Below are 134,193 nucleotides of genomic sequence, written 5' to 3'. Positions count from 1 at the left end.
ACAATTATAATTTAGTATTAACACTGGAGTGATAGATGTGCAAATAGAGATACTGTGGTGCAAATGAGCAAATAAATAACAATGTAAATAACAATATGGGGATGAGGTAGTTGGGTGGGCTAATTACAGATGGGCTGTGTACAGGTTCAGTGATCGGTAAGCTGCTCTGACAACTGATGCTTAAAGATAGTGAGGGAGATAAGTGTCTCCAGCTTCAGAGATTTTTGCAGTTCGTTCCATCATCACCAAATTCACTGAGAATGCATTACATAGGATGAAGAAAAAAATACTCAGAGCCGCAGAGTCATATTACTTGTCCGTGGCTTTTTACAATTTCTTTGAAATCCTCATGTCTTACTCATTGTTAGAAAAAAAAGATTTGCTCCAAATCGGATGTTAGGTACTATATTTTCAAATGGCCAATTTGGATGCAATCAATTCAAATTAAATAAAATGTTATTTGTCACATACACGTGTTTAGCAGATGTTATAGCGGGTGTAGCGAAATGCTTGTGCTTCTAGCTCCGACAGTGCAATAATATCTAACAATTTCCTAGTAAGGAATGGAATTTAAGAAAATACAATGGGGAAAAAAAAGTATTTAGTCAGCCACCAATTGTGCAAGTTCTCCCACTTAAAAAGATGAGAGGCCTGTAATTTATCATAGGTACACGTCAACTATGACAGACAAATTGAGGGAAAAAAATCCAGAAAATCACATTGTAGGATTTTAAATGAATTTATTTGCAAATTATGGTGGAAAATAAGTATTTGGTCACCTACAAACAAGCAAGATTTCTGGCTCTCACAGACCTGTAACTTATTCTTTAAGAGGCTCCTCTGTCCTCCACTCGTTACCTGTATTAATGGCACCTGTTTGAACTTGTTATCAGTATAAAAGACACCTGTCCACAACCTCAAACAGTCACACTCCAAACTCCACTATGGCCAAGACCAAAGAGCTGTCAAAGGACACCAGAAACAAAATTGTAGACCTGCACCAGGCTGGGAAGACTGAATCTGCAATAGGTAAGCAGCTTGGTTTGAAGAAATCAACTGTGGGAGCAATTATTAGGAAATGGAAGACATACAAGACCACTGATAATCTCCCTCGATCTGGGGCTCCACGCAAGATCTCACCCCGTGGGGTCAAAATGATCACAAGAACGGTGAGCAAAAATCCCAGAACCACACAGGGGGACCTAGTGAATTACCTGCAGAGAGCTGGGACCAAAGAAACAAAGCCTACCATCAGTAACACACTACGCCGCCAGGGACTCAAATCCTGCAGTGCCAGACGTGTCCCCCTGCTTAAGCCAGTACATGTCCAGGCCCGTCTGAAGTTTGCTAGAGTGCATTTGGATGATCCAGAAGAGGATTGGGAGAATGTCATATGGTCAGATGAAACCAAAATATAACTTTTTGGTAAAAACTCAACTCGTCGTGTTTGGAGGACAAAGAATGCTGAGTTGCATCCAAAGAACACCATATCTACTGTGAAGCATGGGGGTGGAAACATCATGCTTTGGGCTGTTTTTCTGCAAAGGGACCAGGACGACTGATCTGTGTAAAGGAAAGAATGAATGGGGCCATGTATCGTGAGATTTTGAGTGAAAACCTCCTTCCATCAGCAAGGGCATTGAAGATGAAACGTGTCTGGGTCTTTCAGCATGACAATGATCCCAAACACACCGCCCGGGCAACGAAGGAGTGGCTTCGTAAGAAGCATTTCAAGGTCCTGGAGTGGCCTAGCCAGTCTCCAGATCTCAACCCCATAGAAAATCTTTGGAGGGAGTTGAAAGTCCATGTTGCCCAGCGACAGCCCCAAAACATCACTGCTCTAGAGGAGATCTGCATGGAGGAATGGGCCAAAATACCAGCAACAGTGTGTGAAAACCTTGTGAAGACTTACAGAAAACGTTTGACCTGTGTCATTGCCAACAAAGGGTATATAACAAAGTATTGAGAAACTTTTGTTATTGACCAAATACTTATTTTCCACCATAATTTGCAAATAAATTCATTAAAAATCCTACAATGTGATTTTCTGGAAAAAAAATTCTCATTTTGTCTGTCATAGTTGATGTGTACCTATGATGAAAATTACAGGCCTCTCATCTTTTTAAGTGGGAGAACTTGCACAATTGGTGGCTGACTAAATACTTTTTCCCCCCCACTGTATACATATATGGACAAGCAATGACAGAGCGGCATGGACTAAGATACAGTAGAATATTATAGAATAGAATGCAGTATATACATATGAGATGAGTAATGCAAGATATGTAAACATTATTAAAGTGACTAGTGTTCCATTTCTTAAAGTGGCCAGTGATTTCAATAGGCAGCAGCAGCCTCTAATGTGCTAGTGATGGCCTTGAGATAGAAGCTGTTTTTCATTTTCTCGGTCCCAGCTTTGATGCACCTGTACTGACCTCGCCTTCTGGATGATAGCGGGGTGAACAGGCAGTGGCTTGGGTGGTTGATGTCCTTGATGATCTTTTTGGCCTTCCTGTGTCATCGGGTGCTGTATGTGTCTTGGAGGGCGGGTAGTTTGCCCCCGATAATGCGTTTGGCAGACCGCACCACCCTCTGGAGAGCCTTGCGGTTGCGGGCGGTGCCGTTGCCGTACCAGGTGGTGGTACAGCCCGACAGGATGCTCTCAATTGTGCATCTGTAAAAGTTTGTGAGGGTTTTAGGTGCCAAGCCGAATTTCTTCAGCATCCTGAGGTTGAAGAGACTCTGTTGCGCCTTCTTCACCACACTGTCTGCGTGGGTGGACCATTTCAGTTTGTCGGTGATGTGTATGCCAAGGAACTTGAAGCTTTCCACCTTCTCCACTGTGGTCCCGTCGATGTGGATAGGGGGGTGCACCCTCTGCTGTTTCCTGAAGTCCACGATCATCTTCTTTGTTTTGTTGACGTTGAGAGGTTATTTTCCTGGCACCACACTCCCAGAGCCTTCATCTCCTCCCTGTAGGCGGTCTCGTCATTGTTGGTAATCAAGCCTACTACGGTTGTGTTGTCTGCAAACTTGATGATTGAGTTGGAGGCGTGCTTGGCCACGTAGTCATGGGTGAACAGGGAGTACAGGAGGGGGCTGAGCACGCACCCTTGTGGGGCCCCAGTGTTGAGGATCAGCGAAGTGGAGATGTTGTTTCCTACCTTCACCACGTGGGGGCGGCCCATCAGGTGGGATCAAATTATATTAAAAATTATATTTCAATAATTTAATGTTGCGGGAATGCTAATCTTATCTGTTTCTAACAACATAAACTATTTTAGAACAATCTGAAATGGTGGTTGTGGAAATCCTCTCTCTTGTGCTTTTTGAGGTGGAACGACCCCCCCCCCCCCTAATCTCTCAGCCCAACTCCTGATGACTTCAACACCTTCTGAGAGGAACAAAGAGCCGTAGCGGAGGCCCATCTCTCCTCTCCAGCTCTCTCTAAGCCAGTGTGACACTGCAGTAGCCAGAACAGCTGACGCTGTCCTTGAGATGACAACATGATACCACCACCTGTCCTCTAAACCACTGCATTCCACTGTTCCATTCCACTGTTCCATTCCAGTGATGGTTGGGATGCGGAAACTGTCCTGCCCAGAGACAATTGGCCTTCAGCTGTATCAGTCTGACATTGTTGTTTCAGGGTTGAGGGGGATTCCATCTATCACAATGTTCAGTCAATAAAGGAAGGACATGAGGTGTCTGAAAAGTATTTCATGAACTGAAAATTACCCATATTAGTTTCAATAACGATGTTGAAACTGATGACATGGCTATATGGAGAAGTGTTCAACATCATCTAAAGGCCTTTGCAGACTGTACATCGGATTCAGTCTTTTACGATTATCACGTCACATTGAGCGATGTTACCAAATTAAAATATTGATGTCAACCTGGCCAGATTCTACGATTTGCTTCAGTTCTGTCATCACATTCTACGATTGGCTTGAGAGGCTACGTCAGCTGACCTAGGCTACGTCAGCTGACCTAGGCTACGTCAGCTGACCTAGGCTACGTCAACTGCAGCGGTGTATTTGATCTGTGCATGTGCCAGCACCAGCAGCGCAAGCCTCTCTCTATGCGCGAGTGAAGTGAGTTCGGAAAGTATGCATCTTAAAATAGTTCACATACAAACTTTTTATATACACTACCAGTCAAAAGTTTGGACACACCTACTCATTCAAGGGTTTTTCTTTATTTTTACATTTTTTTTACATTGTAGAATGATACTGAATACATCAAAACTATGAAACAACACATATGGAATCATGTAGTAACCAAAAAAGTGTTAAACAAATCAAAATATATGTTATATTTGAGATTCTTCAAATAGCCACTCTTTGCCTTGATGACAGCTTTGCACACTCTTGGCATTCTCTCAACCAGTTTCATGATGTAGTCACCTGGAATGCATTTCAATTAACAGGTGTGCCTCCTTAAAAGTTAATTTGTGGAATTTCTTTCCTTCTTAATGCGTTTGAGCCAATCAGTTGTGTTGTGACAAGGTAGAGGGGTATACAGAAGATAGCCCTATTTGGTAAAAGACAAAGTCCATATTAATGGCAAGAACAGCTCAAATAAGCAAAGAGAAATGACAGTTCATCATTACTTTAAGACATGAAGGTCAGTCAATATGGAACATTTCAAGAACTTTGAAAGTTTCTTCAAGTGCAGTCGCAAAAACCATCAAGCGCTATGATGAAACTGGCTCTCATGAGGACCGCCAAAGGAATGGAAGACCCAGAGTTACCTCTGCTGCAAGGATAAGTTCATTAGAGTTACCAGCCTCAGAATTTGCAACCCAAATAAATGCTTCACAGAGTTCAAGTAGCAGACACATCTCAACATCAACTGTTCAGAGGAGACTGTGTGAATCAGGCCTTCATGGTCGAATTGCTGCAAAGAAAACACTACTAAAGGACACAAATAAGAAGAAGAGACACGAGCAATGGACATTAGACCGGTGGAAATTTGTCCTTTGGTCGGGAGTCCAAATTGGAGATTTTTGGTTCCAACCGCCGTGTCTTTGTGAGACGCGGTGTGGGTGAACGGATAATCTCCGCATGTGTATTTCCCACGTAAAGCATGGAGGAGGAGGTGTTATGGTGTGGGGGTGCTTTGCTGGTGACATTGTCTGTGATTTATGTAAAATTCAAGGTACACTTAACCAGCATGGCTACCACAGCATTCTGCAGCGAATCGCCATCCCATCTGATTTGGGCTTAGTGGGACTATCATTTGTTTTTCAACAGGACAATGACCCAACACACCTCCAGGCTGTGTAAGGGCTATTTTACCAAGAATGAGAGTGATGGAGTGCTGCATCAGATGACCTGGCCTCCACAATCCCCCGACCTCAACCCAATTGAGATGGTTTGGGATGAGTCGGACCGCAGAGTGAAGGAAAAGCAGCCAACAAGTGCTCAACATATGTGGGAACTCCTTCAAGACTGGTGGAAAAGCTGGTTGAGAGAATGCCAAGAGTGTGCAAAGCCGTCATCAAGGCAAAGGGTGGCTATTTGAAGAATCTCAAATATAAAATATAATTTGATTTGTTTAACAATGTTTTGGTTACTACATGATTCCATATGTGTTATTTCATAGTTTTGATGTCTTCACTATTATTCTACAATGTAGAAAATAGTAAAAATAAAGAAAAACCCTGGAATGAGTAGGTGTATCCAGACCTTTGACTGGTACTGTATGTCCAAAACCAGAATCAAATAGGCTTCCCTAAAATAACATGTCGCTGCGGTAGAACGTTTATTTTGATTGGCGATTTTGTGCATTTATCAAAATCCCATCAGGTAGCCTGATTTCAGATGAATGTAGCCTAAACAAGGTTATTAGGGAAATCGTTCTTCTTGCACAGCATGTATGCGTTTAAATCGAACACATTATATTAATCTGGCTTAATAATAATAATAATAATAATAATAATAATAATAATAATTCTAATAATATTAACAAAATTATTAATATTAATAATCTTAATACTACTAATAATCCTGTGTTTCTATTGGTCAGTCACCGGGATTGTCTCATAACACAAGCCACACTACACAATAAAATCCACTGCCAGAACTTTGTCGGAGCCTACGACCGCACATAGTGGTACTTAAAATCGGCAGACCTAGAGCCTGTCACACTGAACGAGCCAAGACATCTGACAATCATTTACATTTAATCGTTTTCCTACGACGTGCCTCAGAGCTGGACAGCAGCCTCTAGTCTACACTACTCCTCATTGTTTAGCGATGAGCACCACCGACAAGCACCCCTCAGGCTAATATTAGATAAATAGCTCCCCATAATGACTCCATTGATATCATTGCCACAAGCAGAGAGCCATGAGACTGGAGGAAGATGTGGCCTGATACTGCAATGAGGAGCAGAGAGAGAGAGAAGAGAGAGAGAGAGAGAGAGAGAGGAGAGAGAGAGAGAGAGAGAGAGAGAGAGAGAGAGAGAGAGAGAGAGAGAGAGAGAGAGAGAGAGAGAGAGAGAGAGAGAGAGAGAGAGAGACACAGGGAGTGAGAGAGACACAGGGAGAGACAGGGAGAGAGAGAGAGAGACAGGGAGAGAGAGAGAGAGAGAGACAGGGAGAGAGAGAGAGAGACAGGGAGAGAGAGAGAGAGAGAGAGAGAGAGAGAGAGAGAGAGAGAGACAGGGAGAGAGAGAGAGAGAGAGACACAGGGAGAGAGAGAGAGAGAGAGAGAGAGAGAGAGAGAGAGAGAGAGAGAGACACAGGGAGAGAGAGAGAGAGAGACAGGGAGAGAGAGAGAGAGAGAGACAGGGAGAGAGAGAGAGCGAGAGAGAGAGAGAGACACAGGGAGAGAGAGAGAGAGAGAGAGACACAGGGAGAGAGAGAGAGAGAGAGAGAGAGACAGAGAGAGAGAGAGAGAGAGACACAGGGAGAGAGAGAGAGAGAGAAAGGGAAGGGTGATGATTCAGCTGTAGAGAGAACCACATGGCTACTGCTGTTCTCACTGTCATAACCCCATGTCTGTTTACATGTTGTTTCTCTGGAACTACAATGACTATGTAGACAAGAGAACAGCAGTGGGCCAAGCTACTCTGTTTTCATTCTGGTGGACTCTACCCTGCAGCCCTGGTTTATGCTAGTCAGGAAAACTACCACACTATAGTCAGAGTGATATTCCAGGCTAAGGTTTCTCCTGCTGAGAGATATTCAGAGGGGATTCCAGGCTAAGGTTTCTCCTGCTGAGAGATATTCAGAGGGGATTCCAGGCTAAGGTTTCTCCTGCTGAGAGATATTCAGAGGGGATTCCAGGCTAAGGTTTCTCCTGCTGAGAGATTTCAGAGGGGATTCCAGGCTAAGGTTTCTCCTGCTGAGAGATATTCAGAGGGGATTCCAGGCTAAGGTTTCTCCTGCTGAGAGATATTCAGAGGGGATTCCAGGCTAAGGTTTCTCCTGCTGACAGAGATTCCAGGCTAAGGTTTCTCCTGTTGAGAGATTGGGTTGGGGTTGGACTGGAGCCTGGTCAGGGTTGGGGTTGGACTGGAGCCTGGTCAGGGTCAGGGTTGGGGTTGGACTGGAGCCTGGTCAGGGTTGGGGTTGGACTGGAGCCTGGTCAGGGTCGGGGTTGGACTGGAGCCTGGTCAGGGTCAGGGTTGGGGTTGGACTGGAGCCTGGTCAGGGTTGGGGTTGGACTGGAGCCTGGTCAGGGTTGGGGTTGGACTGGAGCCTGGCCAGGGTTGGGATTGGACTGGAGCCTGGCCAGGGTTGGGGTTGGACTGGAGCCTGGTCAGGGTCAGGGTTGGGGTTGGACTGGAGCCTGGTCAGGGTTGGGGTTGGACTGCTGCTAGCGACACATGACTCCTCCTGTGGGACTGTGGACACTTTGAAGTAGCACAAGTAGGGGGTGCGCATACATAAATACACACACACATATGCTTCAGTTTAGACACTATTAAAATGGCTGCTGCGCTTTGATCCTCCCGACAACCCCCCCCTGCCAAGGTACCTCATTAGGGTTAGCAGCAGACACACTTAGTAACACACACACCACCGTTAGCAGTTAAAGAGGTGAATAAACTGACTGGAGACAACATCACTGTTCACACATGACATTATGGTTCTACTTCAATTCAGCAAAACTATTCTCAAAACTTTATGACAACATTTGTTAAAGGAATAGCAATACTGGAGAGAGAGAGCATAGTGGCAGTGGCAGAGCAGAGGACATCCGGTGACGTTGCCAAAAACATCTTAAACCCCCGACCCCCCCCACCCCCGGGACCTGTTGTACCTAAAGGGGATGTGGGTGGGATTGCTTCTCTCACAGAGCTGGACAGTATAATACGGGAGTGTGTGTGTGTGTGTATATATGAGTGTAAGCATGTGCATGTGTTCGAGTGTGGGTGTGTGTGTGGCAGTGTGTGTGTGCATGTCCGAGTGTGTGTGTTTGTGTCTGTGCATGCATTTGGTGTGTGTGTGTGTGTGTGTGTGTGTGTGTGTGTGTGTGTGTGTGTGTCTGGGCAGAGAGAAGCCGTGCTGAGTAGCTAAGCTAACATCCTGTACGGGACGTTAGATAGAGTAGAGTGATGTGACAATGCTGACCCACACAGAGGAGACTTTAAATAAAACCTATACAACATTACCAGACAATGCTGACCCACACAGAGGAGACTTTAAATAAAACCTATACAACATTACCAGACAATGCTGACCCACACAGAGGAGACTTTAAATAAAACCTATACAACATTACCAGACAATGCTGACCCACACAGAGGAGACTTTAAATAAAACCTATACAACATTACCAGACAATGCTGACCCACACAGAGGAGACTTTAAATAAAACCTATACAACATTACCAGACAATACTGACCCACACAGAGGAGACTTTAAATAAAACCTATACAACATTACCAGACAATGCTGACCCACACAGAGGAGACTTTAAATAAAACCTATACAACATTACCAGACAATGCTGACCCACACAGAGGAGACTTTAAATAAAACCTATACAACATTACCAGACAATACTGACCCACACAGAGGAGACTTTAAATAAAACCTATACAACATTACCAGACAATACTGACCCACACAGAGGAGACTTTAAATAAAACCTATACAACATTACCAGACAATGCTGACCCACACAGAGGAGACTTTAAATAAAACCTATACAACATTACCAGACAATACTGACCCACACAGAGGAGACTTTAAATAAAACCTATACAACATTACCAGACAATGCTGACCCACACAGAGGAGACTTTAAATAAAACCTATACAACATTACCAGACAATACTGACCCACACAGAGGAGACTTTAAATAAAACCTATACAACATTACCAGACAATGCTGACCCACACAGAGGAGACTTTAAATAAAACCTATACAACATTACCAGACAATACTGACCCACACAGAGGAGACTTTAAATAAAACCTATACAACATTACCAGACAATACTGACCCACACAGAGGAGACTTTAAATAAAACCTATTCAACACTACCAGACAATACTGACCCACACAGAGGAGACTTTAAATAAAACCTATACAACATTACAAGACATTCCTAGAAGAAGGGAAGAGGATGCACACTTCCCACTCAACTTCCACACTGAGGTAATTAGTCTAAGGCAGAGGTCATCAGCCTTTTCTGAGTCAAGATCACTTTGAGGCAAAATGCAAGCCGAGATCTACCACTCAGATATTTTTAAAAATAACATGACTTAAAAAACGTAAGCCTATGCAACATTAACCAATTAAAAACAGTTCTGTAGCAATGAGGTTTGTGCAGTAAGCTATAGGCCCAATGCATCATCATTGCATATTGGCTATGCTTGAATTGCCCTGCCAATGTTGTCCTTCTCAGACCATTTAGAAATGATATTTCAACATTTGAGGTACTGTATATGATCACACTGGTAACATATCATTGGTTGTATAACTTGTGAGGCATAATCATTTACTTCCTTATTTTACTGGACTGATGTGATGCATCTGATGGTCAGTCTGAGGGGAGGGAGGGAGCAGCGGTGAGGTTGCCTCTCACCTGACTGACCGTCTCTCCTCTCTCCCTCCCTCCTCTGAGAAAACGCAGTCTTCCAGCTGATGACGAAACTTAAAAGATGCACTATGCAGAAATCGCTCCGCCATTTCCTGGTTTCTAAAATTCTAAATAGTTATTTCAGTTTATGTGACAAAACAAGCAATTATAGTGTAGAGAATCATTGTTCCATCTAAACCGCTGTGAAATATATTTTCCATAACCAAAAATACTGTATTTTTTCAGCCGGTGTACAAAACCGAAAGTAAGACGCAAAAACTAAACTTAAGAATGGGAAGCACAGAAAGAGCACATAGAACAGATCTACCGCTTCTTAGACTTGCTTTCAATGACAATGACAGATCTATAAAAACACATTTCTATGTGAATTTGGTCGGGTCACCTAAAACGTTATATATTGCAGCTTTAAGTCTAATTATTTCTGCCTCATGCACCAGTTCCTGTTGTTACTCCAATGACCAGAGAAAGTGAAATATCCCTCGATATTAAAAGATACACAAGCCGCTAATAATAACACAAGCTTATTGAAACACTTTGCTATACTCATTCATTGCAGCTTCAGTGCTGGTTGTAGTGTGTGTGGAAGTAGGGAGAACGCTCATTTTATGGCTTATAAAAGTGTTGAACAAAATGTTGACACAGTGTTGAATAACAACTTAAACATGAATTTACTCATAAAAACAGCAGCTCTTTGCTGTATTCGTTGAGTCTCTCTCTAGTCATGGTTTTAAACGTTTTGAAATCTCACATTATCAACTTTGCTGTGCGTTCGAGGCTTCTTTTTACAGGTCTATGGCTCGAGGAAACTGTGCAGACACGGTAATCTGAGCTATCTGATTGACCAGCGGTAGGCCTGTAAGTGCACTTGATTTGCTCTCTGGGCCTGCCGGGTAGGCGGAGTTCTACCTTCATTTACATTTACATTTTAGTCATTTAGCAGACGCACTTATCCAGAGCGACTTACAGGAGCAATTAGGGTTAAGTGCCTTGCTCAAGGGCACATCGACAGATTTTTCACATAGTTGGCTCTGGGATTAGAACCAGCTCCCTTTCGGTTACTGGCACAACGTCAGACACATGAAATGGTTCAAAATGGGAACACTTTGCCTTCCCGGGCTGCTGAATCAAGTGCACCTAACGCCAACAGAGCAAAAACAAAAGGCTTTATCGTCGTTGTTTTTTACAGAAACGTTTGGTGATCGACTAGGAATGCCTTGGAGATCAACCAGTCCATCGTGATTGACCGGTTGGTGACCACTGGTCTAACGATTGAAAACAGGGATAGTTTGGGATTTCTTCCCCAGAGTCAGATGAACTCGTGGACACCATTTTTAAGTCTCTGCGTCGAGCGTGAAGGAAGTTAGAGGTAGTTTCGCGAGCATGATAGCTGTTCCCATTGACTTCTAGTCATTGCGCTTCACAGTCCCCAGGTCCAGAACAAATTCTAGGAAACGTACAGTATTATACAGAGCCATGATTACATGGAACTCCCTTCCGTCTCATATAGAGCAAGTGAACAGCAAACCTGGTTTCAAAAAACTAATAAAGCAACACCTCATGGCACAACGCCTCTCCCCCATGTGACCAAATATGTGTATGTACTGACATGTATGTATAACTGGTAGATGAGCGCTCACACACACACAATTATTCTTTAGTTGTATTGTTTATTTTTTCTATGTGTGTACATTTGTCTTTAGTTGTAGTGAATGTTTTATATAGAAGTCTATAATGTCTATGTTGATGTTTTAAATGTATGTAAATTGTAAAGTATTTCTGTCTGTAAGGTCTTTTTCGTTATGTGTCAGACCCCAGGAAGACTAGCTGTCACCATTGGCGTCGGCTAATGGGGATCCTAATAAAATCATAAGACAGTTCTGCCTACATCAACAAACTATCCTTTTAAAAGACAGTTCTGCCTACATCAACAAACTATCCTTTTAAAAGACAGTTCTGCCTACATCAACAAACTATCCTTTTAAAGACAGTTCTGCCTACATCAACAACATTTCTGGCAAAGTGCAGCCACTAATGTTCCTCAGAAAGACAGTAAACAAAGTCACAAGTCAAATTCACACTTCAATGATTCCCTTTTCCTCCATTACATAGCTGTCAAACAGAACACCAACACTGAGGAGAAATCTGAGGAGAAATCTCAACTGAATATCTGCCAAATAGAAAGAGCAGGAGCTGAGCTAGGCCTATGGAAAAATATCACATGTTGTATGAATGTATCAAATGGATTACCACAATATATAAAACAACTATTACATATACTCACGGAAGTTGTGCCCAAAATGGTGACAGCAAATTAAGATTCTCTTAGGTAGCTCTCGAAATCAATCTTCCAAAAAACAGGCAAAGAAATGGTAAACACACAGTTACAGGGGTAGGTGGTAACTTCCTTAATTAGTTTCCCTTCCTAGCACACTTTACACATTAGAGAAGTCACAGTTCCACATTTAGTCCGACCCCCATGCTACCGTATTTCACTTCCTCATCTTGCTGTGTCATGACCGAACAGGGAAGAGAGAGGGGCAGCAGTGAGACAGCTACAGAACCTCTCATCTCTCTCTCACAGTCACACAGTCGTCTGAGCTGAGTATTAGTTTTACAATTCTTACAGGGCGACTCCCCTCCCTCTCTCTCTCTCTCTCTCACTCCCTCTGTAGTTTGTCCTCTCCTGTTAAAGTCAAAACCTTACCTCTCATCTAAGGCTCTCACAGTCACACCGTCATGTGAGCATCACAGGGCTAATTCTTCTCCTCTCTCCCTCTGAAGTCTGTCTTCTGATGCAAATAGAGGAGAGGAGAGTCTTCAGAGAGCTGCTGCTGGCTGCTGTCGAGAGAGAGAGAGAGAGCTCTCCTCTCCTGCTAGAATAGCTTTACTCAGAGTCAGAACCACTTCCTGTGTTCAGCATTCAGTCATACTTCCTCTCTTTCAACTCTGTCATACACCCCCCCCCCCCTTTGCATTGTGTAGCCTACTGCTTTGACTCAGATGCCACAGTCCAAACAACTCATAGACACACAGATACCGTACTCTATTCAGCTCCAGATACTGTACTCTATTCAGATCCAGATACCGTACTCTATTCAGCTCCAGATACTGTACTCTATTCAGCTCCAGATACCGTACTCTATTCAGCTCCAGATACTGTACTCTATTCAGCTCCAGATACTGTACTCTATTCAGCTCCAGATACCGTACTCTATTCAGCTCCAGATACCGTACTCTATTCAGCTACTTCTCCATCCAGCAATGAGCAGCATTGTGTCCTATACCAGTATTCTACACTGAGTATACCAACCATTAGGAACATCTTCCTAATACTGCACCCCACCTTTGCCCTCAGAACAGCCTCAATTCATCAGGGCATGGACTACAAGGTGTCGAAAGCGTTCCACGGGGATGCTGGCCCATGTTGACTCCAATGCTTCCCACAGTTGTGTCAAGTTGGCTGGATGTCCTTTGGGTGGTGGACCATTCTTGATACACACGAGAAACTGTTGAGCGTGGAAAAACCCAGCAGCGTTGCAGTTCTTGACACAAACCGGTGCGCCTGGCACATATTACCATACCCTGTTCAAAGGCACTTACATATTTTGTCTTGCCCATTCACCTACTGAATGGCACACATACACAACCCATGTCTCTATTGTCTCAAGGCTTAAAAATCCTTGTTTAACCTGTCTCCTCCCCTTCATCTACACTGATTGAAGTGGATTTAACAAGTGACATCAATAAGGGATCATAGCTTTCAGCTGGATTCACTTGGTCAATCTGTCATGTTGTTAATGTTTTCTATACTCAGTATGCCTTGTGAGTATGAATGTCACTGCCTCCTTGTTCAGACTATGAGGAAGCTGAAGTGAATATGAATATTGCCCACAAACACCCTTACCGCCATGTGCTTGAGCTAAGTTGGTCACATGGGTTGATTACACAGGAAGTGAAGGAAGCTGCCTCTCTTCTCTGCAGACCTGTCTACTGCAGGACGAGAGGCTCACTCTCATAGCCAGAGATTACATGAAGCCATTTTAAAACTCTGTGTTATAGCTCTGGAGACAAAGATCTTGCCATTTACAGTAGATCTCTGAAACATGCAGTCACCCTCCAGCTTTCCATCCACAATGTTCATCCCAGTTTGGCTGCTTACCTCCTGGTGTGAGGAATGAGAGTACTGTAACAGACCATGGAAGACTAAACTCTAAACAAGGTTCAGTACTGTAACAGAACAGGGAAGACTAAACTCTAAACAAGGTTCAGTACTGTAACAGAACCATGGAAGACTAAACTCTAAACAAGGTTCAGTACTGTAACAGACCAGGGAAGACTAAACTCTAAACAAGGTTCAGTACTGTAACAGAACAGGGAAGACTAAACTCTAAACAAGGTTCAGTACTGTAACAGAACAGGGAAGACTAAACTCTAAACAAGGTTCAGTACTGTAACAGAACAGGGAAGACTAAACTCTAAACAAGGTTCAGTACTGTAACAGAACAGGGACAGCCTCTAGAGAACACATAACTCTAAACAAGGTTCCTCAGGCAACGAGAGAACACAAGGTCTGGTCAATGTTTGCCAGTTTACCACTGTGGAATGTTAATACTAAAAACACAGTTCAACAAAATTTTGTTTAGGATTCCAGGTTTGAATGAGTGTGTGTGTGTGTGTTTACTGTACGTGCATTATCATTGACAGATAACGGAGTACCTTTGCTAGTTCTACAGTAGCCAGGAGAATGTGCAGTATGGGCTGCGTTCCAAACAGCACCCTATTCCATACATAGCGCACTACTTTTGACCAGACCATATGGACCATATGGATATATAGGGAATAGTGTGCCATTTGGGACGTACTATGTATGTCTGCGTGTCATTGAATTAATGCCTCAGATGACATTTCAGAGCTGTGGGAAAGTCTACATTCCTTGGCTACAGTGATGAGTGACTCCACAAAAGTCCAAAAGCTGTCTGCGATGTGAATCGTAAAGCACTAAACCATGCAGGACCAAACACTGCAGTGTATGTTTGGTACGGAATAAACAGATATTGGTTTACTGCACTCTACGTAGAGTGTGTGTGTATGTGTATGTGTGTGAGTGTGTGTGTGTGTACATGAGCTATCCTGACTGACTGTGTGAGCTTCCCAAAATCCATGACCACATAATGAAAGCTACTGTATAGCAATAACTCAATTATTTTTAAACTCAATTGAGGCTTTTTTTCATCATGCATGCATCCATGCAATGCAGACTACATAACCACCAACCGGAGAATAATGCATGATGTCATCTGATACAACTCAAAACAAATGAAAATAATACATAAAAAGAGAGATATCATAACATAACGCTATCATGTTGCCATTTGACCTAAAAAAATAAAAATATGAGCAAGGGTGTCGCAACAGATGTGAACACTCAAGGTGTTGCTGCTACCATCCCATCCATTGCAAACATGTTTTGAAATGCAGTTATTTGCGTAATTATATTTTAATGCCTAAAACTAAAAAATAAATCTATCTAGTACTCAAATTCAACATAACATACACATCGACTTACTTCTGGAGACAGTATGAGCCACTCCTTCGCCGTAAACACAACTTTAGCTCAGGATTTCCGCTTCATCGGGATTTCCACATTGTACCCGGAACTTTTAAATTATTTGCATACAATCAAGAATTTAATTTGATGTTTTATCAATCTGCCATACATCAATAACTTATGTTTCTGTCCAAATCTTCGAGCGTTGTATTTGTCATGTCGCTCGAGAGACTGTTTTCGTAAAACCAACGGGGAGAATGTTATGCTTCTCTCTCTCCAATCCGGGGCCTTTGCAGTGATGCAATATTTCCAGATGTTCAACTTGTCCAAGTTTATGGACAGCTGGTGCTGTGTATAAAGAAGTTTACTGATGAGAGTAAAACAGAACAGAAACGTGTTGACTATTGGAAAATCTAAAATAATAAGGTAATTGAATCATTTATTCAACAGAAAGAGGACCTAGCACACAGTTGATCTTTTTAATGGAGAAAATGACATGAACAATTATTTTACTAACCAAAGTTTATGCAGTCCCTGTCAATGTAGAAAAAATACAAAAAGACAAGCATATCTGGAAGTAGATTTTATTTTTATTCACTATATATTTTCCACATCTAACCAAATCTAAAAATACAACCATGATGACATTTGGCAGAAGGAGGAGAGAAATCACTGAGATCGGACAGGATAAAACATCATGTTGTTTCTCTGCGCTGTGATCTTTATTGAATAAGCCACAGCCCATACACAAGACTGGACCACTTCTAAATCAACATTGAGAAACTCATTCAAACTGATCTTCTGATAGTCAATAATGATTATGCAACAACGGCGAGATGCATTACCAGCCCCTTATGCCCTCCCTCATCCAGAGTTCCATAATGTGCCCTCCCTCATCCAGAGTTCCATAATGTGACCTCCCTCATCCAGAGTTCCATAATGTGCCCTCCCTCATCCAGAGTTCCATAATGTGACCTCCCTCATCCAGAGTTCCATAATGTGCCCTCCCTCATCCAGAGTTCCATAATGTGCCCTCCCTCATCCAGAGTTCCATAATGTGACCTCCCTCATCCAGAGTTCCATAACGTGACCTCCCTCATCCAGAGTTCCATAATGTGACCTCCCTCATCCAGAGTTCCATAATGTGACCTCCCTCATCCAGAGTTCCATAATGTGACCTCCCTCATCCAGAGTTCCATAATGTGACCTCCCTCATCCAGAGTTCCATAATGTGCCCTCCCTCATCCACAGTTCCATAATGTGACCTCCCTCATCCAGAGTTCCATAATGTGACCTCCCTCATCCACAGTGCCATAATGTGACCTCCCTCATCCAGAGTTCCATAATGTGCCCTCCCTCATCCACAGTGCCATAATGTGACCTCCCTCATCCAGAGTTCCATAATGTGACCTCCCTCATCCAGAGTTCCATAATGTGACCTCCCTCATCCAGACTGCCATAAGAGTGCAGAGTGCCATAAGAGTGCCAGAGGGCTCGCAATCAGAGTCGTTATGCAGAGTTTGTTAATCCACAATATACTCTGCATCCTTTCTTCCACATGAGGAACGATGGTTAGAAATAAAGAAATCACCTCGTTAGGTAGGTTAACCATCGTTCCTTAAACAGAATCCATCAAGTCACAGACAGCTGACAGCCTTTAACGTCAATTTCCAACTGTAAACTCCATGCAGAAAAGAAGCTTAATAGTCTGACTGACAATAACAACACCTCACAGAGCCAATTACATTCAATCAACAATCCAACCAACCAATCAGTCAATCAATTGATTGTAATTTCCAGATGACTTGGAGTAGAGGCACAGCAGACAGGTGTCAGAGCGAGCAGGAGAACCAGGGTGTGGCCAGGCCAGGATGACTCCAGGTAGGCCTCTCCTTTAGCCCTGCATGCTCAGCTCGATGAGACGCCCAGCGAACACTCCCATGGTGCCGATGATACACACAGCCATGAACACACACAGCAAGATGTGATCCAGGACCATGGCTACAAACTTCCACTCCTCAGCAGCCTGAGAGAGTACGGGAGAGAGAAAGGAGGGAAGAGAGAGGAGGGGAGAGAGAGAGGAGGGGAGAGAGAGAGGAGGGGAGAGAGAGAGGAGGGGAGAGAGAGGAGGGAATAGGGAGAGAGAGAGAGAGAGAGAGAGAGAGAGAGAGAGAGAGAGAGAGAGAGAGAGAGAGAGAGAGAGAGAGAGAGAGAGAGAGAGGAGAGAGAAAGAGGAGAGAGTAGAGTCAAAATTGAGCCCTTAACATTTTCAAGAGAATTTGTTTTTGTATTACCCCCACAACATTAAAACATGAAGAGCTCGAAAGACAGACACAAAGACAGACAGACTCAGCACAAAGACAGACTCAGCACAAAGACAGACAGACTCAGCACAAAGACAGACTCAGCACAAGGACAGACAGACTCAGCACAAAGACAGACAGACTCAGCACAAAGACAGACAGACTCAGCACAAAGACAGACAGACTCAGCACAAAGACAGACAGACTCAGCACAAAGACAGACAGACTCAGCACAAAGACAGACAGACTCAGCACAAAGACAGACAGACTCAGCTCAAAGACAGACAGACTCAGACATGAGTTCTATAAATGCTTCCTGAACTCTTATTCTTACATTGTTGGACTCTTCATCAGACTTCATGGTCTCTGCGATGTACTTGACCCCCTCAATGGCGCTGCGGACGTCCGAGTTCTTGGTGATGGGGGACTGGAAGGTGACCGAGGCAGGGGCAGGCTTGCCCGAAATGTCGGAAATGTCAAAGTCAGCCAGGAGGATCCTCTTCTCCTGCCTGTCCCTGGACGGACGGTTCATAGTCGAGAAGAACATGAAATTGGGGATGGTGTCGATGAAAATCTGGAATTTAGGAAAATACATTGTAATGAGTAACACAATGTCATGTAGAGTACATCAATTAATGTAAATACATTGTCATGTCCCTTGTAGCTCAATTGGTAGAGCATGGCGTTTGCAACACCAGGGTTGTGGGTTCGTTTCCCACGGGGGACCAGTATGAAAAAAAAATGATGCACTCACTAACTGTAAGTCACTCTGGATAAGAGCGTCTGCTAAATGATGTAAATGTCATGTGTAACACAAAGTACTGTACATCAATTACTGTAAATACATTGTAAAGAATAACAAAAAGTACTGTACAGTACATCAATTACTGTAAATACATTGTCATGAGTAACACAAAGTACTGTAAAGCACATAATATTGTGTTGAGGGACTAACATATTTTGCATGATAATCAAGATCACCGACATCAACCATAAAAACACGAGTACTCAATGGATAAACTGACAAACCTACATTTTTACATTTACATTTTAGTCATTTAGCAGACGCTCTTATCCAGAGCGACTTACAGTTAGTGAATACATATTTTTTTTATACTGGCCCCCCGTGGGAAACGAACCCACAACCCTGGCGTTGCAAACGCCATGTTCTATCAACTGAGCTACATCCCTGCCGGCCATTCCCTCCCCTACCCTGGACGACGCTGGGCCAATTGCGCGCCGCCCATTAGTCTCCCGGTTGCGGCCGGCTGCGACAGAGCCTGGATTCGAACCAGGATCTCTAGTGGCACAGTTAGCACTGCGATGCAGTGCCTTAGACCCCTGTGCCACTCAGGAGTTGTTAGGCCCGCGTCTCGGGCCTAACAACACCCGTGTCAATATATCCTCCAAACACCGGCTTCGAGGACATTATCACAACCTGACATGGATGGCATTACTGAAATGATTCAGCTAAAGTCAGTAATAGGACAGGCAGACAGACAGATTGCTCTTAACTACTTCCTGTCTCTCAAAGCAGAACCACACTAGAGAGGCTGCTGAGAGCTGAGGGGTTCTAAATCAGTGGTTCCCAACCAGGGGTACTAGGACCCGTGGGGGCACTTGGCCTTTCCACATGGGGTACCTGAGGAGATTCATGAGACCATAGGCTTACTGGTCAAATGTACATGAGGGGGTACTTCAGGAGTACTTCAGGCAGAGCAGAATTCAGTTGGTGGTACAGTAACCGAAAAAGGTTAGGAACCACTGCTCTAAATGGCCTAAAGCAGAATGTCACAAACGCCTGACAAAATACATGACATACTGAATTAGTACCACCAGGTGGCAGTGCAGGCAAGAGAAAACCCCCAAAGCCCAAAGCCCAAAGGAATACACAGGGAATTTGGGGGGAGCCTGACCAGGACTCAGACCTGTTTCCCTGCAACTGACAGTCCAACGTCACAGCCATTACACTAAGGGGTCTGAAACCTAGGACACCACTAGATGTTGTACTGACATCGCTAAATTATAAATGAGATGTGCTGACATTCATTTTGTCCATTGTACCTAGTCTACTTACTTGATTGATTGATTGATTGATTGATTGATTGATTGATTGACTGACTGATTGATTTATTGATCGATCGGTCGGTTGACATACCTTGCGGACCCACTGGGGCATGGTGTGTGTACTGGGAGAGCGGTGGTGTGTGTTGATGACGATGACGGTGATGACGATGGAGGCTATGACGAAGACCATGGTGAAGAGCATGTACTTCCCAATGAGAGGCACCGCACTGGAGGTGGAGGGGATGAGCTCCACGATGACCAGCAGAAACACAGTGAGGGACAGCAGGACGGAGATAGACAGGGTCATCTTCTCACCTGTATGGAACAGAGACACTGGAGTCAACAACAACAACAACAACAATAACAAGACCACAGTCAGAGACAGCAGGACAGATAGACAGGGTCATCTTCTCACCTGTATGGAACAGAGACACTGGAGTCAACAACAACAACAACAACAATAACAAGACCACAGTCAGAGACAGCAGGACAGATAGACAGGGTCATCTTCTTACCTACAGAGACATGGTTAGAGAAGTCAAACACAACAATACACTTAAGTGATAATGCGTCTCGGGCCTAACAACACCCGTGTCAATATATCCTCCAAACACCGGCTTCGAGGACATTATCACTTTTATACAACGGGTTACCAACATATTCCAATAATAATTGACATATTTTCATTAAAAACGTTATTTTGATTAATTTATTCATACTATTTCATCCTTCCACAAGATATAGTCCCGACACAAATCTAGGGTTGCTAGAGATGCGAGTCCGACCCAGTCGTTCAGTCTTTTTGTCCTATATCTATGGACGTGACCCAGTCTTCAGTCTTTTTGTTCTATATCTATGGACGCGACCCAGTCGTTCAGTCTTTTTGTTCTATATCTATGGACGTGACCCAGTCTTCAGACTTTTTGTTCTATATCTATGGACGTGACCCAGTCTTCAGTCTTTTTGTTCTATATCTATGGACGCGACCCAGTCGTTCAGTCTTTTTGTTCTATATCTATGGACGTGACCCAGTCTTCAGTCTTTTTGTTCTATATCTATGGACGTGACCCAGTCTTCAGTCTTTATGTTCTATATCTATGGACGCGACCCAGTCGTTCAGTCTTTTTGTTCTATATCTATGGACCCAGTCGTTCGTTCTAAATGTTCCATTGCCATACTGGCTGGTAATGTTGTTATCCCTTGCTTGCCAGCTGGGCAACTACCGCTAACTTAGAGTCACGTTAAAAAAGTGCAGCCAGAATAACAGCAAAGTAGCTGCATTTGCATTTGTTTAAGCTGTTGACATTTATTTGGATACATCCATAACAATGAGCCAATGAGGCGCGATTTCTCCTGGCATAGAAAATGTGCTCACTCATCAGGACACTGTTGTTCATAACTATGAGACAGCAGGAGATCGAATTTGAATATTGAAACAATGTTGCACATTTTGGAGAGACAGACAGCAAGGTTTATATATATCTCCGCTGTTGAAAACGAAATGTTAGTCTAAAAGAAATGTGAGATAATGTCTAGATGCTTTTTATAGTGGATATCAAGTGTATAAATTGCCTGGCTGGGCTGATGAGACAGTGGATTGGAAAGTCAGATGGAACAGAGTAAATAGGCATTTTAATGTAATAGATTCTGCACAGGCTACACAAACGCCCCACACCGCGTGGCTGCTGCCTCTCTAACCTGGTGGTCCCTACACGCACCCCACACCTGGAGTTCCAGGTCTCAGGCAGCCTCTGGAACTGCCGTTCTGCTGCCAACAAAGCTGACTTCATCCCAGCCTATGCTAATCTCCAGTCCCTCGACTTCCTGGCGCTGACGGAAACATGGATTACCACTGAAAACACTGCTACTCCTACTGCCCTCTCCTCGTCTGACCATGTGTTCTCGCATACCCCGAGAGCATCTGGTCAGAGGGGTGGTGGCACAGGAATCCTCATCTCTCCCAAGTGGACATTCTCAATTTTTCCCCTAACCCATCTGTCTATCTCCTCATTTGAATTCCATGCTGTCACAGTCACTAGCCCATTTAAGCTTAATATCCTTGTCATCTATCGCCCTCCAGGTTCCCTTGGAGAGTTCATCAATGAGCTTGACGCCTTGATAAGTTCCTTTCCTGAGGATGGCTCACCCCTCACAGTTTTGGGGGATTTCAACCTCCCTATGTCCACATTTGACTCATTTCTCTCTGCCTCCTTCTTTCCACTCCTCTCCTCTTTTGACCTCACCCTCTCACCGTCCCCCCCTACTCACAAGGCAGGCAATACCCTTGACCTCATCTTTACTAGATGCTGCTCTTCTACTAATCTCACTGCAACTCCCCTCCATGTCTCCGACCACTACTTTGTTTCCTTTTCTCTCTCGCTCTCCTCCCACACTACTCACTCTGCCCCTACACAGATGGTAATGCGCCGCCGCAACCTTCGCTCTCTCTCTCCCACTACTCTCTCCTCTTCCATCCTATCATCTCTTCCCTCTGCTCAATCCTTCTTCCTCCAATCTCCTGATTCTGCCTCCTCAACCCTCCTCTCCTCCCTTTCTGCATCCTTTGACTCTCTGTGTCCCCTATCCTCCCGGCCGGCTCGGTCCTCCCCTCCAGCTCCGTGGCTTGATGACTCATTGCGAGCTCACAGAACAGAGCTCCGGGCAGCGGAGCGGAAATGGAAGAAAACTAAACTCCCTGCCGACCTGGCATCTTTTCACTCCCTCCTCTCTACATTTTCTTCATCTGTTTCTGCTGCTAAGGCCACTTTCTACCACTCTAAATTCCAAGCATCTGCCTCTAACCCTAGGAAGCTCTTTGCCACATTTTCCTCACTGCTGAATCCCCCCCCTCCTCTCTCTCTGTGGATGACTTCGTCAACCACTTTGAAAAGAAGGTCGACGACATCCGATCCTCGTTTGTTAAGTCTAATGACACTGCTGGTCCTACTCACACTGCCCTACCCTATGCTTTGACTTCTTTCTCCCCTCTCTCTCCAGATAAAATCCTGCGACTTGTGACTGCAGGCCGCCCAACAACCTGCCCGCTTGACCCCATCCCCTCCTCTCTTCTCCAGACCATCTCCGGTGACCTTCTCCCCTACCTCACCTCGCTGATCAACTCATCCTTGACCGCTGGCCATGTCCCTTCCGTCTTCAAGAGAGCGAGAGTTGCTCCCCTTCTCAAAAAACCAACACTCGATCCCACTGATGTCAACAACTACAGACCAGTATCCCTTCTTTCTTTTCTTTCCAAAACTATTGAGCGTGCCGTCTTTAGCCAACTCTCTTGCTATCTCTCTCAGAATGACCTTCTTGATCCAAACCAGTCAGGTTTCAGGACTGGTCATTCAACTGAGACTGCTCTTCTCTGTGTCACGGAGGCTCTCCGCACTGCTAAAGCTAACTCTCTCTCCTCTGCTCTTGTCCTTCTAGACCTGTCTGCTGCCTTTGATACTGTGAACCATCAGATCCTCCTCTCCACCCTCTCCGAGCTGGGCATCTCCGGCGCGGCTCACTCCTGGATTGCGTCCTACCTGACCGGTCGCTCCTACCAAGTGGCGTGGCGAGAAGCTGTCTCCGCACCACGTGCTCTCACCACTGGTGTCCCCCAGGGCTCAGTTCTAGGCCCTCTCCTTTTCTCCCTATACACCAAGTCACTTGGCTCTGTCATATCCTCACATGGCCTCTCCTATCATTGCTACGCTGACGATACACAACTAATCTTCTCCTTTCCCCCTTCTGATAACCAGGTGGCGAATCGCATCTCTGCATGTCTGGCAGACATATCAGTATGGATGACGGATCACCACCTAAAGCTGAACCCTGGCAAGACGGAGCTGCTCTTCCTCCCGGGGAAGGACTGCCCGTTCCATGATCTCGCCATCACGGTTGACAACTCCGTTGTGTCCTCCTCCCAGAGTGCGAAGAGCCTTGGCGTGACCCTGGACAACACCCTGTCGTTCTCCGCTAACATCAAGGCGGTGACCCGCTCCTGCAGGTTCATGCTCTACAACATTCGGAGAGTACGACCCTGCCTTACACAGGAAGCGGCACAGGTCCTAATCCAGGCACTTGTCATCTCCCGTCTGGACTACTGCAACTCGCTGTTGGCTGGCCTCCCTGCCTGTGCCATTAAACCCCTACAACTCATCCAGAATGCCGCAGCCCGTCTGGTGTTCAACCTTCCCAAGTTTTCTCACGTCACCCCCCTCCTCCACACACTCCACTGGCTTCCAGTTGAAGCTTGCATCCGCTACAAGACCATGGTGCTTGCCTATGGAGCAGTGAGGGGAACGGCACCTCTGTACCTTCGGGCTTTGATTAGTCCCTACACCCAAACGAGGGCATTGCGTTCATCCACCTCTGGCCTGCTGGCTCCCCTTCCTCTGCGGAAGCATAGTTCCCGCTCAGCCCAGTCAAAACTGTTCGCTGCTCTGGCACCCCAATGGTGGAACAAGCTCCCTCACGACGCCAGGACAGCGGAGTCACTCACCACCTTCCGGAGACATTTGAAACCCCACCTCTTTAAGGAATACCTGGGATAGGATAAAGTAATCCTTCTACCCCCCCCCCAAAATTGTAAAGTGGTTATCCCACTGCCTATAGGGTGAATGCACCAATTTGTGAGTCGCTCTGTTTAAGAGCGTCTGCTAAATGACGTAAATGTGCCCTTGAGCAAGGCACTTAACCCTAATTGCTCCTGTAAGTCGCTCTGGATAAGAGCGTCTGCTAAATGACTAAAATGTAAATGTAAAATAAGCAAGTTGCAGTAATCCAGACGGGAGATGACAAGTGCCTGGATTAGGACCTGTGCCGCTTCCTGTGTAAGGCAGGGTCGTACTCTGCGAATGTTGTAGAGCATGAACCTACAGGTTCGGGTCACCGCCTTGATGTTAACGGAGAACGACAGGGTGTTGTCCAGGGTCACGCCAAGGCTCTTTGCACTCTGGGAGGAGGACACAACAGAGTTGTCAACCATGATGGTGAGATCATGGTAGAAGACCAGTCCAGTCAGGAAGGAGAACAGCATCCCTACCAGTCAGGAGGTAGAAGACCAGTCCAGTCAGGAAGGAGAACAGAATCTCTACCAGAGTCAGTCAGGAGGTAGAAGACCAGTCCAGTCAGGAAGGAGAACAAAATCTCTACCAGAGTCAGTCAGGAGGTAGAAGACCAGTCCAGTCAGGAAGGAGAACAGCATGCCTACCAGTCAGTAGGTAGAAGACCAGTCCAGTCAGGAAGGAGAACAGCATGCCTACCAGAGTCAGTGGGGAGGTAGAAGACCAGTCCAGTCAGGAAGGAGAACAGCATGCCTACCAGTCAGTAGGTAGAAGACCAGTCCAGTCAGGAAGGAGAACAGCATGCCTACCAGAGTCAGTGGGGAGGTAGAAGACCAGTCCAGTCAGGAAGGAGAACAGCATCCCTACCAGTCAGTAGGTAGAAGACCAGTCCAGTCAGGAAGGAGAACAGCATACCTACCAGAGTCAGTGGGGAGGTAGAAGACCAGTCCAGTCAGGAAGGAGAACAGCATACCTACCGGAGTCAGTGGGGAGGTAGAAGACCAGTCCAGTCAGGAAGGAGAACAGCATACCTACCAGTCAGGAGGTAGAAGACCAGTCCTGTCAGGAAGGAGAACAGCATACCTACCGGAGTCAGTGGGGAGGTAGAAGACCAGTCCAGTCAGGAAGGAGAACAGCATACAGGGGATGATGACATTGACGATGAAGTAGAGAGGCAGCCTCAGCATCAGGAAGTGGTAGGTGATATCCAGGTAGGGCGTGTCAGGGCAGCAGGCGTAGTACACCCAGTGTTTCCAGCTCCTATAGTCCTTCATGACCCACTCACCACTCTCCATGAAGTTACTCAGGTCAGGCCGGTCGTTGTCCTAGAAGGGGGACAGGGGACGGGTACAGGGGACGGGTACAGGGCTAGGGTCACTACTTTACTGGTTCAATTAAGATAAACTTTATTAGTCCATATGGGATGACAGTTATTTTTTCCCCAACCCCTCCGACATACACACACTCATATACACAAACACACGTTATGTTGGAGAGGCTGGTTAAAAGGGTGCGGCTATTTCTATTCCTGTTCATGGGATTGTTTCTATTTTGACTATTTTTCATGGGATTGTTTCTATTTTGACTATTTTTCATGGGATTGTTTCTATTTCAACTCCTTTTCCTGGGATTGTTTCTATTTTGACGGGATTGTTTCTATTTCAACTGTGGTCCTCTGTAGCTCAATTGGTAGAGCATGGCGCTTGTAACGCCAGGGTAATGGGTTCGATCCCCGGGACCACCCATACGTAAAAATGTATGCACACATGACTGTAAGTCACTTTGGATAAAAGCGTCTGCTAAATGGCATATTATTATTATTATTATTATTATTTCGACTCCCTGTCATGGGATTGTTTCTATTTTGACTCCTTTTCATGGGATTGTTTCTATTTCAACTCCTTTTAATGGGATTGTTTCTATTTTGACTCCTTTTCATGGGATTGTTTCTATTTCAGCTCCTTTTCATGGGATTGTTTCTATTTCAGCTCCTTTTCATGGGATTGTTTCTATTTCAGCTCCTTTTCATGGGATTGCTTCTATTTCAGCTCCTTTTCATGGGATTGCTTCTATTTTGACTCCTTTTCATGGGATTGTTTCCATTTCAGCTCCTTTTCATGGGATTGTTTCTATTTCAGCTCCTTTTCATGGGATTGTTTCTATTTCAGCTCCTTTTCATGGGATTGTTTCTATTTCAACTCCTTTTCATGGGATTGTTTTGCACCCCGGACCTGGAACATTTTCAGATGTGCTTTTTGGATGTGCATATACTGCTTTTCAAACTTCTTACCGGGTTGACCACTACCAGGTTGCCGTCGTAGGTCCATGTCCCCAACTTCATACTGCAGTTCTGCAGGTCGAAGGGGAAGTGAAGCACGATGATCTCACAGTAGCTCTTAAAGATGGCCGGAGGGGTCCAGGTGATCATACCTGTGTGCTCCAGCAGCACCTTGGTCTCATGGACGATGGCAAAGTCTCCATCTGCACTGCAGGAAGTGGAGAGGATTGACACGTTAGCATCGGAGTCAATGGATTCCTATGGGGTCTTGCATTAGCCTGCTAAGCTAACCAAAGTCTCCATCTGCACTGCAGGGATAAATTGACACGTTAGCATCAGAATCAATAGATTCCTATGGGGAATTGTATTAGCCTGATTAGATAACCAGGGGTGAGAATGCCAAAAATGCTATTCCAGGGTTGATAAACAATAGCTGAGGTAGCTTAAAGGCAACCAGTTAAATGTAACTAATTGTAATCAAAAAATTTAATCTAGGTAATCCCCAAATGTAATTATTTCATGAGAGGGCCAGAAACAATAAGTATTAATGCTGCATATTCAAAGAAAGGCTCAAATCTCACCCTTCTGGTAAAAATAGTTATAAATTGCTGAGGTGTAGTCACTTTTGAGGACACAAGCTCCAGTACACAGTACAAATATGATAAAAATATAAAACATTTTATATGATGTATTTCCTATTCAACAAAACTGTATGAATAAGGCTTGAAATGACTTATATGCTTTCTAAATATAGCATAATCAAATTACAAAATGACTAATTATAATATTTCACCTTCCTTATAACTGTAAAATACATATTTGTTTGTTTAGTGTTAGAGAAAATGTGCCTATTTTCTTGGTCAAAACGTCTGCCCCCATCGCTGTGAACTTCTCACAGAGCTCTAGTTTAGCTTACTGAACTCGTTAGGAACTCGCCTTTTATCTCATGTTAATATTGTCCATCTATGACAAACAGAAAGTGTTTTTTGTTTAAAATCTATGAATTATTTTAGATTAATGGCTATAAATCGATCTCTGAATGTGCTACCATGATGAAACCACCCTCTTTTGCGCTACGATATAAAGATTGCAGGCATGTGCTTTGACCGTGGCTGTGATGTAGGGTTCAGCCGGGAGTTGATGGACAGTCGGAAAAGTGAATGAAATGGTAAAAGGGAAATCCTAGCTTCTATGGAGGACTAAAAGTGCCACAATTAAATAAATAAATACACCATTAAATAATTACTTAAATGTGTCATTAATTAATTAAATGTGTCATTAATTAATTCAAATTAGAATTAAATACATAAATGTGTAATTAAATGTATCATTAATTAATTCAAATACCGATTCATTTTATGTAAAATACATATATAATTATTTCACTATTTACATTTACATTTCATGATCCTGCATTGCAGTGATTCATGAATTACTTAAAACTGTCAAACTGACCCATCAAAGTCAGTGGGCGGGGCTAACGCGAATCTAGTCTGATCCATTGCTTTGGTCTGAAGTAGAGTAGGCCAACCTGGATAGAGACAATGGAGGATCTCCGTGAACTTTCCAGGGAGTTGGTTAGAGACATTTTAAACTTAGCAGAGGATGTAGAAGCAGGACCTGCTGACATTATCCGGAATTGATTTGTCTTGGCTTGATGCAGAGGGTAACCAATCAGGCGTTAGGTTCCGCCTACCAACTTTTGATGGGTCAGTTTGACAGTTTTAAGTAATTCATGAATCACTGCAATGCAGGATCATGAAATGTAAATGTAAATAGTGAAATAATTATATATGTATTTTACATAAAATGAATCGGTATTTGAATTAATTAATGATACATTTAATTACACATTTATGTATTTAATTCTAATTTGAATTAATTAATGACACATTTAATTAATTAATGACACATTTAAGTAATTATTTAATGGTGTATTTATTTATTTAATTGTGGCACTTTTAGTCCTCCATAAGCTTCAGGTGGTTTCAGATTTCACGTCCTACATCATACAGGATTTTTTTTTTTAAATACTACTGTGTCCGTGGGAACCAGGGCTATCACTCAATGCGAGCCACTTCGATCTACGGTATCCACAGATAGATTTATAAGCGGAAATGTCGGTCGGGAAACCGGTACCTGAACCACGCAGGTCCCCTTTTTAGGATATTAAAGGCCAAATACAGCAGTTTTTATCTCAATATCAAATAATTCATTGGTATCAATTAAGTACCTTATTGTGATTGTTTTCAATTAAAATGGTCAAAAAGAAACAAAAATAGCTTCTTAGCAAGAGCAATTTCTCAAGCAACAGTTTAGCTTGGACTGTTTGAGAATGTTCTGAAAGGGAGGGGAAAATTGAACTAGCTGTTATTGGCAGAGATGTGATGTCAACAGGCAGGCCAAAACTCCATCCCACCAGAACACGCAGAAATTTCAGGTGGTCTTTTCAAATAACTTTTACACTAAATGTGCATTATCATAATGTTCACAATTTCACACTATGAGGTTGCAATTATACTGTGAAATTGTGAACATTATGATAATGCACTTTTAGTGTAAAAGTTGTTTGAAAAGACCGCCTGAAATTTCTGCTTGTAGGCCCATTGCAGTCAAAACATGATTTTCCATATATATAAAAGAAAAATCATGTTTTGACTGCACTGGGCCTTTAAATGTAATCCCCTATGATCTCTATCACTATCTGCACTTCAGGAATAGACTAACTTCTGAAAAGGTCATATCTAATAGGCCTTATCAAGCCAATGAATACTGTATATCGGTCAAGGTGAAAGCATGGACGTGTCCTTACTTGTTATAGAGAACGAGGTCAGGACGCCAGATGTCTGTGGAAGGGATTCGGATCTTCTTAATTCCATTATAATCATCAGGGTTCCACTTCAGATTCACATCCTCCCATATCTGAATACAACAGAACCTCCCATATCTGAATACAACAGAACCTCCCATATCTGAATACAACAGAACCTCCCATATCTGAATACAACAGAACCTCCCATATCTAAATACAACAGAACCTCCCATATCTGAATACAACAGAACCTCCCATATCTGAATACAACAGAACCTCCCATATCTGAATACAACAGAACCTCCCATATCTGAATACAACAGAACCTCCCATATCTGAATACAACAGAACCTCCCATATCTGAATACAACAGAACCTCCCATATCTGAATACAACAGAACCTCCCATATCTGAATACAACAGAACCTCCCATATCTGAATACAACAGAACCTCCCATATCTAAATACAACAGAACCTTCAGATTCACGTCCTCACATATCTGAATACAACACAACCTCCCATATCTGAATACAACACAACCACAAAAAAAGTGTGGTTTAAATTGAAGAACAAAAACTCAACTACATTGAGAAGAACAACACATGTAGGTCAGTGAGAAACCATACCTGTTTCAGCCGCACATTGCTGGTCACAATTTGATTGACTTCATCCTGGCAAAGACAAGGGAAGATACTTTGCATAAGAAGAAGAAGAAGAAGAAGAAGAAGAAGAAGAAGAAGAAGAAGAAGAAGAAGAAGAAGAAGAAGAAGAAGAAGAAGAATATCCAGTCCTAACTAGTCATGTATTCCTCACCACACTAATGAGCTGGATGAGCTGCAAGCCTACAGTCACCACCACTGGATCTTTGAAGTGATTGACAGGGCGGACCACCTTGTTATAGCCGGTGAACAGGGTTTTAACCAGACGAGTCTCATCTTCTGAACACCTGGCTGAACCTGCATGGAACACACACACACACACACACCACACGCACACACTCAAATATATATTTGCTATCTGAGAAAAGCACATGGGGAACTCATGAGAGTCCACTATCCTTCAGTTTCAACCATGTTGTATCCAACCATGTATAAACACATGTACATTCATTATCTCTTAATATAACTTCATTATCTTAAGTGAATGACCATACTTTATAAGTTCTCTAAAGTAAGTAGGCATACTTTAAGCCTACTTGTTGTAGTGTCGGCTTAGCGCTGATGGGGCTAAAGCAACTATGCAAACAACAGTTGAGTCAAAGTGGACTATCAGGAATTCATGACACGTCCACCAAGCATTTATCAGGCTGGGAAAGATGATCCACCAGGGCATGACACGTCCACCAAGCATTTATCAGGCTGGGAAAGATGATCCACCAGGGCCATTCCTATTTTTAGAGACCATGCTGTTAGTTAAGAGGTGTTCTGAATTATCACAAGGTTTATAGACTAGGAAGTTGATATTATCACACATTATATACCTTATTATCACACATTATATATACCTCATTATCACACATTATATACCTCATTACCACACATTATATACCTCATTATCTCACATTATATACCTTATTATCACACATTAAATACCTCATTATCACACATTATATACCTCATTATCACACATTATATACCTCATTATCACACATTATATACCTTATTATCACACATTATATACCTTATTATCACACATTATATACCTTATTATCACACATTATATACCTCATTATCACACATTATATACCTCATTATCACACATTATATACCTCATTATCACACATTATATACCTTATTATCACACATTATATACCTCATTATCACACATTATATACCTCATTATCACACATTATATACCTCATTATCACACATTATATACCTCATTATCACACATTATATACCTCATTATCACACATTATATACCTTATTATCACACATTATATACCTCATTATAATAATAATAATAATATAATATGCCATTTAGCAGACGCTTTTATCCAAAGCGACTTACAGTCATGCGTGCATACATTTTTTTTTTTTGTGTATGGGTGGTCCCGGGGATCGAACCCACTACCTTGGCGTTTCAAGCGCAGTGCTCTACCAGCTGAGCTACAGAGGACCACATACCTCATTACCACACATTATATACCTCATTATCTCACATTATATACCTTATTATCACACATTAAATACCTCATTATCACACATTATATACCTCATTATCACACATTATATACCTCATTATCACACATTATATACCTTATTATCACACATTATATACCTTATTATCACACATTATATACCTTATTATCACACATTATATACCTCATTATCACACATTATATACCTCATTATCACACATTATATACCTCATTATCACACATTATATACCTCATTATCACACATTATATACCTCATTATCACACATTATATACCTCATTATCACACATTATATACCTTATTATCACACATTATATACCTTATTATCACACATTATATACCTCATTACCACACATTATATACCTCATTATCTCACATTATATACCTCATTATCACACATTATATACCTCATTATCACACATTATATACCTTATTATCACACATTATATACCTCATTATCACACATTATATACCTCATTATCACACATTATATACCTCATTATCACACATTATATACCTCATTATCACACATTATATACCTCATTATCACACATTATATACCTTATTATCACACATTATATACCTCATTATCACACATTATATACCTCATTATCACACATTATATACCTCAGTATTCAGACTCTTGTACAGTTAAACTCTTCAATAAGTCCAACACCAAACCCACACTATGACACTGGGACACATACTGCCTTTAACCTTCTACTGGCTGACTTCTAGATGTGTGTACTGGAGAATATTTCAGGAAATGAAGAGTGCTCGTATCCACTTGAGATTTTATTTCTGGGAAGTAGGCCTATCTTCAAGAAGCAGGCATCTCATTTCCGTTTTGCAAAAGCACACGAACAGAAGTTACAGCCACTAACTGACTACACCCTCTTCTACCATTGAAAGTTTTACGTATGGAGATCAATGCCATATCATATATATCTACAAAGTGTTATACATTTAAGTAACTTTGTAACTCAATTCATAACATGCTCTGCATTCTGGTTGCAAAAAACAGACATGCTCAGATTTACACACAGCTATAGATGGAAGGAGGGACTCTGCACTTGCACCTGTCAATCATGCCCTCTCTGGTTTAACTTAAGACTGACTCAAAACTGACTCTGCAATGTTGATATGTTTATTCAGTTTGGGTTGAATAACAAGTGATTCATTTAAAAAGTGTTTCTGATCAATAAAAATTACAAGTAACACACATCAGAAAACCTGGGAAATTACAAAAGGAATAGATAAAGCATGACAAAAAGGTTTTACTTACCTGTTAAAACAACCAGAATCCCAACAAGAAGAGTGTGTCCCTTCAAATAAATCATCTCTTAAATAATATGATTGTTTATAATCTCTAAGACTGTTTATATCTTTATAACCTGGATTGTGTTTTCAACCAAACGGCAGTTGGCTAAACTTTCAGAGTCCTCTCCCTGCTCTGCTCTCTCCTCTGTTCTTCTCTACTCTACTCTACTCTACTCTTTTCTACTCAGTTTTACTCTACTCTGCTCTGCTCTGCTCTACACTGGGCCTCAGTATAATCTTGTAACAGAGTAGATCCTATCCCAACATCGTCTCTATCTGCTTATCTGTGCTCTACTCTGCTCGGCTGTGGTCTCTGGTGCAGTAGGACTGAGCTATTGTTGAACCCCCAGTAGCAGCCAGACAGCATGTGGTACTGGGGAACAGCTGGGAGTGCTCACTGGGAGTATGAGAGGTATTTTCACATGTGCTGCTTGTCCTGTATAGTCAGGATGCCATGGTCTACTCTGTCTGTCGGGAACTCACCAGAACCACAAATGTCCAACTGGGCACTGACGTCAGTTCAACGTCTAGTTTTGATTTACATTTGGTTGAGTTGTCAACTAACGTGAATTCAACGTGAAATCAACAAAAAATGTCACCCTGTCATCAGATATAAATTAGGTTAAAACTTGGGTGAACAAAAGAGAAAATTCCCTTAGATTGATGACTTTTTGCAAATCCAATTTTTCACGTTGATTCAATGTCATCACATTGAATTTTTGTTGTTGAAATGACATGGCAACAACGTTGATTCAACCAGTTTTTACCCAGTGGGGTGGGAGTGAACAGAAATTACTTTACAAACAGCATGGGTATGATGACTAATTCAATTTAATTATCTTTTCCAAATTAGTTTTAACCTTTTACTGCAGTGGGCTAAATCAGGGTCACACAGAGTGATTCTTGTTAGTCTTAAACAAATCTACTTTGAAACAAAAGTATACACCTCACACACATGGTTATGGGCTTAAAAAAAGAAGACACTTGTACAATGTCAGATATAGAGTTTAAATGTATTACATTCTGAGTTTGCATCCCAATATTACACTTCATAGACATCACACAAGACTGAAATATAACAAAATCATTTGACATAGAAAATTTTCTGCATCTTAAAAAAAAGTTTATTAAATTATGAAAAATATTAAGAACATTCCACCCATGAGGCCACTAGAGGTCGATCTGGTCATTTGACTGCAGGAAAGGCTACCGCCGGTGATTCTTTTAAAATTGTAGTTCAAAGGAAGAAAACTATGCAAAGTTGTACATTCATTTGTATGGTTCATTTGTATAAATCTCCTAGTGGTGCTTTGTAATGTGTGTCAGCTGCTGCCATGACACACTGTTCACACCCCTCTTGTTGTCGGAGAGAAACTTTTGCAGGTTTAAAGCTCATTTTCTTGCAATTCTATACATTTGCCATGTCTAATGTGTATTGATGTGATATTTGAGTGACTGAAACATTTTTTAAAAAATGTATGAGCTAGAAACCCTAGCTAAAAACGTTAGCTGACATGGGCTAGTTGATCTGGACATTTCTGACAAGTTATAAATAGCTCTCTAAGGTCTGCAATGACTGGCATGACAAGAGGAAAACTGATGATGCACTACCCAATTCCGAAACTGCACCTTGTGCATTATACTTTTACAACAAACAAAAAAAATTTGGGGGGGGGACCCCCCCGCGCCCCCACTGCCGACCCCTTGCGCCCCACAGTTTGGGAACCACCGATCTAATTAACAAACACACCTATCTTTACATATTGGCAAAAATCTCTTTATCGGACACAATAAATATTCACGTATCTCCAGTATGAAAACAGTATGAGGTAGATGAAATGCGATCAGTTGTCTGTTACCAAACAAATGTAAATGTAAATGTAAAAGTACTCTGAAGGGAGCAGTAACAAAGGGTTCCAGGTCGTCTTAAATGCAGGCACACTATCTCACAACGCCTAGTTAAGTGTTGAACGACATTAATACGAAAACGATTTTCTGAGATGTGCATTGCAGCACAACAGCAATAAAGACAGCCTGAAACTGACGCCAGACTCTGCCTCTAAACACCATAAACACACACACATCCATGTGACCGCGCCGCTCCAGGTAAATTCCCCACGATCTCCCAGGTGTCCTGTTTGGGGTCGTACCTCTCCACGCTCTGCAGGTAGGTGCCCTTGGAGTAGGAGTAGCCTCCGGTGACGTACAGGGACCCGTTCATGGCCACGGCGCCACACTCCATCCTCCTCTCCTTGGTCCTGGCCAGCTGGCTCCACTTATCTCTGTCCGGTTCGTAACAGTCTGTGATGGTGGTCTGACCCCCCACCAGGTACAGCTTGTGGTGCATTGACACCAGGCACAGGCCGTACTCTATAGAAGGGATGGCGAAGACAGATTCACTCATGGATTTAGTACTGATGTACAGAGGTCACATAAATGATCTTTGCTCAAATACAGGAAGGACGACAACTACTTATGTGCATCACTTTATAAGGTGTGTGCATCCTATGATTTCACTTTTTGCTTCAAGAGAGTAGACATCTCTGCATTCACATTTTTGTAAAGTCTGAATGCTGCGCTACAACATACCTAATTGTTTTTCATAATCCCTTCAAGCCTGGGGTAAGTGAGTTATTATCAGAGTTCCTCATGTGGGTGAGCTGCCCCAGAACCTCTGGCTTTTAATGCACTGTCCCATTTTCTCTATGTACCTCTATATAGCCAGGGCTGATATAACAGAGTTGTGTCTCTATAGCTCTATATAGCCAGGGCTGATATAACAGAGTTGTGTCTCTGTACCTCTATATAGCCAGGGCTGATATAACAGAGTTGTGTTGTCCTACCTGGATGAGGACAGGTCGTTGCTATGCTCCATTCATTGACGTCTGCCCTGTAGGTCTGAATCTTATCATAGGTGCAGCTTCCTTTGTAACCATAGTGACCACCGGCCACATATACGGTGTCTCTCAGAACACAGGCCGTAGCGTTCCCCACACCTGTGACAAGGGAAGGAAGGAAGGAGGGAAGGAAGGAGGGAAGGAAGGAGGAAGGGAGGATGGAAGGAAGAAAGAATTGTCACTAAAAGGCTTCCAACATTAAAACTACCATGAAACTCCAGCAGTAAACAAAAACATTTACTGTATGACAAAACTAACAACAAAGGATCAACTGGTCAAGTTACGTAACTGTGTCATATTCCAAACCTTCACAGGCCAACCTACCTTGTACCATATTAGCTACGGGAATCCACTTCCTTTTCAGGGGGTCATAGAATTCCGTTTCCCCCATGGGCGCCCCTCCTCTGTACCCACCCATGACGTAGACACACCCATGCAGAGCCACAGAACAGTGGTAGTACCTCGATGCCAGCATGGGCTGTCCCTGTGTCCACGTATCACTATCACTGCTGTAAACCCACACTGTATCCAGAGCCTCTGTAGTGTCTGTCCTGTAGCCGCCGCTAATGTAGATGTTTGAGCCCAGGAGGGTGACTCCATAGCTCTCCCTGGTGTGGTCTGGCATATCCTCCCCCTGCTGCCACTGGTCCGTGACCGGGTCCCAGGTCTGGACCTCAGACAGAGGGTGCCAGTAGTACCCTCCTATCACAAACATCCTGGAGGTCAGTCTCCTGCTCCTTCTGCAGTGTCCCGAAGGGCTTTTATTCATATTAAAAGCAGGCTTCAGAGCTTGAACAAATAGAGAGTGGATGTCTTCAGTGTTCATCTCCAGACACTCTTTATGAAGCTCCAAGGCAGTCCTGAGATACTCTTCATTCAGGTGTAAGTGGACGGCGTGAAGAAGCTCCTGGAAGTGTCCCGTGCGGGCAAGAGTATCGTGGGCCAGCCACCTCACCACCCCCTCCACCAGCACCTCCTCTTTCAACACCCCGGCCAGGTTCTCCTCCTGCAGGAGGCTCTTCACCTTGTCCACCCCCATCTCCTGGAACTCCTCCTCTCTCACCACCTACGAAAACGACCAAATCACTAAAGACATTTAATACACCTATCTATTGATTTAGTGGAATGACTATCTGCTGAGTTTTTTTTATATATTAAATGGCATCATATTTGATGTGTTTCTGAATATGTACCACGATGTAGGAATAAGTCAAAACCTAAACCTGAACCTATACCTCCTGGAAGCGGCAGAGCAGCACCCTGCGTGCCTCCTTCTCCAGGGACAGACACACATGGAGCTGGGCGAAACTGAGCATGCCCAGACAGTTGTCGACGTCGAGGAGACGAACCAGGAAGTTCTCACAGGCCGTTTTCACGGCTCCGAACTGCAGCAAGTCTGCAGCCTCCAGCAGAGACTCCACATTCCACTGGGTAATGGAGACCTGGGAGGGGGAGAGTTTAGAGTTGCGTCCCAAATAGCACCCTATTGTGCACTACTTTTGACCAGTGCCCATAGGGCCCATATTGCACTGTATGGGAATAGGATGCCATTTGGGACGCAGGAAATAACATACACTATATATACAAAAGTATGAAATTAGTGGATTCGGGTATTTCAGCCACAGCCGTTGCTGACAAGTGTACAAAATTGAGCACACATCCATGCAATCTCCATAGACAAACATTGGCAGTAGAATGGCCTTACTGAAGAGCTCAGTAACTTTCAATGTGGCACCGTCATAGGAAGCCACCTTTCCAAACAGGCAGTTTGTCAAATTTCTGCCCTGCTAGAGTTGCCCTGGTCAACAGTAAGTGCTGTTATTGTGAAGTGGAAACGTCTAGGAGCAACAACGGCTCAGCCGTGAAGTGGTAGGCCACACAAGCTCACAGAATGGGACCGGCGAGTGTTGAAGCGCGTAGCGCATAAACATTGTCTGTCCTCGGTTGCAACACTCACTACCGTGTTCCAAATTGCCTCTGGAAGCAACTTCAGCACAAGAACTATTCATCAGGAGCTTCATGAAATGGGTTTCCATGGCCGAGCAGCCGCACACAAGCCTAAGACCACCAATGCGCAAGTGTCGGCTGGAGTGGTGTAAAGCTCGCCGCCATTGGACTCTGGAGCAATGGAAACGCGTTCTCTGGAGTGATGAATCACGCTTCACCATCTGGCAGTCCAATGGACGAATCTGAGTTTGGCGGATGCCAAGAGAACGCTACCTGCTCCAATGCACAGTGCCAACTGTAAAGTTTAGTAGAGCAGGAATCATGGTCTGGGGCTGTTTTTCATGATTTGGGCTAGGCCCCTTAGTTCCAGTGAAGGGAAATCTTAACGCTACAGCATACAATAACATTCTAGATGATTCTGTGCTTCCAACTTTGTGGCAACAGTTTGGGGAAGGTCCTTTCCTGTTTCAGCATGACAATGCCCCCGTGCTCAAAGCAAGGTCCATACAGAAATGGTTTGTCGAGATCGGTGTGGAAGAACTTGACTGGCCTGCACAGAGCCCTGACCTCAACCCCATTGAACACCTTTGGGATGAATTGGAATGCCTACTGCGAGCCAGGCCTAATCGCCCAACATCAGTGCCCGACCTCACTAATTATCTTGTGGCAGAATGGAAGCAAGTCCCCGCAGCAATGTTCCAACATCTAGTGGAAAGCCTTCCCAGAAGAGTGGAGGCTGTTATAGCAGCAAAGGGGGGACCAACTCCATATTAATGCCCATGATTTTGGAATGAGCTGTCCACATACTTTTGGTCATGTAGGGTATTATGTAGCGCTTTCCTGCAGTCAATGACCAACAGCGCCCTCTTTGGCCTCATGGGTTGTATGTTATAAATATTTTTAATTATTTCATCATTAATAAAAATTATCTAAAAAAGAACAGACAAAAATCTGGTGTTTCTATGTCAAACAGTTTTGTTATATTTCAGTATTCTGTGGTGTATATAAAGTGTAATATTGGGATGCAAACTCAAAATGGAATACATTTCAACTCTATATCTGACATGGTACAAGTGTCTTCTTTTTTTAAGCCCATAACCATGTGTGTGAGGTGTATACTTTTGTTTCAAAGTAGATTTGTTTAAGACTACCAAGAATCCCTCTGTGACCCTGATTTAGCCCACTGCAGTAAAAGGTGAAATGTGAACATCTCAATATTAAAACATTTGACAAAACATGCTACAAAGTAAAAACAACATTGAAGATAACTCAATGAGTTGACACACCATAAGCAATCATAGACGATTCAAGTATAATATTAGGCTATTACATTCATATAACGGACACATAGTCACTCATAAAAAAAACATGTATGGACTCGGAGGTGTAGCCTACCTTGGAGGTGTAAATGTAGTCCACCAAAGACGTCAGCACCTCCACATCTACCCCAGGTAGTCTGATGACACTGTGGGACCTCTCTCTCATATCTGCTGTGAACATGGCTCTGAAGTAGGAGCTCCGGGAGCATAGAGCCACTTTATGGCAGTGGAAGGCCTGCCCTGTAGCGCACTGCAGAGCTATGTCAGTGAACAGGCCTTCTGTGTAGTATTCTCTGAGGGCTTCTAGAACCTCAATGGGATGGGTTAGGTCACAGAAATCATAGGTGTAGAAGGATTCTGCCGACTCCTGTCCCTTAGATGGCATTGTGTTCCTGAAACATGAGACATTAAATATCTTAATGTACCCTTTAAAAATGTATGCCATTGACTTGACACGTCCATGCATTATACATTAGTAATACAGAACGTATGGAGCTGGACTTCCTTGTCCCTTTACAGATCTGGTTACACTGATGTTAAAAGACAGGCTATGGTCTGTAGAATGTAAAGCACAATGGGAATTTGTTTCAACATGACATTTAAAAGAATGAAGCTTGATAGATTGGGTTTATTGCTAAAACATAAAACATTGCATCATGAACCATTTGCAATACTGTAAGCAGCAACACCTTGCAAAAACGATTTACTGAGCACAGATAGTAAACATTCATGGATTTGCAATGGATACAGAGAGTATTTGATTATGTAATCTATTAGTAGGCCTATTTAAAACACAATTTAATCCTTGCATTCACATAGGCCTACATACACTTGCCAGAATACTATTAAATCTAAATAGTCCTGAGTGAAGATCATAAACATAGCTCACTGAACAATAGCCACACATATACCTGGACCTGGTCGACATGGTCTACTATCCTGTTGTTAAAGGATTTTCTGTGTTGGGAGCGGGTCAAAAGGCATCACACGCCCTCAGGTGCAGATCCTTATTTATCCGCAATTCCCTTGGAAACCAACCAACCTGTTAAACGCCGGACAGTCCTTTTAGAAAAAACTGAAATTCCGCTATTTAGTTTCGTTCTCTATCGAGGCTGACGCGGAAGGCGCTCAACTGAGGTTACAGCGCATCCCCGCCGCAGATAGCAGCGCCTCCGATAATCTTACCAGCCGCAAATAGCAGCGTTCGACCAATCACATTCACCGCGCCCCGTCCTACTGACAGCGTATTGACATGAACAAGGGACAGACAGAGGGGTATGTTGGGAGGCAGGGAGATGGGTTCACGGTCCACAAAGCCGCACTGCTGAAGCAGAAACCGTTAGGATCAATTTATATAATAACACTCACAATACAGCCTAGTAGAGACAACAAATAATTGCACTGTTAATACACTGGACTGTTAATACACTGGACTGGTAATACATTTTTCACATAGATAGTACCCTAGTAAAAAGTGATGCCAGTGTATTTCATTGACTGTACATCCTAGCCTATATATTTGACCATAAACGGTTATAACATGTAGTTTACAGGTGTGCTTAGTTTTTTCATTTTCTGTCTACTGGGTTCTGTATCTTTCTACATGAGCTAAAGACAAAAAGAAGCACAGATTGACATTCATTTGCATCTGAACCTGAGACAGTGACGTGATACACAGTTCCACAGGGTCACACAGATTTAATATATGATCTTAAAATACTTTTCAAAACAGGACAAAGACACAATCACAATCCTTCCCTCTCAAGCATTTGGTACACTTCTTTTAGTATGAGAAAGAGCACTATTAGGGTGACTGACTGTAACCTATCCCTGTGGTTGAACACATGCTTTCAGTTCAATCAGGATCTCTTTTCCGCTTGTCCATCCTACGACTCTTGGGTTCGATGAACCCTCTCCTTGTTGTGCACTCTGTCTAGAGAGCAGCCTCTCCAAGGTGTAACCCTTTCTAGGGAACACCACATCTCCTTCCCTTAGACTGTTGGAAGGGCAAAGGTCGTTCCCTCCGTCCCCTACATAGAAAGTTCTCTGATACTCTACCCCTCCCTTCAACTGCCCTGCTAGGAAATCAGCCAGCACTTTCCTCTTACAAAGATTGACAGGGCACTGGCTACACTGGTGAGAATGGTAGCATTCTATCTCCATGTATCCACGCTTGTCAAACGTAGCTGGGTTGGTGAAGACTTGGTTGACAGCGGCTTGAACCCCAGCCACTTGCAGTATCCAGTTGATGAACACTGTGTTTGAATCTGAGATGATGATGCAGTCGATGTCGTTCTTGTTACTCACAATGAATGTCAACAGTTCAATCATTCCATCTGTAAACGGTATGGTCTCCATGACACTTCGGACTGTATCAGGGCTGATGTCCTGGTCTCCTATATAGGACATGACTCTGCCCATGTACTCTGTCCAGTGTCCCTTCTGGTAGGAGTTCTTGACCAGGTCTGGCAGGCATTGGTCTGGGATACACTTAATGACCCAGGTGTCACTGTTGTCATCCACCAAGGTGTGGTCGAAGTCAAACACCACCAGAGTCTTCATGATGATTCTCCTCTGCTGCAAAACAGTGGTAGAAAAGGTTTGTTAGAAGGGACATGGACAGGCAGCCAGAGACACAAAGAGAGAGGGGGGGGGGGGGGATTTGTGACCTGTTGCCACAAGAAAAGGGCAACCAGTGAAGAACAAACACCATTGTAAATACAACCTTTATTTATGTTTATTTATTTTCCCTTTTGTACTTTAACTATTTGCACATCATTACAACACTGTATATAGACATAATATGACATTTGAAATGTCTTTATTATTTTGGAACTTTTGTGAGTGTAATGTTTACTGTTTATTTTTTATTGTTTATTTCACTTTTGTTTATTATCTATTTGACTTGATTTGGCAATGCAAACATATGTTTCCCATGCCAATAAATACCTTAAATTGAATTGAGAGAGAGATAATTTAATTGAGAGAGCTAGGAGAGAGAGGGAGGGGGCAGACAGACAGACACAGAACAGAAATTGAAAGAGGCTAGTGACCAAACAGTATGTATCTAGCTAGCTACAGTATGACTAAGAGTGTTCTTTGGACTGACTGCTGACTGGCTAGCAACTGGCTAGCTAAAAATCCATCTATCACACACCAAGTAGCTAGCTCCTTTTAAAGCGTTCTAAACAGTAGACTGCTTGTCAAATAATCTATTTATCAATGTGTGTATTCACTTAGGATCTTACCCCACACTTTTGTCACACCGTTTACACAAATTTAAGTTCAGATGCGTGACATCGTCGGTTTGATCTTTAACACACACTGGAGATATGCCGCGTTCGACACAACTGTAAACTGGGAACCATTGAGCTACAGATAGAATAATGAGACGCATATTCCACCGGATGTATAAATGTGAAGCATCCGCTTGGCGTTTCCACTCACTACCAAATATGGTAGTGAGAGGAAGCCCAGTGGCCGGCCGTGGGAGCAGATGGAACGAGATGGATTTTGGCCGATATTCTGCACATTTTCTCATCGATGAAACATTTGATCTCAATACAGTTTTCTGTTCCCAAACTAAAATCTGTTACGAACAGAGTTGACTAAGTTTTGTAGACTTTACCCTTTGCAAAAGTTTTACAAAATTCGTTGTTTGAGTGCAAAGGCGAATTGAGTTATTGCAGACGTTCTCATCACAGACTAGGCGTTCCCAAATGGAAATATGCACATATATGCTAGAACGCGCCAATAGGATCTCTGGCTCGTGCTTGGCTCTGCCCACCTCTTTGCTTGTTTACATTTACGTCATTTAGCAGACGCTCTTATCCAGAGCGACTTACATTCAGTTTCATACTTTTTTAATGTTTTCATACTAGCCCCCCATGGGAATCGAACCGACAACCCTGGCGTTGCAAGCGCCATGCTCTACCAACTGAGCTACACGGGACTTGTTCTGCCTACTATGAGTAATTTGTTCCCATTTGAAACGACAGGCTGTGGTCTATCTTGGTTTAGTTACCAAAATCTTTGACTGATCTGCTTGGAACTCGGAAATCTCCGATTTCAGTGCGTCCAATCAGAGATAGTTTTGAAGAGAAGGGAAACTCCTTTGGAATCGTATTAACGTCCAGTGTGTACGTTGCCCATGCGTCGTCAATGGGCTGCGCGGTGCATTCTGGGTGATTATGGGACATGGAGAGCTTTCCTTCAAGAAGTGAATGGGAGTCAATTGGGCGCTAGCTCAAAAACCCAACATTAGTATGAATTTCGTCAACAAGAAGTACAACACACAACTATTGTGAGATAATTAACTTGTTCTCTGTAATGTTGTATAGCTTTTGAATCGTGACGTTTCGAGGAAAATAAGCAGGTTTCTCGACTCATACCCTGACTTTGAGACGGAATTGCGTGACGTAGCATGACAACGTGAACGCGATTGGTCAACTGGGTGGGGCGTTATACGCATTAATTGACCAATGGGACCAAAATACAGTGGAACAGCTTGGAGAGTTCTCTGGCAAAGCGGTCCAATTTTTTTCTTAAATAACACACTGTTGTTCGAATCCCACATTTGAGCTAATAGCATCCATCGTTTTGTAATAATATCTCTACCATTTCCCAGATGTATCAGCAGGCGGCAGTAATGCGGTCGTTTTGTGTTTATTGTGCCCAGAAAAAAACACAGAAGAAGAATAGAACTGCTTCCTGGTGACGTGAACACAGAACCATGAAGGTGCATTTCTAATCACTTAGTTTACAATCGATTTTCTGTCATAGTTACGCCCGAAAGACATCGGCGAAAATGTTCAAAGGGTGGGGAACGTGGCTGGGTATAGAGAACTCTACGAAGACAGAGGATAGCGAAGTGGCTGATGTTGCTGTGGAGGAGCAAGAGGAGAAAATTGTGCAAGACCAAAATGAAGTAAACAAACAACACGAACCTCCAGCAACAGAAGAACTGGAGCAGGAGGACGGAGACACAGTCCAACTCATCTCCCAGCAAGCTACAGGATTCGGTGGTAAGGAAGATTATAGATGGTTTTAATTTATATTCATGTGAAAAGTGATTAACAGACTAATAATGATTATGTAGGCCTAAGAGACAATACATTGTTTGCCTGCCACAACTTGAATGACAATGCCATCTGAAGCTGAAAAAGTGATCCAAGTTTTATATCCCTGTTCCCTATACAGGCTTAATATTCAACTTTGCCAGCAATGCCACCAAGAAGATCTCCAGCTCTGTGGCAGAGACTGCACACACAATCAAGAAGAGTGTGGAAGACGGGAACATAGACGGAATTATTGACAAGGTGCATGGCGTGCTCCACTTTGCTGAATCCTGTTTTACAAGGAGAATGGTTTAAAGTTAGCATAGGTTGCTACAGTTGAAGTCAGAAGTTTACATACACCTTAGCCATATACATTTAAACTCAGTTTTTCACAATTCCTGACATTTAATCCTAGTAAAAAGTCCCTGTCTTAGGTCAGTTAGGATCACCACTTTATTTTAAGAATGTGAAATGTCCGAATAATAGTAGAGGGATTTATTTCAGCTTTTATTTCTTTCATCACATTCGCAGTGGGTCAGAAGTTTACATACACTCAATTCGTATTTGGTAGCATTGCCTTTAAATTGTTTAACTTGGGTCAAACATATCGGGTAGCCTTCCACAAGCTTCCCATAATAAGTTGGGTGAATTTTGGCCCATTCCTATTGACAGAGCTAGTGTAACTGAGTCAGGTTTGTAGGCCTCCTTGCTCGCACACGCTTTTTCAGTTCTGCCCACACATTTTCTATAGGATTGAGGTCAGGGCTTTGTGATGGCCACTCCAATACCTTGACTTTGTTGTCCTTAAGCCATTTTGCCACAACTTCGGAAGTATGCTTGGGGTCATTGTCCATTTGGAAGACCCATTTGCGACCAAGCTTTAACTTCCTGACTGATGTCTTGAGATGTTGCTTCAATATATCCACCTAATTTTCCTTCCTCATGATGCCATCTATTTTGTGAAGTGCACCAGGCCCTCCTGCAGCAAAGCACCTCCACAGCATGATGCTGCCACCCCCGTGCTTCATGGTTGGGATGGTGTTAATTGGCTTGCAAGCACCACCTTTTTCCTCCAAACATAACGATGGTATCTATATTGTTAGATATTACTGCACTGTCGGAGCTAGAAGCACAAGCATTTCGCTACACACGCTATAACATCTGCTAAAAACGTGTATGTGACAAATACAATTTGATTTGATTTGGTAATTATGGCCAAACAGTTCTAATTTTGTTTCATCAGACTAGAGGACATTTCTCCTAAAAGTACTATCTTTGTCCCCATGTGCAGTTGCAAACCGTAGTCTGGCTTTTTTGTGACGGTTTTGGATCAGTGGCTTCTTCCTTGCTGAGCGGCCTTTCAGGTTATGTCGAAATAGGACTTGTTTTACTGTGGATATAGATACTTTTGTACCATGATGTCAAGCAAAGAGGCACTGAGTTTGAAGGTAGGCCTTGAAATACATCCACAGGTACACCTTAAATTGACTCAAATTATGTCAATTAGCCTATCAGAAACTTCTAAAGCATGACATAATTTTCTGGAATTTTCCAAGCTGTTTAAAGGCACAGTCAACTTAGTGTATGTAAACTTCTGACCCTCTGGAATTGTGATACAGTCAGTGAATTATAAGTGAAATAATCTGTCTGTAAACAATTGTTGGAAAAATTACTTGTGTCATGCACAAAGTAGATGTCCTAACTGACTTGCCAAAACTATAGTTTGTTAACAAGAAATGTGTGGAGTGGTTGAAAAACGAGTTTTAATGACTCCAACCTAAGTGTATGTAAACTTCCGACTTCAACTGTATATAACACCCTCTCTGGTGTTCGCTCAAAACCGCCCATTCTTGAAGCTTTGAGGTTTCTGTCTTGTAGCATCACATGCCTGTGTTTCTGTTTTCCAGACTATTTGGGGGGATTTCAAAAAAGAACAGGACAAATTTGTCCAAGAAAAGAAAGCAAAGAAATCAGGTCAGTGTGGAAACATCATACCCCCTTGAGATTAGCCTGGGTACCAGTCTGTTTAGCATACGTTCCACTCCTTGTACTCTGTGTACTCAAATCAACGTTTATCAAATCAATGTTTATTTGTCACCCGCACAGCAAGGTTATTATAGTTTCCTGTTTTTATATTAGTTTGTATTTCTATTAGTTGTAAGATATTGAGTTAATGATTTATGAAAATATTGCTATTTCGTAGACATTTTAAATTTAGTTTTAGCGTTATGGACAGACGGTAGCCTATGCATGGGAGGCTAGGAGACTTTTATGCATTGTATAGTTGTTGTGTTTTTGGGGATGTCACTTCCTGCCACTGGGGGGCAGTAATACGTTTAAAGGAAGACTCAGCTAGATGATGTAGATCGGTTATTCCCAAAACTGGGGTACGCGTAATGCTGTCGGGGGTACGCCAAATAAAAATGTATTTCACATTTTCAAACAGTCCATTTAGATTTTCCAACGGGGCTAAACATTTGGGTGATGTTTCTTTCTCGCCTGAGTAGCCTTGTTTCACTGGCAAAAATACAATTAAACCATTTAGTGTAGAGTGAAATAACAACACAATGTGAAATACAGGTAGCCTGGTCAAATAATTAACATCCAATCACATTAACCGTTACTCTCTCGTGGGAATTGCACTAACGGTCTGTATGTAGCCAAACGTAGCTGCTGCTCATTCCGTTTGCTCGGATATGGATAAATGGTTAATAAAGTAAGGCTGTATAGAGACACATACCAGCTCTACTGGTACTACTACTACCAGCAGTACTACACTACCGGTCAAACGTTTTAGAACACCTACTCATTCAAGGTCTTTCTTTCTTTTTTACTATTTTCTACATTGTAGAATAATAGTGAAGACATCAAATCTATGGAATAACACATATGGAATCATGTAGTAGCCAAAAAAGTGTTAAACAAATCAAAATATATTTTATATTTGAGGTTCTTCAAATAGACACCCTCTGCCTTGATGACAGCTTTGCACACTCTTGGCATTCTCTCAACCAGCTTCACCTGGAATGCTTTTCCAACAGTCTTGAAGGAGTTCCCACATATGCTGAGCACTTGTTGGCTGCTTTTCCTTCACTCTTCATCCCAAACCATCTCAATTGGATTGAGGTCGGGGGATTGTGGAAGCCAGGTCATCTGATGCAGCACTCCATCACTCTCCTTCTTGATAAAATAACCCTAACACAGCCTGGAGGTGTGTTTTGGGTCATTGTCTTGTTGAAAAACAAATGATAGTCCCACTAAGCCCAAACCAGATGGGATGGTGTATTGCTGCAGAATGCTGTGGTAGCCATGCTGGTTAAGTGTGTCTTGAATTCTAAATAAATCATAAACAGTGTCACCAGCAAAGCACCCCCACACCATAACTCCTCCTCCTCCATGCTTTACGGTGGGAAATACACATGCAGAGATAATCCGTTCAAATCTCCAATTTGGAATCCAGACCAAAGGACAAATTTCCACCAGTCTAATGTCCATTGCTCGTGTTTCTTGGCCCAAGCAAGTCTCTTCTTCTTACTGGTGTACTTTAGTAGTGGATTCTTTGCAGCAATTCGACCATGAAGTCCTGATTCACACAGTCTCCTCTGAACAGTTGATGTTGAGATGTATATGTTACTTGAACTGTGAAACATTTATTTGGGCTGCAATTTCTGAGGCTGGTAACTCTAATGAACTTATCCTCTGCAGCAGAGGTAACTCTGGGTCTTCCTTTCCTGTGGCGGTCCTCATGAGAGCCATGTTTCATCATAGCGCTTGATGGTTTTTGCGACTGCACTTGAAGAAATGTTCAAAGTTCTTGAAATGTTCCGTATTGACTGACCTTCATGTCTTAAAGTAATGATGGACTGTCGTTTCTCTTTGCTTATTTGAGCTGTTCTTGCCATAATATGGACATGGTCTTTTACCAAATAGGGCTATCTTCTGTATACCCTCCTACCTTGTCACAACACAACTGATTGACTCAAACGCATTAAGTTAAATTCCACAAATTAACTTTTAAGAAGATATACCTGTTCATTGAAATGCGTTCCAGGTGACTACCTCATGAAGCTGGTTGAGAGAATGCCAAGAGTGTGCAAAGCTGTCATCAAGGCAAATGGTGGCTATTTGCCCGAGTGGCGCAGTGGTCTAAGGCGCTGCATCGCAGTGCTAGCTGTGCCACTAGAGATCCTGGTTCGAATCCAGGCTCTGTCGTAGCCGGCCGCGACCGGGAGACCCCATGGGGCGGCGCACAATTGGCCCAGCGTCATCCAGGGTAGGGGAGGGAATGGCCGGCAGGGATGTAGCTCAGTTGGTAGAGCATGGCATTTGCAACGCCAGGGTTGTGGGTTCGATTCCAGTATAAAAAAAATAAAAATAAATGTATGCACTCACTAACTGTAAGTCGCTCTGGATAAGAGCGTCTGCTAAATGACAAAAAAAAAATTGGAAGAATCTCAAATATAAAATATATTTTGATTTGTTTAACACTTTTTTGGTTACTACAAGATTCCATATGTGTTATTTCATAGTTTTGATGTCTTCACTATTATTCTACAGCGTAGAAAATAGTAAAATGAAGAAAAACCGTTGAATGAGTAGGTGTTCTAAAACTTTTGACCGGTAGTGTACACCTGCACCTGTCGACGACACAAGTTGTTCTGCTTCCACGAGCACATCCAGCACTTTTTAAAGCAAGAATTAAGACTACTTTCGAGTAGTAAGACATGTATAAAACCAACAGATACCATTAATAAGAAGGGGCTAGAAGCGTCTTATATGGTGAGCTACCGAGTGGCTAGGACAGGCAAGCCCCATACTATATCCTGCTGCCGCGGATATGGCTTGGACAATGCTGGGGGAAAAGGCCTGAGAGTAATTGAACATAATTTATGATGGTTTAATTTTAGTTTAGTTAGTTTTGGAGTCAAAGATAATAGTTTCAGTGTAGTTTTAGTTTTTCAAACAGGTTTGGTAATTATTTTATTTCAGTTTACAAAGTTATTTTCATGATTCGTTTTAGTTATCTATAATAACCTTGGTGCACAGGACACAGCGGGTGTAAACAGCAAAGTGAAATGCTTACTTGCAAGCCCTTCCTCAACAATGCGGTATTCAATATCAAGGTAAAAAAAATAAAAAAGTTTCAAATCCAGAATAGATTCTTTAAAAAAGAGAACGGAACCAATGCTAATTCAGGTCAAGAAATAAAACCCACAGGAGAATGTACTCTACAGGCCAGTATCATATCAATGTGCAGGGATACTGGTGATGCATGACACTGAGTAGAATGTTAGCTAAACAGACTTGAGATGAGATACCGGTAAACATGCTCCTAGTTATCTACACATACATTGTGGAATGAAAATGGTTCCTCCTTGCTCCTTTCCAGATACAGCTGTACCACCATGGGTTGGCTACAGTGAAGAGGAGACCATGCAGCAACAGATCCTGGCTCTGTCCGCTGTTAGTAGCATTTCTAACGTTGTCTATACACGTAGTGCATTTAGTTTGGGATTTGATTTCATGAATTGGATCTTATCCCTATCAGAGTGTATCGTGTAGATTGCACCTTTTCAATTCAATTTGATTAAATTCAACACATCTTTATTGATCTGTTATTCCAGGACAGGAGGAACTTTCTGAGAGACCCACCAGCTGGAGTTCAGTTCCAGTTCGACTCTGAGCAGATGTATCCTATCGCCATGGTGATGCTGCAGGAAGACGAGCTACTGAACAGGATGCGCTTCGACCTGGTTCCCAAACAGTCAGCAGACAGCCATTACAAATCGAATGCATTATTACACTTCCAACATGCCTCGATTCAACCCTGAGTTATTTACAGATACAGATTGCAGGCATAAAGTTGTCATGTTGTCTAATGTTGGTTGATGCCAGCCCTGTCCATTGATCAGCCTAGCCTCTTAGAACCAGACAGATTGCTGCGTTCAAGTGAAAAATAATGTTGAGCTATCTCGCAATCAGGCTGGTTCACAAAGCTTTGACCAGCCATTGAAATTGGAGGAAATGTACACATATCTGTGTTTCCATTTATATTAAATTATAGATGAACCCTGAAGAAGAAAGTGAAATTACGTTATGTATATGTTAATGACATATTCAATGCTCTGTATGTTTAGAGTGAAGGAGGATGTGTTCTGGAGGAACTACTTCTACCGTGTGTCCCTGATAAAGCAGTCAGCCCAGCTCACTGCCCTGGCAGCACAGCAGCAGGCTGCAGACTACAGAGAGGAACAGGAGACCATCAGCCCGGAAGGTGTCAGCCTCACAGGTACTCTATTCTGTTCTGTGGTTGGTCGGAATTCCGTTTCTGTGATCCTGACTTTAAAAACACTGCATTGGTGTTATGTGCAAAGCAGAACAATTGGTGAACTACTTTCAAGCAACAGTTTATAGCCGAACTTCTGTTTTATGTTGTTGTCATGCAGAAAATACCATCAGACCAAAAACACCTCCAGTATCCATTAGTGACATTCCCAAGGGTGGAGCGGTGAGTCAATGTTTTATTTTTCGGAAGAAAAGTGAGTTCCTTTTAATAATTCTGTGCATGTCTGTATATAGACCACTGAAATACTGTGTAACTATCAAGTCAAATGTATGAAATGGTCTGGATTATATTTCATGTTGTTGTTAAACAGCAGGAGGAAGAGGAGAATGAGATCTCCACCAGCCCTGGGGTCTCAGAGTTTGTGAGCGATGCCTTTGACTCCTGTAGCATCGACCATGAAGACCTGAGGAAGGAGATGGAACAGCTGGTGCTGGACAAGAAGGAGGACGCTGCAACTCCAGAGGGTCAGTTCTAGAACTATTAGATCATATTTAGTGTAACAAACAACTAGCAAGAACTCCGGAGTTCTATTGGTTGATTTCACTGGAACCTAGAAGGGGCTTGGATTTAATATAATGGCTCAGTTGGTAGAGCTAGATGTTGAATTAGAGGGAGTGAATGACGTGTTTAGCTCTTTTCTCCTCAGTCTGTAGCATTGATCTCATAATGCTGTTATTTGTTATTATTTTTTTCAGAGGAAACAGCAGACTGGGAGAAGGAACTCCAGGCAGAGTTACAGGAGTATGAGGTGGTGACGGAGGCAGACAACAAAGATGACAACTGGGATAAAGAGATAGAGAAGATGCTTCAGTCGGACGATTAGAAAGATGACCGACCCCTCTTGCTTCAGTCTAGTATCTCTGATATGAGTGAGAGAGAGCACCATGAAGGATCAGAAACCATGACAGTGTCTAGTCTAGACCATAGAAATCGAATGGTATAGAAATTAAGGGAACTGCTGCATACAAACCATATAAAGCTCTGTTGTTTGTTTCAGCACATTCTAGAATGGGAACGTCTATGGGGGTATTCTGATCTGGTGGTGGTCAGGTGTTGAAATACTGTATAATATACATTTTCTCTGTCTGTACAGTGTAGTGGCAGGCTGACATTTTAGCTGTGAACGTTTATGGGCTAGGAGCAACTGATATATTGTTATTTTTTCTCTACTCTGCTCTTTTCTTTCTCTGGAATTATTTTGCAGTTGGGATGTGTACATCTATGCAAATAATACTTGGTTCTGTTCTACTCAAATCCTGTCTTCAGTTTTCCCCTAATAAATATACTTTTTTTTCCCCGTTGTCTAAATGACTTTCCTTAATGAAAAATACAGACAGATTATGTTACATCTAGAGGGCTGTATAAGGAAGGGTTTTGTTTTGGTCTTCAGTTTATGCAACGTGACCATCGGGTCAACCCCCCCAGTCATTATATATTGCGTCACATCATAGCGACACACTCCGGTGCCAGGGACAGAGTCGATTTAAACAGTAAAAACATTCAGGTACAGTGTGGTACTTTTACGCCCTTTTCGGTGTTTCTTGTTTCACAAAACCTACACAAATTATGTCTGTATTTCTAAATGACATGTTACAGTCAAACAAAAGAGAGCGCCAAGTGTTATAAAAAAGTGTTATTTACTAAGGAAGTCCATAGGTTGCCAGTGGCAGGTTGTTAGCTTAGCATAAGTTAGCACAATGTGGACTCACGCACCTGCAAACCCAAACAGTTTGCTAGTTATTGCTTGGTGGTATTTGTGTTCTACACCACGGTCAATAATCCCTACATCAATCAATACTTGATAGTAACCTGTTGACACTTTCGTCAAATTTTTCTTGCTGAGTTGAATGTCACTGTTGGATTTGTTACTCAGCTAATAAGCTAACCCACAGCTAGCTCGTGTCAAAGCGAACTACGCTAGCTAGCCTAGCATACTAAAGGTTACTGTGACTAACGTGATAGCTATGCTAAATAAATTTAGCAATGTGGCTAGGTAGCTACATCCATTAGCTTTAGCGTAGTCGATAAATGGCGCAATGTTTTACTTTCAGAATAGGTAACCAGGTAGGTAAAGTCTCATTAAATTGTGTGGAGGTTATTAGCTAACACTAATTGTCTAGCTAGTGCCTGCTAATAATTTAATATCAAAACTAGCCAACGTTATGTACTTGTTTTATTGCCACCACTGTGTGGCAAATTTACTTATTTGGGTGTCTAATATTGATTGAACTATAACGTACGAGTGTTACTGCAATAGCGGTGTTTAGGCTACATCGTTTTAACGTGGTCCTTCACTTGTGTTCAGTCGGATAATTATGTTCACTTCGGTGTCCGGGTTATCTAAATCAAGGGAATTGAGGGGTTCCTGTGCTGACTCATGTGGCGGGTCCTTCTGTTGGTACTGTTAGGTCGAGCACGGTGATAATCTTCAACTATCTTCTTAAAGGATTCTATCCCTTCTTGATTGTTGGGGGAACTGTGGTCCGGTGTTAAATTAATCTATTAATAACTCTAACTACCTCTACTGCCAATGCTACCCTAGTTATTAGAATGATGTGACCTTTGGTCAGATCGGAGTAAAAGGTAAAGGTGAGGACCTACCTTGCCCTGCTAGAGTTGGTGCCTTGCTAAACAGACAGTGTGTGGTTGCTAACTTACTGTCTCATTACCTCAACGTTTACAAATTGTCTTAAAGCTGTTAATATAAGTGACACACCACTGACAAGATCAGTGAATGATCAAGTATGAACAGGTTCTGTTGATGAATTGAATCAATGCTTACTCACATGGTCAGGTGTACTCAAATAGTCCGGTGGATACACCCCCAGATATTTCACTGAATTGACTTTTCCTCTTTTGCAGTTTGGGACCAATATCATGGAGGCCACAGGGTTCTGTGGGATGGAGGTGGCGACTCGGGGGCTAGTGGGGGGATCTGGCAGCAGCTCCCCTCCAGAGCTGGACAGCCCAGGTTGCCAGGAGCATGTGGGGGTGTTTGAGCTGGTCAGTGGCTCCTGCAGTGAGGAGGTGAGAGGGGAGACTCCAGGGAGAGAGGACTGCCCCCTGGACCCCAACAATGCTGAGCTAGACCCAGGCAGGGGTGGCAAGATCAAGGACCAAAAGGGATTCGGTAGGTTGACACGAGACTCTGTCGTTGCCTTTCTAAAGTGTGTGGTAATATAAGGAATCACTACACTGCATGCTATTATGATTATTTTTGCCAAGTTATTGAGAATGCCCCTTCCTCTTCAACCATGGCAAGTGGCTGATCTCATCACTTGTGGTGTTTTGTAACAGGAAAAGAGGTTCTCCTACTGATGCAAGCCCTGACCACTCTAGCCTCCCCAGAGGAGAAGCTGGCCGCTTTGTGCAAGAAGTATGCTGATTCGGTAAGCGCTGGAAGCCGCCACACGTCTATGCTGCTTTAAGTGATTATTTGCATGTAAGAGTAGTTAATAAATTGCTGTGGGCCACTGCTAGTTGATAAGCTAACATGTTCATCCCTGTTTGCTTTTTGAGTTTGTATTCATTAGGGCACGCCGTAGCAAAACTATTTAGCAATTTCTAATTACACCAGTCCAGGTAGTTTTCATCCATTTCGTGCCTAATGAACACTGAACAGGTCTCATTTGAGTCCCTGTTCAAATGGTGTTTAGGGTATTACTACTCCGACGTGTCCTGTGACAGCTTGATTGACTGACTGACTGATTGTTCGATTGATTTTCAGCTGGAGGAGAGCCGCAGTATACAGAAGCAGGTGAAGGTCCTGCAGAAGAAGCAGTCCCAGATGGTCAAGGAGAAGATTCACCTGCAGAGTGAACACAGCAAGGCCATCCTGGCACGCAGCAAGCTGGAGAGCCTCTGTAGGGAACTACAGAGACACAACAAGACCCTCAAGGTAGGTTGTGAGGAGAGTCCGTCACACAGCAAGTCAGTTAGTGGCTACTGTATGCCTATGTACTCATTGAATTAGATATTAGATGCCTGCTGTTAAAGAACACCCCAAACTCCTATGATATAGTAATGTTCTGAGATGTGTAGCCACCTGCCATAAAGGTGGTCCTCTGTAGCTCAACTGGTAGAGCACGGCGCTTGTAACGCCAAGGTAGTGGGTTCGATCCCCGGGACCACCCATACACAAAAATGTATGCACGCATGACTGTAAGTCGCTTTGGATAAAAGCGTCTGCTAAATGGCATATTATTATTATTATATTATATAGAATCATATGTGTGTGTCACATTTTATTCATCACATGCTCCGAACACAACTGGTGTAGACTTTACAGTGAAATACTTGCTTATGAACCTTTCCCAACAATGCAGAGTTAAAAATAGAATCCACAAGTATGGAGCTATATTCCAGGAGCACCAGTCACATTCAGGGTTGGGTTCCATTCAGGTTTCAATTCAGTCAATTCCGGAAGTGAAAACGCCTCCTAGAAAACATTTTTATGAATGAATTAAATTTCAGTAGAATTCATGAATTGAAAACAGAATTGACCTCATCCCTGTTACCATTTTTTTTTGGAAAATGTAACGCTTGCCGTCTCCCCTGTCAGGATGACAACACGCAGCGGTCCAGGGAGTATGAGGAGCGTCGTAAGGAGGCCACCCTTCACTTCCAGATGACGCTGAACCAGATCGAGGTACAGATGGAGCAACACAACATTCACAACTCCAAGCTGCGCCAGGAGAACATGGAGCTGGCCCAGAAACTCAAGAAGCTCATCAAACAGTACGAGCTCAGGGAGGAGGTAGGCGGTCGAGGCTGTACCTCTTTCTACCCTCTATCTTTGTCTTTCTTTTCGCACGCGCACTCTCTCTCTGTTTCCTCCTCCCTCTCTCTCTATACCCCTTCTGTCTCTTTAGTCAGGTTCCTATGGCAGATGCAGGCCTACAACATGTAGGAGAAATCTGATTGGTACTTTGATTAGAGGATTACTGCATGTTTCAACACTTAGTGGGATTTATTCAGGATTTAGTTTGGAATTGCCCAGGTGGATGTTTTTTACTAGGTGTATTTTTCAGCATGTTAAATGCATTTAAGAGCCTCTGGAAATCTGACTGCACATTGACAAGGTGTTCTGCTCTGTCCTGTCTGTCGGTCTGTTCCCAGCACATTGACATGGTGTTCTGCTCTGTCCTGTCTGTCGGTCTGTTCCCAGCACATTGACATGGTGTTCTGCTCTGACCTGTCTGTCGGTCTGTTCCCAGCACATTGACAAGGTGTTTTGCTCTGGCCTGTCTGTCGGTCTGTTTCCAGCACATTGACATGGTGTTCTGCTCTGTCCTGTCTGTCGGTCTGTTCCCAGCACATTGACATGGTGTTCTGCTCTGTCCTGTCTGTCTGTTCCCAGCACATTGACATGGTGTTCTGCTCTGTCCTGTCTGTCGGTCTGTTTCCAGCACATTGACAAGGTGTTCTGCTCTGTCCTGTCTGTCTGTTCCCAGCACATTGACATGGTGTTCTGCTCTGTCCTGTCTGTCTGTTCCCAGCACATTGACATGGGTGTTCTGCTCTGTCCTGTCTGTCTGTTCCCAGCACATTGACAAGGTGTTCTGCTCTGTCCTGTCTGTCTGTTCCCAGCACATTGACAAGGTGTTCTGCTCTGTCCTGTCTGTTCCCAGCACATTGACAAGGTGTTCTGCTCTGTCCTGTTTGTCTGTTCCAAGCACATTGACATGGTGTTCTGCTCTGACCTGTCTGTCGGTCTGTTTCCAGCACATTGACAAGGTGTTCTGCTCTGTCCTGTCTGTCTGTTCCAAGCACATTGACAAGGTGTTCTGCTCTGTCCTGTCTGTCGGCCTGTTCCCAGCACATTGACATGGTGTTCTGCTCTGGCCTGTCTGTCGGTCTGTTCCCAGCACATTGACATGGTGTTCTGCTCTGGCCTGTCTGTCGGTCTGTTCCCAGCACATTGACATGGTGTTCTGCTCTGGCCTGTCTGTCGGTCTGTTCCCAGCACATTGACATGGTGTTCTGCTCTGGCCTGTCTGTCGGTCTGTTTCCAGCACATTGACAAGGTGTTCTGCTCTGTCCTGTCTGTCGGTCTGTTTCCAGCACATTGACAAGGTGTTCTGCTCTGTCCTGTCTGTCTGTTCCCAGCACATTGACATGGTGTTCTGCTCTGTCCTGTCTGTCTGTTCCCAGCACATTGACATGGTGTTCTGCTCTGTCCTGTCTGTCTGTTCCCAGCACATTGACAAGGTGTTCTGCTCTGTCCTGTCTGTCTGTTCCCAGCACATTGACAAGGTGTTCTGCTCTGTCCTGTCTGTCTGTTCCCAGCACATTGACAAGGTGTTCTGCTCTGTCCTGTCTGTCTGTTCCCAGCACATTGACAAGGTGTTCTGCTCTGACCTGTCTGTCGGTCTGTTTCCAGCACATTGACAAGGTGTTCTGCTCTGTCCTGTCTGTCTGTTCCAAGCACATTGACAAGGTGTTCTGCTCTGTCCTGTCTGTCGGCCTGTTCCCAGCACATTGACATGGTGTTCTGCTCTGGCCTGTCTGTCGGCCTGTTCCCAGCACATTGACATGGTGTTCTGCTCTGGCCTGTCTGTCGGTCTGTTCCCAGCACATTGACATGGTGTTCTGCTCTGTCCTGTCTGTCGGTCTGTTCCCAGCACATTGACATGGTGTTCTGCTCTGCTCTGGCCTGTCTGTCGGTCTGTTCCCAGCACATTGACATGGTGTTCTGCTCTGTCTGTTTCCAGCACATTGACAAGGTGTTCTGCTCTGTCCTGTCTGTCGGCCTGTTCCCAGCACATTGACAAGGTGTTCTGCTCTGTCCTGTCTGTCGGTCTGTTCCCAGCACATTGACAAGGTGTTCTGCTCTGTCCTGTCTGTCGGTCTGTTCCCAGCACATTGACAAGGTGTTCTGCTCTGTCCTGTCGGTCTGTTCCCAGCACATTGACATGGTGTTCTGCTCTGTCCTGTCTGTCTGTTCCCAGCACATTGACATGGTGTTCTGTCCTGTCTGTCTGTTCCCAGCACATTGACATGGTGTTCTGCTCTGTCCTGTCTGTCGGTCTGTTCCCAGCACATTGACATGGTGTTCTGCTCTGTCCTGTCGGTCTGTTCCCAGCACATTGACATGGTGTTCTGCTCTGTCCTGTCTGTCTGTTCCCAGCACATTGACATGGTGTTCTGCTCTGTCCTGTCTGTCGGTCTGTTTCCAGCACATTGACAAGGTGTTCTGCTCTGTCCTGTCTGTCGGTCTGTTTCCAGCACATTGACAAGGTGTTCTGCTCTGTCCTGTCTGTCTGTTCCCAGCACATTGACATGGTGTTCTGCTCTGTCCTGTCTGTCTGTTCCCAGCACATTGACATGGTGTTCTGCTCTGTCCTGTCTGTCTGTTCCCAGCACATTGACAAGGTGTTCTGCTCTGACCTGTCTGTCGGTCTGTTTCCAGCACATTGACAAGGTGTTCTGCTCTGTCCTGTCTGTCTGTTCCAAGCACATTGACAAGGTGTTCTGCTCTGTCCTGTCTGTCGGCCTGTTCCCAGCACATTGACATGGTGTTCTGCTCTGGCCTGTCTGTCGGTCTGTTCCCAGCACATTGACATGGTGTTCTGCTCTGGCCTGTCTGTCGGTCTGTTCCCAGCACATTGACATGGTGTTCTGCTCTGGCCTGTCTGTCGGTCTGTTCCCAGCACATTGACATGGTGTTCTGCTCTGTCCTGTCTGTCGGTCTGTTCCCAGCACATTGACACGGTGTTCTGCTCTGTCCTGTCGGTCTGTTCCCAGCACATTGACATGGTGTTCTGTCCTGTCTGTCTGTTCCCAGCACATTGACATGGTGTTCTGTCCTGTCTGTCTGTTCCCAGCACATTGACATGGTGTTCTGCTCTGTCCTGTCTGTCGGTCTGTTCCCAGCACATTGACATGGTGTTCTGCTCTGTCCTGTCTGTCTGTTCCCAGCACATTGACATGGTGTTCTGCTCTGTCCTGTCTGTCGGTCTGTTTCCAGCACATTGACAAGGTGTTCTGCTCTGTCCTGTCTGTCTGTTCCCAGCACATTGACATGGTGTTCTGCTCTGTCCTGTCTGTCTGTTCCCAGCACATTGACATGGTGTTCTGCTCTGTCCTGTCTGTCTGTTCCCAGCACATTGACAAGGTGTTCTGCTCTGACCTGTCTGTCGGTCTGTTTCCAGCACATTGACAAGGTGTTCTGCTCTGTCCTGTCTGTCTGTTCCAAGCACATTGACAAGGTGTTCTGCTCTGTCCTGTCTGTCGGCCTGTTCCCAGCACATTGACATGGTGTTCTGCTCTGGCCTGTCTGTCGGTCTGTTCCCAGCACATTGACATGGTGTTCTGCTCTGGCCTGTCTGTCGGTCTGTTCCCAGCACATTGACATGGTGTTCTGCTCTGTCCTGTCTGTCGGTCTGTTCCCAGCACATTGACATGGTGTTCTGCTCTGCTCTGGCCTGTCTGTCGGTCTGTTCCCAGCACATTGACATGGTGTTCTGCTCTGTCTGTTTCCAGCACATTGACAAGGTGTTCTGCTCTGTCCTGTCTGTCGGCCTGTTCCCAGCACATTGACAAGGTGTTCTGCTCTGTCCTGTCTGTCGGTCTGTTCCCAGCACATTGACAAGGTGTTCTGCTCTGTCCTGTCTGTCTGTTCCCAGCACATTGACATGGTGTTCTGCTCTGTCCTGTCTGTCGGTCTGTTTCCAGCACATTGACAAGGTGTTCTGCTCTGTCCTGTCTGTCGGTCTGTTTCCAGCACATTGACAAGGTGTTCTGCTCTGTCCTGTCTGTCTGTTCCCAGCACATTGACATGGTGTTCTGCTCTGTCCTGTCTGTCTGTTCCCAGCACATTGACATGGTGTTCTGCTCTGTCCTGTCTGTCTGTTCCCAGCACATTGACAAGGTGTTCTGCTCTGACCTGTCTGTCGGTCTGTTTCCAGCACATTGACAAGGTGTTCTGCTCTGTCCTGTCTGTCTGTTCCAAGCACATTGACAAGGTGTTCTGCTCTGTCCTGTCTGTCGGCCTGTTCCCAGCACATTGACATGGTGTTCTGCTCTGGCCTGTCTGTCGGTCTGTTCCCAGCACATTGACATGGTGTTCTGCTCTGGCCTGTCTGTCGGTCTGTTCCCAGCACATTGACATGGTGTTCTGCTCTGTCCTGTCTGTCGGTCTGTTCCCAGCACATTGACATGGTGTTCTGCTCTGCTCTGGCCTGTCTGTCGGTCTGTTCCCAGCACATTGACATGGTGTTCTGCTCTGTCTGTTTCCAGCACATTGACAAGGTGTTCTGCTCTGTCCTGTCTGTCGGCCTGTTCCCAGCACATTGACAAGGTGTTCTGCTCTGTCCTGTCTGTCGGTCTGTTCCCAGCACATTGACAAGGTGTTCTGCTCTGTCCTGTCTGTCGGTCTGTTCCCAGCACATTGACAAGGTGTTCTGCTCTGTCCTGTCGGTCTGTTCCCAGCACATTGACATGGTGTTCTGCTCTGTCCTGTCTGTCTGCTCCCAGCACATTGACATGGTGTTCTGTCCTGTCTGTCTGTTCCCAGCACATTGACATGGTGTTCTGCTCTGTCCTGTCTGTCGGTCTGTTCCCAGCACATTGACATGGTGTTCTGCTCTGTCCTGTCGGTCTGTTCCCAGCACATTGACATGGTGTTCTGCTCTGTCCTGTCTGTCTGTTCCCAGCACATTGACATGGTGTCCTGTCTGTCTGTTCCCAGCACATTGACATGGTGTTCTGCTCTGTCCTGTCTGTCGGTCTGTTCCCAGCACATTGACAAGGTGTTCTGCTCTGTCCTGTCTCTGTTCCCAGCACATTGACATGGTGTTCTGCTCTGTCCTGTCGGTCTGTTCCCAGCACATTGACATGGTGTTCTGCTCTGTCCTGTCTGTCTGTTCCCAGCACATTGACATGGTGTTCTGTCCTGTCTGTCTGTTCCCAGCACATTGACATGGTGTTCTGCTCTGTCCTGTCTGTCGGTCTGTTCCCAGCACATTGACATGGTGTTCTGCTCTGTCCTGTCGGTCTGTTCCCAGCACATTGACATGGTGTTCTGCTCTGTCCTGTCTGTCGGTCTGTTCCCAGCACATTGACATGGTGTTCTGCTCTGTCCTGTCTGTCTGTTCCCAGCACATTGACATGGTGTTCTGCTCTGTCCTGTCTGTCTGTTCCCAGCACATTGACATGGTGTTCTGCTCTGTCCTGTCTGTCTGTTCCCAGCACATTGACATGGTGTTCTGCTCTGTCCTGTCTGTCTGTTCCCAGCACATTGACAAGGTGTTCAAGCACAAGGAGAAGCAGCAGCAGTTGGTGGATGCCAAGCTCCAGAGGACAGCTGAGCTGATGAGAGAGGTGGAGGGGAAGCAGCAGAGAGAGAGAGACTTTGTGAGTCCCACTGCCATGGGTCATTATTCTGAAGATGTTCTAGATGGCGACAAATAATTGGAGGCCTGTGTTCCATAGGGCACACAACTGAAAACATTTTATAATATGCCATTTAGCAGACGCTTTTATCCAAAGCGTAAATTTTTACGTATGGGTGGTCCCGGGGATCGAACCCACTACCCTGGCGTTACAAGCGCCATGCTCTACCAGTTGAGCTACAGAGGACCAATTGGAACTTAAAATGAGGTCCAGGTGCCTAATGAACACAACCCAGGACAGAGTATTTGTTTATCTCTGTAATAACTGGAAGTGAGTGACAGTTAGTAGTCTGTTTGCATTGATTGTATTGGTTGACTGTTTGTCAGAAGTTGTGACCATTTCCGTCTCCTTTTCAGCTCCTGAAAGACGCCACAGAGTCCAGACATGAGTGTGAGCTGATGAAGGAACAGGAGACTCAGCTCAAACAGCAGGTAGCTAGCTGCCTTTTCTTTCCATGTTCTGTGTCAGTCAGTTTATATTGATGGGGACTATGTTAATATGTTTATATTGATGGGGACTATGTTAATATGTTTATATTGATGGGGACTATGTTAATATGTTTATATTGATGGGGACTATGTTTATATGGATCGTGACTGTATGTTATGACTGAAATGTTATGTCCGGAGACACTTGAAACCCCACCTCTTTAAGGAATACCTGGGATAGGGTAAAGTAATCCTTCTACCCCCCCTTACCCCACCCCAAAGAAAGAAAAAAAAAAAAATATTGTAAAGTGGTGATCCCACTGGCTATAAGGTGAATGCACCAATTTGTAAGTCGCTCTGGATAAGAGCGTCTGCTAAATGACGTAAATGTATTTGTGGTTTTTAGCTCTCTCTGTACATGGACAAGTTTGAGGAGTTTCAGACCACTCTGGCGAAAAGCAACGAGGTGTTCACTACCTTCAGACAGGAGATGGAGAAGGTTTGGAACAAAATATTTAACATAAAACACCCTTGTGTTTCTTTGGTATATAGCTGGAAGGGGTTTAGATCTGTAGACCTCTCTATAGCTGGAAGGGGTTTAGATCTGTAGACCTCTCTATAGCTGGAAGGATTTAGATCTGTAGACCTCTCTATAGCTGGAAGGATTTAGATCTGTAGACCTCTCTATAGCTGGAAGGATTTAGATCTGTAGACCTCTCTATAGCTGGAAGGATTTAGATCTGTAGACCTCTCTATAGCTGGAAGGGGTTTAGATCTGTAGACCTCTCTATACCTGGAAGGATTTAGATCTGTAGACCACTCTATAGCTGGAAGGGGTTTAGATCTGTAGACCTCTCTATAGCTGGAAGGGGTTTAGATCTGTAGACCTCTCTGTAGCTGGAAGGATTTAGATCTGTAGACCTCTCTGTAGCTGGAAGGATTTAGATCTGTAGACCTCTCTGTAGCTGGAAGGATTTAGATCTGTAGACCTCTCTATAGACCTCTCTATCTTTCTTCTGTTCTCCAGATGACCAAGAAGATCAAGAAGCTGGAGAAGGAGACGACTGTGTGGAGGACCAAGTGGGAGACCAACAACCAGGCTCTGCTACAGATGGCTGAGGAGGTGATGAGAAACCCTTCCATCTTACTTCATCATTTACAAATAATAGCAGAGATTTTTTTATTGTACGGTCAAATTTCACAATGAAGTATCTCAACGAATGATGTCACTTAATGATAGAATATCTGATGTTGAATGTGGTTTACTGTTTGTCCTCTCCAGAAAACATTGCGGGACAAACATTACAAGGGCCTGCATGGGAAGCTGGAGCGCCTGGAGAAACTGTGCCAGGCCTTGCAGATGGAGAGGGACGACCTCACCACCAAACTGGGAGAACTACAGTCAACAACCACGGAGGAGGAGGAGGGGCCTCCAGACCCCCAGCCCAACCAGGAGTCTACCCAGGATGAGCTCTCTCCGCCTGGGAGGGGGGAAGAGACACAGCCCCCTACTACCCCTGAACTGGAGCCAGAGACCTCCACAACAGAGCAACTTGACAACTGAGCCACTAACCACCTCTGGCTTTTTGGGGGTATATTTGAATACAGTAGATCTTTTTTTGTGTGATAGAAAGTTATAATTAAGATTAAAATGACTGCATTATTAACGATGAATATAGTACTTTTTGCCCTGACTACATTGTAACAGTGGGCTTTGTGGTGAGCACTTAGCTCCCCCCCTTTTTCTACCACATTTGTATTTTCTTAGACGATTGTCTTCAGTCACAGGGTTGTTCAGCAGCTTTCCCGTGGTCAGTCACAGGGTTGTTCAGCAGCTTTCCCGTGGTCAGTCACAGGGTTGTTCAGCAGCTTTCCCGTGGTCAGTCACAGGGTTGTTCAGCAGCTTTCCCGTGGTCAGTCACAGGGTTGTTCAGCAGCTTTCCCGTGGTCAGTCACAGGGTTGTTCAGCAGCTTTCCCGTGGTCAGTCACAGGGCCGTCTCTCCATTTCCTCTACAGTCTGACGCCGTCTCTTGGCAGCTTTCTTCCATTTAAAAATCTATCTTTTGGAGCTGTGGCATTGTAGTCAGATTAAATCCATTTTTTGGAACTGATATTGTAGTCTGATTTAAATCCTGTCATATACATATTGTTGAAGATATTGCTATATTGACGGAGCCTTGTTGCATCGTCGTGACTAACTGAATCTTGTCTCTGTCTAGGAACAGAAATAGCAGGGCATTGCACAGTAGAATAGTCACAAACGTACAACGTTTATCTCAGAGCAGGGTCCATAGAAATATAATTACTAGAACGGGAGTGCCCATTTTCAAGTCAACGTTCGGTTGACTTGTATTTCTATGGATGGGCCATATCAGTCCTTGGGTTGTCATGATTGGGTCTATTGGTTTTCTAATTCCTCAGAACTGGTGTACAGTTTCAGTCCAGTCTCCTTGTCTTAATGAGGTTTACTGTACAGTTGAAACCCTGTAAACACACTTTGAAGCACTGGGGAACATCCTTGTCCTTTTAACATAGGAGACTGAGACTGAAGGGTTAAATATGTTCTGCTCTGACCAGGCTGCTATCCAGTCAACACACAGCACAGTCAGTCATTGTTGGTCTGTGAGACAGTTTCACTGGTTGTCAGTTTCTGCAGGAGGACCCCTTGTTCAGATGCTGCTGCAGCTACAGGCTTTCCTGGTTTGTAATTCCAGTAGCCTGGCCCCAGATCTGTTTCTGCTGTCTGGTCCAACTTGACCATAGGAGTTGGAAAACAGCACAACAGACCTGGGACCAGGCTATCATTCCAATAGGGCCAAACTGTTCTCCAGCTCTCCTTAAAACCACTAATTCCATCGGGGGGGGGGGGGGTGTTCGGTTCAATTTACCCAATGGTTAAGGGCTCACTATGTAATTTTACTTCTGTGTGTAATCATTTGGTTGAAGAAGTCAGTGGGGCACTTTACTGCAGACATTGTGGTAATTTAGGGTTATATGCCAGACCAGTGAACATACATTTATATGCAGACCAGTGAACATGCATTTATCTGGGACGTAATCTGTTTCTTGGTCTCCAAATCGGCTTCTTTCTATTCCTTATGCCGGTGCTTTGTTGAGACACAAAATATTGGCAAAAATGTGTTTTATTTCTGGAAGCAAAACATTTTTTAGTTGGATTTATAAGGTGCCTTGTCATCTTAGATGTTATACTGGAAAAACAGGCAATTGTATTTTAATTTTTTTACCAACACTCTGTACTGAATACCTATGAATGGAACGTATGTAATTCAAGCATTACAACTCGATGCTAACCTTCAATAAGAGCTATTAGGGATACTTGCCGACAATGTGAAATGTGTGGAGTACTATGAATGTAGTTAATGTACCTGAATGTCACCCATGTTGCCAGTCTCTTGTAATGAGAATGATGACGGTTTTGGGCCCCAGGTCAGAGTTGTGTTCATTAGGCATCAAGAAATGAATTGAAACTGGATTTAATAACTAATACCTGTTCCAATAAGAAACACTGTTTCCAGCTGTGAAATATTGAAAACGTTATCTGATGCGTGTCTTAATGAACACTACCCAGGTTCCCCTAATGGCCTGATCACCCTGTCATCTACCTAGAAACCTCAAACACTGATATCACCAGCTCAGACTTTTAGATTGTCTGTCTTGTTTTCTCGTCAACTTGGTATTTGTCGTAAGGATTTCATTCAGAGCACAGCCCCTGAAGTTCTTCTAAACGTTCACGGCTTTGCAGGAAAGTGTTAAAAGATGGGTCCAAGCCACAGTTTGGGGGGTGGGGGATACAATCTCAATGTTACAGTATCTTAAACCCCCTCTAAAGTCTTTAATCAAGTTCAATACTTTACTGGGTAATCTATTGGTTTGATGGGTTCATGTAAAGATGCCACTAGAGACCAGGCCAGTTGGTACTACTTGCATTTTGGATGTAGCCTAAAGCCATCTGCTTGGGCTATTATGCCAACTCATTGTCATGTTAATGTATGGCTTGACAATGACAGCAATGAAGTAGACTGGCACTCAGGCTATAGTGGATGCCCTTTACCATCGGTTGTGATGTCTGCCACAGTTAAACTCAGGTTATGCAAGACGTCTACCTCTGCAGGTGAGAAGAACTGTGAAAGCGGAGTGAGTTGAATGTTCAGAAAGATTTATATGAGCCCACATTCCCCTTTACGAGATTGTAAAATGTTCTAGTCCAGTCTCTTGCTTTTCAATAAAAAACCATTTTGTAGAATTTTCCACACTTGTGGTTGTAGTTTTAATTTTCCTAGTTTGCAATATGTTTAAATTGTTCTGTTATGAAGGATATGTGTTAACTTCACTTCTAGGCAGTATAGACACCTTGCCTGGCTTCCCAAACTCCTTGCTCTGGCCCAACACTATGCCACGGCTACGTTTTTCTCCAATGAGTCTGGCTTGGAGTACCTCCAATGATTCCTAGAACGCAAACACATTCTAACCATTCTGATTGGTCCCAGAAACCGATGGGTTGGACCAGTGCCAGAACAAGGATAACGCGATGTTTAGAAAATGTGTCATTGGCTTTGATACTCATGATCCAGTTGCTGACTTTGACATCACCACAAACGACTTCAACGATGGCAGCCTCAGACTGAAGTATGTAGCGAGCAGCGGAATAATTCCGTTGGAGTCAGGCAAATATACACTAAACGTGTTCCTGGGGATTATAGAAAATAACAAACACAATTAATTTAAAAGTTACAAAAATTATTTTTTTATTGCAATTTATGCCAGGTTATGCACAAAACAAAAATCCATCAAGGTTCAAAATGATTTAGTCACCTGCCGCAGTCAAAGCAGAAACAATACCAAAGGATATCCTTATTTAGACAGGTGGAAAAGAAGCCCTGCTTTACCAAGTGCATTTGTTGACGACTGTCCACCTGCATGGTTGTGGCATTTCACTCAGATGAGATTCTCCTTTTATAACTGTTCAATACACTTTGGGCCAGTTTCCTGGACACAGAGTGCCTACTAGTCTTGGACTCAGAAGCACGTCCAATTGTGAATATCCATTGAACATGCTTTTTAGTTAAGGACTACGCTTAATCTGTGTTCGGGAAACCAGCCCTTTGTACCTGTAAGGGCTGCTTGATCAATATATCAAACCAAATCCAGAAGAATGCTTTATATGGGAAACAATGTCTGTCAGGTAGAGATGGAGGCTACAATGTGAAATACTGTACAAGAGGAGAGATGCACCAGGAGGTGGATCGTGGGTTGGGGTGGAGTATGTGGTTACGACCCTTGACCCTCCAGCTCTGAAGCAGGGGTGTCTGGCTCCTCATCATTATAGATGTTCTCAGCCTAGAGAGAGATGGAAAGTGTTACATCAGTTAAAAAGGAGTTAATTACTTTAACTGATTAATTGGAACAACACATTTAGACTGCTTTTGAATTTGCTTTAGGGGTCAAAAAATGATTTCCTGAAAGTGTGGAAGCAAACGTGGTACTTTATTTATCGCCGACAGTGTCCTCACCATTTGCCAAACCTGCATGATGTTATCCTCTGAGACGGAGCAGATGACCCAGGGCTCGTTGGGGTTCCACGTGAAGTCAGAAATCTTCGCTGTGTGTCCTCCATGGATGAACTGACGAGATAAAACCAGTCCACAGGATGAGTAATATGCCTAAATAAAACCTCCCTACAGACCACCTCCGTCCCAGTCGCTTCTCCTTGTATTGCTGTTTATTTAAAAGCTTAGGGGTAGGGTTTCAAAACTCAACTTTCCCAAAAATGTCCTGGTTTCCCAGAAATCCCAGTTGGAAGATTCCTGGAATTCTGAAAGAATAATCCAATTGGGATTTCTGGAAATCCAGGGAAGTTTGGCGAAAGTTGACAAGTGTTTTGCAACCCTACTAAGGAGATAACGGTCATAATTGTTGATGACGTGTCCATCACTCACCAGCAGTTCTGGAGGTCCGTCCTCTGCATCCTCAGCAGACTGTTCCTCTCCGATTTTACTGGGGACAGACAAGACCAAACCATTTCAACTACTACACCAATATTATCATCATCCTATCAGCCTACAGTGTTGAGGACACACCGACTTGACATTTGTTTCTACCTCTTGAAATGTCAAAGGGTATACAAAAGGTTAGTTCAGTTAACATGCTCTGTTGTCTTCGGTCTTTACCTGAGATCCCATACGTTGAGCCTTCTATCTGTGCCGCTGGAAGCCAGAATGGTTTCGTTGTGAGGGGACCATTGCACCTGCCAAAGAAGTCAGTAAAGCACTGTCAGTGCAATAAACTCCAGCTCAGCACAACGTCTACGAGGGACACCAACACAAGAGAGATGTAGGGCTCACTTGAAAAAGAGATGTAAATCTCAATGTGACTACCCTGGTTAAATAAAACAGTTGAACGAGACACCAACAAAGCCTGGTAACTTATCCAGACTCCCAATTCAATTGATTCAGAGGGATTGAGAGTATTGTTTACTATTTATGGAGTATTACCTGGAAGATTTCATCCTTGTGCGATTCGAAAGAGTGGAGCTTCAGTTTGAGGTTACGCAGATCCCAGAGAGCAACAGTCTGAAATGCAAAAGGAGAGAGAAAAAAAATAAACAGTTGGCAATGGAAAATAAATTACCTGAATAAATTAACATATTTTGGACTACTGTCCAGTATGAAATACACTTCTTGGTCGACAGTGATTTGTGACCCGACCACTTCATTTTCACCATTGTGCAGAACACTCCAGCCCTTGAGGTGAGACAGTGGACTGACTGATTATGTTTATCAAAAGATACAGACCTTGTCTGCAGAGCCGGTGGCCAGGATGAACTCGCTGTAGGGGTTGAAGGACAGACAGTTGACCTCTGCAGTGTGGGCATCCACCGCATGGCTAGGCTTGGACGTGTTGTTGGACCGCGTGTCCCAGCTGAGACAGAGAGGTCAAAGGTTAATTAAGGCAGGGGTTCCCAAACTCCCCCCCACTCTGGGCCCCCCTGAATTAAGGGGCAGCCAGTTAAGAAAATCAGATCCTTCCATCCAGTTATCAATTCAAATAAATGTATTGTTCCTCTGAGGGAACTTGTGTGGAAAGGTCAAGGCTTCATACCATACATAGACACTGGATGTAATTATTAGTTACAGCTTGAAAAGTATCTTTGAGATTTCTTTATGAGAATACATTGAGAGAAAAATAAAGAAAAGAGAGAGAGGGATAGAGAAAGAGCTCACACACATCATCAGTTTCTGGTCGTCGGCCACAGAGCCGAACAATGACTCGTGGAGCAGGTGCCAGGACACATCCTCCACCACTGCAGTGTGACCGGTGAAGATGGTTTTAGCATCCACTATCTTCCCCTCCTTAGGACCCGCACCGATGTCCCACAGGCAGATTGTCTGGAGATTAAACATTTCAGTCACTTCTTAATAATATATAGTAGTTCATATAGCATTTGTCTAGAACAAAAAAATATGCTTATTGTGTATACAGTGACGAGGCGAGTTTCATGTGAGGAACTGAGATTTGGAGCCAGATGAGAATTGGACAGTCGAGATTTAAACAATAGAATGCCTACGTAAGGAGTTGCCTTAATAACAACGCAACACTTTGTTGAAAAGGCTGTCTTTCATTGTCAGTGAAAGACAATCTAGCTTGAAATTATTCAAATGCACAGGGGGAAATGATGTGCTGATGGAGTGCAGACAGAGAAAAGACAGACACTTACATGGTCATCAGAAGCACTGAGCAGGTTGCCACTGAGGTTGGGGTTCCAGGACAGGCCGTACCCCTCCTTCTGGTGTCCCCGCAGACGCAGGTCTGGGCTGCACTCACCACTGGGGTCTATGGGAGGGAGAGACATGATGGTAGAACATGTTAAGATACCAGAATTGGGTCAAATACATGTCAAGTTACTACTTTCAGGAACCAGATAAAACATTTTCCTGGTCGAATGCAACCGTTCCAAAAGTGCAGACTTTTTTTGTTTAGTTTTTTTAGAGCAGTGATCTATTTACCAGATTTGTATTGTATTGTCTTACCTGGTTTGGAAGGGTGCTTGGTGTAGTCAAAGACCAGTACGTCTGAGGTGGGGGTCTTAGTAGCGATGATGCAGGGGTTCTGAGGCATGTACCTGGCCCGGTTCACTTCCCCCTCGTGGTTTATTTTGATCTCAATCTCTATCTTTCCACTCACTGATCCAAAACCTCCAAATTCTGAGGAAGAAATACTGCATGTTCAGCATATTTTCTCAGAGATCTCTTGACTTATAATATTTACATTTACATTTACGTCATTTAGCAGACGCTCTTATCCAGAGCGACTTACAGTTAGTGAATACATATATATTTTTTATACTGGCCCCCCGTGGGAATCGAACCCACAACCCTGGTGTTGCAAACGCCATGCTCTATCAACTGAGCTACATCCCTGCCGGCCATTCCCTCCCCTACCCTGTAAGTGTCTGTCATGTGCGCCGCCCATGAGTCTCCCGGTCGCGGCCGGCTGCGACAGAGCCTGGATTCGAACCAGGATCTCTAGTGGCACAGTTATCACTGCGATGCAGTGCCTTAGACCACTGCACCACTCAGGAGAACCGTATATATAGGGTCAGTTTCCCAGCCAAAAAAACCACTCAATGGAGATTGTCTATTAAAGCTCTTTTTAATCCAGGACTAGGCTTAATCTGTGTCCGGGAAACCAGCCTCAAATGTATCTCATTTTCTGTGGAGAAAGAAGAGAACGTACTACGATGAACATACCTGCTCCTTTTTCGCTGTCGTAGTGGGAAGCATCAAACTGGGCGTCGTCGTTGGGGACCTGTACGCTGGCAATCACCAGGTGATTCTGCTCATCTGACGTGTGAGTTCCCAGTACCAGTCGGTGAACCGCATAGTCCTTTCCCTCCGGCCTGCACAGGGAGACAGAAACATTAAATACTATCACTGTGTGTGTGTGTGTGTCTGAAATAGCACCCTATTCCCTATAGTACACTACTTTTGACCAGAGACTTATGGTCAAAAGAAGTGCACTGCATAGTGAATAGGGTGCTATTTCAGATGCACCCACTACATGGCAGAATAACGTGCTTTTCTAGACTGAACTAGAACACCTGACAAGGAAGGACAGGTTGGTAGAGAGCACAACACATGTTCAGTATATAGCTAGGTTAGCACACATAGCTTATGTTGAGAAACGGCAAGAGGCTAATAAAAGCAGGAGCACACCCAGAGAACATTATTTAGTGTAGATGTGCTGACTAATGGTGAATAAACTGTAAGCTATAAAAACAAATAAAGAGAGTCGCACTCTCTATGTATGAACTCCCAGTCATTTATTGGGTAAGAAACCTTTCGGCATCACTGTACCTTCTTCAGGGTACAGGAACGGGGATGTGGCATTGGCTACTGTACCTGTTGACGTCTGGTAGCCACTGCACAGTGAGACTGGGCCACTCCAGCGCGTGTGTCATCACCAGGTCATAGAGAAAAGGAGTGTTCTTCTTCCAGATCTTATATTCTTCATTGATCACCCTCTCCTCAACTGCATCGTCGTACACTAGAACAGTCGAAGAAGAAACTTACATTAGACTACAATGGACTTACACTGGCTTGGTAGTAACTGCGGTAACGTTAGGATTTACTGCATTCCTGTACCCTCGGGCCAGTTGTCCCTCATTTGCATGTTACACAAGCAAGCGGCCTGTCCATGTTGAGCTAGATAGATAGCAATTTATTTAGTTACATAAACTATTAGTTAGTTATCTAAATTCTCAATTTATGGAGCACAGACAGTAAACCCAGGCCGAAATTATGCAACTTGTGCTGGTTAGCATAGCTAGCTAGCTAACAGACCGCACTTTTCATTTGGCTATGTACCCAGATGCGCACACAAAGCATGCATGAAATGAACGGAGCCCATCAAATCCTTACCTTCTTTATCCGCCATGTTTGGGTTTCGGGGCTCCTGCAATTGTAGGTCACCCGTGGGTTTACCCGAAAGCAAGGTAACTAGGTAGCTATTTTATATTATATTATTCGCAAAAGGCCAAAACACAGCTGAATTTGTTGACCACTAAAATTCCCACTTTCTTTTATGCGCGCATCCGAGGATGAGAGCACGGCGCATGCGTTATCACAACACTGTAGTAACGGAGCGTGCGCAGATATGACCAGGAAGTTCTTCATAATCGAACGTCTCAAAATTCATGCGTTATCGAAACATTTTCGAAGACAAATGTAAAGGTTATGGTGATAGTAAAAATGAACGGTTCATATGGTGCAAGTCATATTCTTTTTAAACGATTATAACAACGATTTCAAACGACGAGGGAAATGTTCAACTTTGACCCCTGTCGAATTGAATGAGTTTTCTGTAAAATGGCAGCATCCATGCCTTCTGCGGTGTCTGCACCCTCATTGGGGTATGTTAAGATAATTGTCGTTAATCTGATGTTTTATGTCATGTAAACTTGAAATTGATTGATATTCATGGAGGTGACAAAGAATCACAACGCAGTGCTGCAAGCTTGCTAGTTATGTTCGTCAAGTAGCTAACTAGCAAGCTCGCAGGGACTGTGTTGACAAACACTTAATAGCTAGTAATTTAGACAACCCATGCCTTGTTATATTTCCCCACAGTCAAAAACGCAGGGCATCTTTGAAGAAGAAACAAAGAAGAAAACGAAAACGCCAAGCCCTGGCCAAAGCCCAAGTCAGAGAATCTGGTGGTATGTCACAGTGGTTATATATTATTATTTAACCTTTATTTAACTAGGCAAGTCAGTTGTGAACACATTCTTATTTACATTGACGGCCTACCAAAAGGCCTCATGCGGATATTATCTATACTACTAGCCAGTTGTTGATCAGCATAATTACCGACGGCGACTATGTATTCTGAATGTCTAACCATCCATTGACGAGCTCTAATTCGTCTCCCTAAACGCATAGAAAATGGAGAAGATGATTCTCCATCAGAGCAAGAAGATGATGAAGAGGAAAGGAAGGCTGAGGAAGAAAGGTAGCAAATATCTCTACAGTTATAAATTGATAAGCAATGGACATTTTTCAGAGTCTGTAATATTGTTCCATGTGTCCTGTATTCAGACAGCGACTAGAACAGGAGTGGCTGGAGAGGGAGAGGCTGGCCCAGCAGGAATTCAGACTCCGGTGGGAGAGGGAAGAAACTGCAAGGAAGAGACAGGCGGAAGAGGAGGTACAGAACTGTTACAATGTAAAATGGCACCCTATTGCCTAAGTTTAACCAGAGCTCAGGCCAAAAGAAGTGCAGAGGCTGCCCCCCCCCCATGCTTCAATGAAAGAATCTCTGTAACCTCTTTCCATGTCTGCAGGTGAGGATAAAGGAGGAATGGGAGGCCCAGCAGAGGAGAGAGGAAGAGGAGAAGGAACAGAAGCAACAGGAGAAGAGAGACAGAGAGGTGAAACGTGCACCAGGAGGATAAACACACAATGAAAAGCTACATATCCTCTTCCTTTTGTATTTGTATTCACACAATGGTATTGGTAACTTTTTAAGAAATATTACACAGTAATGTGTCTTTTGGTATGTGTGAAAGTGTTTTGCCTCAGACATCCACTTGTGTTTTTCCTTAACTGTGATACACGCAAAAACCTTAACTAAGATACACACAAAGAGTGACACAACTACAGGTCCGTGCTGCCATGGGACAAGGATGTATCTTTTATCTCTGGATTCGTTTCCTCATGTCATCTGGTTATTCTCATACTGCTCAGGGAAAAAAATACACACACAACTTTGCAGTTCTTATGTATAGTGTACAAAGACATATATTTTGTGGCTCGCTTTCAACCACTGGTAAGAGATTCTTGACTTGCAGTAACAGATATCCAGATATGCCACTGCAGGTTTTCACCAGCCCATCCTATGTTTGCACCATTTATAGGAAGCTGTACAGAAAATGTTGGACCAGGCTGAGAGTCAGGTATGAAGAAACAAACCAAATGCATATTGCATACCAGGTTTATGTTTGGAAAGCTCTCTTGACCGTCTTTGATGGACAATTTTCTGTAAACCGGTTAGATTTTACACAAGGATGAGTTTGCAATTATTAAAGAAACAAACCTATTCTACTTCCTGTTTTGAGTGTAGCTGGAGAATGGGGGTCCCTGGAGAAACCCTGAGGCTCCAGATTTTGGCACGGAGCAAGACCGGGCTAACTGCCCCTTCTTCCTCAAAACTGGAGCCTGCCGCTTCGGCGACAGGTTGGTAATGGTTCTAAATCGGAAAGACATTTCATTAAAAAATAAAATAATTGTACTATTATTATAATATGCCATTTAGCAGACGCTTTTATCCAAAGCGACTTACAGTCATGTGTGCATACATTTTTACGTATGGGTGGTCCCGGGGATCGAACCCACTACCCTGGCGTTACAAGCGCCATGCTCTACCAATTGGGCTACAGAGGACCACATTCTTATTTACAATAATAATAATAATAATTATTATTTATTTTTTAGCTAGGATAGTCCACCACCATTTTCCAGGGAGTCCTGGGAAGCTATTTCATATTAGTTCTCCTCAAATGAGGCTCATCTTTCAGAATACTGCACAGTACACAGTCATTTGTATACCATATTCTCTTTACATTAGCGTTCAACTAATGAACTCTTCTCTTGCTTACCTGATTGGTCAGGTGCTCTCGTAAGCATGTCCACCCCCCGTCCAGCCCTACTCTGATGATCCGGGGGATGTTTGCGACTTTCGGGATGGACCAGAGGTCACGGGACGACTATGATACAGACGCCTGTCTGGAGCACAGCGAGGAGGAGGTGCAACAGCAGTTTGTGGATTTCTACGAGGACGTACTTCCTGAGTTCAGGACCGCTGGCAAGGTGGTGCAGTTTAAGGTGAACATGATGATGCTGGACTGGAAGGAGTGCGTCAATGGAAATGAGACCTATCCACTCTGAGGGGCAATGAATCAAACTCCTCTCTCGTTTTCTCTCTCTCTCTCTCTTCAGGTCAGCTGCAACTTCGAGCCACATTTGAGAGGAAATGTTTATGTCCAGTTTGATACGTAAGTAAACTAAGCAACTTATGAAAAATGGTCTGATAAGTTTTGTAGGTGAAGAACCAACGGTGTTCCTCAATTCTGAGTAATAAAGTAGTGTATCTTTACAGTCTTCATTTTGTCTTTGCTGTCTGTTTCTTTAGCGAGGAGCAGTGCAGAGAGGCCTTCATGATGTTCAATGGAAGATGGTACGCTGGTAAACAGCTCCAGTGTGAGTTCTCTCCCGTCACCAGATGGAAGACTGCTATATGTGGTGAGTGAATGGAACAAAAAAGGAAATCTGAGAACTACAATACACCTACCTACACTGATTTTTACAGACTTATGCTAGTCATAAGTTGTGTATATTATCAATAAAGCCCCTAGTATTTGTTTGATCACGGTGTTCCTCCGCAGGTTTGTTTGACCGACAGAAGTGTCCGAAAGGAAAGCACTGCAACTTCCTGCACGTGTATCGTAACCCTGGAAACGAGTTCTGGGAGGCGGACAGGGACCTGCACATGTCCCCCGACCGGGGAGGAGGGGGTACCGGGTCTTTCGCTGGGGGCCGGTTCTCTGAGAGGAGTAACCGCTCCTCCTGGACTGAGAGGTCACAGAGCCGACGGGGGGAGAGGAGCAGGGAGAGTAGAATAGCTCAAAGGAGAGCCAGTGTTCAGAGTGACAGGTCCTGGATCAGTCGTACCAGTGCCAGACCCAGGTCGAGGAGTAGGGACAGAGACAGGAGTAGGGACAGAGACAGGAGTAGGGACAGAGACAGGAGTAGGGACAGGAGTAGGGACAGGGACAGGAGTAGGGACAGAGACAGGAGTAGGGACAGAGACATGCGGTATGGGAGCAAGAGAGCGGGGCGGAGGGGTTCACCCACAGAGTCTAGTAGGGGGACGTCCCACAGGAGATCCAGATCAGCCAGCCCCAGAGAGTCCTCCAAGAGGAAGAGACATGGGAGCCCCAAGAAAACATCCCAAGAAGACAAGCAGCCGGCCGACGACAGCAGCGCCACAACTCCATCACGCCACAAACACTCCAAAAAAAGCAAAAAGAAGAAGAGCAAGAGGAAACGCAGGAGAGACAAAAATAATCAGTCGCTTGGGGGTCAGAGTTCATCTGCAGAGTCAGGGAATGAGAAACCCTCTCCAAACCTTGATGATGTAGACAGCAGTACCCAGACTCCTCATGATGTAGACAACGCTACCCAGGAGACTGCTGATGTAGACAACGCTACCCAGGAGACTGCTAGGGCAAATGCGATACTTAGTCTGTTGCCTAAGTGTGAGTCTGAGACTCTTGATAATGCAGTCACTTCAGACATCCAGACCCAGGTCAAGGAAGAGGCTCCCTGTTCACCTGTTGTCCCTTCTCCTAGCCCTGGGAATGTGGACAACATCACTCAGACTCCTGGGGACACGGACAACAGTACTCCTGAGGCAAACGCACTCTCTCCAGACCTCCATAGTATCTTGCTCAAGCAGGAGTCTCCCTCTCCACCCAGTGTGCCTGAAGAGGAATGTGAACCAGAGCGACCTGAGACGCTGCCTGATTCCCCTGACGATGATGAACCATAGTGGAATTAAATGAGTGTTCTCTATGGACTTCACTGTGACTGCTATGGCTATTTTGAAGGGGACACTTCTGTTTATGCATTGACTGATTTCATTTCAATGTTCACTGCTCAACCTAGCTTTCACGAATGTTAGTTTGTTCCAAATGTAAGATGTGACCATTTTGTAAATGTTTTTATACATAATGTATATTTTTTTTTGCAAAAAGTAACTCGAGAGCATTTGCTCTTTGACCTCGAATTGAACCTTGTTTCTTGCACACACACTTGAGACATTTTCTGTGGAAAAAAAGAAAAAAAGGCCAAACAACCATTCTGATAAGCCAGAGACATTTATTGTTAATGATTTGCGGTGTTTGAGAGAATTAAAGTAGTGACAATGTTGGCTGTGTTAAAAATAAAAAATAAAAATGCAATACTATGAGATGATTCATAAGGTACACAGGAGCAAGACATGGCACCCTATTCCCTATATAGTGCACTTCTTCTTCACACTTCTTCACTTCTTCATAGGCTCTGGCCAAAAGTAGGTGCACTATGTAGGGAATAGGGTGCCATTTTGGATGTAACCACAGTTAAAGAGCAAATACAGTACAAGCTGACAGATACAGAGAACATTAAATGTCCTAACAGGACACCATTCTAGTCATTGGTAAAGGATTGCCTGAGCAGTCTGATGTACGGTAGAGAGGAAATTGCAATAGGTTTAGGCTTCCTTAACCCACGGTTTTTGTAAACAGTTCAATAACAACTGGTCATGTCTGTGTGCACTAAGCACAGGCAGTGATGTAGTGGGAGTACCTCATGATTTGTGCTTCAATTGTCACAACCTTCCTCATAACAAGTAGCCTGGCTGAATCCAAACTGAATAGGTCAGTTTGAAGATCGCTTCACTTAATGAACAGAACAATTCAGTTCAGAACCAGGCTACGAAACAAGTTCCCTAAATGCATTTTCATTGACAGTTAAAGCATTGTGTGATGAATAGAAGTTTGATTAGTAACAGAATCCCTTCTTGTTCATTTCCACTGGTGTTAGTCTTCCCTTGCCTTTGTAAAGCATGCAGAGTGGGCTGAGTCCCAGTTGTGTTTGTGCAGTCTTTCCAACTGAACATATGGAACGACATAGGACGTAGCAAGACAGCACAAAGATCTGGGACTCGGGCTACACAGAACAAGGCTGGGGTCAATTCCATTTCAATTCAGGAATACACTGATATTCCAATGCAAATGTCCTTCCATGCTTTTCAGTGAGTAAAAATTGAAATGGTCAATTTTACTTTCTGAATTGAAATGGAATGGAATTGACCCCAACCCTGAGAGAGAGCGCATATTTTTCCCTAAACACCATTTATCTTCAAAACTATAGAATGATTATAACACAGTGTTCTTTGGTCAAACAATGAAAGAATGAACATGAATACTTTTAACTGTAACACTTCTTAAAAATACTGACATTGTGAATACTTTTAACTGTAACACTTCTTACAAATACTGACATCGCTTTGCTTACTTTACTTGTGAAAATCCCATTCAAGTAACATGGGGTTTATCATACTCTTTATGATATACTTTGAATTGTTTTCCATTGTCTAGACTGAAGTTAAAGTGGCCATCATGGACATGTACAACAAAACACTGACTTAAGGAAGGTGGGTGAGATATGTTATTATTGGTGTAGTTTGTGGCTACTGGCTACATATACCATAGGGGTTTCAAAAAGGTGACAGCGGGTGTAGACGAGGCATGGTACAAAAACGGAACAGACAGTTGGCACAAGTAATATTAGCAACATCATAGAGTTTTAGTACAAGACAACACCACTACACATTAAAGGAGAGAGAGAAAGAAAGATGTGTGGGCCCTGTGAAGAGAGAGAGTAAAGAGAGGGAGATGGTTGGGGCAGTGATGGAGGGCGGGAGTTTATGTCAGGCCGATCTCCTCCAGGACACTCCGTGGGGCTTCAGCTTCCTAAGGTAACAGAAAAGAGGATAGTTGAGATGGATAAGGCACTGCAGTCAGTCTCTGAAGATGGACCAGAGTTTAATTGGTGTATGGAGTGGAGTGCATACAAGAAAAAGGTATTTGTGGAGACTAAGCAAGAGCATGTAGCCTAAATGCAATGACTTGAGTAACTGCTCCAACGCTACTATTAAACAATGCATATCAGGTAAATGCAAGGGCGCAACTTTGGTTTTAGAAGTGAGGGGGACATAAGTATTATTAATTTGTATTTTTTTTGTCGGATAAACACTCCAAACAGCCTACCCGACCTCTCGGAGGTCCTAAAGCACACCGTTGCCTTGATTTGTATCACATTCCAATGATAAAACTGGGGGGGGGGGGACAAAAATGCAATTTCTGAATGTGTGTGGGGGGAGGGGGGGGATGTCCCCCCTGTCCCCAGTGAAAGTTGCACCCCTTGGTAAATGTAACAGTAACACTTACTTTGGCATCCTAGCAGGAGGTGAAGCACAGAAAGGAGAGAAAAGCACTTTTTCAATACAACTGACGCTAGAGCAGTTGGTGTAAATCAGTGGAGGTGAGGACGGCTCATTATATTGGCTGCAAATGGAAGGGCATCAGACCATGTGTTTGATACCATTCCGCTCCAGCCACTACCACGAGCCCGTCCTCCCCAATTTAGGTGCCACTAACCTCCTGTGTTCTAAATTAGCAATAAAGGAAAGGCACCAAATGTCCAATCCAGACTGATTAGTTGTGGCTTCAAATTGGTCTATTAATAAAGGTCTTTCATCAATAATAGCTCAGACACACGGTAGGATTGTCAACCGTTTGCCTGCCGACAGTACTTAGCACCTCTGAACAGGGTTGTCGCACAGCAAAGACCTTGAAGTCGTCAGCCACTCAGCCTCGTTAAAATACTCCAAACCAGAAGGTGGCAGTATCATTGTTTGGCAATGGATGTCCGTGTGTGTTGCTTTATGGTCAAGTTTAGTCAACGTTAGCTAGCTGCACTAACGTTGCTATTGTTGTAGAAAGCCCTTGTTGATACTAGCCAGATGGCCACAGCTAGATAACTAGCAATATTATTATTTATTTTTTTACTCGCTATAAATCGTATATAGACTTTTAGCTAGCTGGCTAACGTCAGCTAAATGGTTAGCATGATTCGCTAGCTACCTAGCTGTTGTGCTAGCTAGGTAAAGTGACTCTCAGCAGCCAGCTACAGGCAGCTGCTTCATGGAATCGAATCCATTGTGATTTAATTATGTTACTAGCGACAGTGGCCAGATAGATAGCTTGGTAAAGCATTTAGTGTTGTGTGCATTGTGTTGCACTTACCACCTCATTCGTTTCATATGATGTGTGTGTGACCGCCGGGCTCAGCAAGCTAACGCTAACTACGAGATGGGTTTGTTGTTTAGCAGAGACGTGGTTGGCTTACATTGTTCTTTGTCTGAATTCGCAGGTTTTATGCACCAGCCAAGCTTCTGTTAGAGCATGATGGTTTTCTTTTGATTAGATTGTTGACAACATGTTAACTATATTTTTTCTCCAATGTTTATTGAAAACATAAATACATTTGCAAAATGAGCACTTGTTGTCACTCAAATACATAGGATGTCCACCCACTCTGCCCAAAGTGGGTGAAAACGCGCTTTGGTGATTGCATTTCACTTCCTTATGCTATAAAATAAATTTTACCAAGACAAATATGACTCTTCATGTTCTGAATCGTTCAGTGGGGTCTTTCTCGAACATATCGTTAACATTATATATAAAAAAGTCGGATTTTGTAACCTAATACATCCGATAATAAGCACCGAGCTCTGTTGATAGAACAATATTAAAGTAGTCGAAATGAGCCACCTACTCTTTTCCACATGGCTAGCAACAATGACCAGAAGCTGCAATCTGACCATCCAGAATCACAACAACACAGACTTCTGCCCCATTGAAGCCTTTTCGTGACGTTGTCAGCCAAGCCTTGTATAAACTAGTGCACATGATCAAACCTAACAAAAATAATCCTTCTTCAAGCAAACACTCCTTGGCTAGACGTAAAATATATAAAGACTTGCTCTAGAAGAAAGAAAAAAGGATTATGCAGCTTTATTGTTTTAGTTCGAACAATTCTGATGGAAAGGGTGGTTTAGACCGTGCCACCTTTCTTTTGTCACTCCGGTCTGCTTCCCCACGTGGAGGTTCGTGCTCTCTGATTGGTTCAAAGTCCAGTTGTTCCGACACTGCTGAGCACTGCGATTCTACAAGTAGAAACAGCAGGTTCATCGCTACTAGGTCGGCACATCTTTTGTTCTAGCAAGAGAAGGAACGGCCGTCTACTGTGATACGTACCTATTGGCAGTCTGATTCTCCAGTGTTTCATGCTTAAGGTAGTCATGAATGAGAACTGAATAGTGAGTGAAGCCCTCTTTATGAATAGAGGCAGTGAGAGCTCAGACAGCCAACCCTGGGGAGGTTCCCATAGTTCAGTCATATGGCTGTGGCCTCAGGCAGTGGGAGTGCCTGGAATACCAATGCAACCGACAGGCTGCCAGACGAATAACATTAGACTGAATACAGTAGTACTATAGACAATAACACTTTTAACGCAAATCATCTCAACAATTCAAGAATTACATCTAGGAGTCAGAGAGATGGATAAAAAGGACATGACACCAACTCATCCAGGGCATAGCCCAGAGATGTCGTGACCCCAACTCATCCAGGGCATAGCCCAGAGATGTCGTGACCCCAACTCATCCAGGGCATAGCCCAGAGATGTCGTGACCCCAACTCATCCAGGGCATAGCCCAGAGATGTCGTGACACCAACTCATCCAGGGCATAGCCCAGAGACGTCGTGACACCAACTCATCCAGGGCATAGCCCAGAGACGTCATAACACCAACTCATCCAGGGCATAGCCCAGAGACGTCATAACACCAACTCATCCAGGGCATAGCCCAGAGACGTCATAACACCAACTCATCCAGGGCATAGCCCAGAGATGTCAGGAACAGAGCAGATCCCCCTGATGGGAGTCTTACCTCCTGCAGCAGGTCCGCCTGCTCTATAGCCTTCAGGACGTTCTTCTTGGAGGTCAGGGTTAGTGTTGGGGTCAGAGGTTAAGGGTCAGTGGGGAGGCTTACCTCCTGCAGCAGGTCGGCCTGCTCTATAGCCTTCAGGACGTTCTTCTTGGAGGTCAGGGTTAGTGTTGGGGTCAGAGGTTAAGGGTCAGTGGGGAGTCTTACCTCCTGCAGCAGGTCGGCCTGCTCTATAGCCTTCAGGACGTTCTTCTTGGAGGTCAGGGTTAGTGTTGGGGTCAGAGGTTAAGGGTCAGTGGGGAGTCTTACCTCCTGCAGCAGGTCCGCCTGCTCTATAGCCTTCAGGACGTTCTTCTTGGAGGTCAGGGTTAGTGTTGGGGTCAGAGGTTAAGGGTCAGTGGGGAGGCTTACCTCCTGCAGCAGGTCGGCCTGCTCTATAGCCTTCAGTACGTTCTTCTTGGAGGTCTCCTGAGCCTCTCCTCCCAGCAAGAACTCATCCAGGATGAAGTAGGCCTTCTCAAAGTTAAAGATGATGTCCAGCTCACACACCTGAGAGGGAGACAGACACATTAGACACCAAGAGGGAACTCATTGTAAGTACTTGTCCTTGGCTATGTTTTCTTACTGTTTTTAATGTGAGAGCTCATTTACAATGTATTTATTCCAAATGGTAAATCCATTTGAACAGCTCCATTAGACACAGGGAACACCCAGACCCTGTCTTACGGATCTGATCATTTGGATAGGCGGTAAGCAATGGTGCTTTAACATAATATGGCCACTGTCATGAACACAAACAGGACCACAGAGAGAACAATATGGCCACTGTCATGAACACAAACAGGACCACAGAGAGAACAATATGGCCACTGTCATGAACACCAACAGGACCACAGAGAGAACAATATGGCCACTGTCATGAACACCAACAGGACCACAGAGAGAACAATATGGCCACTGTCATGAACACCAACAGGACCACAGAGAGAACAATATGGCCACTGTCATGAACACCAACAGGACCACAGAGAGAACAATATGGCCACTGTCATGAACACCAACAGGACCACAGAGAGAACAATATGGCCACTGTCATGAACACCAACAGGACCACAGAGAGAACAATATGGCCACTGTCATGAACACCAACAGGACCACAGAGAACAGCAGCAGTGGGAAATATGAAAACTCACACTGCCAAAGTACTTATCCAGCAGCTCTACGTATCTGTGGATGATCTCCAGTGTGATGAGCTCATTGTCTTGGTCCTCCACTGCACAGCAGAAATACAGGCTGGCGTATCTGGAAGACAGGATAATACAGGGATAAACAGCAGAAATACAGGCTGGCGTATCTGGAAGACAGGATCATACAGGGATAAACAGCAGAAATACAGGCTGGCGTATCTGGAAGACAGGATAATACAGGGATAAACAGCAGAAATACAGGCTGGCGTATCTGGAAGACAGGATAATACAGGGATAAACAGCAGAAATACAGGCTGGCGTATCTGGAAGACAGGATCATACAGGGATAAACAGCAGAAATACAGGCTGGCGTATCTGGAAGACAGGATAATACAGGGATAAACAGCAGAAATACAGGCTGGCGTATCTGGAAGACAGGATAATACAGGGATAAACAACAGAAATACAGGCTGGCGTATCTGGAAGACAGGATCATACAGGGATAAACAGCAGAAATACAGGCTGGCGTGTCTGGAAGACAGGATAATACAGGGATAAACAGTAGAAATACAGGCTGGCGTATCTGGAAGACAGGATAATACAGGAATAAACAGCAGAAATACAGGCTGGCGTGTCTGGAAGACAGGATAATACAGGGATAAACAACAAAGGCACTAGCCTTGGGCCACATTCTGACAAACATATCATTTTGTAGCATCAGACGGCCTTCACCATTCTGAGAAGTTTGAGTGCAGTAACAAAATGGCACCCTGACTGAAAACAAAACCGTTACAGTAAGGGTACCTTCCTAGCAGGAAAGTGTTATTGAAAAACAAACTTCTGAAGCTTGGCATAATTGTAGTATAGTGGTTTGAGACATTAGCGAGTAGAGTTTGAGATCAATTTAGTTTTCAAATACGGCAATTTCAGGAAGTGAAACCTTTAACAAAGATTGTGAAATTCCCTTCCTTAATTGACCTCAACCCTTTCAGATGGAGTCCACATTTCCCCCCATTAACCCTGTCTGTCTCTGACCTCTTGTAGACGATCTTGAGGTCCCTCCATTCCAGGAAGGAGCACATCTTGGGCTTGCGGGCTAGAATGGTCTGGACCAGGTCCCTGGAGATCTTCTTCCTCTCCTTGTCTGACAGGGGAACATACCACTTCTGCAGCCGCAGCTTCCCCTGCCGACTGAACAGCAGCATGAACTGCATCTGGTGGGAGGGAGGAGAAGAGATGAGGACAGAGGAAAGGGAGAATGAGAGGAGAAAGACGGAGATGAGAAGGACAGAGGAGAGGACAGGAGAGGAGGAGAGAGACGGAGAATGAGAGAAGGACAGAGGAGAGGACAGGAGAGAAACGGAGAATGAGAGGAGGACAGGAGAGGAGAAGAGAGACGGAGAATGAAAGAAGGACAGAGGAGAGGACAGGAGAGTGGGATGGGGAGAGGAGATATGAGAGGAGACAAGGATCAATACAAGTGTAGTACGGGTGGTTTGGTGGGCTTTAGCTCATTGGGATGATTCTGTTTTAAGGCCCACAGGAGACTTGAACCCAGTCTGTTTAGTAAAGTCATCAATACAGAGGCAGGGTGAGGGTGTATGTTGGAGCAAGGAGGTAAAGTAGCAAAACATAATGGTAGTTGGCTTCCATAGCTAGTTAAAGGTCTTCTCCATAGTCAAGACCTCATATGGTCTTCTCTGTCTAACTATCTAGCCAACTGAGGATTTGCCTATCAAAACAAATACAATTTCCTAGTCATATAACTAGCTAGCCTAGTTGTTGTTTTTGCTCTCAGTACATTAGTTAGCTAGCTTATGGCCCTCAGTATATCCAGCACATTGGAGTGTAAAGCTAGCTCAGAGATGGACAGGGGAAGAATCTTTGGCTAGCTAACACTAGCAGCTAACAGAAGGATGTCCAGCTAGCTACTTTTTCAATGGCTTTTTGTGGACAATATCAGAAGCGCAGTGCGCTTTTGCTTTCAACATGTGCAATTGCAACGACTAGCCAAACAAATAAGGAGGTAAAACTTACCTTTAGCTTGATTGTTGACTCAAATACACTATGAATTGTTGATTCAATTATATTCTTTAGAAATGTGCAGTCCCACCCTGTGAAGTGGGCAAGCCGTTCAGGCGGGGGATGCAGTTAGATCTATTTTGATTGGTTGACACATCTACTGTCCGGATTTTTGATTGGCTTAAAAATTCCGTTATCCCAGTCCCTTGTTTACTATGCACGCAGAATGTAAATGGTCAAGGTGGGGTCGCACTGGCATCAATCAAAGTATTCTGAAAATATGAAAATATTAGATTGAACAGAATTAGGCCAAGGTGATACAAAGACCACAGAAAGTAAATGAGTAAAAGAGAAAGCACAGCCCCCACAAAATCTGCCATTCTTTGTTGGTTTAAATCTAGATATATGTTATGTTCAATTAAAAATCACAGATTCTATCAATAATTAATATATAATCATAAATCTAGGGATGTAATAACCAACTCATCTTCTCTATGTTGGCTGCTCTAGCGCCCCCTTTATGGCAACTGTATACCGGACATTCTGTCCACATCAGGAAGAGGAGAGGCAAATTTTATTTTTATTATTTTTTTTTATTTCACCTTTATTTAACCAGGTAAACCAGTTGAGAACAGGTTCTCATTTACAACTGTGACCTGGCCAAGACAAAGCAAAGTAGTGCAACAAAAAAAAACAACACAGAGTTACATATGGGGTAAAAAAAAACATAAAGTCAGAGATACAACAGAAAATATATATACAGTGTGTGCAAATGTAGCAAGTTATGGAGGTAAGGCAATAAATAGGCTATAGTGCAGAATAATTACAATAGTATTAACACTGGAATGCTAGATGTGCAAGAGATTATGTGCAAATAGAGATAATGGGGTGCAAAAGAGCAAATTAAATAACAATATAGGGATTGAGAGACCGAGAGGAGCAGTAATGGCAGTAGTCTAACGTTACATGTGAAGGAATGGTGGATGTTGAGCTGAAAACACCTCCGCGACGTGAAGTATTCGGTAATATTCTGACACTCCCTCTACTGCGCTGGAGCAACTAGGATTTTTGTGAAATGCGGTGAATGAACGTGGAATTGTTAGCTGCTAACGTTACTGCAAAACTGCCAACAGCGATATTTATGCATTGCACAATAACTGATGGATTCAAGGTAGGTGACTTTCTATGCAGAAAGTAATGTAATTTGATTACAGCATATACTGCAGTACTTTTACTATTGCAGATGCTTCACGGGCAGTCAGGAGTCACGACTACTGTACCATACTAGAAATAATCCTGCTCTAACTAGTCATAATTTGATATTGACAGATAGAGACGCCAGCATGCGGAGCCGCAGTAACTCAGGTGTGAAGCTCGATGGATTCGCCAGGCTCATTCATGAGACTATTCTATGTCACCAGGTATGTTTCATTATGTAACGTACCACTGCCAGACATAATGTCACGTTATGTCATGCGAATAACATTCATACAGTTGCCGTTTGCAATGAAAGAAGTCGTGCACAATAGGTCTAATGATATTGATACCGCAGTAAAATCCCCACAGTAGGCTATACGTCCGTTACTTATCCTTAGAAAGCCAAGAGTCAATAGCTATAATTTTTTTTAATGCACAAACTGTCCTGGCATGACCTCCCTAAAATAAATAAAAGCTTGGACAAAGGTCAACTTAAAATAGCAGAGAACATAGAAAGTATTTGTCTTATCTACTCTACTTGAGTTCAGTACACACTCTTTCCTCTCTCTCTCTCGCTCATATATATATATACAGTGGGGGAAAAAAGTATTTAGTCAGCCACCAATTGTGCAAGTTCTCCCACTTAAAAAGATGAGAGAGGCCTGTAATTTTAATCATAGGTACACGTCAACTATGACAGACAAATTGAGATTTTTTTCTCTCCAGAAAATCACATTGTAGGATTTTTAATGAATTTATTTGCAAATTATGGTGGAAAATAAGTATTTGGTCACCTACAAACAAGCAAGATTTCTGGCTCTCACAGACCTGTAACTTCTTCTTTAAGAGGCTCCTCTGTCCTCCACTCGTTACCTGTATTAATGGCACCTGTTTGAACTTGTTACCAGTATAAAAGACACCTGTCCACAACCTCAAACAGTCACACTCCAAACTCCACTATGGCCAAGACCAAAGAGCTGTCAAAGGACACCAGAAACACAATTGTAGACCTGCACCAGGCTGGGAAGACTGAATCTGCAATAGGTAAGCAGCTTGGTTTGAAGAAATCAACTGTGGGAGCAATTATTAGGAAATGGAAGACATACAAGACCACTGATAATCTCCCTCGATCTGGGGCTCCACGCAAGATCTCACCCCGTGGGGTCAAAATGATCACAAGAACGGTGAGCAAAAATCCCAGAACCACACGGGGGGACCTAGTGAATGACCTGCAGAGAGCTGGGACCAAAGTAACAAAGCCTACCATCAGTAACACACTACGCCACCAGGGACTCAAATCCTGCAGTGCCAGACGTGTCCCCCTGTTTAAGCCAGTACATGTCCAGGCCCGTCTGAAGTTTGCTAGAGTGCATTTGGATGATCCAGAAGAGGATTGGGAGAATGTCATATGGTCAGATGAAACCAAAATAGAACTTTTTGGTAAAAACTCAACTCGTCGTGTTTGGAGGACAAAGAATGCTGAGTTGCATCCAAAGAACACCATACCTACTGTGAAGCATGGGGGTGGAAACATCATGCTTTGGGGCTGTTTTTCTGCAAAGGGACCAGGACGACTGATCCGTGTAAAGGAAAGAATGAATGGGGCCATGTATCGTGCGATTTTGAGTGAAAACCTCCTTCTATCAGCAAGGGCATTGAAGATGAAACGTGGCTGAGTCTTTCAGCATGACAATGATCCCAAACACACCGCCCGGGCAACAAAGGAGTGGCATTTACGAAGCATTTCAAGGTCCTGGAGTGGCCTAGCCAGTCTCCAGATCTCAACCCCATAGAAAATCTTTGGAGGGAGTTGAAAGTCCGTGTTGCCCAGCGACAGCCCCAAATCATCACCGCTCTAGAGGAGATCTGCATGGAGGAATGGGCCAAAATACCAGCAACAGTGTGTGAAAACCTTGTGAAGACTTACAGAAAACGTTTGACCTGTGTCATTGCCAACAAAGGGTATATAACAAAGTATTGAGAAACTTTTGTTATTGACCAAATACTTATTTTCCACCATAATTTGCAAATAAATTCATAAAAAATCCTACAATGTGATTTTCTGGATTTTTTTTCTCATTTTGTCTGTCATAGTTGACGTGTACCTATGATGAAAATTACAGGCCTCTCTCATCTTTTTAAGTGGGAGAACTTGCACAATTGGTGGCTGACTAAATACTTTTTCCCCCACTGTATATATATATATATACTACCAGTCAAAAGTTTGGACACACCTACTCCTTCAAGGGTTTTTCTTTATTTTTACTATTTTTTATGTTGTAGAATAATAGTGAAGACATCAAAACTATGAAATAACACATATGGAATCATGTAGTAACCAAAAAAGTGTTAAACAAATCAAAATATATTTTATATTTGAGATTCTTCAAATAGCCACTCTTTGCCTTGATGACATCTTTGCACACTCTTGGCATTCTCTCAACCAGCTTCATGAGGTAGTCACCTGGAATGCATTTCAATTAACAGGTGTGCCTTCTTAAAAGTTAATTTGTGGAATTTCTTTCCTTCTTAATGCGTTTGAGCCAATCAGTTGGGTTGTGACAAGGTAGGGGGGTATACAGAAGATAGCCATATTTGGTAAAAGACCAAGTCCATATTATGGCAAGAACAGCTCAAATAAGCAAAGAGAAACGACAGTCCATCATTACTTTAAGACATGAAGGTCAGTCAATATGGAACATTTCAAGAACTTTGAACGTTTCTTCAAGTGCAGTCGCAAAAACCATCAAGCGCTATGATGAAACTGGCTCTCATGAGGACCGCCACAGGAATGGAAGACCCAGAATTACCTCTGCTGCAGAGGATAAGTTCATTACAGTTACCAGCCTCAGAAATTGCAGGTCAAATAAATGCTTCACAGAGTTCAAGTAACAGACATATCTCAACATCAACTGTTCAGAGGAAACTGCGTGAATCAGGCCTTCATGGTCGAATTGCTGCAAAGAAACCACTACTAAAGGACACCAATAAGAAGAAGAGACTTGCTTGGGCCAAGAAACACGAGCAATGGACATTAGACCGGTGGTAATTTGTCCTTTGGTCTGGAGTCCAAATTGGAGATGTTTGGTTCCAACTGCCGTGTCTTTGTGAGATGCGGTGTGGATGAACAGATGATCATGCATGTGTATTTCCCACTGTAAAGCATGGCGGAGGAGGTGTTATGGTGTGGGGGTGCTTTGTTTAACACTTTTTTGGTTACTAAATTATTCTATATGTGTTATTTCATAGTTCTGATGTCTTCACTATTATTCTATAATGTAGAAAATAGTAAAAATAAAGAAAAACCCTGGAATGAGTAGGTGTGTCCAAACCTTTGACTGGTGCTGTATATATATATCTGTGTTTGTGTGTCTCTGTCTGCCTGTCTAACCTGTGTGTGTGTATCTCCAGAACCCAGTGACAGGCCTGTTGCCCTGCAGTGTCCAGCTGCCAGATGCCTGGGTGCGTGACAATGTCTACAGCATCCTGGCGGTGTGGGGTCTGGGGATGGCCTACAGGAAGAACGCTGACCGGGATGAGGACAAGGCCAAGGCCTACGAACTGGAGCAGGTGACTAGCTGGCTCCCACCTCACAGCATGCTGTACTGGATGATCTGTGCTGGAAAGGGTGTCTAAATATTCCTTGACTGCATGGCCCCGACCTCATGGCACGCTTTGTCAAAACAAGACATTCCTTTACAGAAATATGTTAGTGTTTTCCATGCATGTTGTCCTATGATCTATGTTGTAGGCCACAGGCAGAGATCGGCAAATTTCATTCCCTGGAGTCCTGAATAGATAGACTTGGGAAAGCAGGAGTTACTGATCCATGTAAGGTGTGGTAAATATCTATATTGTTATTATTCTACAGAGTGTTGTCAAGCTGATGCAAGGGCTGCTCCAGTGTATGATGCGACAGGTAGGTTACCGTGGTTACTGCCAACTTCCTTCTACCTTCACCTCTCTATGGATTCATTTATTGGTGTAATTACATGTAACAACACAATCACTAGTGCATGTCATAAGGGCAGCAATGCACTATACTGGGGGAGCATCTCTGCATGTGTTTCTGCCTTGGTCTGGCTGTGTAATAGCCTCTCTGAACATGTCAGTGTGTGTCTGACTACAGGTGACCAAGGTGGAGAAATTTAAACACACCCAGAGCCCCAAGGACTGCCTGCACGCCAAGTACCACACCCCCACCTGCGCTACCGTGGTGGGGGACGATCAGTGGGGACACCTGCAGGTTGATGCCACCTCTCTGTACCTACTGATCTTGGCTCAGATGACTGCCTCAGGTACCGTACTGTGAGGGTGTGTGTGGTGGGGGGGTAGTATGAAAAAATGTATGCACTCACTAACTGTAAGTCGCTCTGGATAAGAGCGTCTGCTAAATGACTAAAATGTCAAATGTAGGGTGTGTGTGTGGTGGGGGGGGTAGGGTGTGTGTGTGTGTGGAGGGGGGTGGTGTGCGGCTGGCAGATCATCTCATTGTGAAATCATTTGACTGTATAACCGGCGTCGTTCTTTATCCCTGTCTGGTCGTCTCCAGGTCTTCGTCTCGTATCAAACCTGGATGAAGTGGCTTTTATCCAGAACCTGGTCTTCTACATTGAGGCTGCTTATAAAGTTGCGGTAGGTAGTGTTCAAGGTCTGTTTGAGCAAGGCTCTATTCTTCTAACCTCACTAGCATACGACTTAGCATCAAGTAGTATAAGCTAAGTCTGAACATAATGGAGTGAGAAGCAATACTATACTGAAGATCAAAAATGAATATCTGTAGAGGTAGTGGAGACTACAGAAGGGTCGTGCTTCAATGAATACCTTACCAAACAGACGTTTTACATGGATTATACTGTATATTGTAAACTCCCACACCATTAACTTTCTGATTGGTCGGTACAAGAACTACCAATACATTTCATTGGTCAACATGGGAACATCAGCACTTAACCCTAAAAGCATCAACATATTTTTAGCTTAAAAGCGCCAACAGGTCAAAGGTCTGTGTAGTCAGCTACAACAGATAATTATAAACTAACAGGTGAAAACTACTTAGCCAAATATGGCATTAACATGATGTCAACAGAGAGCTGACATGGTACTTAAAAATAAATGGTTCAACTGGTCAACAACTGAAGTTTCCCATCCAGGAGAATGTGTCTTGGTTAGTGACTTCACTAACCAGAATAAGCAGATAGTCCAGAGGAATCTCCCTCTCAGCGTTTCTGAGAATAGCACCGTTTCTGAACAGATGTGAGGAGTTAAAACACACTGCATACGTACTACTGATTACTATTTGTGTAAATATAATGTATAGAATATACAATATTAATCGGATTAGGTCAAATAAAATTATATTTAGGTTCAAAATTTAAGGTCTTCAATAGTACGATTTTCAACCTGGTTGTCATGGTAACTCTGTGTGTCTCTCTCTGTGCAGGATTATGGGATGTGGGAACGAGGGGACAAGACCAACCAGGGGATCCCAGAACTGAACGCCAGCTCTGTGGGAATGGCCAAGGTAATGAAGCTTTAGATGTAATACTTGTCCTATATGTAGCAATGATAATAACATGGTTCCCTTTCATGCCTCCAATCCTATCTTAACTACCATATCTAGACTCATTACGTTCCTCTTATCGCAACACAGCTGCAATATCTAAACTCATAAAACAACAACATATTGTGGTTGTGTTTTATGTTCAGGCCGCGTTGGAGGCCATTGATGAGCTGGACCTCTTTGGGGCTCACGGAGGACCGAAATCTGTCATTCACGTTTTGCCGGACGAGGTGGAGCACTGCCAGGTACTGGGATAAACATGTCCTGTCTTATCTAGCCTGGTGAGGGCAGTGTCCAGTCTGGTTTAATCTTCTCAAGCCTGGTGAGGGCAGTGTCCAGTCTGGTTTAATCTTCTCAAGCCTGGTGAGGGCAGTGTCCAGTCTGGTTTAATATTCTCAAGCCTGGTGAGGGCAGTGTCCAGTCTGGTTTAATATTCTCAAGCCTGGTGAGGGCAGTGTCCAGACTGGTTTAATCTTCTCAAGCCTGGTGAGGGCAGTGTCCAGTCTGGTTTAATATTCTCAAGCCTGGTGAGGGCAGTGTCCAGTCTGGTTTAATATTCTCAAGCCTGGTGAGGGCAGTGTCCAGTCTGGTTTAATCTTCTCAAGCCTGGTGAGGGCAGTGTCCAGACTGGTTTAATATTCTCAAGCCTGGTGAGGGCAGTGTCCAGTCTGGTTTAATCTTCTCAAGCCTGGTGAGGGCAGTGTCCAGTCTGGTTTAATCTTCTCAAGCCTGGTGAGGGCAGTGTCCAGACTGGTTTAAGCAGGTTATCATATCAACCTTAAAATTATATGTATGAAACTGACCATTGTCTTACGTCAGATAGCACGACTGATGGTTCCTGGCAACGCGGTGGTGTCAGAAACTGTCAGAAACTGTCAGAAACTGACCACTTTCTATTTGACCTCCCCAGGCTATCCTGTGCTCCATGCTGCCCCGAGCCTCCACCTCTAAAGAGATCGATGCTGGTCTCCTGTCTATCATCTCCTTCCCTGCCTTCGCTGTGGAGGACACAGACCTGGTCACCATCACTAAGACTGAGATCATCTCCAAGCTACAGGTAGATAGGAGCCTGTCTAGGTTTGACCACAGACACAGTGAGATCATCTCTAAGATACAGGTAGATAGGAGCCTGTCACGGCTGGACCACAGACACAGTGAGATCATCTCCAAGATACAGGTAGATAGGAGCCTGTCTAGGTTTGACCACAGACACAGTGAGATCATCTCAAAGATACAGGTAGATAGGAGCCTGTCTAGGTTTGACCACAGACACAGTGAGATCATCTCCAAGCTACAGGTAGATAGGAGCCTGTCTAGGTTTGACCACAGACACAGTGAGATCATCTCCAAGCTACAGGTAGATAGGAGCCTGTCTAGGTTTGACCACAGACACAGTGAGATCATCTCCAAGCTACAGGTAGATAGGAGCCTGTCTAGGTTTGACCACAGACACAGTGAGATCATCTCCAAGCTACAGGTAGATAGGAGCCTGTCTAGGTTTGACCACAGACACAGTGAGATCATCTCTAAGATACAGGTAGATAGGAGCCTGTCTAGGTTTGACCACAGACACACTTTAGGGGCTAGTTGATTCCCAGACTCAGATGAAGCCTAGTCCTGGACTATAAAGGATGTACATGGGAAACCTCCATTTAAAAGTGCTTTTTGTCCAGGGCTAGGCTTAATGGTGCTCTAGAATGATGTTTCTAAATGACTACATTCTCTCCCCCAGGGACGCTATGGCTGCTGCCGTTTCATCAGAGATGGATACAGATGCCCAAGAGAGGTACTGTAAAGGTTTTTATGTTTTTCTCCTTATTGTGTGAAATAAGCTAGATTTTCATCCAATGGTCTTGTATCTGCGCTCTAGCCAACAGCTGGCAGATAGAGTGTGGGTAGGCTAGTCTACATGATGAGATTATTATGGATAAGAGTGAAAATATTGTTATTTGTCAAATGGCAGCCAAGCACCGATCATCATGTCACCAGAATAAGACCCTCGATATTTATTGGAAAGGAGCATCTTTCACCACCCTGTGAAGTTCATCATAACTTATTTCATCTGTAGCCGAATAAACTGCATGCTTTCCCGAGTCGTAGTGGGAGGACCACACATCATATCATCGCGTGACTCCAAGTTTACTTCGATATGATGGTTATTATATCAATATTTGCGCATAAAAGCGTTTCCACTGCCATTTCCTGCATAATTAATTTTACTGACACAAAAAGATCCCACCATGTCAAACAAACAAATGATCTCTCTGCATTAATAAAATTACACCGAAACGTCCTGTTTCCATCACCGCTGTCGTGATGGAAACGTGGTTACAGATAAAACAGTATAACTTAAAGGAAAAATCCACTTAAAATCTTTTGGTATTTTTTTCATTTGTCCACAAAGTATCACTTTCCACATCATCATGATGATGCGTTTAGCCTTGTTCTTTTAGATAATAAATATTTCCATGTCTGTCTGTCTGTCTGTCTGTCTGTCTCAGGACCCGTCCCGTCTCCACTATGACCCAGCTGAGCTCAAGCTGTTTGAGAATATAGAATGTGAATGGCCAGTGTTCTGGACCTACCTCATTCTGGACGGCATCTTCAGTGGAGACCTAGTACAGGTGTGTGTAGCAGTGTTGGTTCCGTCTCTCTCCTTGCCCCAACCTAGGCTCCAACCTGGGACCCTCTGAACACATCCACATGTGTCACCCATGAAGCATCGTTACCTGTCACTCCACAAAAGCTGTGGCCGATTCAGAGCAAAGGAAACAACTACTTCTAGGTCTCAGAGCGGGTGACGTCACCAAGCTATCTGTCAGACCGCTAGACCACCCCAGGCCACGTGTCTGTATGTATAACATGTTCCTTCCTGGTTCCTGTCTCCAGGTGCAGGAGTACAGAGATGCTCTGGAAGAAGTCCTGATCAGAGGGAAGCCCGGGATCCGCCTGATGCCTGAGCTCTACGCCGTCCCACCTGAAAAGGTATCTCCATGGTCCTTTGAAAACTTTATGTGTAAATTGTAAATCCGTCTTTCTTCGGGGCACGTCAACTTGACTCTTTACTCCTGCCAATATGGGCTGCGAAGAAGTAACAGTTTACACTTGCTACCTTTTCAATCTTGATAAGGAACAACATCCATACAACTAAGTGAGGAATACAGTAAATGTGTGGTGTTTCCCTCAGATGGAGGAAGAGTACGGGAACCCTCACTCTGTGGACAGAGTGGCTGTGGGCCAGTGCCCTCACATGTGGGGACAGTCCCTCTACATTGTTAGCTCTCTGCTGGCTGAGGTAAAAATATTCTGCTGTCGTCTTATAATAGATTGATCCTATCTCTATCTACCACAGTGAGGTGTTGGTTGGTGCCTTAGTCTTCCCGACCTCACTGTTCTTTCTGTCTGTTCCTCCAAGGGATTCCTCGCCCCTGGAGAGATCGACCCTCTCAACAGGCGATTCTCCACCCAGTTCAAGCCGGACGTAGTTGTACAAGGTTTGCAGCATGTCTAATTTCCTCTCTTGCAGGCGGGAAGACATTTGACATCCTTTAACTGTAGAAATATTATAAAGTTATAGACTCCTTATTTCATTAACTTGCTTTGTTAGGATCATTTGCTCTGTGGTCAGGGTTGCGTATATGATATTTTCCATTCTCTTTTGAGTGTGTGTGTATGTGCGTGTGTGTGTATGTGCGTGTGTGTGTGCGTGTGTGTGTGTGTGTGTGTGTGTGTGTGTGTGTGTGTGTGTGTGTATTATCAGTGTGTGTGTTAGCGGAGTCGAAGGAGATCCAGGAGTTGCTGAGGGATGATGGAATAGAGGTCCAGACCATCTCTGAGGTCCATCCCATCAGGGTCATGCCTGCTCGCATCCTCAGCCACGTCTACGTCAAACTGGGTACAGTTACAACTACTTAGAAAGGCTTCATAGAGCATTCATAAAGCCTTCATAAGCACTACATAGCTAATGACTTGTTTCACAGGAAGCTGCAAGAAGTTGAATCTGAGCGGGAGACCATATAGGCACATTGGAGTTCTGGGAACCTCGAAATTCTACCAGATCCGGAACCGCACCTACACGTTCACCCCTCAGGTGACATACCTTGTTCTCACCTTATGACAGTAGAGGTCCTATCTCCCGAAATGCTCTTGTTATATCCTAATCTAGCACACCTAGGACTGGATCCACAAAGCAGGAATCCTGTTAAAACCTGTTTTAAGACTAGAAATCTCCCAGCTCAGAGTAGGTTTTAGGATGATGTTAAGACAATGCCCAGACAAACTCTGAGCCAGGAGTAAAATCAACTCATGAAAGTTTATCTCAGCTGGTAATCACGACAGTTTGAGGTACCGCAAAGGAAAGGAAGTGATGACGCTCATTTACATTGTTGCAAATGATTGGGAATAACCAATCGCGATGAGGCATCGCCAGCTGTTGGGCTGGAGCAGTAGTGTTGGCCATCTCTCTCTGTCTCTCCTCTCCTTTAGTTCCTGGACCAGCATCACTTCTACCTGGCTCTGGACAACCATCTCTCTGTCTCTCCTCTCATTTAGTTCCTGGACCAGCATCACTTCTACCTGGCTCTGGACAACCATCTCTCTGTCTCTCCTCTCATTTAGTTCCTGGACCAGCATCACTTCTACCTGGCTCTGGACAACCATCTCTCTGTCTCTCCTCTCATTTAGTTCCTGGACCAGCATCACTTCTACCTGGCTCTGGACAACCATCTCTCTGTCTCTCCTCTCATTTAGTTCCTGGACCAGCATCACTTCTACCTGGCTCTGGACAACCATCTCTCTGTCTCTCCTCTCATTTAGTTCCTGGACCAGCATCACTTCTACCTGGCTCTGGACAACCATCTCTCTGTCTCTCCTCTCCTTTAGTTCCTGGACCAGCATCACTTCTACCTGGCTCTGGACAACCAGATGATAGTGGAGATGCTGAGGACGGAGCTTTCCTATCTCTCCTCCTCCTGGAGGATGACCGGACGCCCTACCCTCACCTTCCCCATCACACACAGCATGCTGGGTAAATACCTTCACCTTCCCATCACACACAGCATGCTGGGTAAATACCCTCACCTTCCCATCACACACAGCATGCTGGGTAAATACCCTCCCCTTCCCCATCATACACAGCATGCAACACTCTGTGTTGTTTGTGTGACTTTTGATTAAGTCTATCCCTGGACTAAACATTTATTTAAATGGAGATTCAAGGCTTAATCTGTGTCTGGGAAACTGGCCCTTGCTGGGCAACTCAATTCTGTATGGGACAAACAAAGTTGATTGATTGATTGGTTGGTTGATTAATTGATTGAATCATGTTCCCTTGTTGTCCCCAGTGGATGATGGCGAGATCATCGACCCGTGTATCCTGTCCACTCTGAGGAAGCTGCAGGATGGATACTTTGGAGGGGCAAGGTCAGACTGACTCTCTTCCATTTTTAAATGCACTCATCTTAAGAGAGCTCTCTGGATGTTTAGAGAAGGAAATGCCAGGCTCCTCTTTTTATGTCACTACATCCCTGGTTGTAAAAGCTCCAGTGATGTCCTATTTGGTTCCATTCCATCTTGTGTGTTCTGCAGGGTTCAGATGGCCAACATCTCCAGCTTCCAGACTACCTCGTTCCACACAGAGCTCAGCTTCCTCGACGGAGACACTGATGACGACCTGCTGGAGGAGGAAGAAGATGGGGAAGATGAAGAGGAAGGTTATGTCCCCTCAGGTACGTCAGCCATGGTGTGTGTGTGTGTGTGTGTGTGTGTGTGTGTGTGTGTGTGTGTGTGTGTGTGTGTGTGTGTCTGTATAGGTCATTGGTGTGTGTGTGTGCGTTTGTATTTGTGCTTGCATGTTTGTGCTTGCGGCATGTATGTAATATCATATTGCTGAGTCTACCTTAATCCCCCCCCCCCCCCCCCTTTCAGGCAGCTCTAAGGGCATGTTTGACCACTACCTCAGCCAGCTAATGCAGAGCACAGCCACCAAATGTCATCTGCCTCCCATCCAGAGGGGGCAGCACCACGTGTTTAGTGCTGAACACACCACCAGAGACATCCTCTCCTTCATGGCCCAGGTCCAAGGCCTCAACATGCCTAGTAAGTTCTCACCATCCACATGTACTGTTTATTTTGTTCATGAAGTGTTAGGTTTAGGCTTAGGGTTAGGGTTAGGTTTAGGGTTAGGTTTAGGGTTAGGTTTAGGGTTAGGTTTAGGGTTAGGGTTAGGTTTAGGCTTAGGTTTAGGGTTATGCTTAGGTTTAGGCTTAGGGTTAGGTTTAGGGTTATGGTTAGGTTTAGGCTTAGGTTTAGGCTTAGGGTTAGGTTTAGGGTTAGGTTTAGGCTTAAGGAAGCCCTTTGCTCCTATAAGAGTTTAAAGGAAGGAGGAAGGAATAAGTCAAGTCCAGTATATAAAATCCAGAGGATGGTTGGTACTCTGTTGGTTTCTACTGTATGGTACTCTGTTGGTTTCCACTGTATGGTACTCTGTTGGTTTCTACTGTATGGTACTCTGTTGGTTTCCACTGTATGGTACTCTGTTGGTTTCTACTGTATGGTACTCTGTTGGTTTCTACTGTATGGTACTCTGTTGGTTTCTACTGTATGATACTCTGTTGGTTTCTACTGTATGGTACTCTGTTGGTTTCCACTGTATGGTACTCTGTTGGTTTCTACTGTATGGTACTCTGTTGGTTTCCACTGTATGGTACTCTGTTGGTTTCTACTGTCTGGTACTCTGTTGGTTTCTACTGTCTGGTACTCTGTTGGTTTCTACTGTATGGTACTCTGTTGGTTTCTACTGTAAGGTACTCTGTTGGTTTCTACTGTATGGTACTCTGTTGGTTTCTACTGTATTGTACTCTGTTGGTTTCTACTGTATGGTACTCTGTTGGTTTCTACTGTATGGTACTCTGTTGGTTTCTACTGTATTGTACTCTGTTGGTTTCTACTGTATGGTACTCTGTTGGTTTCTACTGTATGGTGAGTGTTGTGTTGTTTCTTACAGAGGCCTCCATGTATCTTCCTATGACTCCCATCATGAACAAGCACCGTAAATCCCTCAACCTACTGCACATGCCTCAGCACACACCACTCCAACCACACCACCACACACCACATCAACAACAGCCCAAGGTCAGTTGGTCTACGCCAACAACAAACGCCAACACTGTCTTTCTGCTGCATCTGTGTGTTTGGATCATCTAATGAGTGTGTGTGCATGCATACATGTGTGTATTTGTGTGTGTCTGTGTGTCTCTGTATCCTTGCTCTCAGGCCCCCAGTATTGCAGACCTCCACCTGCCGCGGGACTCCCAGGGTAACACAGACTTTGGGTCTCTGGTGAGACAGTTGAAGGAGTGTCCCACACTGCAGGACCAGGCAGACATCCTCTACATCCTCTGTGTCATGAAAGGTTCTGATTTAGATCAGGGTTGGACAAACCTTTTGGCTCCAGGGCCCATTCGGGCAGCACATCTTTTTGGGGGACCGATTTGTTTGTCAAAATCAATTTGCGGGCCAGAAAAAGGGCAGTTATTTGAAAACGTATAGGTCGATTATAATTTCTACATACTCTCTATCTAGTTGTAGGCGTTCACGTGTGGCCTGTAGTGTTTAAACACAAATAATTAATAATAATAATTTACCCCATTTTTTGTTTTACCCAAACCTCCCGCGGGCCGGATCGAATGGGCCATATTTTTTCCACCTCTGGATTAGGTGATGGACGTGTTGGGTTGAATTGAATTGAATCTTTGAATTGAATCAAATTTAATTTAATTCTCTACATGCTTAGGTTTGAATTACACTGAATTGACTCCTCAAGTTGAATTGAATTGACTCCTCAGGTTGAATTAAACTGAATGAAAATGTAATCCTCTCCATCCTGAAAGGTGCTGACTGGATGGTGGACGTGGGGGGTCAGGGCGGGGTCAGTGTGAGGTGCCTCCTGGAGGAGCTGTATGTCCAGGCTGGGGCCAACAAGGAGTGGGGTCTGATCAGATACATTTCTGGTATCCTGAGAAAGAGAGTGGAGGTGCTGGCTGAGGCCTGTACAGATCTCATCTCCCACCACAAGCAGCTGACAGTGGGGCTACCACCTGAACCCAGGGAGAAGGTCATCTCGGCTCCTCTTCCTCCAGAAGAGCTCAACTCTCTGATCTATGAGGCCAGTGGGCAGGACATCAGCATCGCTGTGCTCACTCAGGTACAACTAATTATAACTGTGATTATATAAGATGCCCATTTCCGTCAAAATTCTCTGCCTGAAGCAAGTCTAGCTTGAGATGTAAAAGCAAACTTTCCTCAGTTTTGTAATAAGTCTCTGATGAAGGGAAAGTAGTGACTGCTGTATTGTGATGCTGCAGGAGATCATGGTGTACCTTGCCATGTACGTGCGCTCCCAGCCGGCTCTGTTTGGGGACATGCTGCGTCTCCGAATCGGACTCATCATGCAGGTGATGGCTACAGAGTTGGCCCGCAGTCTGCACTGCTCAGGTAGGGATCAGTCTGCACTGCTCAGGTAGGGTTCAGTCTGCACTGCTCAGGTAGGGTTCAGTACTCAACACAACTCTTCTTAGAATGGTTAGAATATATCAGCTGTGTTCTGAAGGCCTCAGTAGACTCACCATCTGAATAGGGCTCTGGCAGTTCTTTCAGGTAGACCTGGTTGGTAGACCTGGTTGGTAGACCTGGTAGGTAGACCTGGTTAGTAGACCTGGTTAGTAGACCTGGTTGGTAGATCTGGTTAGTAGACCTGGTTGGTAGATCTGGTTGGTAGACCTGGTTGGTAGACCTGGTTGGTAGACCTGGTTGGTAGACCTGGTTAGTAGACCTGGTTGGTAGACCTGGTTGGTAGTAACACTACACTGTATTTGGGTGTTGAGCTGTATGGTCTTTAGTGTGGAAGTGCCTGGGGAGTTTTACAGGCCTTCCAGAGTCTTTACTCAGTGTTGCAGGCGTCTCTCTTTCTGTCCTCTGCAGGGGAGGAGGCCTCTGAGAGCCTGATGAACTTGAGTCCGTCAGACATGAAGAACCTGCTACACCACATCCTCAGTGGGAAGGAGTTCGGGGTGGAGAGGAGCAGTGAGTCTTTCCCAATCCCAAATCAACCCCTAGCCCCTACCCCTACATAGCCAACATTTGTAGTTTCTACAGTATTAATACATTTTATGATTCCTCTTTGCAGGTGTTACTGGTATTGTACTGTTTTATTGAATCAAATGGATTGTTGTGCTGTCTCGGTCTTCCTCTCTCCTTTGTCAGTGCGTCCCATGCAGTCTTCAGCCACCAGCCCGGCTGTCTCCATCCATGAGCTGGGTCACACTGGAGCCACTAAGACAGAGCGCACCGGCATCCGCAAGCTGAAGACTGAGATCAAACGGGTATGGGTTACGTCAGCTGACTATTGCATGTCATGGAGAATATCTACATCAGGGGTCTCCAACAGGTCGATCACAAGCTACCAGTAGCTGCCAGCCCAACAATGAGTAGCTTGTATTTTTCACCTGTTCTGTCATAAGCAAAACTCACAAGTATTAGACAACTCAAGCTTCCGGCTACTATCCAATCAAATCCACATTGACATTCTACCACCCCTGGTTAGCCACAACTGTCTTAAAGCCAAACGGAACACAAGATCTGGCAATTCATTTCCAGCTAAATTGCCCCTGTATGTCTGTGTGGCGTGCGGGTTTGTCATTCACTTCGTGTAGCCAGTTACGGATCGTGTTAATTGTCTTCTGGGTAGACACAGAAAGACATTCCCCCAAGAAAATCAAGAAAACAGAATTTGGGAAAAAAAACAAAAAGAGTGCCTATTTGAAAGCTAGGAAAATATGTATGAGTAGCTCGCAACATGTTTCATAATTTAAAAGTAGCTCTCATGCTAGAAAAGGTTGGAGACCCCTGATTTCCTTTGACCTATAATTTAATCTAAATGTTAGTAAAGACCTAATGCTCTATAATTTAATTTAAAGGTTAGTAAAGACCTAATGCTCTATAGTTTAATCTAAAGGTTAGTAAAGACCTAATGCTCTATAATTTAATATAAAGGTTAGTAAAGACCTAATGCTCTATAATTTAATATAAAGGTTAGTAAAGACATAATGCTCTATAATTTAATCTAAAGGTTAGTAAAGACATAATGCTCTATAATTTAATCTAAATGTTAGTAAAGACCTAATGCTCTATCATTTCATCTAAAGGTTAGTAAAGACCTAATGCTCTATAATTTAATCTAAATGTTAGTAAAGACCTAATGCTCTATAATTTCATCTAAAAGTTAGTAAAGACCTAATGCTCTATCATTTAATCTAAAGGTTAGTAAAGACCTAATGCTCTAGAATTTAATCTAAAGGTTAGTAAAGACCTAATGCTCTAATTTAATCTAAAGGTTAGTAAAGACCTAATGCTCTATAATTTAATCTAAATGTTAGTAGACCTAATGCTCTATAATTTAATCTAAAGGTTAGTAAAGACCTAATGCTCTATAATTTAATCTAAAGGTTAGGAAAGACCTAATGCTCTATAATTTAATCTAAATGTTAGTAAAGACCTAATGCTCTAATTTAATCTAAAGGTTAGTAATGACCTAATGCTCTATAATTTAATCTAAAGGTCAGTAAAGACCTAATGCTGTATAATTTAATCTAAAGGTTAGTAATGACCTAATGCTCTATAATTTAATCTAAAGGTTAGTAAAGACCTAATGCGCTATAATTTAATCTAATGGTTAGTAAAGACCTAATGCTCTATAATTTAATCTAAAGGTTAGTAAAGACCTAATGCTCTATAATTTCATCTAAATGTTAGTAAAGACCTAATGCTCTATAATTTAATGTAAAGGTTAGTAATGACCTAATGCTCTATAATTTAATCTAAAGGTTAGTAAAGACCTACAGTGAGGGAAAAAAGTATTTGATCCCCTGCTGATTTTGTACGTTTGCCCACTGACAAAGAAATGATCAGTCTATAATTTTAATGGTAGGTTTATTTGAACAGTGAGAGACAGAATAACAACAAAAACATCCAGAAAAACGCATGTCAAAAATTGTATAACTTGATTAGCATTTTAATGAGGGAAATTAGTATTTCAATCAGAAAGATTTCTGGCTACCAGGTGTATTTTATACAGGTAACGAGCTGAGATTAGGAGTACACTCTTAAAGGGAGTGCTCCTAATCTCAGCTTGTTACCTGTATAAAAGACACCGTCCACAGAAGCAATCAATCAGATTCCAAACTCTCCACCATGGCCAAGACCAAAGAGCTCTCCAAGGATGTCAGGGACAAGATTGTAGACCTACACAAGGCTGGAATGGGCTACAAGACCATCGCCAAGCAGCTTGGTGAGAAGGTGACAACAGTTGGTGTGATTATTCGCAAATGGAAGAAACACAAAAGAACTGTCAATCTCCCTCGGCCTGGGGCTCCATGCAAGATCTCACCTCGTGGAGTTGCAATGATCATGAGAACGGTGAGGAATCAGACCAGAACTACACGGGAGGATCTTGTCAATGATCTCAAGGCAGCTGGGACCATAGTCACCAAGAAAACAATTGGTAACACGCTACGCCGTGAAGGACTGAAATCATGCAGCACCCGCAAGGTCCCCCTGCTCAAGAAAGCACATACAGTGGGGAAAAAAAGTATTTAGTCAGCCACCAATTGTGCAAGTTCTCCCACTTAAAAAGATGAGAGAGGCCTGTAATTTTCATCATAGGTACACGTCAACTATGACAGACAAAATGAGGAAAAAAATTCCAGAAAATCACATTGTAGGATTTTTAATGAATTTATTGGCATATGATGGTGGAAAATAAGTATTTGATCAATAACAAAAGTTTCTCAATACTTTGTTATATACCCTTTGTTGGCAATGACACAGGTCAAACGTTTTCTGTAAGTCTTCACAAGGTTTTCACACACTGTTGCTGGTATTTTGGCCCATTCCTCCATGCAGATCTCCTCTAGAGCAGTGATGTTTTGGGGCTGTCGCTGGGCAACACAGACTTTCAACTCCCTCCAAAGATTTTCTATGGGGTTGAGATCTGGAGACTGGCTAGGCCACTCCAGGACCTTGAAATGCTTCTTACGAAGCCACTCCTTCGTTGCCCGGGCGGTGTGTTTGGGATCATTGTCATGCTGAAAGACCCAGCCACGTTTCATCTTCAATGCCCTTGCTGATGGAAGGAGGGTTTCACTCAAAATCTCACGATACATGGCCCCATTCATCTTTCCTTTACACGGATCAGTCGTCCTGGTCCCTTTGCAGAAAAACAGCCCCAAAGCATGATGTTTCCAACCCCATGCTTCACAGTAGGTATGGTGTTCTTTGGATGCAACTCAGCATTCTTTGTCCTCCAAACATGACGAGTTGAGTTTTTACCAAAAAGTTATATTTTGGTTTCATCTGACCATATGACATTCTCCCAATCCTCTTCTGGATCATCCAAATGCACTTCAGACGGGCCTGGACATGTACTGGCTTAAGCAGGGGGACACGTCTCGCACTGCAGGATTTGAGTCCCTGGCGGCGTAGTGTGTTACTGATGGTTGGCTTTGTTACTTTGGTCCCAGCTCTCTGCAGGTCATTCACTAGGTCCCCCCGTGTGGTTCTGGGATTTTTGCTCACCGTTCTTGTGATCATTTTGACCCCACGGGGTGAGATCTTGCGTGGAGCCCCAGATCGAGGGAGATTATCAGTGGTCTTGTATGTCTTCCATTTCCTAATAATTGCTCCCACAGTTGATTTCTTCAAACCAAGCTGCTTACCTATTGCAGATTCAGTCTTCCCAGCCTGGTGCAGGTCTACAATTTTGTTTTTGGTGTCCTTTGACAGCTCTTTGGTCTTGGCCATTGTGAAGTTTGGAGTGTGACTGTTTGAGTTTGTGGACAGGTGTATTTTATACTGATAACAAGTTCAAACAGGTGCCATTAATACAGGTAACGAGTGGAGGACAGAGGAGCCTCTGAAAGAAGAAGTTACAGGTCTGTGAGAGCCAGAAATCTTGCTTGTTTGTAGGTGACCAAATACTTATTTTCCACCATAATTTGCAAATAAATTCATTAAAAATCCTACAATGGGATTTTCTGGATTTTTTTTCCTCAATTTGTCTGTCATAGTTGACGTGTACCTATGATGAAAATTACAGGCCTCTCTCATCTTTTTAAGTGGGAGAACTTGCACAATTGGTGGCTGACTAAATACTTTTTTTCCCCACTGTATACAGGCCCGTCTGAAGTTTGCCAATGAACATCTGAATGATTCAGAGGAGAACTGGGTGAAAGTGTTGTGGTCAGATGAGACCAAAATCGAGCTCTTTGCCATCAACTCAACTCGCCGTGTTTGGAGGAGGAGGAATGCTGCCTATGACCCCAAGAACACCATCCCCACCGTCAAACATGGAGGTGGAAACATTATGCTTTGAGGGTGTTTTTCTGCTAAGGGGACAGGACAACTTCACCGCATCAAAGGGACAATGGACGGGGCCATGTACCGTCAAATCTTGGGTGAGAACCTCCTTCCCTCAGCCAGGGCATTGAAAATGGGTCGTGGATGGGGTATTCCAGCATGACAATGACCCAAAACACATGGCCAAGGGAACAAAGCAGTGGCTCAAGAAGAAGCACATTAAGGTCCTGGAGTGGCCTAGCCAGTCTCCAGACCTTAATCCCATAGAAAATCTGCGGAGGGAGCTGAAGGTTCGAGTTGCCAAACGTCAGGCTCGAAACCTTAATGACTTGGAGAAGATCTGCAAAGAGGAGTGGAACAAAATCCCTCCTGAGATGTGTGCAAACCTGGTGGCCAACTACAAGAAACGTCTGACCTCTGTGATTGCCAACAAGGGTTTTGCCACCAAGTACTAAGTCATGTTTTGCAGAGGGGTCAAATACTTATTTCCCTCATTAAAATGCAAATCAATTTATAACATTTTTGACATGCGTTTTTCTGGATTTCTTTGTTGTTATTCTGTCTCTCACTGTTCAAATTAACCTACCATTAAAATTATAGACTGATCATGTCTTTGTCAGTGGGCAAACGTACAAAATAAGCAGGGGATCAAATACATTTTTCCCTCACTGTAATGCTCTATAATTTAATCTAAAGGTTAGTAAAGACCTAATGCTCTATAATTTAATCTAAAGGTTAGTAAAGACCTAATGCTCTATAATTTAATCTAAAGGTTAGTAAAGACCTAATGCTCTATAATTTAATCTAAAGGTTAGTAAAGACCTAATGCGCTATAATTTAATCTAAAGGTTAGTAAAGACCTAATGCTCTATAATTTAATCTAAAGGTTAGTAAAGACCTAATGCTCTATAATTTAATCTAAAGGTTAGTAAAGAACTAATGCTGTATAATTTAATCTAAAGGTTAGTAAAGACCTAATACGCTATAATTTAATCTAAATGTTAAAGACCTAATGCTCTATAATTTAATCTAAAGGTTAGTAAAGACCTAATGCTCTATAATTTATTCTAAATGTTAGTAAAGACCTAATGCTCTATAATTTAATCTAAAGGTTAGTAAAGACCTAATGCTCTATAATTTAATCTAAAGGTTAGTAAAGACCTAATTCTCTATAATTTAATCTAAAGGTTAGTAAAGACCTAATGCTCTATAATTTAATCTAAAGGTTAGGAAAGACCTAATGCTCTATAATTTAATCTAAAGGTTAGTAAAGACCTAATGCTCTATAATTTAATCTAAATGTTAGTAAAGACCTAATGTTCTTTCTGTATGTTTGATATTAGTTAGACGATATGACGACCTAATGCTCTTTGTCTATAGTAGTAATAATGTTGTATGACTTGGTTCTGATTGCAGTTGGATGGCTCGTCTCGTCCGATCAGCGTGGGTTGAGTTTGTTAGAGTTAATAGGCATGTTGTCTCATCATCTCTAATCTCCACATCTAGACCATATGGAAGCAACCATTATAACATAACATGAAAGCACCAGCTGAAAGCCCATTCGTACCAGCTGTACTAGAATACAGTCAGTAGTGCCTTACGTCATGCTGTGCTGCTGATCGTGTTTGCCTGTTTCCTAGCCCACATCTTCAACTGTGTCTAATGTTTTATCATCATCTAAACTGTATTTACAAGGTGTGAGTTTGACTTTATTTTACGTCATCATCCTCTCCTGGGTCTCTCCATAGATGAAAATATGACGTCTTCTCCGTGTTGTTCCTTTATAGATCTGTAACAGTGGTTATTCCATCAGCAGCAATGTCACCTCTCCCCGTTCCACGGTAAACCATCAACCATGTCTCCCTCATTATCCCATGTTCACTAAACCATGCAGATGAGGTTCACTCTGAATGGTTGTCTTTCTTTGTTACATCGCCTTATGCTTGCTGCACTAACATGTACTGGCCTGTAGCATGCTGGTGCTGTCATGGTAACATGTACCGGTACTGGCCTGTAGCATGCTGGTGCCGTCATGGTAACATGTACTGGCCTGTAGCATGCTGGTGTCGTCATGGTAACATGTACCGGTACTGGCCTGTAGCATGCTGGTGTCGTCATGGTAACATGTACTGGCCTGTAGCATGCTGGTGTCGTCATGGTAACATGTACTGGCCTGTAGCATGCTGGTGTCGTCATGGTAACATGTACTGGCCTGTAGCATGCTGGTGTCGTCATGGTAACATGTACTGGCCTGTAGCATGCCGGTGCCGTCATGGTAACATGTACTGCCCTGTAGCATGCTGGTGCCATCATGGTAACATGTACTGCCCTGTAGCATGCCGGTGCCGTCATAGTAACATGTACTGGCCTGTAGCATGCTGGTGTCGTCATGGTAACATGTACTGTATTTGATTCAAAGAAACAGGAAAACATAAGACTGTGTCTGGTAGAAGTCAGTGTCTGTATGTGCACATGTCTATGTCGTGTGTGTGTGTGTTTGTACCTCTGTGTGCGTTCTGTGTACAAATATGAACACATCTCCCCCCCCCCCCCCCCCCCCCCGTAGCGTTGCAGCAGCCCCTCCACCCCCAGTGGTATCCTGTCTCCTGTAGGCCCCTGGGAGTCAGACAGCCACCTGCAGTGGGAGGAGCAGCAGGGCCAGTGGCTGAGGAGGAGACGGCTGGATGGGGCCATCAACAGGGTCCCTATGGGCTTCTACCAGAAGGTGTGGAAGATCCTGCAGAAGTGCCACGGCCTGTCAATAGATGGATACGTGCTGCCTTCCTCCACTACCAGAGAGGTATGTAGTGTCATGGTCTGTCAATAGATGGATACGTGCTGCCTTCCTCCACTACCAGAGAGGGATGTAGTCAAATCAATAGATTGATCGATCTCGATCAATGAAATTGTATTTATATAGCCCTTTTTACAACAAACATTTATAATTTGCAGTAACCCCCCTAGGCCCCCAAAGAGCAGCATGGTGGCAAGGACCATCTCTCTGCCTACAGGCCAGAAGGCCACTGTGTTTCACCTTAAGAACAAATGTTGCTTCCTGTAGTAATAGGAAATAAGATGCCCTTTCAGACTCTGCCTATGATTTGCACAGATAAATCCACTGATGGAGATTCTCTAGATTTAATGTTTTTAAATTTAGTGTCCGGGACACTGGCACTATAAATGTACCGTTCCGACTCTGACGTTGTGTTGTGTAGCTCAGTTGGTTAGGGTTGTGGGTTCGATTCCTACGGGGGGGCAGTATGAAAAAATGTATGCACTCACTAACTGTAAGTCGCTCTGGATAAGAGCGTCTGCTAAATGACTCAAATGTAAATGTGTCCCTGCCTGCAGATGACAGAGGGTGAGATCAAGTTTGCAGTGCACGTGGAGTCTGTTCTGAACCACGTCCCCCAGCCAGAGTACAGACAGCTGCTGGTGGAGGCTGTGATGGTGCTAACCCTGGTGGCTGACGTGGATGTGGACAACATCGGAGGAATCATCCTGATAGACCGCATTGTACACATGGCCAATGACCTCTTCTTACAGGACCAGGTAAGTCTGAGCCAGGAGCCTATTTACTGTTTCTGTAGCTTGATGTACAAGTACACCCCTTGGACAGGACACTAGTCTTTCGCTGAGCCTTAGAGAATCTGTAAGCAGCGATGCATTGAGTCCCATTTGTTAAGTGTTTGGTATGACTCGACCGGGGATCGAACCCCCAAGCTTCCAATCTCAGGGTGGAAACTCTTAACTTCAAGGCCACAGAGATGGTCACAAGAAAGTAATGTCCTATAAAGGGTTAATTCTGTAATGGTCCAGTTCAAGGACCTGGATGTATGACCTGTATTGTTGCCATATTATCGTTTGAGTAAACATGTTAACTATAGTCACGTGTCTCTGCCTGACTCGTCCATATGACTATCATAACGTAACCCACTGCTCAGTTTGGAGTAAGACCTATTCTATAACTAGACAAAATGATCAATATATATATATATATATATATATCACGCATGTACTCTATGTTCCAGAGGTCCCATGGAGCCAATGAGTACTTCCTGGAGAAGGATCCAGCCACGGGGATATGTAACGTGTTCTATGACAGTGCCCCTAGTGGCAGCTACGGTACCATGACGTACCTCTCCAGGGCTGTGGTTACATACCTACATGACTTCCTGCCACAGTCTACCTGTCTCACGCAATGAAGTATTAGACTGGGCTTGTTGTAGAGCACTCTGTGGCCACACAGGCAGCTATCAAGAGAGACTAGTCGAGTAATGTATTATAGTGTGGGAAAAATCACTACTGCCTAATTCCGATTCTCCCCAAGTGTACACTTGTTCACTCCCATTCAAGGATTTAAAATCATTGTATTTAATTATTGAAGGGGAGTGAATGAGTGCACACTTCAGAGAGAAGGGGGAGAACTAGACTTAGGTAGGAAGTTGGATGGGGATTGACCTATGACCTATGACTAAGGTATTCACCACACACACTCTACTCAAAGGAATTTTATTGCAGCTAATTGATTTAATATAATCAATAATATAGCAGGTTTGAAATTAAGTATTCGTTTTTTTTATTTTGAGTGTTGGACTACACACTGTACTAAAATTATTTATTATTTTAATTTTAACATTTAATATATATGTGCAAATCAGATCTAGTTGTTTAGAACATCATCTAATATAATGACTGTATTTTTCCTAACCCTCTATTGTATCAGTGTCTCACCCTGTCTTGTGAGAACATTGGTAAATGAACATATCCAGAAGTCACTATGCTATCCAGTGTTGAAGTACAGCAGCTGACTGTACCTTTAATCCCACTGTAAAGTCCCATGTACCTCGCATGTTATCTGACGTGTTGCTCATCATCATCACGACTGTACGTGTCATAAATACATTTATCCATATGTACCTGGAGCATGTCAGCAATGCCTTTTATAGCTGCTAATGTGAATGTGTGGTTATCTGTGAAGTAAAATAATGACATTGTGATTCTATATAACACGGTGGAATCAGTCCAACAACGGTTCATCCCATTTTGAGGCGGCCATATTTCAGCCTTTTCGCAGTATACATTATGTACAACACTGTGTGTTAGTGTTAGACATTAGCATCACAGCAGGCGGATGGTCTGATAGGCTTATAGACCATAAACAAAGGGAGGATCTGTTCTGCCATTGGTTTATATTCCTACAAGGACAACTGAGGCTGAAACAGTTCTGTTTTTGTGTCTAACTTTATTTTTTTTAAAGAGTACATTTCCATAGAGACTATAAATATAGTGGATACATAGAATAATATATAAAAGCAGTAGTATGACCGTTTATATTGTACTACAGTACAATTAATACTGTCACTTTAATAAAAAATATATATTTGATATTCCTATGGACATGGCCATGAAATGACCATGTTATAAGTCTGCAGTTGAGAACATTTTTACATTTGGACCAAGTTGAGAACATGTGGACCAAGTTGAGAACATTTTGAGGGGATCAATTCTACTAATCTATTATAAAAGTCTGACACCACGTTTTCATTATGTTTTTATTAATTAATTTGCATTACCTTGTAAAACAAGATGTAATCATTTGAGGGAAATATAATATATTGAAATGCTGTGTTAATCTAATAACATCAATTAAATCCATAAACTAATAATGTGTTCTTCTGGTTTCTCTTCAGCTACAGTGAGGGAAAAAAAGTATTTGATCCCCTGCTGATTTTGTATGTTTGCCCACTGACAAAGAAATGATCAGTCTATAATTTTAATGGTAGGTTTATTTGAACAGTGAGAGACAGAATAAATAAGAAAATATCCAGAAAAACGCATGTCAAAAATGTTATAAATTGATTTGCATTTTAATGAGGGAAATAAGTATTTGACCCCCTCTCAATCAGAAAGATTTCTGGCTACCAGGTGTCTTTTATACAGGTAATGAGCTGAGATTAGGAGCACACTGTTAAAGGGAGTGCTCCTAATGTCAGCTTGTTACCTGTATAAAAGATACTTGTCCACGGAAGCAATCAATCAATCAGATTCCAAACTCTCCACCATGGCCAAGACCAAAGAGCTCTCCAAGGATGTCAGGGACAAGATTGTAGACCTACACAAGGCTGGAATGGGCTACAAGACCATCGCCAAGCAGCTTGGGGAGAAGGTGACAACAGTTGGTGCGATTATTCGCAAATGGAAGAAACACAAAAGAACTGTCAATCTCCCTCGGCCCGGGGCTCCATGCAAGATCTCACCTCGTGGAGTTGCAATGATCATGAGAACGGTGAGGAATCAGCCCAGAACTATGCGGGAGGATCTTGTCAATGATCTCAAGGCAGCTGGGACCATAGTCACCAAGAAAACAATTGGTAACACGCTACGCCGTGAAGGACTGAAATCCTGCAGCGCACGCAAGGTCCCCCTGCTCAAGAAAGCACATATACACGGCCATCTGAAGTTTGCCAATGAACTTCTGAATGATTCATAGGAGAACTGGGTGAAACTGTTGTGGTCAGTTGAGACCAAAATCGAACTCTTTGGCATCAACTCAACTCGCCGTGTTTGGAGGAGGAGGAATGCTGCCTATGACCCCAAGAACACCATCCCCACCGTCAAACATGGAGGTGGAAACATTATGCTTTGGGGGTGTTTTTCTGCTAAGAGGACAGGACAACTTCACCGCATCAAAGAGACGATGGACGGGGCCATGTACCGTCAAATCTTGGGTGAGAACCTCCTTCCCTCAGCCAGGGAATTGAAAATGGGTCGTGGATGGGGTATTCCAGCATGACAATGACCCAAAACACACGGCCAAGGCAACAAAGGAGTGGCTCAAGAAGAGGCACATTAAGGTCCTGGAGTGGCCTAGCCAGTCTCCAGACCTTAATCCCATAGAAAATCTGTGGTGGGAGCTGAAGGTTCGAGTTGCCAAACATCAGCCTCGAAACCTTAATGACTTGGAGAAGATCTGCAAAGAGGAGTGGGACAAAATCCCTCCTGAGATGTGTGCAAACCTGGTGGCCAACTACAAGAAACGTCTGATCTCTGTGATTGCCAACAAGGGTTTTGCCACCAAGTACTAAGTCATGTTTTGCAGAGGGGTCAAATACTTATTTCCCTCATTAAAATGCAAATCAATTTATAATATTTTTGACATGCGTTTTTCTGGATTTCTTTGTTGTTATTCTGTCTCTCACTGTTCAAATAAACCTACCATTAAAATTATAGAATGATCATGTCTTTGTCAGTGGGCAAACGTACAAAATCAGCAGGGGATCAAATACTTTTTCCTTCACTGAATATGTCTGTATAACGCAGTGGAAGCCTCAATCAATGTTTCCGATATGTTCTGAATATGACAATAATATTTGAATGCTTTTTTAAAAATACTGTTCTCAATAATGATTTGACAAAAAAATCTGCAAAATGAAGTGACTAAATGTAGATGAAATTGTAGAAATCATTGTTCAAGGGCCGAACAGAGTGACGGTAGAAGCAATAGAATACATTATATTTAGATTTAAATTACAATTATTACCACCCTATCTCTGCTACACATTACTCTGCATTTCTTTCCTTGGCTGACACTTCTTCCTACTGTAGGGGGAGAGGCGCTGAGAGGCAGGACAGAAACACTGGTAACTTCCTTTATGGTTCCGGCAGAGGTGAGAGCAGCCACCGTTCTTACGGCTACATTCATTGATATCTGTTGATAAAACAGAGGGCAAGGGCTGGTCAGAAAGATATCATTGGAAGTGATTGTGATCGTAGATTTGTCAAAGACTTCAGTTTGATCTATTTATGTCTGCTGTGTGTGTGTGTGTGTGTGTGTGTGTGTGTGTGTATGGATGTGTGTGCATTAGTGGGCGTGTTCCTCTCACCTCTGCAGTGGTGTCCGTCTGAGTACAGTTTGTAACCTCTGGGGCAGATACAGCGGTGGGAGCCAGGCAGGTTGACACACTTCCACTGACACCTGTGTGCAGGTACACCGACCTCTGGCTCCTCACATTCATTGATGTCTGTAAAGGATCAGTGTCATTCCAGAAGTTGAAGACCACCTAATTGCCATACACATTGTTTCATGTAGGAGAGAATAGTTCATGTGGGTAAAGAGACCCTCTACAGACTAAGCCGGAGGGAGGAATTGTTTTAAGAAGGTCATACCAAGGATCCTTTAGCTATTTGTGAATTTGAATTTTAAGACTCCTTGAAGTACCAAAGATATATATAAAAAAAATACATTTTAATTTGGCCTTACTACAATTAGCCCATACAAACGCATTGAATAACAGATTCACTAAATGGAAAAACAGATAGTTAGTTTGTTGTGAAGTGTCTGCCCTATATCTGAGCGATATAAAGTTAGTTTGTTGTGAAGTGTCTGCCCTATATCTGAGCGATATAAAGTTAGTTTGTTGTGAAGTGTCTGCCCTATATCTGAGCGATATAAAGTTAGTTTGTTGTGAAGTGTCTGCCCTATATCTGAGCGATATAAAGTTAGTTTGTTCTGAAGTGTCTGCCCTATATCTGAGCGATATAAAGTTAGTTTGTTGTGAAGTGTCTGCCCTATATCTGAGCGATATAAAGTTAGTTTGTTCTGAAGTGTCTGCCCTATATCTGAGCGATATAAAGTTAGTTTGTTGTGAAGTGTCTGCCCTATATCTGAGCGATATAAAGTTAGTTTGTTGTGAAGTGTCTGCCCTATATCTGAGCGATATAAAGTTAGTTTGTTGTGAAGTGTCTGCCCTATATCTGAGCGATATAAAGTTAGTTTGTTCTGAAGTGTCTGCCCTATATCTGAGCGATATAAAGTTAGTTTGTTCTGAAGTGTCTGCCCTATATCTGAGCGATATAAAGTTAGTTTGTTCTGAAGTGTCTGCCCTATATCTGAGCGATATAAAGTTAGTTTGTTCTGAAGTGTCTGCCCTATATCTGAGCGATATAAAGTTAGTTTGTTCTGAAGTGTCTGCCCTATATCTGAGCGATATAAAGTTAGTTTGTTGTGAAGTGTCTGCCCTATATCTGAGCGATATAAAGTTAGTTTGTTCTGAAGTGTCTGCCCTATATCTGAGCGATATAAAGTTAGTTTGTTGTGAAGTGTCTGCCCTATATCTGAGCGATATAAAGTTAGTTTGTTGTGAAGTGTCTGCCCTATATCTGAGCGATATAAAGTTAGTTTGTTGTGAAGTGTCTGCCCTATATCTGAGCGATATAAAGTTAGTTTGTTGTGAAGTGTCTGCCCTATATCTGAGCGATATAAAGTTAGTTTGTTGTGAAGTGTCTGCCCTATATCTGAGCGATATAAAGTTAGTTTGTTCTGAAGTGTCTGCCCTATATTTGAGCGATATAAAGTTAGTTTGTTCTGAAGTGTCTGCCCTATATCTGAGCGATATAAAGTTAGTTTGTTCTGAAGTGTCTGCCCTATATCTGAGCGATATAAAGTTAGTTTGTTGTGAAGTGTCTGCCCTATATCTGAGCGATATAAAGTTAGTTTGTTCTGAAGTGTCTGCCCTATATCTGAGCGATATAAAGTTAGTTTGTTGTGAAGTGTCTGCCCTATATCTGAGCGATATAAAGTTAGTTTGTTGTGAAGTGTCTGCCCTATATCTGAGCGATATAAGTAGGTTCGGGAAACATTTGTTATTTGACTTGTTTTTTGTAGTTCTTTTAAACATGTATTTAACCCCTTATTTTTGGCACTGAACAGTCTCCATATATACTTCCATTCCTTTTTTTCAACTGGTACTGGGGACCCTTCAGACGAGTCTTTTGAGGCCTGTGGGCATCCTAGAGCAATGTACTTAGAGCAATGTACATGTTCGTGAGAGTCTCACCTTTCCACAGAGGGGTCATATTAGTGTGTTGCCCAAACCGTTAGGATGCTACAGACAGAAGTTGGCTGATCGGCTGTACCGACTTAAGACGAGTCCCAAGACGCTTGTGGCGGTCATAGAGCAAAAGGGAGGACACCATCATGTCCTTCCATAGAGGGATTGGGACACTACAGCCTATATTGTAGAGACCGATTTTCGGGATGTCTCATGGTCTGACGAACACTGCTCTAGCTCTTTCACTGCAGATGCGGAAGTGCGACATCGGCTGATGCGGTGGATTGAGATATCTCGTTTAAACTGACATATTTTTTACAGGGATTTTTTGGATTATGCTAATTAGATTTCCACGAGGGTAATTAAGAGAGAGATATTCCACTAGTCTCACTAAAGGTTGCGGCATTCTCTCTTCATTTCTACTGAACCTAATGCATCCCCAGTGTCTCCTACCCACACACGCCTTTCTGGACGAGTTTCCTCCAGGTTTTGGGGTTGAGGGTTGTTTCCTGTACCCTGCTGGACACTCAGCCACACAGGCCCTTCCGTCCCCGGCCAGGATGTGTCCGTTGGGGCAAGAGCAGCGGAACGAGCCGAAGGTGTTGACGCAGGTCTGCTGGCAGCGCTGCTGCGGCTGGCCCTCCACACACTCATCCACATCTGCACCGAGGACACACACAGGTATTGTTTAAACACACGTGCGTACACACACACACACACAATTAGGAAAGTGGCCTGTCTGATGCTGATGTCACAAAGGCCCTGAGATGAAAGAGTATAGCAGCTCTCTCTCTCTCTCTTTGTTTCTCTCTGTCTCTCTCTAATGTTCTCTCGCTCTGGCACACCTCATTGCCATGGAGACCACCCATGCACCGTTGGCTTTCATGTCTGACAAAGGCGATGTGTGATGCTGTTTTGATCGTGTCAGTGTTCAGTCTTATGTTACGACAACAGTGTGTATTAGCTAACATCCACCTGTTCTGTTCCACTGATGTGATCTGCAGCCCTGGCCTCAGTGGTCTGGCCCTGTTTGAATACAGGAAATACAGACTCAGAGAAAAACATCTGATTTATAGAGGAAGCTGCAGTGTGTGGAAAACGACTCAGGGAGATATATCAACTACTGTACCTGCTAGTTGAGCTCCTGCTCTTACCCAGGAGAGCTCGTGTAGCTGTGTGTGTAGATGTGTGTATAGCTTTGTGTGTAGCTGTGTGCGTAGATGTGTGTATAGCTTTGTGTGTAGCTGTGTGTGTAGATGTGTGTGTACAGTTGAAGTCGGAAGTTTACATACACCTTAGCCAAATACATTTAAACTCAGTTCTTCACAATTCCTGACATTTAATCCTAGTAAAAATTCCCTGTCTTAGGTCAGTTAGGATCACCACTTTATTTTAAGAATGTGAAATGTCAGAATAATAGTAGAGAGAATTATTTATTTCAGCTTTTATTTCTTTCATCACATTCCCAATGGGTCAGAAGTTTACATACACTCAATTAGTATTTGGTAGCATTGCCTTTAAATTGTTTAACTTGGGTCAGACGTTTCGGGTAGCCTTCCACAAGCTTCCCACAATAAGTTGGGTGAATTTTGGCCCATTCCTCCTAACAGAGCTAGTAAAACTGAGGCAGGTTTGTAGGCCTCCTTGCTCGCACATGCTTTTTCAGTTCTGCCCACACATGTTCTATAGGATTGAGGTCAGGGCTTTGTGGCCACTCCAATACCTTGACTTTGTTGTCCTTAAGCCATTTTGCCACAACTTTGGAAGTATGCTTGGGGTAATTGTCCATTTGGAAGACCCATTTGCGACCAAGTTTTAACTTCCTGACTGATGTCTTGAGATGTTGCTTCAATATATCCACAATTTTCCTTCCTCATGATGCCATCTATTTTGTGAAGTGCACCAGTCCCTCCTGCAGCAAAGCACCCCCACAGCATGATGCTGCCACCCCCGTTCTTCACGGTTGGGATGGTGTTCTTCGGCTTGCAAGTCCCCCCTTTTTCCTCCAAACATAACGATGGTCATTATAGCCAAATAGTTCTATTTTTGTTTCATCAGACCAGAGGACATTTCTCCAAAAAGTACGATCTTTGTCCGCATGTGCAGTTGCAAACCATAGTCTGGCTTTTTTATGGCGGTTTTGGAGCAGTGGCTTCTTCCTTGCTGAGCGGCCTTTCAGGTTATGTCGAGATAGGACTCGTTTTACTGTGGATATAGATACTTTTGTACCTGTTTCCTCCAGCATCTTCACAAGGTCCTTTGCTGTTGTTCTGGGATTGATTTGCACTTTTCGCACCAAAGTACGTTCATCTCTAAGAGACAGAACGTGTCTCCTTCCTGAGCGGTATGACGGCTGTGTGGTCCCATGGTGTTTATACTTGCGCACTATTGTTTGTACAGATGAACGTGGTACCTTCAGACGTTTGGAAATTGCTCCCAAGGATGAACCAGACTTGTGGAGGTCTACAATTTTATTTCTGAGGTCTTGGCTGATTTCTTTTGATTTTCCATGATGTTGTCACGCCCTGGCTCTGGGGACTATTATATGTTGAGCCAGGGTGTGTAGGTTTCATTGTTTAGTTTTCTAGGTTTGTGTTCTAGTTTGTGTATATCTATGTTGGCCAGGGTGGTTCCCAATCAGAGGCAGCTGTAGCTTGTTGTCTCTGATTGGGGACCATACTTAGGCAGCCTGTTGGCACATGTTTATTGTGGGATCTTGTTCCGTTAAGGTTTGTGTTATTAACCTAGGACTTCACGTATCGTTTGTTTATTGTTTTGGTTCGTGTGTGTACACTAATAAAGTATGTACGCCTATCACGCTGCGCCTTGGTCCGCTTCATCATGTGACGATCGTGACAGATGTCAAGCAAAGAGGCACTGAGTTTGAAGGTAGGCCTTGAAATATATCCACAGGTACACCTCCAATTGACTCACATGATGTCAATTAGCCTATCAGAAGCTTCTAAAGCCATGACATCATTTTCTGGAATTTTCCAAGCTGTTGAAAGGCACAGTGTATGTAAACTTCTGACCCACTGGAATTGTGATACAGTGAATTATAAGTGAAATAATCTGTCTGTAAACAATTGTTGGAAAAATGACTTGTGTCATACACAAAGTAGATGTCCTAACCGACTTGCCAAAACTATAGTTTGTTAACAAGAAATGTGTGGAGAGGTTGAAAAACGAGTTTTAATGACTCCAACATAAGTGTATGTAAACTTCCGACTTCAACTGTAGCTGTGTGTGTAGCTGTGTGTGTGTAGATGTGTGTGTGTGTAGCTGTGTGTATAGATGTGTGTGTTTACACCACTGCTGTGATATTGGAATGTGTAAATTAATCTCTGTGGTATGGTATGGTATGGTATGGTGTGGTGTGGTGTGGTGTGGTATGGTATGGGGTGGTGTGGTGTGGTATGGTATGGTATGGTGTGGTGTGGTGTGGTGTGGTGTGGGATGGTATGGGGTGGTGTGGTGTGGTGTGGTATGGTATGGTATGGTGTGGTGTGGTGTGGTGTGGTGTGGGATGGTATGGGGTGGTGTGGTGTGGTATGGTATGGTGTGGTGTGGTGTGGGATGGTATGGGGTGGTGTGGTGTGGTGTGGTATGGTATGGTATGGTATGGTATGGGGTGGTGTGGTGTGGTGTGGTATGGTATGGTGTGGTGTGGTGTGGTGTGGTGTGGGATGGTATGGGGTGGTGTGGTGTGGTGTGGTGTGGTGTGGTGTGGTGTGGTATGGTATGGTATGGTATGGTATGGTATGGTCTGGTGTGGTATGGTGTGGTATGGTATGGGATGGTATGGTATGGTATGGTATGGGATGGTATGCCTGTCTGAGTCAGACTGATTATAGCATGTATTGATATTATGATAGTCAGGTCTGACTACAGGAGAAAACCACCTGTTTATTCAACCACCTGTCTATAGACAGTGAATAATAGTAGTACTTTATTCTAAGACTCAAATGATGGGTTACTGCCAGCGGCACATGTATATAACCTGTTGAGGGAAAATAGAAATTGTGAGAAAGTATTTCTCAACAGAGAAACACTTTTTAACAGAAGCCAATTTCAAGCTTTTTAAGGTAGATAATTTGACCCAGGTTATTTACTGGACACCCAGAACCAAATGTCCAGCTGTCACAAGAGACTACTTTGTAGGTGAACCGTGGAATAGAGCTCATGAAACATATTAACATGGTCTTTCCCCACGCTGTAGCTTGGTCCCTCTGCAGTGCTGCCGTGTGTTGTCCCTCTGCAGTGCTGCCGTGTGATCAGAGTGTTAAAGATGTTATGGGTCAAGAATGTCAAGCTCTAAATGGGAGCTTCTCAGGCTGTAAAAACATAATTGAATTTAGGGGGCATCATGATCACATCGCCGGCCCTGTTGTTTTAGACACTACAGCTGTTCTTTATACAGAGGCTGTGGAGGAAGACATCTTGGTTAGTCAGAGGCTGTGGAGGAAGACATCTTGGCTAGTCAGAGGCTGTGGAGGAAGACATCTTGGCTAGTCAGAGGCTGTGGAGGAAGACATCTTGGCTAGTCAGAGGCTGTGGAGGAAGACATCTTGGCTAGTCAGAGGCTGTGGAGGAAGACATCTTGGCTAGTCAGAGGCTGTGGAGGAAGACATCTTGGCTAGTCAGAGGCTGTGGAGGAAGACATCTTGGCTAGTCAGAGGCTGTGGAGGAAGACATCTTGGCTAGTCAGAGGCTGTGGAGGAAGACATCTTGGCTAGTCAGAGGCTGTGGAGGAAGACATCTTGGCTAGTCGGACACTGTGGAGGAAGACATCTTGGGTAGTCAAGGCAACACAAACAAGACATTTGACCTCTCACCCCAACAAGGAGCACAAACACAACACTGACTAGTGGTTTTGGGCTCATAAAGTGAAATACCTATTTCTACCACAAAGCTTGGTGAATGTGTAGTAGCTCTTGTACCAGTTGTTTCAGTGAAACATGTCCCTTGAGGACTTGCGTTACTTGCTACGGCTTTATCTCAGTGGGTGAACACTGTCTTGGGGCGCACAGGAGACCCTGGGTTCAAACCGAGTCACTTCGTCTCTCACCTTGATTGATTGATTGATTGTTTTACTGACCTCTACAGGTACGGTGGTCCTCTAGCAGGGTGAAGCCTGGTCTGCAGTGACACTGAGCCTGTTCCTGGTTCACACTACACAGCTGGGAACAGCCTCCGTTGTTCAGGGAGCAGGGGGTCACCTCTAAGGTTAGAGGTCAGAGATGGAGGAGTCAGTGTCTCATGTCTGTATTGGATATCCTGTCTGTATATCCTGTCTGTATATCCTGTCTGTATATCCTGTCTGTATATCCTGTCTGTATATCCTGTCTGTATATCCTGTCTGTATATTCTGTTTATTGTCTGATACCATTTCACCAGGTCAAAATTTTGGTACATGTAAATGTGCTTGGTGAATGAAGGTGATTCTGTATAGTACTATAACAGGTGTGCAGGCTTTGTGTGTTATAGTAGGGCTGGAATAAAGACCCTGCAGGAGGGTAGCTCTCCAGGAGTAGGGTTGGCCACCTATGAATTATGACTATACCTTCACTGAGCCCCATCAATTTAAAATAGGACTGTCTTCCAACAACCACAGCTGGTCCCAATTCACTCCCTACCCATCAAAGGGTTAGTTCCAAGGGGAAGGGAAGGGGAAATAAGTGAATTGGGACCGGCTGCCAGAGTCTACCAAGCACAGCACTGACTTCCTGGTGATTCCACTCAGTCTGCCAGTCAGTCACTCAGTTAGTCAGTTACTGAGAGATAACGCATGTAACAGTTCTTCTGATGTCACTGAGGTAATAATGTAGAAAACAGAGAAAGCTGCACACGTCTCCTTTTGTTACCTGTTTCTCTCCTAACACACATCTCCACACACATCTCCACACACATCATCTCCACACATCATCTCCACATACATCTCCACACATCATCTCCACACATCATCTCCACACATCATCTCTACACATCATCTCTACACATCATCTCCACACACATCTCTACACACATCATCTACACACATCATCTCCACATACATCTCCACACATCATCTCTACACATCATCTCCACATACATCTCCACACATCATCTCCACACATCATCTCTACACATCATCTCCACACATCATCTCTACACATAATCTCTACAAACATCTCCACACATAATCTCCACACATCATCTCCACACATCATCTCCACACATCATCTACACACACATCTCTACACATCATCTCTACACATCATCTCTACACATCATCCCCACACATCATCTCCACACATCATCTCTACACATCATCTCCACACATCATCTCCACACATCATCTCCACACATCATCTCCACACATCATCTCCACACATCATCTCTACACATCATCTCCACACATCATCTCTACACATACATCTCCACACATCATCTCCACACATCATCTCTACACATCATCTCTACACATCATCTCCACACATCATCTCCACACATCATCTCTACACATCATCTCCACACATCATCTCCACACATCATCTCTACACATCATCTCTACACATCATCTCCACACATCATCTCTACACATCATCTCCACACATCATCTCCACACATCATCTCTACACATCATCTCCACACATCATCTCTACACATCATCTCCACACATCATCTCTACACATCATCTCTACACATCATCTCTACACATCATCTCCACACATCATCTCCACACATCATCTCTACACATCATCTCTACACAGCAACTAACAGGGATAAGTACAGGGACCCTTTACTTCTCACCTTCCCAAACACAGAGGACTCAGTCCATGAGGTGAACATGGCAACATAGGTTGTGAACAATGCTTCTAGGGCCTTCTGTAGGCCTTCCATTCGGTACTACAGAATCTGTAGAGGCAATACATTGGGGAATGATAGTGCAGTGACTTACCCAAGCAGACAGGTGTGACACCACTCCACCGTCCGCCCTGCAGACAGTAGCTGTGGATATCCCCGTGGGCCAGTGTGTGCCCTGCATAGCAGGCGTACTGGATGTAGTGTTTGTAGTCCTGCGGACCGGGGTTGTCTACCGTACGGAAGTAGAAGGTGCCATGAGCGGGCAGGGGAGGGTAAGGGCACACCAGACGCCTGGTTATGGTCACAGGCCCGAGCAGGTCCACTGTGCCTGTGGCACCCTTAACAAGATGATGGTCTGACCTGTTTGAAGCCAGATATGATGAAGTCCCATTGTGTAGGGACGTTTCACGATCATCACCGGACAGTGGTGATGATGATGTCTCATTGGCCTGACTGTGATGACTGTCACTTGTGTCAGTTTCATTGTACTGTGAGGACTCGTTTGATGCCAGATCCGGAGAGGTCACGTGTTGAAGAGTTTCACCATCATCATCATCATCAAGAGATAATGATGCGGTCTCCTTCACCTGGATGTGATGACCATCCATGTCTGTTCCATTGACCCAGTGGCTGGTGGTGTTGCTAGAGTTGATGAAGCTTGTGGAGCTCGTCTCAGTGGGTCTCTGAGGACCAGGCTCCTGTGTTTCTGTGCTGTTCACATCTGCTGGCTCCGTAACGCCCTGGCCAGGCTCCACCTGGGTGGCCCCTGTCGGCACCTCCTTCCTGGGTAATGAATCGTCCTGCTCAGCCTGGGCTATGGAGGTCCCTTGGTGCCCATACCCTTCAGCAGGAGAGACCGGCAGGCCAGATGTGGAAGTAATGGTCTCTGTAGTAGTAGAGGATGATGTGGAGGCCTGTGGTCTAGTGGGCTTCTCAGGGGCCCCTTCTCTGTCTGTTAGACCCCTGGTGTCTTTCAGAATCTCCTCCACAAGGTGAGCTTTGGGGCTGAAGTCTATGGAGTGTGGGTCTTTTAGGTGGGTGTGGGGGTCTTTGGGTGGTGCGTTGGCCAGAAAGATGGGCTTGAGGAAGGCATCCTTGGAGGCAGTGTTAGCGATGGTATTGTAGTGAAGCCGTAGGTGGTTCTTCAGAGCGAACGGAGCGTCAAGGTTCTGGTTCTGGACCCCGGGCATCGGGACCGTTGGCTCCTTCTGCTTCCCTGAACTCATCATGTCAGACTCTAGGAGGGAGAGGCAGAGAGGAGGATCAAGATCAGGAGACATCATCCATCCATGCCTTCGTTTAAGGCAGGTTAAAAATCAGATTACAGGGTATGTTTATAATTGGTCCACATGAAGGAGGGTAGCCTACTGTATAATACGATGTTGATAGTAATCTACAGCAGTCTCACCCTCAGGCCTCACACTGAAAAGAGTGAGGTGGAGGGCCACGGTGGACACCCCAAGGGGGCAAAGAGGACTAAGTCAGTAAGTTAAATCTCTCACCCTTGCAGACAGGCTTGGTGCCGTTCCAGTTCTGGCCCTTGCAGTAGAGCAGTGAGTGTCCATAGAGCCTGTAGCCGGCATCACAGCTGAAGAGAACCCAGGACCCATCATCTGTCACACTTGTAACCCCATGCGTGAGATTCCCAGGGCTGGGACACCCAGAGCCTGGAATACACAAACAGGAGATTCAACACAGATTAGAGGAGAAAAAGCTGGAAAGAGAAGATAGACAAGGAGAGAGAGAGAAGGAGAGAGAGAGAGAAGGAGAGAGAGAGAAGGAGAAGGAGAGAAATAGGAGAGAGAGACAAGGAGAAGGAGAGAGAGAGAGAAGAAGGAGAGAGAGACAAGGAGAAGGAGAGAGAGAGAGGAGAAGGAGAGAGAGACAAGGAGAAGGAGAGAGAGACAAGGAGAAGGAGAGAGAGAGAAGGAGAAGGAGAGAGAGACAAGGAGAAGGAGAGAGAGACAAGGAGAAGGAGAGAGAGGAGAAGGAGAGAGAGACAAGGAGAAGGAGAGAGAGACAAGGAGAGAGACAAGGAGAAGGAGAGAGAGAGAGGAGAAGGAGAGAGAGACAAGGAGAAGGAGAGAGAGACAAGGAGAGAGAGAGAGAGAAGGAGAAGGAGAGAGAGACAAGGAGAAGGAGAGAGAGACAAGGAGAAGGAGAGAGAGGAGAAGGAGAGAGAGACAAGGAGAAGGAGAGAGAGAGAAGGAGAGAGAGAAGGAGAAGGAGAGAGAGAGAAGGAGAAGGAGAGAGAGAAGGAGAGAGACAATGAGAAGGAGAGAGACAATGAGAAGGAGAGAGAGAGAACCAAGGAGAAGGAGAGAGAGAGAAGGAGAGAAAGGGAGAAGGCCATAAAATGTAGATTGAATAGCGTAACTTGAAATAAATGAATCAAAGTCACTTACCAACACACACAGGAGGTTCCCTGGACCATTGTCCAGACACACAGCTGTTGGTTCTATAACCATGGATCTTGTAGCCAGGGTTACAGGTGAACGTCACATACAGCCCCCTGTAGCGGAAGAATGTTCTACCGTTCTCCAGGTGTCTGAAACCACTGCATTCCTCCTCACCCAAAGACCCTGGAATGCAGATCAAAAGAAAGCAAGCCTGATGCAAGGAGTTCCCCTTGATCTCAAAAGTACTTTTACCAAGCAGAAACAAGAGCTCCAATAGATTGACATGGTAGACAGACTGACTGACCTGGAGGGAGGGTCCACAGTAGAGCCACTAGCGCAGAGAGAAGCCCCGTCAGAGCCCCCATGGTCTTCCCTGCAGTCGACTGAGGTGCTCTACTCTTCTCTCCCTCTCCCTTCCTCTCCCTCTCTCTCTCATCCTCCCTCTCCCTCTCCCTTCCTCTCCCTCTCTCTCTCATCCTCCCTCTCCCTCTCTCTCCCTCTCCCTTCCTCTCCCTCTCTCTCTCATCCTCCCTCTCTTTCTGCGTATCTGGGATCCTCTGGCACCTTGTAGTTCTAGTGTGTGTGTTTGCGTGAGTGTGTTGTCCTGTGTGTGTTTGTGATCCTGTGTGTGTGTTGTCTAGGCCTCCTGTAGCTCAGTTGGTAGAGCATGGCGCTTGCAATGCCAGGGTTGTGGGTTCGATTCCCACGGGGGGCCAGTATGAAAAATGTATGCACTCACTAACTGTAAGTCGCTCTGGATAAGAGCGTCTGCTAAATGACTCAAATGTCAAATGTAAATGTGTGTGTGCGTTGTCCTGTGTGTGTGTTGTCCTGTGTGTGTGTGTGTGTGATCCTGAACACCAGACCTGTGGAATGCCTCCCACCCTCCCGAGAGGGGTTGGTCCTGCCATTTGGCCTGCCTGCCTGTCAGAAGTACGAGGTGTGTTTAACAGTGCTCACACATTGCTTTGTAATTATGGGGCTTCCAATACACACCCACACACGTCTATATGCATGCACAAACATGCACACACACACACAGAATACAAATGTAACCATGTAAGGAAACGGTCAAGGAAACAGCCGGTAAAGAACATTTAAAGCTACACATCACATGATACAGTATAACAGCAACCCCACTGGAGCAGGAGCCTATTTCCTGTTTCTGTAGTGAGGCAGCTTGATGTACAGTACACCCCCTGGACAGGACACTAGTCTATCTCCTGTTTCTGTATCATGAGGCAGCTTGATGTACAGTACACCCCCTGGACAGGACACTAGTCTATCTCCTGTTCCTGTATCATGAGGCAGCTTGATGTACAGTACACCCCCTGGACAGGACACTAGTCTATCTCCTGTTCCTGTATCATGAGGCAGCTTGATGTACAGTACACCCCCTGGACAGGACACTAGTCTATCTCCTGTTCCTGTATCATGAGGCAGCTTGATGTACAGTACACCCCCTGGACAGGACACTAGTCTATCTCCTGTTTCTGTAGTGAGGCAGCTTGATGTACAGTACACCCCCTGGACAGGACACTAGTCTATCTCCTGTTTCTGTATCATGAGGCAGCTTGATGTACAGTACACCCCCTGGACAGGACACTAGTCTATCTCCTGTTTCTGTATCATGAGGCAGCTTGATGTACAGTACACCCCCTGGACAGGACACTAGTCTATCTCCTGTTCCTTTATCATGAGGCAGCTTGATGTACAGTACAGCCCCTGGACAGGACACTAGTCTATTTCCAGTGTCTTTAAACTTCTCAATCACTACAACATGGAGTGAAAGTGGAGCTGTGTTTTCATGGGTATAAAAGAGAGAATAGATTTTCCACCCACTACTGATCGACACGGTCAGACAAGGTTGAGCTCAGACTAGAGGCTTTATTCATATTCTAACAGTAGATATGATGACTGAGAGTGAGGTGCCGGACCAGGGCATTCCAGAGGTCCTATATGATTCACTTGGAACAGTTTCTTCCACGTTGGTTCTTGTGGTTTCCTTCCCTTGCAGAGTCCTCTGGAACACCGAGGATCATGAAGCTCCTGCTACGGAGACAACCAGGTAGTTAATGACTCCAAATGTTAAGACGACTTCAGATAATATGAAAGTAAAAATGAAACACATTTTTTAAGGACATTGAGTTTTGTTGCTAGGCACTTTCGGAACTACTGGGTCCCAGCTGTGAGTCTTTCTGGGTAAGTCTCGAAGAGCTTTCCACACCTGGATTGTGCAACATTTGCCCATTATTTTCAAAATTCTTCAAGCTCTGTCAAATTTGTTGTTGATCATTGCTAGACAACCATTTTCAGGTCTTGCCATAGATCATATTTTGATGTGGTTTTCATATAAGCCCTCGCAGAGTTTCCAACTTCACCTGCACAATGTTTTACCTTGTCTTTATCTGCACTGTTTGTCTTTCACTTGACACACTTGTTCCCCGTTTATAAAAATAAAACAAGATTTACTATTGTTTTTGCTGCATGCATTTAGAATGTATGGCTTCTCTCTGTTTTTGTTTTATGATTCTACCTTTGACCTTTAATAAAGTGTGGTTTTGAAATGGAAACACATGCGGTACATACCAGATATGATTTAAAAGTATTTACTCAAATAAAACATTTCATTGCATTTTTTCCAGTAATTCTTTTCGTAGAATAAGTATAACAAATTAAAAACTGTCCAGCTGAAAATCATTATATTACAAACACATTGTCAGATGGGTAAAGCTTAGTTCTGTATTCACCATAGGGTTATATACTGTAACAGTCTCTGAAGCTAGAAAATAAAGACTCCACTGAACTCCCCTCAATGCTTTCTTCACCCTGCTGGTTCACCTGTTGGTTGGAGTTTCCACACTGCTTTATAGAAACAGATATATTTTAAAGGCCCAGTGCATTCAAATGAGATTTTCATATATATATATATCTATATTCATGTGAAAAAGTAAGTACACCCCCTGGAAAGTGGTCTTTGGACACATGGATATTCGAGCTAAATTCCCACCACATTCATTGATAAAGGAAACTCAATTTAACAAATCACACAAAAACAATTCAACGTAGAAAATGTTATGCGATTAAAATAAACAGAAATGCCTTTTCCTTATGTGGAAAAAGTTAGTACACCCCTACCTTTACCATCATGTAAAATGGCTCAAATTAGAATCAGGTGCATCATAACAGAAAATCATTACATTTACATTTACGTTTTAGTCATTTAGCAGACGCTCTTATCCAGAGCGACTTACAGTTAGAGAGAAACTTAGGAGGGTCCAGCCTTCCATAAAGATTATAAACTTGGTCTGGTTTGGTCTTAACCAAATTGATGCCCATGAGTCTGGGAGGGGTTATAAATCCATTTCCAAGCAATTCGAAGTACATCATTCCACTGTCCGATGGCTCATCTACAAATGGAGAAAATTCCAGACCACTGGCAATCTACCTAGGACAGGTCGTCCCACCAAATTCAGCCCAAGAGCAGACTGAAAGATGCCCATAGAAGTCTCTAAGAACCCCAGGGTAACATTAAGGGATCTACAGGCCTCTGTTGCCACAATCAATGTGGAAGTGCATGAGTCAACTGTCAGAAAGAGACTGCACAAACTTGGCCTACATGGGAGGTCAGGAAGGAAGAAGCCTCTGCTCTCAAAGAATATCAAGACACGACTGACGTTTGCCAGACAACACCTGGGTAAAGACCAAAACTACTGGAACAATGTGCTCTGGAAAGATGAGTCAAATGTGGAGTTGTTTGGCGAAAAGGAAACACTGCCTTTGAACAGAAGTACCTCCTACCAACCGTAAAGCATTGAGGCGGTGGCATTATGGTTTGGGGCTGCTTTGCTGCCTCAGGGCCTGGCCAACTTGCCATCATTGAGTCAACCTTGAATTCTATATTGTACCAGAGAATTCTTGAGGAGAATGTGAGGCCATCTGTCAAAAAGCTGAAGCTGAACCGAACATGGATCTTACAACAGGACATTAATCCAAAACTCAAAAGCAAAGCTACAACAGAATGGCAAAAAAATAATAAATGGAGGGTTATTACTTTTTCACATGACTGTATATGTGTGTGTATATATATATATATATATATATATATATATATATATATATATATATATATATATATATATATATATATACACACACACACTGAACAAAAATATAAATGCAACTGATTTTACTGAGTTACAGTTCATATAAGGAAATCAGTCCATTGAAATAAATTAATTAGGCCCTAATCTATGGATTTCACATGACTGGGCAGGGGTGCAGCCATGGGTGGGCCTTGGAGGGCATAGACCCACCCACTTGGCAGCCAGGCCCACCCACTGGGGAGCCAGGCCCAGCCAATCAGATATTATTTTTTTCAGCTTTATTACAGACAGAAATACTGCTCGACACCCCCCCCCCGACACTCCCACAGGTGAAAAAGCCGGATGTGGATGTCCTGAGCTGGCGTGGTTACACAGGGTCTGCGGTTGTGAGGCCGATTGGACGTACTGCCAAATTCCCTAAAACGACGTTGGAGGGAGGTTATAGTAGAGAAATGAACATTCAATTCTCTGGAAACAGCTCTGGTGGACATTCCTGCAGTCAGCATGCCAATTGCACGCTCCCTCAAAACTTGAGACATCTGTGGCATTATGTTGTGTGACAGAACTGTACATTTTAGAGTGGCCTTTTATTGTCCCCAGCACAAGGTGCACCTGTGTAATGATCATGCTGTTTAATCAGCTTCTTGATATGCCATACCTGTCCCAGACAGTCATAGCTAAATTCTTGCTTGAGAAATAGCTCTTTGCTAAGAAGCTATTTTAGTTTCTTTCTGACCATTTTAAGGAAAACAATCACAGTAATGTACTTAATTGTTACCTAGAAATGATTAAACAGTGGGATAAAAAAAACGGCTGCATTGGACCTTTAACCCTGAAGAGAGGATGTAGCAGTCTGGTCTCAGAGTTACAGCCAGGTCTCAGACCTAGAAAAGATGGGGTAAAATGCTGTTTGTCTGCAGAGCAGAGTTAGGACATGCCCCAGGAAGCCCTTGTATGCTTTGTCTGTAGAAACCTTACATTTGTGTTGATGGTGAGAGTAGTGTGTTCTCCTCTGTGACATGTTCTACACTAGAGGGAGCAGGCTGACTACATCTCCTAGATGTAGAATATTCCTGACTCATGCAACTGCATGTGCTACACTTTGAGTGCATGGTTGACCGACTGGGTTTGCATCCGGGTCTCTGGAATGCCACAATAATGTTTTAGCCTGCAGAGCTAAAGCCAAGGCGAGCATGGCTCCCCTCAAGTCTGCTGCTGGTCTTTGTAGTTCTCTCTCAGCATAGCTGCTGGTCTTTGTAGTTCTCGCTGCCTAGCTGCTGGTCTTTGTAGTTCTCTCTCAGCATGGTTGCTGGTCTTTGTAGTTCTCGCTCAGCCCTGCTGCTGGTCTTTGTAGTTCTCGCTCAGCCTAGCTGCTGGTCTTTGTAGTTCTCTCTCAGCATAGCTGCTGGTCTTTGTAGTTCTCTCTCAGCATAGCTGCTGGTCTTTGTAGTTCTCTCTCAGCATAGCTGCTGGTCTTTGTAGTTGTCTCAGCCCTGCTGATGGTCTTTGTAGTTCTCTCAGCCTAGCTGCTGGTCTTTGTAGTTCTCTCAGCCTAGCTGCTGGTCTTTGTAGTTCTCTCAGCCCTGCTGTCAGTGTTGGCTCACTGAGCTAAAGCCAAGGCATTAGCACGGGTGGCTAATGTGAGTCTTCAGGTCTACAACAAGGTTTCTCTCAGCCCTGCTGATGGTCCTTGACATCCAGTTTGTGCACCACCCTGAAGGCCTCTAGGAACTCGTTGAAGTCGATGCTGCCATCCTTGTTGAAGTCCATACTCTTAGCCAGGTCATCTATGGCCCGGTCATCCACATCCACTCCCAGGTGAGCGCTAAACAGACGCCAGGTCTGACGGAACTCCTCGACCGAGATCTGACCTGGATGGGGAGAGACAGTGAGAGAAACTAAGAAATACTAAAGGTTTTCTTTCTAATGAGCTAATGGTTCATGTAGCATGATGTGAGCTAGCAGGCTTATGAGTTGCAATAGTCATCATCAGAGGAACATGTACCGGAGTGGTCTTTGTCCATGATGTTGAAGATGATCTCAAGGTCTGTTCGATATCTGTAAAGAGTTTCAGCCAAGTTTGGAGTGACCTGAACAAAAGACATAAAGAGAGAGTTTGAGTGAATGGAGCAGCTTTATTGAACAGCTTTATTGGTTGCAAAATAAAAATCTATAAGATGGATCAATCAGTCTCTTCCTGGTTCTGACCTGGGGTATGGGTTGTCCCGGGCCCATGTCCTCGAAGCAAGACTGGTAGTCGACGCTGCCATCTGGTGCGAGCCGTGCCAGGCGTGGGCGCAGTGTCCTCCAGGGCAGGTCCAGTCTCAGGACTGACTCCACCACCAGGGCCCACTCACTGACAGAGATACAGCCTGGACATAGTGGGAAGAGACACACACACCACAGACACAAACTCACTGACAGAGGTACAGCCTGGAACAGACAGCCTAACTCACTAACAGAGGCACGGCCTGGAACAGACACACAGCACAGAGTCACATAATGATACACAATGATGGGCGCGTTCCAGGTGGTCTTTATGGCAGGTGGCTACACATCTCAGAACATTACTATATCATAGGAGTTTGGGGTGTTCTTTAACAGCAGGCAGGCAGTGTGTGTGTGTGTGTGTGTGTGTGTGAGGCCTTCGACACTGTGAGCAGGGAACTACTATGGACCAATCTACTAAAATGTGGCTGTCCAGACACATCTGTCAACATCCTTTTCCAGTTCCATAATGGGATGATGGCTCGGGTGGCCATAGGAGGGCAGGAGTCAGTGCCCTTTGGAGTAAGCATCGGTGTGAGGCAGGGGTGTTAGCTGGCACCTGTGCTCTTTAACATCTTCTTCCTATGTGTCACCCAGCTTCTCCACAAGGAGTTTGAGGACAGTAGCGGGGTTGCGGTGGACTTCAGGCTGGATGGAAACCTATTCAACATCAGGAGGCTCCAAGCAACCACCGAGGTTTCGACGGAGTGGGTTCTTGAGCTGCAGTATGCTGATGACTGTGTTCTTGTGGCCCACAGTCCAGAAGACCTTCAGTCTGTCCTTGTAGCAGCTGTGAGGGTCTATAGCAGGATGGAACTGTCTATCAACACCACCAAGACAGAGGTGGTCTGCCAATGGAGATCCAGCCCTCCACCCACCATGCCTGTCTTCACCATTGAACACAAATCACTGGAGATATTCCCTTCATTCAAATACCTGGGCAGCATCCTCTCGGAGGACTGCAGCATCAACCTCAAAATTCAAAACAGGATCAAGCAAGCATCAGCTGCCTTCAGGAAACTCAGACGCAGGGTCTTCCAAAACAGGGATCTCCACCTCCACACTGAAGTCGCCGTGTATCAAGCCGTCTGCATCACCACACTGCTTTACAGCTGTGAAGCCTGGGCGATTCCACATAAGATGTCTGCAGTGCATCCTGGGAATCACCTGGTGCGACCGTGTGCCCCATACAGAAATACTTTCTAAGACCAACTGTAAGAGTATGGAGGCCATAGTCACCCAACACCAACTGCGCTGGCTTGGGCATGTCATTAGAATGTCTCAGGAGCGCTTGCTGCGGAAGATCCTGTATGGCCAGCTTGGCGAGGCGGTCTGCAGGGGGGCAGATGAAGTGCTACAAGGACCAGCTGAAAACGTTGCTGAAGAAGTGCAACATCAAACCCACAGACCTGGAGGACGCTGCTGGCGACCGTTCCACCTGGCGGCAGCTCTGCCAGAGCGGTGTACAGAGGAGGAGGAGAGGAGCGCAAAGAAACAGCAAAAACAGCTCAGGAGACATACAACAATGCTGCCCCCGCCAACACAGACTGAGACATACAACCATGCCTGCCCCCGCCAACACAGACTGAGACATACAACCATGCCTGCCCCCGCCAACACAGACTGAGACATACAACCATGTCTGCCCCCGCCAACACAGACTGCACATACCCCACCTGCAATAACGTTTTTGGATCTCGGATTGGACTCTACAGCCACCAAAGAATTCACAGTTAAATCAGAAGTGGAAGTCATCATGGGATACGATGGACTACCATAACGTAACGTTATTGTATAAGTTATTGCAGAAATATCTTACCACTGTTACTTGTGTCATAGTGCTGAAAGGCAGCCATGAGTTCTGAGCGGTGGGCAAACAGCTTCTCCTGTAGAGCCCTTAAAGCCGAACCCTCTGCCACATTCACCCTGTGGAGAGACACACACCCACACACGATAATCAACTCATTGTCACCCTCTGTGTGTAGAAACCAGTAGCAACCGTGAGACCCAGCTCCACCCCCAGCCCCAGCCCCTACCTCTGAGTTAGGGTGAGTTTCCTGGTGATCCTGCTGACCTGGTACTGGAAGAAGCGAGGGAGCAGCTCTCTGCCCAGCTTAATGTAGGCTCCACGGTTACTACCCTCCTCATAGTAGTTAGACGCAGAGAAAATGGTGATCACCTGAAAGAAAAACTAAATACACTTAGCTCTTATAGAGATAGCCTTATTGTCTACTAGCCAGGGGTTGGTTTCCCAGACACACTAAAAACCATGTTCAATGGAGATTTGAACCAGGCCTAACAGATTACCTGTCCGTCGTGGCAGAGTTCGTAGCCCTCCTGTTTACACTCATGTGATCTGATCAGTAGACTCATGCCGTGTCTCTCCAGCAGGCGGTGGGTTACGTCTGGCCCGAAGTACCTGCCTCCTCCTCTGAAGGTGTTGGGACTGCAGCCTGGCTGGCTCTTCGGGTCGCTCCACAGCAAATCTACTACCTTCAGCATGAGACAGTAAGAATGGTCACTACTACCGTAACGTAGGATTGGTGCATAGGAGAACTTCCTGTTAGACAATGTTTAAACTATGTATCAACTTTACTAGGAAGAGAAAAGAGCTGGGAGCCAAATTGTACAAGTCTATTTAGTCATTTTTTTATCTTCTTGATCCACTCAACAGATCTACCACCCAACCACCACCGTTGGCCTCCAGCCTGAAGGTGGCGCTCTGCTCTCACCTGTTTCCACTCCAACTCCTCCCTGGGCGGCTGAGGGACGGGGAGGGCGGTGAAGGAGTCCAGGAAGGGCACCTAACAATAATAATATTATTAATATTGTTATTATTATTGTTGTTGTTATTATTATCGTTAGGAAGAGCACCTGGAGGGCGTCGGTGGGGCTCGGCATGCTGGGAGAAAGGCAGGGGCGCGGACTGAGGCGGGACGACCTCCGGGGGGAGCACAGCGAGGACGAGGAGGAGCAGCTGCCCTGTCTGGTCAACTGGTTGCTGCCCTGTCTGGTGAGGTGACATCTCTTCTTGGGGGTCTTGCCATGGTCCTGACCCCTGCTCCTACACCGGGGGCTCTCTGGCTGGCCCTGACCCCTGCACCTACATCCGGGGCTCTCTGATTGGCCCTGAGTAGAGTAGAGTAGAGAATCTTTATTATCCCTGAGGGTTAATTTGTTTTACCGCTGATAGTCAATAAAACACACATATATAAAATAAAACAAGAACATAATGTAATACTGAACATCCTCTGTATCAGGTACTGACCCTTCTACTGCTCCTAGTCACCTCCATCCTACTGTATCAGGAACTGACCTGTCTACTGCTCCTAATCACCTCCATCCTACTGTATCAGGAACTGACCTGTCTACTGCTCCTAGTCATCCTACTGTATCAGGAACTGACCTGTCTACTGCTCCTAGTCACCTCCATCCTACTGTATCAGGAACTGACCCGTCTACTGCTCCTAGTCATCCTACTGTATCAGGAACTGACCTGTCTACTGCTCCTAGTCACTTCCATCCTACTGTATCAGGAACAGACCTGTCTACTGCTCCTAGTCACCTCCATCCTACTGTATCAGGAACTGACCTGTCTACTGCTCCTAGTCATCCTACTGTATCAGGAACTGACCTGTCTACTGCTCCTAGTCACCTCCATCCTACTGTATCAGGAACTGACCTGTCTACTGCTCCTAGTCATCCTACTGTATCAGGAACTGACCTGTCTACTGCTCCTAGTCATCCTACTGTATCAGGAACTGACCTGTCTACTGCTCCTAGTCATCCTACTGTATCAGGAACTGACCTGTCTACTGCTCCTAGTCATCCTACTGTATCAGGAACTGACCTGTCTACTGCTCCTAATCACCTCCATCCTACTGTATCAGGAACTGACCTGTCTACTGCTCCTAGTCATCCTACTGTATCAGGAACTGACCTGCCTACTGCTCCTAGTCATCCTACTGTATCAGGAACTGACCTGTCTACTGCTCCTAGTCATCCTACTGTATCAGGAACTGACCTGTCTACTGCTCCTAGTCACCTCCATCCTACTGTATCAGGAACTGACCTGTCTACTGCTCCCAGTCACCTCCATCCTACTGTATCAGGAACTGACCTGTCTACTGCTCCCAGTCACCTCCATCCTACTGTATCAGGAACTGACCTGCCTACTGCTCCTAGTCATCCTACTGTATCAGGAACTGACCTGTCTACTGCTCCTAGTCA

At 44.0% G+C, this 134,193-nt stretch overlaps 9 protein-coding genes and 1 pseudogene across 17 annotated transcripts in view; 4 read left to right on the top strand and 6 right to left on the bottom strand.

The window, feature by feature from the left end:
- Window positions 1–17,509: 17,509 nt before the first annotated feature.
- Window positions 17,510–33,131, bottom strand: LOC311109574 (acetylcholine receptor subunit alpha; the record flags this gene model as incomplete). Its single annotated transcript, XM_084152497.1, has 9 exons — window positions 17,510–17,641; window positions 18,253–18,492; window positions 20,077–20,300; window positions 25,629–25,866; window positions 26,832–27,027; window positions 29,632–29,741; window positions 30,259–30,303; window positions 30,446–30,588; window positions 33,077–33,131. 9 exons carry the CDS (start codon window positions 33,129–33,131, stop codon window positions 17,510–17,512), a joined length of 1,383 nt encoding a protein of 460 aa, XP_084008623.1.
- Window positions 33,132–35,170: 2,039 nt separating this feature from the next.
- Window positions 35,171–39,662, bottom strand: LOC311109609 (kelch-like protein 23; the record flags this gene model as incomplete). The annotated part of the gene is made up of 5 exons (XM_084152538.1): window positions 39,351–39,662; window positions 37,244–37,450; window positions 36,333–37,074; window positions 35,955–36,107; window positions 35,171–35,481 (listed from the first exon to the last, which is right to left on the bottom strand). Exons 1-5 carry the CDS (start codon window positions 39,657–39,659, stop codon window positions 35,171–35,173), a joined length of 1,722 nt encoding a protein of 573 aa, XP_084008664.1. The 5' UTR covers window positions 39,660–39,662.
- A 220-nt stretch (window positions 39,663–39,882) lies between these two features.
- LOC311109587 (pyridoxal phosphate phosphatase PHOSPHO2-like) lies at window positions 39,883–42,648 on the bottom strand. 2 transcript variants are annotated; one of them, XM_084152516.1, is made up of 2 exons: window positions 42,523–42,648; window positions 39,883–41,851 (listed from the first exon to the last, which is right to left on the bottom strand). In XM_084152516.1, the coding sequence occupies exon 2, from the start codon at window positions 41,834–41,836 to the stop codon at window positions 41,099–41,101; it is 738 nt and encodes a 245-aa protein (XP_084008642.1). In that variant the 5' UTR covers window positions 41,837–41,851; window positions 42,523–42,648; the 3' UTR covers window positions 39,883–41,098. The 2 variants fall into 2 exon arrangements, with proteins under 2 accessions (XP_084008642.1, XP_084008643.1); XM_084152517.1 differs by having other exon boundaries at window positions 39,883–41,848; window positions 42,523–42,633.
- An 803-nt stretch (window positions 42,649–43,451) lies between these two features.
- LOC311109667 (synapse-associated protein 1-like) lies at window positions 43,452–51,970 on the top strand. Of its 2 annotated transcripts, none has more exons than XM_084152624.1 (9): window positions 43,452–44,298; window positions 44,474–44,592; window positions 46,239–46,305; window positions 49,721–49,794; window positions 49,956–50,095; window positions 50,469–50,620; window positions 50,778–50,839; window positions 50,991–51,141; window positions 51,373–51,970. In XM_084152624.1, the coding sequence occupies exons 1-9, from the start codon at window positions 44,082–44,084 to the stop codon at window positions 51,498–51,500; spliced, it is 1,110 nt and encodes a 369-aa protein (XP_084008750.1). In that variant the 5' UTR covers window positions 43,452–44,081; the 3' UTR covers window positions 51,501–51,970. The 2 variants fall into 2 exon arrangements, with proteins under 2 accessions (XP_084008750.1, XP_084008749.1); XM_084152623.1 differs by having other exon boundaries at window positions 50,988–51,141.
- A 100-nt stretch (window positions 51,971–52,070) lies between these two features.
- On the top strand, window positions 52,071–65,770 carry LOC311109572 (alpha-taxilin-like; the record flags this gene model as incomplete). 3 transcript variants are annotated; one of them, XR_014610607.1, is made up of 11 exons in its annotated part: window positions 52,071–52,181; window positions 53,540–53,807; window positions 53,975–54,066; window positions 54,405–54,575; window positions 55,239–55,433; window positions 60,914–61,033; window positions 61,429–61,503; window positions 61,907–61,999; window positions 62,528–62,623; window positions 62,783–63,391; window positions 63,493–65,770. XR_014610607.1 is itself a non-coding variant. In XM_084152494.1 (10 exons), the coding sequence occupies 10 exons, from the start codon at window positions 52,071–52,073 to the stop codon at window positions 63,062–63,064; spliced, it is 1,503 nt and encodes a 500-aa protein (XP_084008620.1). In that variant the 3' UTR covers window positions 63,065–65,770. The 3 variants fall into 3 exon arrangements, 2 of the variants coding, with proteins under 2 accessions (XP_084008620.1, XP_084008621.1); XM_084152494.1 differs by having other exon boundaries at window positions 62,783–65,770; XM_084152495.1 differs by lacking the exon at window positions 52,071–52,181 and adding an exon at window positions 52,679–52,741 and having other exon boundaries at window positions 62,783–65,770.
- Window positions 65,771–66,242: 472 nt separating this feature from the next.
- On the bottom strand, window positions 66,243–71,656 carry LOC311109573 (histone-binding protein RBBP7). The gene is made up of 12 exons (XM_084152496.1): window positions 71,440–71,656; window positions 70,921–71,065; window positions 70,270–70,418; window positions 69,550–69,723; window positions 69,237–69,352; window positions 68,747–68,907; window positions 68,314–68,440; window positions 68,014–68,091; window positions 67,690–67,766; window positions 67,459–67,516; window positions 67,033–67,143; window positions 66,243–66,859 (listed from the first exon to the last, which is right to left on the bottom strand). The coding sequence occupies exons 1-12, from the start codon at window positions 71,453–71,455 to the stop codon at window positions 66,791–66,793; spliced, it is 1,281 nt and encodes a 426-aa protein (XP_084008622.1). The 5' UTR covers window positions 71,456–71,656; the 3' UTR covers window positions 66,243–66,790.
- Window positions 71,627–76,515, top strand: LOC311109570 (uncharacterized protein). 3 transcript variants are annotated; one of them, XM_084152490.1, is made up of 11 exons: window positions 71,627–71,930; window positions 72,148–72,236; window positions 72,460–72,529; window positions 72,616–72,724; window positions 72,861–72,947; window positions 73,434–73,472; window positions 73,640–73,752; window positions 74,187–74,400; window positions 74,515–74,570; window positions 74,708–74,817; window positions 74,961–76,515. In XM_084152490.1, the coding sequence occupies exons 1-11, from the start codon at window positions 71,887–71,889 to the stop codon at window positions 76,124–76,126; spliced, it is 2,097 nt and encodes a 698-aa protein (XP_084008616.1). In that variant the 5' UTR covers window positions 71,627–71,886; the 3' UTR covers window positions 76,127–76,515. The 3 variants fall into 3 exon arrangements, with proteins under 3 accessions (XP_084008616.1, XP_084008617.1, XP_084008618.1); XM_084152491.1 differs by having other exon boundaries at window positions 71,660–71,930; window positions 72,861–73,204; window positions 73,374–73,472; XM_084152492.1 differs by lacking the exons at window positions 71,627–71,930; window positions 72,148–72,236; window positions 72,460–72,529; window positions 72,616–72,724; window positions 72,861–72,947 and adding an exon at window positions 73,047–73,204 and having other exon boundaries at window positions 73,382–73,472; window positions 74,961–76,350.
- On the bottom strand, window positions 76,436–84,440 carry LOC311109575 (AP-1 complex subunit sigma-2). Of its 2 annotated transcripts, XR_014610608.1 has the most exons (6): window positions 84,357–84,440; window positions 83,355–83,533; window positions 82,326–82,434; window positions 81,544–81,681; window positions 77,617–78,092; window positions 76,436–77,572 (listed from the first exon to the last, which is right to left on the bottom strand). XR_014610608.1 is itself a non-coding variant. In XM_084152498.1 (5 exons), the coding sequence occupies exons 2-5, from the start codon at window positions 83,531–83,533 to the stop codon at window positions 78,045–78,047; spliced, it is 474 nt and encodes a 157-aa protein (XP_084008624.1). In that variant the 5' UTR covers window positions 84,357–84,440; the 3' UTR covers window positions 76,436–78,044. The 2 variants fall into 2 exon arrangements, 1 of the variants encoding a protein (XP_084008624.1); XM_084152498.1 differs by having other exon boundaries at window positions 76,436–78,092.
- An 843-nt stretch (window positions 84,441–85,283) lies between these two features.
- LOC311109924 (phosphorylase b kinase regulatory subunit alpha, liver isoform-like) lies at window positions 85,284–110,195 on the top strand. Its single transcript, XM_084152941.1, has 30 exons — window positions 85,284–85,512; window positions 85,671–85,762; window positions 88,950–89,108; window positions 89,410–89,457; window positions 89,668–89,836; window positions 90,091–90,173; window positions 90,982–91,062; window positions 91,248–91,346; window positions 92,012–92,158; window positions 92,834–92,887; window positions 93,603–93,725; window positions 93,991–94,086; window positions 94,289–94,396; window positions 94,517–94,595; window positions 94,862–94,996; window positions 95,082–95,191; window positions 95,983–96,127; window positions 96,444–96,522; window positions 96,688–96,827; window positions 97,027–97,197; window positions 98,105–98,232; window positions 98,374–98,512; window positions 98,991–99,304; window positions 99,465–99,594; window positions 100,081–100,182; window positions 100,363–100,481; window positions 106,299–106,352; window positions 107,078–107,311; window positions 107,863–108,063; window positions 108,543–110,195. The coding sequence occupies exons 2-30, from the start codon at window positions 85,685–85,687 to the stop codon at window positions 108,714–108,716; spliced, it is 3,699 nt and encodes a 1,232-aa protein (XP_084009067.1). The 5' UTR covers window positions 85,284–85,512; window positions 85,671–85,684; the 3' UTR covers window positions 108,717–110,195.
- Window positions 110,196–129,366: 19,171 nt separating this feature from the next.
- The window catches only part of LOC311109504 (serine/threonine-protein phosphatase with EF-hands 2-like), an 8,920-nt pseudogene continuing 4,093 nt past the window's right edge, over window positions 129,367–134,193 (bottom strand). The window contains exons 8-15 of the transcript in view: window positions 132,838–133,126; window positions 132,696–132,767; window positions 132,271–132,456; window positions 132,000–132,142; window positions 131,783–131,889; window positions 129,904–130,067; window positions 129,701–129,785; window positions 129,367–129,566 (exon numbers count right to left, since the gene is read on the bottom strand). The product of the transcript in view is annotated as a serine/threonine-protein phosphatase with EF-hands 2-like (transcript). The remainder of the gene's footprint in view (window positions 129,567–129,700; window positions 129,786–129,903; window positions 130,068–131,782; window positions 131,890–131,999; window positions 132,143–132,270; window positions 132,457–132,695; window positions 132,768–132,837; window positions 133,127–134,193) is intronic.

The sequence above is a fragment of the Coregonus lavaretus genome (genome assembly GCF_964263955.1).
Source record: "Coregonus lavaretus genome assembly, chromosome: 35".
NCBI lineage: Eukaryota > Metazoa > Chordata > Actinopteri > Salmoniformes > Salmonidae > Coregonus > Coregonus lavaretus.
This window is presented reverse-complemented; position numbering and strand designations above follow the sequence as displayed.

Coding starts and splice junctions, on each gene's coding strand:
- LOC311109587 (XM_084152516.1), bottom strand. CDS start 41,836: ATGAAGACTCTGGTGGTGTTTGACTTCGACCACACCTTGGTGGATGAC.
- LOC311109667 (XM_084152623.1), top strand. CDS start 44,082: ATGTTCAAAGGGTGGGGAACGTGGCTGGGTATAGAGAACTCTACGAAG. Junction 49,795..49,955: donor AGATCCTGGCTCTGTCCGCT/GTTAGTAGCATT, acceptor CTGTTATTCCAG/GACAGGAGGAACTTTCTGAG. Junction 51,142..51,372: donor GGACGCTGCAACTCCAGAGG/GTCAGTTCTAGA, acceptor TATTTTTTTCAG/AGGAAACAGCAGACTGGGAG.
- LOC311109573 (XM_084152496.1), bottom strand. Junction 70,419..70,920: donor TGGCTACCAGACGTCAACAG/GTACAGTAGCCA, acceptor CTCCCTGTGCAG/GCCGGAGGGAAAGGACTATG. Junction 67,517..67,689: donor CTCAACGTATGGGATCTCAG/GTAAAGACCGAA, acceptor GTCTGTCCCCAG/TAAAATCGGAGAGGAACAGT.
- LOC311109570 (XM_084152490.1), top strand. CDS start 71,887: ATGGCAGCATCCATGCCTTCTGCGGTGTCTGCACCCTCATTGGG. Junction 72,237..72,459: donor CCAAGTCAGAGAATCTGGTG/GTATGTCACAGT, acceptor CTAAACGCATAG/AAAATGGAGAAGATGATTCT. Junction 74,571..74,707: donor GTTTATGTCCAGTTTGATAC/GTAAGTAAACTA, acceptor CTGTTTCTTTAG/CGAGGAGCAGTGCAGAGAGG.
- LOC311109575 (XM_084152498.1), bottom strand. CDS start 83,533: ATGCAGTTCATGCTGCTGTTCAGTCGGCAGGGGAAGCTGCGGCTGCAG. Junction 82,435..83,354: donor CTCAAGATCGTCTACAAGAG/GTCAGAGACAGA, acceptor CCTGTCTTCCAG/ATACGCCAGCCTGTATTTCT. Junction 81,682..82,325: donor TGGATAAGTACTTTGGCAGT/GTGAGTTTTCAT, acceptor TCTCCCTCTCAG/GTGTGTGAGCTGGACATCAT.
- LOC311109924 (XM_084152941.1), top strand. CDS start 85,685: ATGCGGAGCCGCAGTAACTCAGGTGTGAAGCTCGATGGATTCGCCAGG. Junction 89,109..89,409: donor AGGCCTACGAACTGGAGCAG/GTGACTAGCTGG, acceptor ATTATTCTACAG/AGTGTTGTCAAGCTGATGCA. Junction 93,726..93,990: donor TCAGTGGAGACCTAGTACAG/GTGTGTGTAGCA, acceptor TCCTGTCTCCAG/GTGCAGGAGTACAGAGATGC.